This window comes from Telmatherina bonti (assembly GCF_933228915.1).
Source record: "Telmatherina bonti genome assembly, chromosome: 23".
Lineage (NCBI taxonomy): Eukaryota > Metazoa > Chordata > Actinopteri > Atheriniformes > Telmatherinidae > Telmatherina > Telmatherina bonti.
Genome location: NC_136632.1, coordinates 21256980 through 21401158, shown reverse-complemented (window position 1 = coordinate 21401158; position 144179 = coordinate 21256980). Strand labels below are relative to the sequence as shown.

Below are 144179 nucleotides of genomic sequence, written 5' to 3'. Positions count from 1 at the left end.
ACAAAACTGTGTAAATGTTATTTCAAATGGTATAAAAGGAAGAAATAGCTGATTTTACATATGTGAGTATTCAATTCTGCTATTTAAGGACACCATGTGATTCAAAACTATTTCATGATTTACAACGATTCTTCGATATCCCCAGCCACCATGTTCATGTGGGGCCCTTAAGAGTTAAATTTGGGCTGCAGATAAGGGTCCCACATGGGTTTATCAATAGTTTCCAAGGTGGCCTGACCTGTGCTTGCTCATATAGTTTTCAAGTAAACAATTACTACTGTACAATAACTTGGCTCTTTATACAGTATAATACCTGTTGCTCCTCTTTATGTATATAGTATAATGTCATCATGCCTGACATAATTTTATTCATTCATTCATTTGCACTATTTGCATTTATATTTAATTAGTTTGTCTTGTGTTACTTTATACTTCTGTTACTTTTTTTTCTGCACAAAAGGTTGAATTTTAAGATCTAATTTTGTTTCAATTTTTTTAATTTTTGATTGCTTTTGACTCACTGTAATTTTTAATTGTCCTCGTGTACGTTATTTATTCTGTCATTTCATTTAACCCCCAAAATGTGGCACCTTGGTCAAAATTGTTGTTCTTAAATTGCGTTATAAATAAAGTTGTATAGTGTATTGTATTGTATTATCCTTATAATGTGTGTCTTTATCTTCACCTGCTGCTGTAACACTGTGAATTTCTCCTGCAGGTGACTAATAAAAGATAATCTTATCTTGGTTCTAAATGGGGTTCATCTGGTGCCCATTTGGCCGGCCTACATGGGCTTTTATATTTTCTTTGTTTATGCCAACTTAGCCCACCTACATGTCTTATGGGGTTCACACAGCCAGTCCACATGGGCTTCACACATGAGGCCCATGTAACTTAAAACCACATAGGACCAGCAGAAAGATTCTCAGTTTGACCCCATGCCCACTCAGTACCCACATAGACCAAACTGGGATATGGAGTCCAGATGGGTCCTGTGCAACTCAGCAAGTTGGGCCCCAGTTGAAACCAAATCAGAACCAACTTGAAACCCATATGGGCAAACACAGGTAAGGCTACTGTTGAAAGTGTAGACAAACCCATGTAGGACCTTTATCTGTAGCCCACAGTCAGAAGACTGAAGATCTGTGTGTAGATGTGTGTGCTGTGTTGTTCACTTTTGATCAATTCTGTAAATAAAAAATAAAATGTGCTCCAAAATGAAATAATTTAAATTATTTACAATTAACTCATTGACTGCCAGACATTGTTATAGAGAGTCCCATACTGCCAGCGTTGAGCTCTGAGTTCTGGGACTATATGGAGAGCCGATTTGGTCAGGTGCTTGCATGACCAGGTACTTGCACCAGTTCATCTTCGTGGTGCATGCTCAGAAAAACATGTCATCCTAATCTAAACAGATTTTTATGCTACAACGTTCATGAAAAATAGAGGAGCTCTGCTTTGAGAATTAAAAGTGAAGGGTTTACTCTTTTGCCTTTGAGAGACTCAGCAATGGATAAATCAGATGCCTGGAGAGGTGAAATGTTCGAAAACAGATGAAATGGATTGGAATCAGACTTGTTTAAAGGCACAGAAACAAACAATAAACATGCTTTAAAAAATAATTAAATTCAAGTGGCTCATAAAAACTTATAACCCTTCTCTAACACCATCCTACATCCAGTGGTATTACGTGTATCTGTACTAGGGGTGGGAAAATGTAATAAATAAATAAAAATTGGAATATTTTTGCTTCACAATTTTAAAATATATTTTTTTTTGTTAAAAATTTGTTTTTTTCAAATATATAAAAATAATTCATTAGAAAATTTTTGTCATTTTTATGTTTTGGTTTTTTTTAAAAAATCTTTTTACTTGTCATCTTGGGCATTGTAACAACAGAAAGATGATCTGGCTACTGTGTTGTTTTTTCCTAAGTGAAATCAAGAAAAATGACGAGCAAAAAATAGGTTTTATACATTTTTTTGTTTTTAATCTACAAAAATCAGCAATATCGAAGAATTGTGAGAATCACAATTTAAATCAAATCGACACCCAAAAAATCGGAATCAAATCGGGACAAAAGCATATCGTCACAGCCCTAATCTGTACAAAATGTTTTCATGAAAAAGGAACCCTTCTTTACTGTACATGGCAAGGATGTCAAACTCTGGTCCTCAGGGCTGCTTTCCAGCAGGTTTTCATTGTTTCCCTTCTCCAACATGTCTGATTGAAACTAATAGGTCATTGAGAAGTAGTTGATAAGAAGTTGTTGGACCTATTTGATTTGATACAGGCGCGCTGGATCAGTTCACAGCATCAGGAATTTGACAACGAATGATTAAAAACTCCCCTCATCTTTGGCAGGTAGTAACTAACGACTGCAAAAGTGAAATCTGGAACCAAATTAATCGTAAACAGTCTAACAACAAGACCAAAGGGAAACACAGCTCTACAGCAGTCAAAACTTTAAAAGCACATCACAGGAACAATGCAGCACAGCAACCGAGCAGGTCCAGCTGTAAAAAAAAAAAAAAAAAAAAAAACTCAATCACATTAACGGCAAAGTTATCAATAGAAACAAAAGGCAAGCAGGACCACCTCAGCATGGCTTTGGCCAGGTTACAGCCAAAGACATAATAGACCAGAGAGGACCAGATTGAGAGAGAGAAAGCCCGAGGTCAGCTATAATGAGCCATGAATGCGAGCATCCGACCAATCCCATTTACTGGGGTTCATCCATGGAAAGGTTTCTGTCCTGCCTCGAACCGGTGTTTCTGTGTGTTCATGTTGGGCTCTGGGTCAGGATGCTGCAAGGACTCTGTGACCCTGAAATGAGCTTTGGGAGTCAGTAAAGACCCCTGCAGACAGGACAGAGCTCCCTTTATGCTTTAATCTGCAAGCAAGTAGGATCAATATGGCAACTGATGGCGCTGGAATTGTGTGCCGGGGAAAGCGGCCCAGCCATTTTAGACGTCTCACGGGGGGCTGGCGCACCCTGACAAAAGCACAGCTCTGTTGCCACAACTGGCCACAATGACCAGTGGGACACTGGCACACCAGCAGCTAACCTACTTAACATTCATTAGTGTCAGAGAGGTGGACAGATGCTCCAGGACTTACGGATCTTCTCTCTCATGTTCTCCACATGGGACTCATTCAGTAGTGTTTGACGTGTCTTTTATTTGAGATATTGGAATTGTAGGCAGTGACAGCTTCAAGCCACTCAGCTGTGGACGTAGGAAGAGCTGGGTGGGCATGGATGTACTCACCCTGTGCAGCCTGTGGTGTGCAGAGTTGGAGCCATTAGACGGCCAGGTGCTCGTGCCGATGGGATGTCTAGGCCGAGCCAGAAGTCGACGAGGATGGTTAAAATCCTGATTTCTGCAAGATCCTTTTTCACACAGAGGCTCCAGAGCTCCTGTTCTCGTAACAGAAGACATTATTGAGAGACTTGAGCTTTTCACTCATTTTCTTTCTCAAAATATGATCACAATCCAACTATCCAACACGTCAGGTTGCTGCATGTTAACTTTAGGATTCCCAGTTGTACCTGCAGCAGGAGCTGAGCATTTTCCTCTCTGTGGGGGGACAAAAAAATGCAGCTTGTTAGCTTGTTGCTGTTAATAATTACCATGCAGCTAAACTTTGCTTCCATGAGAAAAAACAAGAGCACAATGGATGCACAAAAGCACCGTTCCTGTTAAGAGTCTGAAGCAAACCGTTCAGACAAATAATGAACATAAACATGTGTTTTATTCACATTTACACAGAAACAAGGACAACAATCAACTATTTTAATCATGAAGTGAACAGCACTGAGTGACAGAGGACAGAGCAGACATGAGGAGCAGCTGGACAGAAAGAGAGCTTTTCAACCCGACTCCAGACACAACACGGATCAGGTTCTGGGCTACTATACAGCAGCATAAATCTCCTGGCCTTAATTACATTAGTGGGCATATAGTGGCAAGCTCTGTGGAAACAATGGATCCTATCAATTCCACCAATTAGAGCTGACCAGAGTGTGTGTCTGTGTGTGTGTTTGCATGTTCAGAACAGACCTCAATCTGCATCTGCATCAAAGCTCATTATCTAAAGTGTGTCTTGGGCTCAAGGCTCCTCCTTTGGGTTTATAGTGCAAGAAAATCCAGGTAAATATGTTCTTGGTATAACATTAACATGGGGAAGAGGACAAGTGAGTAGAAGTGAATGGTTTCCATGGTGACAGACCAAACACTTGCAGAAATTATGCAATCAGCCTCCTACACATAAACTATTTCTTAATTATGCTGAAAAAAATAAACATACACAACTTTTTTTTATTATTATTAATTCAGTGACATGTATCTTCTACAAAATGAAATTAGCAACTAAATGCTTTAAACATTTTAAAATGACAAAGAAGATTAAAATAAAAGAGGTTAGGTGTAACAGTAAATTTTTAAGAAGTAGTTCTCCGAGCACAATGTGCATCGTTCACATAAGCCTCTTGAGACAATCTGAGATCAAGACCTCTCTTTTACAACTAAACCTCACAAAGCAAACTGCCTGAGATGTCTCTCTGCAGGGTTTCTGCAGAGAGGTTTGAGTAATCCAGATGCCACAATACCAGTTGCTAAGACACCTACAGATAATGCAATGTGCTCTGTGTGAGGATGAGTATGGACAGTTTAAGTATTTATGTGGCAACAATTTGTAGAAAGAACAAACATTCAAAACATAAAATGTGGAAGTTTGTTTGTTGTTGATAGTTATTCTGGTTGTTTATAGACTAATCCAAGCAAAGACTGGAGCCAGACAGTCTGCCATCTTTGTGGTCTGACCTGGATGTCCTTACCATGTAATTCTGATGACAACTGGGTCATTTCTTTGCTTTATACTGCTTATTGTTGAACAATGACAAGGAAATCTGGGAGGACATGAGTGTTATTGGCTGTTTTGACAGCAGCAGAAAACTTCAGCTTTGGAAAAAAAGAAGAATGTGAAAAATACAGATCTTTTATTCACAAAAATTACCCTTGTCTGAGACCTTTTCAGTTTACATTACATTTCCTGGGCGACAGGGACGTTCAACAGAAATGGGTCGAACATATTAACAAGGATTTTATTCTCAACAACAGCAGCTCATAAATTTAGATTATTAAATTGTGCCTAATCTAAACATTTTCTATGTTGCTGTCAAGCTAAAGCGACACAACAAGTCATGCTACGATGCTAGTTACTGCTGATGGACTAAGAGACAAAGGGCTGCTGAGAGTAAATGACTCATTTGGGGGATGTTACAAAATGTGACGAAGCATAGACTCACCACATAAGAAAAAACATCTGGACTTTAGTTCTAATCTCACAGATTTTTGTAAAACCATGAAACTTGTGTCACACGTTTTATTATTAGAATATACTTCATGCTGGGTTGAGACATGGAGACATTTACACTTTGGATGATGAGGGGATAATGTTGACGTTGGACCATTAAATCAGACATGTTGGCAACTTTACATAAATTATTCTATTCTAGTTTTCAGAAGACAGCTATGAAACTGGCGCATGCACAGGTACATGCTCAGAAGATATGTACGTTTCATGTGTTCCCTGACAGAGAGGCTCCACAGCAGGGGTGGGCGGCTCCAGTCCTTGAGGGCCGAGGTCCTGGAAGTGTTTCCCTGCTGCACTCACCTGACACATATCAGACTGAGTTTGCAGACTTGTGCAGGGCTTGGCATCAAACTCTGCACTAATTTGCCAATTACTCACTGATTTGAGTCAGATGCGTTGCCGTGGGAAACAAACACTTGCAGGACTGCGGCCCTCAAGGACCAAAGCTGCCCACCCCTACTCTACAGTGTACACACTCAGTGTGCTTTGGCTATAACAATACGTCACAGAAAAAATTATTTCTATATAAAGGACTCAATTTAATTTATTTGCAAATGGAGGGAATGGCTCCAAAGACAAAACTGTGCAAGGCTTCAGACTTATCTCTGATCTAAGATTTGTCACCTTATAGGAATAATAGGGACCTAATTTTTTTAATTAGATGTGTTTGAGTGGGAGACATCTAAAACCTGTAGGACAGTGACCCTCGGAGACTGGAGTTTGACATCCTTCAACAGAACCTAAAATAAAAGCAGCAAGTAAGAAGATTAAAAAAAAAATGGTTTCAAACAAGACTCACAAGGCAGCAAGTTGGTAAAAAGCAGCAATGAAAAACTGCATTCTTGCTCTTTTAGCCCTCTTCCTCCAGTACTGATATGTGAAATATGCTAACTTGAGGGATATCCAACTATAGTCCCCATGAGCTTCTATCCTGCAGGTTTTAGATGCTTTCCACTGCAACACACCTGCTTCAAATCAACGGCTCTAACTGCACCAAAATGTTACAAGTTAGCACACCACTGTTCTTTACTTGGCGAGTACTTTGCATCAAGTTTAGTTGTAGTTTTAGTTTATTTAGGATCCCCATTAGCTGTATATCCAGTACTTTAACCATAATGCATCGTATTCTATCATATGAACAGTTTACTGTAATACAAACCCTATTCATGCACAATATACGCTTACTCATAATTGAAATCAACCTATATATTTGATTATCTATAATAAAAATCTACTAGTACACCTCTATCCACATTATCAACTAGTTTACTCCATTACATATACATTTATATTTATTATACTTTTATCACCAAACCATTAAAATTATGATTTATATAGATACCTTTACCTTGGACAAATAGTTTTTATTTTATTTTTTTTCTATTATTGTACTTTTATTTAAGTACTGTGCATCAAGTCTTTAGAGGTTTTTTTTTGTTATTTGTTCTTTTTTTCTTGTGATTGTTGTGACTTTCTTGGAATGAGAAAGAGATCATTGTTTGCATCTGGAAAATACACAATGAAACGAGCGAGTATAATCACAACAATGGTCTCATGTTGAATTGCCATTTATAATCTGACATGAATGTTAAAAAGATGCTCAATGGTAGAAATTTAGTGTTTGTTATTCTTAAACTAAAAAAGAATATGGCTAATAACAACAACAAATATGCTGACTTTAAGGAAGGATTTAAATCTATATCACGCCAGAATCTGTCCATCTTCTGTTTGCAGCATTTTTTATGGCTGTAATGGACTGTAGGTTCTCTGTGGACAAAGAAAAGTCCTTAAAATTTCATTGAGTAGATGAATAAGTCCTTCAGAGATCATTGGCATTCCTTTGTCAAGATGAAATAATTGCAATCATAAAGCATCTTTTCCCCAAGTCTGAAAAGAACTGAACAAGTCCAATGAGAGCGAGCAAAAGGCAAAGCAGGCTGGAAAACCAAACTAATACCTAAAAATGTGCTAAACGATGGTTCTTTTGACATTTTATCTGTAATTACAGTAAAGTATGTTTCTTCCTTACATATATATACACCCACTAGGTTCTAAAATTAGTCATTGACTTAGCTTTGAAGTTTCGTGCACATGCTTGCACACCTTTATAAGAGTAAACACATACATCAGCACACAAAAGCTGACAAAGCCTTTCACAAAACACATAAAAATACCATTACAAGGGCCTTCATGCTGCTCTTAGAAAAACAGCCCTGCCCACTGCATGCTGCCTTTTGTAAGATGTAAGACCCAGAATCAAAGAGCGGTGACCTGCATTGGACGTGGGCAGCAGGCCTGCAGGGAGTCCTGCGCAGACTCCAAACCCTGGTTACCATGCCATGCTGGGAGTCCCTCCCTTCTTCTGCCCCCTGGTTAGCTCCGTTATTTCCTCATCTCATCAATCTGTCAACCAAGCCCTTTGACACGCTGCACAATATGGCCCCAGCATTTTTCAGTCCATGCCCTCTCTTTCAATATGGTTGCAGCATTTCAAGATTAGTCAGCTCACCCACGAGGGCAGCTCCCCTGGAGCCTCAGGACCGGAGGTGAGGGTGGTGGGAGGGTGAGTCAGCAGCAAATAACCGTGATCAGCAGTTCTGATGTTTTAAAAGCCTTCATATTTTCCTGCAGAGAAACAGGTTGGCATGTTCTGTTTAATGCCAAGCATACGCCGCTTTCTGGTAAGTTGATGTATTATTTGGTGGCAAGTCACTGCTGTCCCATCTTTGACAGAACATTGTCTAAGAACACATCATGTTTACATGTTGCTAGAGAAAAACCACTGTGCTGTGCTGAGACTGAAACTGATGACATCTCCAACAGGCAAAGTAGTCAACAAAAAAAGGATCCACTAAATCTGAAATATCAATCATTTTTTCATTTCCTCGAAAAGAATCACCCCTGAAACACTGCAAACACCATGAAAAAGCCGCGATGTGCATGAGGCCACTACGAAGCAAATCTGACTGATTTTTTTCCCATTATCTTATTTTCCTTCCTGATTATTAGATATGGCATTATTTCTTTATATGTGTTACTGATTGCTCTAATGTTTATCTGATCATCTATCCATATTTGCTTATAAAATCTGAATTTTGTGTGCACATCATCTATTTTTCCGCTTATGAGTTAACCATATAAATGTTCTTGTTTCTATTAGTAATAGGTGTGGAGCTGCTGTACAAGCCTTTTGGCTTCGCTCTCTCCTTGCACCATTATATGTTGTACCTCCATGTGTGTGCTAAATTTATTTAAAGAAAAGAAAAAAAAGCTGGATTTTCTCTTATTGAGATAACATCAGAGTTTAACCCTGGTTTTTCTATCATGGAAGCTGGTTCACTTCTTAAGATAAAACACTAAAGGGAACTTAACTCAGTGACTGACAGTCACTGTTATAGCAGAGCGCCGCATACTGCCACCATTTTGGAGCATAGTGGCTCATATTTCAGGAACCACAAAATATTGAGTTCTAGGCCTACAGATGTAAAGGGCTGATTTGGCCAGCTGTGTGCATTAGGACATCTTCAGGGTGCACCCTCCGTGCGCGTTCACAACACTTTTGGTATGTGCACTTGGATTACGTTCTGGATGTGCACTTTGACGCACGCACCAGGCCAAAATGACTTTCCATATACAGAACCGCAAAAGATGTCTTTTGTCATATTTGGCAGTGAAGGTTTAGATGAGAAAATACGTCAAAAAAACCTCTTTGGTAACCAATGAATTATGCTGAATGGCGAACCTGCTCTGGATCAGGTTATGTTCTGGATAAGAGATCAACGAGTATAAAAACACAACCTGCTGGCCTCTTAGTTCTCTCAGAAAATGGCTTTTCCATTCTTAGAACATCCTGTCCAGGTTTGTGTGCAGATTGAGTGCTTTGGTATGAAAGAGTATTAATGGATAAACAGGTTTTTTTATGTCCTTCTAAGAATACCAAATAAATTCAGCTGGTTTCATCCATACGACAGAGATAGTGTGAAGAAATGGTGTCTTCTCTGTTATGTTTTTGTACTTGTTCTTGACTTGTTCCCAAGTCCATTTGGCTCCACTGGGGTTGCATCTGAAGTAATGACGTTAGTAAAACTGGTTATACATAGATATATATTTCACAGAACTGTGAATATATAGAACACACATCTACTCACGCAGTCACAGTGAAGAATTAATATTCCAACAGAAAACACATCGATAGGGAGAAGAGCCACAACTAAAAAACATAAAAGTGAATGAATGAATGAATGAATGAATGGTTTCTATTAGGGACCCATCCCACATGGGATGATGAGACAAATTCTAGCCTACCCTTATTAGACAACTAGTTTCTCATTAAATGCAACAGGAATAAATTATGTGGGAAATACCAAATAAAGGATTGACGTATAGATGACGTTTAATCATTTATTTGTACCATTGATCGCTCCATTTTACTCCATAAACCGTCTTGCTCAGGAACAGTTTGCCCCTCCGAAAACCCGCACACCCAGAGGGAGACCATCCGCTAAAGAACACGGCATAAATTACACACTTAGGATATCCTTAATCACACTGCAACTCAGTAAACACCAAGTCTCCTGATGTCATGCACATCATCAGGATTGGGCAAACCACTGCTGAGCAGCATGCAGAACAAATTCTTTTTTTAAGGGGAAAGGAGACCCAAACATAAGAGAAAACACAAACAAACAAAAATCGAAGTAGTTTGTTCACTCTTACATTTACCACAGGTTGTCCTCTGGAAACAACTTGGAACTTGAGTGGTCTAACTTCAAATAACAGCGGGTAGCAGTGCGTCACACTGTACGCCAAACAAATACCAAATTACTATCAAACAAAAATATTTCAATTTACTTTGTAAGAACCATAAAAACACAGCACACCTGCAGAACTCCCAAACCGCTGTGACTGGTCTACCAGACCCCATCCCTGCCATACAAAACATGTTCCAACCACGTCCAAAATAGATAAAATAAGACATCATAAAACCTATACTTGCCAAGTAGCTGCAAGGGTCAAACACTGCCTCAGAAATCAACATGGCCACTGCTCCCTGGCTACCCAATAGGAAACAGGCACATCCTGACAGACCAGCCCAGAGGCCAGTGACACCCTGTGGTCCCACCTGCCTCATAAACATCCAACCAGAACAAAACAAAATAAAAAAGTTATAATAATAAATAAATAAGAGTTGATAATATATAAATGACAACAATTACATGAGTAATAGTACTAATAATACCAACACAAACTACGGGTGCACCGATACCAGTATCTGTATTGGCTCAATACCAAGCATGTGTACTCATACATGGTATTTATAAAAGTGTACCGATACCACAACCGATACCACACCAGTCAAGCTAGCGCAGATGTGTTTGATGACATGCTTCAGACATATTTTAAAAGAAATAAATGCCTTGAATCTTAAAATGTGACATTTTTTTGTTCCACTAAAACATTGATCCTCACTGTTAATTCAACAAAAGACACACTCAATATACTAAGACAAGAGGAGAGCCGCCACCCCCCACAAAAAGCGTTGCCATGCTACGTATCCTGCTATGTTGCCAAATCAGCAACATTCAGCTTTTTAGCAAGGAATCGTTATCCTAAATATTGCACGGAGTAATGGCATTCTTGTGGAACAGTATATGGTGAAAATACAATAATGCCTCCAGAATGTGGGAGTTTCTTTTTCAATATATATACGGAGCTACAGACGGAGCAGCTCTTTGGAAAAGCTTGGTGCAGCTAAAATCAGCCAAAACTGGCAACTGTGACAGGGTCAGTTAGGGCCGTTAGGACAGCAAAGTTTCTGCAAGCAGCCTGCAGCTCTTGTTTGTGGAGAGAACTGCAGCGTTGAGGATCATAATGACCTGTTTAGATAGCATTTTCAGAAAGCCAGTGGCTGCTTCACGAGTCGCAAGTCAAGCGTCAGTGAGACGCATGCGATGAGGAACACGGCACTAAAAGCGAGATCTTTGTTTCAAAACCACACATTTATAGTTGTATTTAGGTAAAATGTACCAAATCAAAATAAAACCTGTTAAAATTGTTAGATCTGTAATGTTATTATATTTGTATTGTTTAGGTAACTTCAGAAAGGATGGGTCATTTATTACAAGCTAGTCTTACACATTTATAACAGCAATAATAACCATATTCACACTAATGTTCACATAAACACATTTGGCAGATATTCAAGTTTCAGATATTGGTATCGGATCAGATCTCCCATCAAGTGGATCAGTGCATCCCTCACACAAACAACAACAGGAATAGTAAGAACAACTATTAAAACACTAAAGACGATACACCCATCATGGTGTAGCAAGTACCAGCCCAACAAAATTTAACTCAGGTGTATTTTCAAAGAGATTATATTGCGAATCATTATAAAATGGGCATTGCATGACAAAATGAATCTCACACGCCACAATGCCAGATTCTGTCTGTCAGGGATTCCTTTGCATTTTATGATCTCAATCCTTCAAGGCAAAATGCCACAACTTAACTGCATACTGGGTTTTGGCCAAATTAAATTTCACAGATTTGTCCCAGTAAAATTCTTTTTTAAATAGACAATAAGTGCAGAGTTTGGGCTTCTGACAGACTTCACGCCAGCGCTGGGAGAGGTAGTTCTGTAATAAAGTGAGACTGAGTGCTGCCTGTCTGTTTTGTCCAATCAATAAATATTGTATAATCTCATGAATTTTAGCATTAACAGCGTTAGCAATTTCCTTTTTAGTATTCCTTCCTGGCTTTAGCTCTGCAGGGTTTCTCCATGTTTGCTACAAAAGGCAACCCTTTGAAGAGTGCGCACTGATCACAATTGGAGAACTCTGGATTAAAAAATCGAATTGATAATCAACTTCGTTGTACCACTTATGAGGATTGCAAATGTCTGGGTAAGTCAACCCAGATAGCAGAGACATTTCCCAAGTATGTTACTCCCACTTCATAGAACAGGCCGCAGTTCTTGCAGAGAGAGATTACAAAATCAGTTTCATATCTAGCAGCAAAAGACATCGAGTCTTTATGGCTATGCATACTTCTGGAATAGAAATCTACATCATGGTCAAAACTGATACTGATCAATATGGAATACTGAATTATGTCCACCCAACCATCTCCACCACATTAGACTATAAGTCTGATCCTCCAGTATGTGTACTGGGACAAGAAAGGTTTGATTAAATAACCAGTTTAGCCACAACAATGGCTTGATATAACTGTTTATGTAACCACTACGCTATATTAATGTATGAAAAACTGTACAAGAATGAGTTATCTAGCACACACATTTGACATAAAGATGCACTTAAATGTGAAATCAATGTCAGCACCTGCTTTTTTGGATAATGTAGGATCGTGCTCCATTTAAAGTTCTAAAAACACAATCTTAATACAGTCTAATATACAAACTTATTGAGTTTTAAATTGATTTGGTGTTTTACATGTAAGCTCTATTTTGAGAAGTGAGGTTATAGATGCAAGATGTTTTCTCCCTAGTAGGATGTCTGAGAGTTTGTCCAATGAAACATTCAGGTTTGTAAAACACTGTCATTATTTTATAGGCTAAGACTGAGGCTAACCTCTAAATTCGAGGGCAACGCTCCATCATGAGGCCTGAAGAGATCTATCCAGATTCACACCAAACTGATGGGCTTTCTTCAGTTCCAAACACTGTGCTAGATAAAAGTTACGAAGTAGAAAGTAGTGAACAAAGCAGTGAATAATAACTAAATGTATTTAATTGCTTTCCCAATGATTATGAAAACAAATACTTCAGCTTATCATGTGATTTTTCGTTTGATTTCAGGCATCTGGTTTTGTGTTTAAAAGTGCTTTTTAACATGGCCACAATTCATTAACCAGCTCCATAAAACTTCATGCATTAAATTTTCATCCACGCTGCCAAAGTAGTCAACTAAGACAATGACTTGGGGCTATTAAATTCACTCAGGTTCAAAGAGTTTTAGCACCCAAAATTTTGATCTGCTGACAACTGTAACAGACTGAATGATTAGTTTTATCATCAATGGATGAGGTTCCTCTGTGATGGGATGGGTTTATTCTGAGCATTATGTCACAAATGGTCAAATCATCGTTCAAGAAATGAGAAATTATTTTCACATACAAGTTGGCCACAAAGACCTTCAACTTAAGCCAACAGAGACAACGCTTTGGTATGACTCACCCATAAGCAAAAGATTCATAAAAGCTGATGCAACTGCTGACATAAACTAATTTATATCCCTTCAGAAGCTTGATAAACAATACCACGGCAAAGGTGGCGCAACACATTAACGTGTCATGTTCTTTAATAGAAAGAAAACTGCAGATTTAACATTGGTTACTTGTGTATGTGGTGAGTGTTTTATGAGGAAATGTTGAAATGGACTCGCTGGAAGACAAACTATTCAGTTTGTTTTAAAGTTTAGATGAAAAGAAGACTCCAAACTATGCATGTCCTTTCACTGACGACGCTCTTTAAAAGAAAAGACAGCAAAAAAAGGGAGAAAAAAAAGAGTTGGGTAAGGGTGGAGGGGTGGAACGCTGCATAAATTTTACATGGACAAGGCAGCAGACAAAGTGATTGTTGCTTCCCCAAAACTTTTTTTCCTCCTCCAGAAAACACTTTCCTTGCTGAATAGGCACCTATTAGTGACTCCATTATAGGCACAGAGCTCTTGAATGGCTCCTCACTGTGCGTCTTTATCATAGTCAAGCCGTGAATGCAGCCAGCCCCCTCCTCTTGCAGCCCAAGCAAGCTCCTTACAGCCTGTATTGATAGGTGCTGGTGACGATGGTTGAAGCTGGGGGAGAGGTGGGCTGCTACTTTCACCCCGTTGTGAGCTCCAGGTGTGGTGGGTTAAGCGTAGCGCTCTGAAGCTTCTATTGTCCCACATACTTTTCTTCACCACTTGGTCCACTAAAAAAAAAAAAAAAAAAAAAAAAAATGATGTAGTGTTTTACATGCATTAGCTGATCTCCATAATGCCATTCCCCCACCCTACCCCCAAAACAAGTCAGGCCTCTGGCGAATCGCTGCACACCGCTTCAGAGCCCTGTATTGTTGCTGGATTATTCAGGAGTTAGCTGAAAGAAAGAGGCAGGGAGAGTGGGGTGTCTGTACTTTATCTCCAGGGGAGACAGGGGCTAAAGAAGGAGCTTCTTTACAGAAGTGAGTTACTGCTGCGAAAAGCTTGAAAACACCTGCAGAAGGCAAGCACAGGGAGGCTGAGGCAAGGAACTCTGTTTATCTCCCATCCCAGACACTGTAAACTTAGCCTCTTTGAATGGAGAAGCTTCCATTCATCAAGAATTGTCCGATAACCTGTCACAACAACCCCCCCCCCCCCCCCCCCCCCCCCCCCCCCCCCTCACTCAGGCTCACCAAACTGCTGTATTAACAGACCCATCAGCGTCTGTTTGAGTGAAAACGCTGAAAAAAAACAACAAATATTTGTGGGTGTGTCTCATTCAACTTTGAAGTTATGTGTGTACACAGTGGAAGGAGGGTGACACCGCAAGTTAGTGAGACTTTATGATGAATATGGAAGCATTGTTCAGCCATGCTTACCTCCACAGGGAACCATCTGCTCCCTGTCAATGCATCACCTGCTCGTCTGAGCCGTCTCCAGGGTAACAAGGGGTGGGGGGGATTAAGAGAGGTTATGGCTTTGGTGGGAGGGGCTGTCACCGGGGATAGAGGGGAGGAGGAAGAGGAGGAGGATTTTTCAATGAGAAACAGGTAGCCGAGCGACTGTCGTCCTCTGCTGGAGGAGATGGAGCTGCAGCTTCCCTGCCTGAACTCAGGCAAAGCAGATGTGTCACAACTCAGCACATCTGAGAAGTAGACGCTTGTTGAACACTTTGAGTGCCTGTCCAGGACAACTAAGCTGAAAACTAAGCTGAATCTCATTCAAAAGAAAATTCAGCAGTCATGTTTATGGATCATCTATAAACTACAGATTTACCTACAAAGTTTATTTAGTGGAAAAGCTTTTTATTTTTCTTTTATAAAGAGACCTTTTTTTTTGTTTGTTTTTTTGTTAAATCAGTTATGATGTGCATTCAAAATGACCAATAAGTTGATGTCCAGTTGCTAATGTGCACCAGGGCTGGAAATAAAAGGAAAAAGTTGGTGTGTGATTTTTCCACCCAGACACACTACAAGGCGATGACAACTCCAGGAATGAGTCGGATGAATGTCTCTGTCCCATCAAAAACACTTAGAAGCAGAGTTTTACGGTTGGATAATAATGTCATGGTGCCTTCAAATGCGACGAGTAAAGACAGGGATATAGATTGTGTTTATAAGGCAATTCCATTCCTCACATTGGAACATGATAAATAGGGCTAACATGATGTGGTAGCTTCAAAGTAGCAGCTAGGTAGCTAAAACTTCTCACCTCATCTCATAACTGACTCCTTCCTGAGAGCCAAAGGTTGCTAAACTTGTTCCATCTTCTTAAACTGTAGAAGTACAAGTACAAAAACTGGATTTATTTAGTTAAAAGCAAAAGTGAAATGTGCAGACCTGGGAAAAAAAACAGAATATAGCAGAGGTTTAAGAAAAGCGAACCAACTCAGAGGACCAATGTTTAATGAGTAAATATGGTTAGAATATGCTTAATTTTGTGCAGAGTTTCAACAATAAATCACCCATAACACCCACCTCAGTAGTCTTTTGCTCTCCCGTTGGCACGCTCACACTGCACTGATGGATGCTAAACCCTCACATACCTGCCTGAGAACACAAGCTGACAATCTAATGTTGATAGGTACCCAGTGGGCAGCTCTAAGCAGCTGATCTGAGATCTAAAGTAGTTGAATATCTACATTTTCTGCCACTAATACACTAAGAAGTAGGAAGTGCAGATATTTACTGGCTGTGTAAATAAAACTGCTGCTCCCCATCATTGTGAAATCACTGTCACAGATCATAGAAAACATTCACACTTGAGGAAATGTCTTTCAGACGAGCGTTGATTAGCAGCTGCAGAGTAATTCTCCCTCTGTGTGTTTTCATGCAGGTTAGACGTGATGAAAGAATGAACAAGGATCCATCACAGGGATTTTATTAAGTCTGTGTTCCTCCACCTACAACACAACATACATTTTGCCGGCAGCGGCTGTGTAAACACTGACCCGAGGACAGCTTGGCAGGCAAACACACAAAACGACAGCAAGGAGCATCACTGAGTAACATGAGCCTTAACTTTTAACTAGATTTACATCTTTATAAGGAGGTAAAGTACTGAGCCTTGAAAGACGCAGCTGTTTACTAGTTAGATCTGATTTGCTTACTCCAGAGTTTTAGATCAAAGTGGAACTATTATGAGCATTTAAGACTAATTTATTTTTATTTCTGAGACCAGAAGGGCTGGGATTGATCGAGTTATTGTCACAAATGGCTTTATTTACTTCAGACCGACCCTCTCCGTAGGCTGTCAGATCAGCCTGCGGGCAAAACGAGTGGATTGAGACTCTTCCGCATTAAGCCCCGCCTCCTGCCACTGCACTACATCGGGAGCGCGCACCGCTCCTGCTTTCACCGTCATTGTTAACATCTCATAAACAGAAGGATTAGGCTAATATGAACTCAATACAAAAAACAAAATACAATGTCAACACATAGCATACAGCCCTACATGTTGGAACCTGAATCAGACCCTGAAAACGAAGTGGAAAACAGCAACCCACAGCAACGAATGCAGCAGGATGTCTCTCTTTGGTAAACTCACCAGCCATCGTTGGAAATAACTTTATCCCACGTTTTCCACCTGCCTGATGTATTTGTACATGTCCTTGTTAACCAGTAGAAGGTAACCAATCACCGAACCTTATCCCCCGGGACGTCACAAGGATTTCCAAGTAGATAAAACTCTCTAAAACGATGCATTTTTCGTCGCCATGGAAACCGAACGGAGAGCGTGCTGGAACTCAAACTCAAACTCAAACACGCGTTTAGGTGATAAAAAACAGTGTCGTTCACATGTCTGATGAGGATTCAACACTGTAACACTGTAGAAAGCTCAGAAAACTCCAAATACCATAATAGTACATCTTTAATGTAATCTGTAGTGAGAAGGGCACCGGATCCCTAAAGTGGCTTCAGACAATTTTAACTAAACTTCGATTTTTCATTTAAGGCAGAAGTTTTTCAGAAGAAAAAAGGTTGTGTGTAAATGCCGAAGCTCGTCTCATTATTGACTTACAGGCAATAAAATGTGTGACAAGAATGTAGAAAGAGTGGCCAGTGTGGTACACATGCCAAAAGGAGTCTGGTGCATATTGTTGGATACTAGGGGTGGGAAATTGATTTTTTTTTTTTTTTTTTTAAATCAAATATTGGGATTTTTTGCTTCACAATTTAAGTTTGTTTTTATTGATCTGTTTACTTGTCTTCTTGGGCATTATAGCAGCAAAATGATGGTCTGGCTACTGTGTTTTTTCCTCATTGAAATGATGAAAAATAACGAGCAAAACATGATTTGTACATTTGTTGTTTGTTTTTTAGTCTTCAAAAATGAGCAATATTGAAGAATCGTGAGAACTGCAATTTAAATCAAATTGGCACCCAAAAATCAGGACAAAAGTATTTCGTCAGACATGTTGGATTCAGTAATCTACTAAACTTTGATGAAGTGATGACGCTGGAACAGCACTGATTAAAATAAATGTATTGTTGTTGTTCTGAAACTTTTTCTTGAATTAATTACTTCCCTTATTTTCCTTTACTTTTTTCAAGAACACAATTTAATTTATTTTGTTGGTTTTTGCAACACAAATTTTCAAAATAAGTCATTAAAAGTGTTTACGCTAAATCCAATTTTTTTTTTTAATGTTTCAATTTATGTGACATGCATGATTAACATTAATAACACCAAAGAAGTGAACTGTTCATCCCAGGAAGTTTCCCACTACGGATAAAAATCACAGACAGCTCCTGCATTACCTTGATGTCTGGGATTCCCAGGTGACACAAAAACTGTAGATGAGCCGTTTGCCACACATGAACGCTCACCTGGAGCTGTCCTCCACAGACCTTGTGTGACACAGAAAGTCTGAGTGACAGGTGAAAGTGACCACAGCTGAAGGAAAAAAACACCTTTTGTGTTTGGTCACAGAGGCAGGCGAAGGCGGTGACCCAGGCCCCCCACCCGATGAGCTCATCAGCCTGAGGACAAGATGGAAGGTTGTGAATGACTCTTAACATCAGTTAAACGTGGCCCCAACAATCACAAACCTGCAGCATCACCCCCGACACAAAGTCACCTCAGGTCTGCCCCGTAAACCAAACTTTATCTAATCTCCATCTTTCTTAAACCTGAAGGAAACAAGATTGACTCAAACAGCCAGCAGAGATCCACCTGCAGGTAACCCCACACCTGTTATCTGCTGCGTTTTCTGCAGAGCTCACACATCATCTGATTTCTGCTCAGATTAAATCTCTTTAATGATTTTCACATCAAACACACGTTAGGTACAGAACATTTCAATAGTTAGCAGCAGCTGTACTCAGGTGGGACTGTGAAGCCCACCTGAGGATTCAAAGATTGTACAACAGCAACTACATGTCAGTCCATCACATTTCAGCCCTTTTGGTTGCAAACAACTGTTCAGGTGTGTGGACAGACTTATGCACCATGTTATACTCCTTTTCCAAACGTTAGTGTGAAATACATTTAAAAGTTATAAAGGTGTCAGGTGAAGGCATCAAACATCCATGAGACATTATGAAACGACATGTTTTAAGGCTGAGATGTGTAAAAAACTTCAAACATCTCATCTATTATTACTGTGTCATCTTCCATTTATGTGACATTCAAGTCATTTAGGTATTTCTTTGCTATTTTACATGTTTGTAGAAGGTTTTGTTTCATTTTGTCTCCTGCATTTCCATTTTCCTGGAATCTCTGGGGATTTACCAGTCTTTTCTGCATCTTTTTATTTGGTTATGGGTAACTTAAATCCAATTCAATCCACTTTTTAATTCTATATGGCAATTATCCAATGCAATCTAACTATATATTAATTAATTTATAATCCAATTATTACATCCATTTAAATTTCTCAATTTAGTCTAACACAGTCTACTTTACTGTAATCAAATGTCACATTATTAATCATAATGCCGCCCTGCGATGGACTGGCGAGCTCTCCAGGATGTACCCTGCCTTTCGCCCAAAGACTGCTGGGATAGGCTCCAGCTTCCCCGCGACCCTTCATTGGATCAAGGGTTAGGAAAATGAATGAATGAATGAATGAATGAATGAATGTGTGTGCATGGGGGGGGGGTCTTGGTGCTCGGGGAGCGCTGCTGGTGCACTGGGGTGCGGCCTGGCTGCCGCTCGGTGGTGGTCTGGGCCCTCTGCCTGTGGGGGTGGGGGGTTGCTTCCGGGCTCTCGGGGCCCGTGCTCTGTCTGCCCTGGGTGGCCGGTGTCCTTGCTGGTCCGGGCCTGCTGGGGCCTGTTCCCCCTGACTGCGGGGGACTCCTCCTCCTGGGTCAGTACATGGCTGGCTCCGGGGTGGGGCGGTTGGGGTCTGCGCCTGGGGGTGGCTGCCGATGGCCCGGGTCTCGGGGGTACTCCTGACGTGCCTCTTGCCTTTGTGTGGGAGGGGTCACACTGGCATGATCACCTTTTCCGGAACCTGTTCCACTCTGCATGTTCTGCATGTGACACAGTCACCGAGTCGTCACGCAGTTTTATTCACTAACAGCAGCTAGTTTTCTCATTTCTGTTTGTTTCTCATTTATATTTAACTTTTTAGATTCATAGCTTAGTTACTATGATCTAAAGTTGGCTTGTATGTGTATGTATATGTGTTAATACTGGCGAGTGCGTACGTGTTTGTACATATGTATGTGTGTGTATGTATATGTATGTATGTATGTGTGTATATTTGTATACATCTGTAGGTTGGGTTTTTTTTTTGGGGGGGGGGGGGGGGGTTCTCCTTTCCTCTCCATTTATCTCTTTCACTTTTCCTATGAGGTGTTTTCCCTTCTTTCTCTTTCTGTCTTTCTTCTGTCCTCACTGGTCCAGCAGTACAAACTCTATAATTCAAACAACAATACAAAATAAATATAGAAATAAAACAAAAATTCAGAAAGTCAAGGGGATCATTATATCTATAAAGCTTCCCTTGGCAAAGAAAATTTGCTCAGCAGAACACAGCATCCAGACCATCATTCTGCTTGCCTAAATGCTGGACAAGACAGACACACACAAAAAAAAAAAGATGGAAGGCCACAGTCATCCTGTCGGATAATATAGGTGGTCATCTTGACTCTACTGGGCCACTGGACCTGAAGACCTGGAAACCCATTAGATAAATACGTTGATGCCAACATCATTTAAAATTTTGTTAATTCTTAGTTTTGTTACAGCTTGGGTTGAAATGGCTTCCCAACTGGTTTGCCAACACTACCATTAGCTAATATCAGGATGTTGCACCGATTGTGCCAAAGTATTTTCCTTCCTCTCACAAACTCGGACTCTTTACTTGGAAATGTTGATCCTGGGAGAGTTGCTGTCAGAGCCACGTGTGGCAGGGGACACGACCACAGTAAGGGGTGACTTTTCTGGGTGTAAAATTCAATTATCCAGCAAGTGAGCGTGTCTGTTGTGAGTGGTGAGTGAGCGGCTGCCCGTTCCCAGCGTGCGACAAGGGGGTTAAGAGCCACAGAAAGGCCTCCATTATCCTAAGTGAGAACGGCCCATGTGGCTGGCTGCACGGCCTCTGCTCTCATTCACTCCTCTACAACAGCGCTGCCGAAAGCCTCCAAGTTTCATTCTGTTTCTCTACTCACACTCCTGCCTTCCTCCCCCCTTCTCCTCTCCCTTTCCTGCTCTCAGAAAAGAGCCTCTACAATGCTGCTGGAGACCTGAAGTGGATTCTTCAGCACCCCGTGGACAGTGCACATGTGGACAACATTCACAGGGTGTCTGTCTACTAGTCCATTAATCAACGACATCTCATGAAAGCACAATTAAACACTCACAACTCTATAAGGGATTATCATCTCTAAGCACTCCTTTTACTCCTCCTCTACCGAAATCCTTTCTGTTGAGTCGATTTTCCAATTGCAACTGCATTTCTAAAAATCATTCATGGAAAAAAGTGTGCGGTTGCATGATAATGAAAATAGCAAAACAGCAGCTGAGTGTGAGAGCCCGTTCCTTATGTTTTCAGAGGGCTAACGTGACTCGCGTCAGGCCGGTTATTACTCTGAGAATGGATTCTCAGTTTGTCAGTAAGACTGAGGCCCTATGGAGAAGGCCACTGAAGACGCAACACTGCAGCACTTCTTTTGATAAATGAGCAATTGTGTCTTTCACCAATAATGACGGTAAATGACGCAGTGAGGAGCTCTCCGTCCAGTGTACAATAAGAGGACACCACTGAGGAACCTTGGCAGTTCGATGTGACATTGCACCCCTGATGGGTTCATCTGCAAATTGCTGTACAGTAGAGATGAGCAGGTCATTCATACAGAGAGACCCTTTGTGAGTTTTTATTAGAAAAAAATGTCATGTTTATGTGCAGTTCAGTCATGCTCGTGCTACTGGAGAAACAAAACTGTGCAGGACTTCAAATGTATGATTCAAAGGAATTTGCTTAAAATAAAAAAAAAAGAAAGAAAGAGTATTTTTAAATACTTTTTAAGTTTGAAATCCCACACAGCTGCACAATTTTGGTGTCTAAACAGACAAAACAGAGTCCAGAGAGCTACGTCTCCAGACTGAGTAAAACTTGATAAATAACAAGAATACAAAATCACTTTTAGAGACGTGCCAATTCACCCAAACGATGATTCACTGTGGCGACTCGTTCAAAGGGACAAGCCGAAAGGGAAACAACAACATTCAGATGGTAGAATTAGAATTGGTGGAAACATCATGAAAGCATGGATCCATCCTGCCTTGGGTCAACAGTTCAGGCTGGTTGGGAGGTCTCCAACACCTTGTTGAATCAATACCACGATGAATTAAGAAGGTCCTGAGGGCACAAGGAGGTCCGGCCTTGGCATCAACGTTCTTCCAATCCCATCACTCATAAAGCTTATGTTTGTTGAAAAATAGAATTCTTTTCTTGGCTCTCGTTCAGATCAGTGAGACCACAGAACAGCTCTTCCGTGTAGTTTTCGTCTATCTTTAAAGACCTCAGGCCCAAAGAAACAAGTAGCATTTCAATTTACTTCAGCATAAAACAATAAAGTTATCATAAGAACAAAGCTACAACAGTCTCTGTTGAAACTGATGCTCATCTTCATATCATCATTATCTTGTGTTGTCTGGTTTTTTTTTATGCAGCAGACAGGCCAAATAGTATTTGCATTTGCACCCGGCAGCTCCAGGCATCTAGTCATTTCCACCCTATGTTTTCATCCTACATTCATTTTATATGGATACACCATCAGATTCCTGCATCCATTCAGAATGATTTGCAGTGTCTTGGCTATGTTGAATGTTTATAACTTCATTTGTTCTTAGAGACAAAAATTCCACAGATCCCGTCATTTTTCCTGTTATGGATCGTAGTATCCTGAATTTTTACCGGTTCCAGATCTGGCCTTGCTATTTTGTAAATCCTTTTAGGGAATTCTCCTGGAGTTTTTTTGTAGTTTTTTTTTTTTTTTAAATCTTTTTATTTTAGCCAAGCATCGTCATCGTTTATTGTGCAGTTATGTGCATATCTACTAAAAATAGCTCTATCTCGCAATGATTTAAAAAATCCTAAAAAAAATTCCTGGAACCTAACGGTAATCCAGATCCTTCTCAAAGTTTTGAAAAAGTTAGAGCAAGACCTCTTTCCCAAATGAAAGAAAAAAAACATGACAATCCGTCCGGTAAGTTTTGTGGAAAATGGCAGACAAACAGCCAAAACAGACAGAAAGCTCAACAGCAACAAAAACATGACCTCCACCAGCGCCTTGGCCGAGGTCATAACTCTTTCTGTACCGCATGTTTATTTCAAGCCTCACGTTGTGTATAAGATAAAAAGAAAAAAGGCATTTACTTGTTTGCATTTTGTACTGTACAATGAGAAAAGGAGGAACAAGATTAAGAGTGAGATCAGGACTGTGTTTTCACTCAAACATCTTCTGGTTCATTATGAAGCAACCAGATCCCTCAGGTCATCAGGGCCAGGTCTACTTTCTGTTTCTAGTGTTAGAACTAAACATGGAGCAGCGATGTTCATGTTCCTCTCATGTGGAACAAACACTCAGAAAACTACAAGTCTGATGAAAACTTCAGCTGCTTCAAATAAAGGTTCAAACTTTTCTTTTTGTCACGTTTTCTTAAAACAACTATTAATTCCCCACACTATACAGTTTATTTCTTTTTTTTTTTTGTGTGTCTTGTTCAGCATTCAATCAAGCAGAATGATGGTCTGGATGTTGTGTTCTGCTGAGCAAATTTACTTTGCCAAGGGGAGCATTACTGGTATGATGATCCCCTTGATTTTCTGGATTCTTATTTTATTTCTATATTTATTTTGTATACTTGTAATACAGAGTTGCTACTGCTGGACCAGAGCGGAGAATATAGAAGAGAGACAGAAAGACAAAGGGAAAGAGAAAGAAAACATCTCATAGAGAAAGAAAAACAGACATTTGCATAAACATACACATATACACCCATACGCATTCGCCTTTATGAATGCATGTACAGTTTATTTCTTGATTTTTATATTATTCTATTTTGTATTTTTTCAGACCTTCTTCAATGTTAAATTAAAAACAAACTCAAATGAAGTTTAATACTTCTTCTGGAGCCCTCTGTAATACTTTTACTGTTGAATGTAAAGTACTTTGAAGCTGTCTTGTTGAAATGTGCTGGACAATAGCATAATCTTCTAAATCCATGTTAAATAAGCCAAAAGCTGACCTGATTAAAACACTTACACTTGCAAACATTACACAGAGGTGAAAGTCAGCGTAGTGTAATGACTTGTTTTGGAGGAAACTGCTTATGTCTCTGTGTGCTGCTGATGTCCTCTGCACATATAAAAGCCAACACTGCCCTCATGTGGCATCTGTGGATCCCCCTAAGAATCAGCTGTGATGGCGAGGGAAGGCATCAGGGGACAGTATTTTACTGGACTGTTTTTTAGAACGGGGCAATTGCAATTTTCAAGTGTTTTTTTAGAAGTTAAAATAACACTTCTTTTTTAAACACCTGTGCTTGTTATTGTTTTTTAAGTCAGATTAAAATACAGCCACATCCATTTTCTTACATAAATACAGATGTTATGTTCCCTGTCAGTTGTTTATTTATATCATTTTATGAATAAAAGTCATTGTATGTTCACTTTAGGTTGAAATTTATAAATAAATATAAAGTGCATTTTATTTAGGTTGTTTAACTTCTCCACCTGACAGTAAGATTGATATTACATATTTACTGTATATATATAGTATATTGTCAATGGTATCAATTTTATATAATTATCATTATAAACTTTGATAAAATGTATTATTTTTTCATTTAATTCATAAAACCCTTTGACCATTTTATTAAACGTTTTAAAAAAAATTGAGGAGAGTTATTTTTCATTGCAGTAAAAAGCTAGAATAATGAAGTTTATTTATAATGTACACATTATAAGCCGCTCCAGCACAAGTCTGTAAATTTGAAAACAGGGTTTGTCTGTTTTTGGTGGCTCTAACCTATTAGTATGCAAGTACAAATAAATAATGTATTTAATATGTTAAAGCAAGGAACTAAGTACATACCACTGCATGGTCCCATCCATCAGCAGGAAACACAAGTTACTGCAGCGTCCTACTCTGCCACGTTTCTAAACTCTGAAGGGAAAAGTAAAAAGCGGTGTCTAAGCATGTAATTTCTATCTTTATGCTGTTCAAAAGATCGACTTTTCATTGTGGACACTGTCAAACTCATTTTATAAAACATTAACTCAAAAAGGAAATCAGAGTTAAAAATCCACATTTTGAACTATTTTAAACCAAATAATCAATTTTAGATATTTTCTCCAAAAATACATAATCAGGACAATAAGTCAGTGGTCTTGTTTTCTAATAAACCACAAACAGTGATGGTCACATTTCTTCTTTTTTTGTTGTTGTTGTTGTTGTTGTAGATGGAATACTTACAAGAAACAAGCTCCACAGTTTCACTGGAGGATGAATTAATTAATCAGCACATATTAGGAAAGTTTCTTCAGTATCCTGTCAGAAATCTGTCTCTTCTACTGGATGCAGAGGGGTTTCTCAAAAGACTAAATGATGGTGCCATCTATTGGCTGTTTGTTGGCTTTAACCGGGCAGGAAATCACCTCAGAAGGCTTGTAAGATGGAAAAAGGCCTGAGGGGAAGCATCAGTAGAGCACCACAATATCTCTGTAAACAGGTTATAAACAGACTTTACAGTCAGATCAGGCTGCAAGTCATGTAGACGATAAACAGTGGAAAAAAAAGGAGGTAATTTGGGTGGTGTATGATCTGTTTCTATTACTGAAGCAGCAGCTGTAAATCTGCAGATCTCACCACAGACTGCACTGTAGTGCGCATGTTTTTTATTAGAGAAGGCTTCATTATGTGTTATATAAAAATGAAGACCTCTGAACTAAATGAGGAAGAGAATCCTTCCACCTCTCATACAAAAACCACATGACCGCTACTTAGCTGGCTTACCTGGCTTACTTGGCCTGACAGCAGTGACCAGAGAGTGGAGCTGGAGAGCAGTTTCTGTAGGCAGAAAACGTCAAAACTTGAGACTTAGAGCGAAAAAATAGTATTTATGTCATATATATTCAGAATTAGTTATAGTTATAGTTATATTATAGTCATAGTTATATTAGTTATAGGACTACTTGAAAATATCAATATTTTTTCTCTAACACCAACATAATCACACTTTTTTCCTGTACATCAACAGAAGAAAATGTAGAGTCACTAAATGTCTTAGCATTCATTAATTTAATGCTCCTTAAAATGACTTTAGTCAACGAGAACCAAACATGAGTCAACAAAGACATCGCCCACTGCGCCACCTTTTAAATCTAAATCTGTCAGGTCAAAAGCAGAGTCTAGCATGCGCACTGTATTTACTGTGTTTACAACCCAAAGCAGAAAAGTTCTTAAACTTTATTATCATCTTTTTTTTCCTCATTATATTCAATTATATTCATACCTCCACTACCAGCTTTAAAAATATGAACTTGTCCCATTCTTCATGCAAAAGTGTCTGAGGTGTCCAACAATACTGGGTTGTTGCTGTCAGTAATTTATGTTTTTCCCCCCTTTCTCCAAAATTATCCACATATTCTCTCTTAGGGAGAGGTCACAACAGCAGGTCAGTCTAGGATTTGTGCACTCTACTTTAAAGCCACGTCTTTATCATGCGTGCACAATGTGACAAAAAGGTTGACTTTTCTGCATTTGTAGTTACTGGGGGTGGGAAATCAAATAGAAAAAAAAAATCAAATATCTGGATTTTTTGATTTGCAATTTTTAAATGAATTTTTTGGTCAAACTTTTTTTTTCTTTTCTTTTTTTTTTTTTTTACTAAATACAAATAATCCACTATAAAATTTTTGTCATTTTATTGTTTTTATTTATCTTTTTACATGTCTTCTTGGGTATTATAGCAGCAGAATGATGGTCTGGCTACTATGCTGTTATTTCATAGTTGAAATTAAGAAAAATAACTAGCAAAAAAAAGTTTTGTACATTTTTTTGGTTTTGTTTTTAGTCTACAAAAATCAGCAATATTGAAGAATCATGAGACTCATTATTTAAATCAAATCAGCACCCAAAAAAATCGTAATCGAATCTAAACTAAAGAATATCGTCACAGCCCTAGTAGTTACCATCACAGAGGTGCAAATGAGATTTCTCCAGGGCACTGATACAATCCCATATAACAGTGATGCCCAGATCCAGTCCTCTTGATCAGTGGTCCCCAACCCATGGGCTTCCTACCCCACTCCATGCTGAAACCATGGTTGGTTTTATGGTTTCAAAAGTGAGATTCTCACCATAAATGATGGGTTCTAGCTGAACACTCTCCTTCCACAAAGCCCAAATTAAATCATAAACAATAATTCATTTTTACCTCTATGAGGGAGGTTACGTTTTACCCGGCGTTCATCTGTTTGTGTTCAAGATAACTCAAAAAGTGATAAACGGATTTTCATGACATTTTCAGGACTTATTGGAAATGTAAAAAGGAAGAACTGATTTAATTCTGGTGGTGATCCAGATCATCGTTTGGATCCAGGAACTTTTTAAAGGCCTTGGCGGAGGATTGCGGTCTCCAAGTGCTTTCTATTTATTTCCTAAAATAGGGACAATGTAGTAATTAATCACAATGGCTCTTAATATTCAAAGCCTCAGGGGCTGTCTGTGATCTTTGGGGACCCTGCACTCCTGTTTGGGAACTACTGCTCAAGATCTACCATCCTGCAACTTTCAGATGTTTCCTTTATCCAACACAGCTGAATGAAATGGCTGAATTCCCTGATCCACATATCTTTCAGCTCTACAATGGCATGGTTACAAGACATTTATTTATTTCATTTCCTGCACAAAATGGGCACAAAAAACCCTATTTTTCTACATGAAGTAACTTACTACAGTACATTACTATGTTACATCCCACTGAACCCAGAAAAGTAAACACTGCCTCTAAACAAGGTTACAAGTTAAAACGAAGTTGTTTTTTTTGTTGATTTAAAGTTTTGAAAGACATTAGTGAATGTAACTTCATAATAGTTTTGTTTTGTTTTGTTTTTTACCTAACCTGCAGCTTCATATAGAAGTGTGTGAAAAATCAGCTCCACCCTCACCATGAAGTCATGAGGATCGCGTGGGTAAGCAGCAGCCAGGTGCAGCCAGTTAATTGCACTTAATAACCTGATCATCAGCAGGTTCAAAGTTCACATTTGGTCTGGGCCATTAAAATGCATGCTAATATTATAGATTTAACACAACTACCATTTGAGTTTAGCGCTGATATTAATAACAATTATAATCTAGAGTAGTCAACATGACAATTTAATGTAAACACGCCATTACACCAAGCGTCTTAAACAAAACACACAAAGAACAGTAATTTTATATGCTGAAGCAATCTAAAGGAAAGGTACTGACTGTTTATTTAAAAACAAACATTCTGACTTACATCGAGGAGTTGGCATCTGTTTCCAGGAGTTTGACCTCGCGTCGTCATCAAACAGCTTTGTTCCAAGTTTAAAAAAATAAATTAAAAAAAAAAGTATTTCAATGGCTGCCAAGTGACTTTTTACTTCTACTCAAATTTAGGTCGAGGCAGCACAATTCTGCGTCTTGACTTTATGAATTATATAATTTTTTATAGTTTTTTTTGTTTTGGTTTTTTTTTTTATTCTTGTCTTTCTGGGACTACTGGGGTTGGCAGATGTCGTCAAGCAGATGTTTAATCAGCCGTTTGCCAGCGTGCGGCAACTATACGTCATGACGTATGATTCATAAAGGAAGAGGTAAATCACTTTACCTGACAACAGAGAGTTCTGATTGGTTGTGAGATCGAACAAATTATTAAGTATCAGCAATATGTACACAATCCAATGTGCTGAGCAAAACGACAGTGTTATTGTATAATGGTACTCATAAACTCATAAAGGAAGTTTAATTAAATGTTAAATATACTGTGTAAGGTCACATTTTTCATGTAATATGTAAAGTTTTGCAGCAATAATAAATTCTAAGGATACTGGTTAAAAAAATTAATTCTAAAATAACATGCCAGTAGAGTTTGTGTTTGTAAAATTCCATATGAACAAACCATAAGTAGTTATGTTGGTGTACAGTGCCATGTCTGGCATTAAAATCTTACATATCGACACAAATACATCATTCCAGCCGTTAAGCATGGTGGTAGAAGCCTTGAACTTGTCATGCCAGGGCATGTATCACAAGCAGTGTTCTAATATTCTTGTGTAAGGTGAGTGAAATATGCAGATCTTTTCACATCAGTGCATATTTTCTGTTACAGGAGTCTATTAGACAGCATGATCACTTCCTGTTCCAGACAGACACTGTATTAGTGTTAATATATTAAATATTAAATACTGCATGTTTTTTCATCAATTTCAATTGTTTTATCTTTGATTTAAATACTAGTTTTCCCTCAATTAAAATGTATATGCTTCATTTAAATGTTTTATATTTCTCTCATAATGAGGTTGGATTTTGCGTGAGGGAGTCAAAGGCTCTTAACAGCTGAAACACCATTTTCAGATTTTCTGATTTTGACCTCTGAATCCCTTGAAATTGTGAGTCCACCTTATTGTGTTTCACCGAGTAAAGCTGCAGTCACATGAGACAATGTGATGTGAATGTGACAAAAACATTAGCAAACAATATTCTCTCAACTAGCAGTTACCATTTAGTGCTGCTGGACTTTATAACTGCATTTATCAAAAGCAAAGAAATACACTCTTTGTCTTTTTAAACATTTGGGAGTGAAATTATTCTTAGAGGAATCCTTTTGGCATGGTCCTGCCAAAACCCTACATTGATGGTCTCTTTTCACCTTCTGTAATGCTTTTAATGTTTGATGTAAAGCACTTTGAATTGTCTTGTATGAGATATGCTATACAAATCAACTTTATTTGTATAGATTTACTCTGCTGTGTTAAAGATGACAGTCAAAGTGGACAAAGATGAAATGAAACAGTGAAAATGAAAATTACAAAAAGAATTTGTCTATGCTTTTTTACACATGCTTTGTTATTGTTTTTGGAATTAAACCTGCTGTTGGTTCCTGCAGTCAGTATTTGACCCACACATAGCGCCATTTTCTAGGGGTTACACAAAGTTCGATTTTTTAAAAATTAAATGCAAGTTTGTAGCCTACTTTGAATACTGAAAATGTCTCCATGAAAGGATAGTGGTGCCATTATATTACAAGAGCAGTGGAAAATGGTTTAATTCCATTATTACTATTGTAACAGTTCATAAAACTGGACTGGACAACAGTTACCAAATGACTCGCAGCACCTTTCCATCTGCAAAACGTGACGTAGTCCCGAATATTGGTCAGATCTACAGACTGAATGAACACGTGTTCATAATCACAGGGTTTTAGCAGGTTAATATTCAGAACTATTTGTGACTTTTATTTTGTCTATAATGGCTTTTTCTGGTAGTGCAATTTAAAAGAAAAAAAAAAAACTGTATTTGAGCACTATTGGATGTGTGTTTAGTGTGTAGATTAGGTCAGTCTTAAACCCTGACATTGGTGGAAACAATGCAGAAAACATGACTTCAGGGTTATTATTGTGCAACCCTGCAAAGCATTTACTCGTTAATGAGATTATCCTCCTAAAATTCAGTCCAGTGACTGTCATTTAAGTTCTACCAGTTCTGATGATTAGTCTGATAAGACTCTCATTAAGTCTTGTTTTATTCAGTGTGATTAATTTTCCAAATGGAAAAAAAAGACACAAAAATCAATCAAAAGAAATAAAGTTCATGCTGAAACTGACCAATGGTTTGGGAGAAACAGAACTGTACATATGTGTGTCCATGCATGTGTATATGGGTATGTAGGAGTATACATGGGTGTTTGTCTGTATATGCATGGGTGTGAGCACGAGTATAGATATGTAAATATGTATAAGGATACAGCTATCTACAGCTAGATATCATTAGATATCACCTGCTAGATATCACCTGTTTTAAAGTTGCTGCATTGGCTCCCCGTGCATTTCAGGATTGATTTTAAGGTTCTTTTAGTGGTTTTTAAATGTCTTAATGGTCTTGGGCCTTCTTATTTATCTGACCTGCTTTTAAAGTATGAGCCCTCGCGGACCCCGAGGTCCTTGGGTACCGGCCTTTTAGTTCTTCCTAAAGTTTGTACCAAAACATATGGCGAGGCCACATTTCAGTATTACGGGCCTCGTCTATGGAACAGCCTGCCTGAGGGCCTCAGGGCTGCAGAGACTGTTGATGTTTTTAAAAAAACGCTCAAGACCTACCTTTTTTAATTTAGCTTTTAACTAAGTTTTAACATTCTTATCTTAGCCTATATTTATTCTTCTTTTTAGTTAATTTGATTTATTTATATATTTTATATATTTATTTACATATTAGTATAAATTCAATTATTTTTGGATGGATTTTACTTTTGTGTAGTTATTGCTCCAGCTCTCTCCTCATTGGGGTCCTCTTCACTGAGGGCTGCCCCTGCTCTGACTGCATGGGTGTTGCTGTGGGGGCTGTCCCTGTCTGGTGGGTTGGGATCCAGCGCTGCAGCCTTACAGTTGTGGCGTGGGTCCTGTCTGCCCAGACCCGGGTGGCCCTCATGGTGATGGCCTGGGTGGGGGTAGCCCTTTGTGTAGAGCAGGGGTGTCAAACTCAGGTCCTCCAGGGCCGGTATCCAGCAGGTTTTTGTTGTTTCCCTCTTTCAACACAGCTGATTCAAATCAAGTGGACCCAGCAGCTTCTTGTCAACCTAATTATGAACTTGTGAGGTGTGTTGGAGCAGGGAGACAACAAAAACCTGCAGGATACCGGCCCTCGAGGACCTGAGTTTGACACCTGTGGTGTAGAGGCACCCTGAGGATATTGTTTCCTTATCTGGTGCACATGTACCTGGCCATTCGTTTTCTTTTAACTGTTATAGGGGCTGATAGGGCATTGGTTAGGGTGGTTGTGGGGGGGTGTAAGGGGACTATGGATGTATGTCTGTGTGTGTTTTATCTATTTTGATGTAAATTGTTTTATTATGCAAAGCAGTTTGTATTGTTTTTAAGCACAAACAAGTGCTATAGAAGTAAAGTTTGATTTGGTTAATTTGATCATTATGTATGTATGTTTATGTGTAGGTATATGTGTGTATATGTGCATGCGGACATAAGTATCTATGTGCATGTATGTGTATGGGTTTGGGAACCAGGATGAGTGTTGGGTGTAATCATTAATCATTACATAGGGGTAGGAGCAAATAAGTTATACTTCTTCCTATCCCTTTTTAGACTTGTTAACAGAGTACATAGGTATTTTTAGAGGCTATATGTATGAATGTAAGTAGGTACGTATGTATATGTAGGTATGTGTATATATGTAGGCACATGAAGAATATAAGTTATATTGACCTGTCTGAAATAAATATAAATATATATATATATATATATATATATATATATAAGAACATGTTGTTTCTTACTTCATAGTGTTTTATGTCACAATAATGGTATTGTGGTTTCTATTGACTATTGACAGGAAATCTAACATTATCTTTTCAGTGGCGTCCAGATACAGACAGACAGATGGATACAAGCTGACACTACACAAATTAGATAGATCCAACAACCTATCAAGTTCTGCTCAGTGGCTCATTCACATGAATTAGGTGTGCTGAAATGGGAAACATCTAAAACTTGCAGGTCATCTTTCAGCTAAAATATGTGGCTTAATGAATTTAAAAGCAGATGAAAAATCAAAGAATCAAATATGATTGAATGATAACATATGTTGTGAAGTAAATGCTATATTTCTTTAGCTTAGAGTAGAAGTAAAGCAGTTTGTGAAAAACTGAATGATTCAACAGCTTGCTGAAGCGCCTTGCGCAGCAACATGAAGTTATTTTCCCTCAGAAGTCGCTCACATTGTTGTAGAAAAATTTGGATCCACTTCTCTACAATGCTGCTTCAGTTAATTGAAGTTTGTCTACATTTCGAGTTGCTGCTGCTTATGACCCATTTCCAGCAAGGCTTTAGCGGTGATACAGATGACCTTACATTTGACTTCAGCATACTTCAGCATGGGTGTTCATTATCGATTCAGGTCCTGTGACTGCAAAACAAATCACAATCACCATCCCTCCACTATGCTCAAAAGTTGCAGGAGGTGTTTCTGCTGATTCTCCAAACATGCTGCTGGGGTTTCGGGCCAAACTTGATCTTAATGGTATGAAGACGCTTGTTCTAGAAGTCTTGTGGTTAATATGCAACATTGCTAACATGAGCTGTTATTTGGTGAGACGAGAAGGGTTTTCCTGCAACCCAACAGTTCATTCCCGTCTTTTTGTCAAACACTTTAGCATTTAACAGCTAACTGAAGCCGGTTGAGTCTGAGGTGTAGCTCTGCGTGTTTAATAATAACTTTGAGCCTAGTCTGACCTTGGGTTGGGCAGGGACCTCCACCGATTGGGCTGGACAACTTTTTCCACTTTGAATAACTTTCTCATGGCTATGAATTCTTACCTTTTCCAGATCGACAAGTACCAACAATAGCTTCTCCTAAAAACATCGCTGATGTCTTTCCTCCTTGGCATTGGGTTAGCAAACATCTGAATGTTCCAGATCAGCAAACGGTTAAAACATCTGTACTTATGGTTATATGGTTATAGATGGATATTTATGTAATATTTTGTAGATATGGCTGGGAGTATATGTATGGAAGTAGTATATCTGTGTGGATGTGTTTATATGAATGAAGGTATATGGAAATGTGTGTGTAAGTGTAAATATGTGAATGTAAATATGTATAGTAATTTGAATAAGTATATTGTGACATACAGCGACAGAATGGATAACTAGATGAGTAGAAAAGGGTGGGAATACACTTCTGGTGTACACTTCTTCCCACTCCTTTTTCAAACTCCTTTTATCTCACAAATTTATTTAATTATCAGATTGATGAGGAATTATTATCATTATTATTATTAATATTTGTGATTATTATTATTTTCTTCATTAGTATGTATATGTATGTATATACGTGTGTGTATGTACATATGTATGTATATACGTACGTATATTTTTCTTTTCTTATTTTCTTTCATTTGTTTGAAACAAATAAACTAACTAACTAACTTATAGAGATAATCACACTCAGTTTAACTGAGTTAACATCAAATGGATTTATATGAAATGAAATGACTGAAAATTAAATGAAAAATACTTTATTAATCCTCAAAGGGAAATTCATCATTGTAGATCATAATTAACTTGAGGAGGTCTTGTTCCGGAGGCTGATGGCTGCTGGCAGGAATGATCTTCTGTATCAGTCTTACAGCAGACCTGAAGAAGCCTCTCACTGAACACACTATATGTATATGACTGTGGAGTAAGTTTTTCTATACATTGTTTCTGCAGTTTGGCTCAGATTTACTTAACAACGATGCTACAATGTACGTCATGTTGTATTCATCTCACTTTAAGACCTAATAAAGACTAAACGGCTTTCATAATTTATTTTTAGGACTTTATTATGTAGCCTACCTCTATATAAAATCTAATAAACAAAAAATATAGGGAGTAGGGTTTTTTTCCCCACATTATACAGTCACATAAAAGCCCACCTTTATGTGGGTATTTTCTACCTGTTCTCAGGTTAGCCAAGCTGCAGGATGCGCGAAAAAAATTAGAAAAAAAAACCCCGCACAGCGGTGCGCAACAGGAACCAGATGCGCCATCACAATGCTGTTTCACAACAACCGTCCCGTGACATACCGATGCACAGGGGGGCTGTAGTGTCACGTGGCCCGCGTGCAGTTAAAGGGGAGGGTGGTATTTACAGACAGGAGCTGCTCATATAAACTGTACCGAAACTCTCAGTTCAACATCAATACGCTCAGACCGGCACAGGCCAACGATGGACGCTGCGTACAAGAGGGTGAACGGAGACCACAGTCCGGAGGAGGAGACGGAGGTTCCGGGCACAAGGGTAAACCTCATTTAAAATCACAATCAAATACCTCCAACTTTTTTCCCTGGTCTGATTTAAACCTTAGTGACATATTTGTGCGCTCTGATGAATAGAGAGAGACACTCCTGCTACTCACAGCAGGAATATTCCAGGTAATGTAGCCTACAGCAGACAGGGGAGGGGTCTGCCAGGGGCCAAAAAACATCTATCTGAGTTAAAGCACAGTGTATACTGTCAAAAATATCCAATTCATCATTTTTCTTTTGTATTTGTACACAAGTAAACTTGAAAAAAAGCAATCTGTAATAACTTTACAGCCAAAATAAAGTCAAACAAGTCAAATGTTTTTTTTTTTCCCCCTATTTGAAAAGTGTGGGTTTTTTTTTTTCTCTCACTCTTTTATAAGTATTTCATCAACTTGTCAAAAGCAAAGTTCCCCCTAAGTCAAGCTGGACAAATGTCTTTTTTTTTGTGAGTCAAATTCATTTGGGACACAAGGAAACTATAAAATGCAGGAGGGGGCTTTTTTTTACTTTTTTTTTTTTTTTTTTTTTTAAAGCTTCCAGAGGCTAAAGTGTGTGAAAGCCTGAAGTCTTCAGATCATCCCCTAAAGTTGAAAGTCTGGGATTTAGAGAAGATTTCGTTCTGGATCATATGGCTGCGGTCAAAATGCTTGAGATTCTCATGTCTTTCCCAGTTAAATGAAAGAAAAAAAAAACATAACAATGCACCTTTTAAAAGTAGAACTTTCCTTCATGTTTTTATCCTCGGCAGAAGAGAAGGGGCTCCATGTATCTGGAGGAAGAAACCAACAAGAAGTCTGAGGTGATATCCTGCATTTTCTCCCTGAAAGAAGAAGTTGGGGCTTTGGCCAAGGCTCTACGACTCTTTGAGGTAAACGGCACAAGTGAAACACTTTGGCTCTTAAATTTGCACATTTCAGGGCAACTCTTTCAATGAAAAACACTGGTTTAACATCTGACTTAGAAAAAATAATCAATTATATAAAACATTGTCGTGAAAGACATCCACCAAAAAGCTAAATGCTCAAAGGAATAATTTAATAGTTTAGTTTTCCTTGCGGAGAATTACATAAGAATTCCATTACTATTCACCTCCAAATATATGAAGCAGTCAACTTTTGGCTTCTGATATTAGTCCTGTCTTTAATTCAGTGTAAACTGTCCCTTTAATGTTAAAAAATGGACACGAGGACTCGATGACGCACTGTAATGTCACTTGTGTTCATTAAGTTACTGATTAACATTAAACAAAACAAGACAGATGTGGAACTATCAAACTCACAATATATGAAGCATCAATTAATTACATAATTCTAATGTTTTATAATTACAATTCATTAGTGCTTAATATGTTAATAAATATATAAATACAAAGACCCGATATGTTGTCATTTTTATCTTCCTGGTCTTCTTTTTGCGCCCTTTAAAAATTCAACTAACCAAACTGAGCTTATCTCAGATGTTTGTGTATCAGTCATGTGCAAACAGGTCGCTGTGGTAACCACCCACAGGGTTTCTATACTAATAAAACTCAGGACTGCTAGAAAATTTTCCTGTCTCTGAAATGCTGAGTCATGAACAAATAATAATTTGGATTCTGCTAAACAGTCTCATAAGTATTTAGAGTTTGTGAAAAATTAAAGTTTTCTTAAAACTCTGCTTTGTTGCTTCCAAGCCCGATGATGGAAGTGGCATTTTTGTAAAAACTTTTGCTTGAATTTAACTAAAAAACTGTTGTTTTAACTAAAATATAACACTGGCAACTTTATGCTCGCTGGCAAGCGCTAAAAATTACATTATGTAGAGGTTGTCTTGTGAAGAAGTCACAATTTTTATCATATCAAGTAGCTATAAGCAGCTCTTTTCCTGCATTATTTTCTGATTATAGATGCAGGCATTGTTACATAATTTTGTTGAGTCAGCAGATGAAGAGTTTGAAGACACCTACGGGATCAGATTGACTTGTTACAAATACTGGCTTTATATCATAAATAGATAAAGCTTCCACAAGGAGGTGTGGTCTTGGTCAGAGTAATTTTGAAGAAAAACAAGAGTTTGTAATGAGACAGAATAAGTGAAAAGCTTAAGAATTGAAGATGACTGGAATCCGACTGGAAAAGAAAAAGAAAATCTCTCTTCAAGATTAAATATGAACTTATTAAACTTTACTAAAACTTAAAATTCTGTGGTTTATTTTTTGGCAACAGAAGTTTGTCCTGTTGTTTTGGATTCAGCTCCTAGAGGTCATCAGTGGTTTGCCAATTTAAGGCACTTATGTGTCAACTCACATCTGAGAATACTTTAGGCAAGTTTATTTCTATACAACATGTTACATCACATAACATTGTATAACATTTATGTAAAAAACAAATCAAAGTGCTTTATATCAAACGTTAATAGCATCACAGTAAGCAACAGAAAATGTATTAGAAAGTACATGAAATCTTATTAAGACAAGTAAAAAGGTGGGCAAAACCATGTAAAAATGTTTTAATCCAGATGTTAAAGTGCCTTCATTTGATGAAAATTTAGTCTCTAATTGTTAAGAGGTGATTTAAGTTTAAAATGTAACTTTAAAGTGTCTAAAACATTACAATTCTTTACAATATCCTAACATATTTACCATTAATATTCACTAATATAATATAATATAATATAATATAATATAATATAATATAATATAATATAATATAATATAATTTTCAGAAGCCATTGTATTTACTTATTTGTGATGAAAGTGGAAGGTTAAGTGTTTAATTGGTTCCAATATGCAAGTATAGCACTTGAGAACCTAAACAACATTTGGCATTTATATATATGGTAAACATGAAGTCTAAATATAAAAGTCTTGATATTTTACACATGCCCACACTAAAACATAAAAATATCAACATCACATCGGCTTGTCTCAGTTATGTGCCTTTAAAAAGCTATTATATAACGAAGTAATAGTCATGGTAACTATTTGACCCAAGCTTTACTTTGACTAGTTTGCATGCAAAAGGTTCCACTTACACAGGATTAAATATTATGGCGCAGACAACCAAAACTGTGACTTCCATGAATGCAGATGGCAGGTTGAAGGAATTGATGATCGATATAGAAGGATTTTTGTGTTTTTACACCTGATTTTAATAAAAATTTATAGTTTAAGTGTTTTTTGTATAACATCTCATTGTAAATTTCAGTTAAGGAACATAATAGTTGGTAACCACAAGAATGTCAGTAAAGTGTTTTTTTTTTTTTTTTTTTTTTTTTTTAATATCTGTGTGTGCATGACTGTGTGACAGAGTAAACAATGATTGGCAGCAATTGAGAGCTCTACAAAGGTTTAAGTTGAGCATTTTGTACCATTAAAAGCCTGTTATTCGAACAATATAACAACATGGAAAGCATCCAACATGAATTATAATTGAGGCTGAAGACATACATTGTTGTGGAGAAATGATTTTCTGCACACTTGTAATTTCCTACGTATTTGGGGTTGGAGATGTGGATGTTTTTTAGTCTGATCAATACCAAGTATGTGCCAAGTGCTGCCCTTAAAATCCCACAGTGAACTTTAGGAACCTCTCTTTGAACCTATGGGCTTCTTCCATGCCGATCCTCCCCCTGCTCCACCCACCCCCTCCTACTCCTCTCGTTTTTCTAGCATTTCCACAAAACAGACCAAAAGTCGCCCAAATCATTAAAACGCAACCTTCCAGACCCCTGCTGTGATGTAACACGTGCTGCATCCATCTGACTACAAATATGATTATAGTCTTAATAACAGCTTTTAGGAGAAAATAATTCCAGGTTTCGCCTGGAGGTGTGATCAAACGTCCAGATTTTTCCTGATAGTTCTGATTAGTTAAACACGGCAGCTCTGTGAAGCCATGTGAAATCTATCATGTGCTCACCCCAATGTCTAATCTCCATATTTTGTTCTGAAGGCTGCATGTTAACACTGCCTCTGTGCTTATCCACTTGGGACACATGTGACACAGCAGCATGGTTTTCTTGTGACAAGTCGGGCCAGGGATCGGCCTTAATATCACAACGCTGGCAGGTCATGTTTGCAGTTAATATCACGGTGGCGGAACGACTCAGAGGGGTACAGACCCTGCATCATGCTGGCTTTAGGATTTAAAACTGGCTATGTGAAATATTTCTCATGTGCAGCAACATCACTTAAACTCCTAAAATCCCTCACCTTTCATGCATGTCTGCATGCTGCACCCAGGCTTATCTCATACGTGCATTTTGACACAGAAAAGAAAAAAAGCAACAGATAAACTCTGGTATACAAATATATTCAGGACAGGGCAAACAAAGGACTTTATATGTGATATTTAAGAATTAAACTGAAATAAACATTAAAATTAAGTAAAACAATTCGACAGTTCTCTTAGAAAATAGCTAAAAATGGAAGTTTTGTTTTACTTAACATGTTTATAATTTCTGCAAAATCACGTTTTGTTTAACATGCCAACCTGGACTCATCTTTGACTTTGCCAGTAGTCATTCCACAGGGATGCATAAGCACATGGCCTTTATAAAACACACTTAAATGGTGAATAGGATCCAGATGGGAGAAAGGAGATGCGAGAGGCCCTGTTGCTCACGCCTTCCTTTTTACTGAGCCTATAGCGGACAGAGAACAACATACTCCCTCTCCCTCCCCATATGCTACACAAACAAAAACACATTTTGACCACCATATAACAAAAACACATTTTGGAAATTGATTTAACGTGTGTTAGAAATTTTTTAAAAATTGGACACTGAATAAAACTTGCAGACAGTAAAGTCTGGAAACCAGAATGAGAAATTTTCCCATATCTGAGTGGTTTATCCCAAAATTTCATTCCACAAATAATGTTTCTCCAATCCCTTCAATATGCCGAACATAGTCTGTCTGGCTTTGATTTTAATTTGCAGACAGAGTTCAAGGCTGTTGACAGGAGGTCATGGTGGACCCCTCCAAGTCTAACAAATAGCAAGTTTAGTAGCTAAACAGCATCCTCTAGTGGTGGTAGAAAGGCACTGCTATGCTTCCATAACATGAAGTAAATGATATAAAAATTAAATATGGACATATAAGTAAAAACACAAATAAGGTATGTTCTCACCTCCTTCTTATTGTAGGATAAAGGAATCAACTTGATGCACATTGAGTCCCGTCCATCACGGATGAACAAAGAAGAATATGAGTTCTTCATCAGCGTCGACTCGACCTGCTCTCAGGCTCTGGATGACGTTATTGATGGCCTGCGCACACAAATCAGCGGCCACGTGCATGAGCTATCACGCAACAAACAGAAGGACACAGGTTAGTGTATTGTGATAAGAGGATGTCTACTAAGTAACTTAAGCATGACAGCACAACATAATACAGATAATAAAGATGAATGTCAGTAAGATTTTATAAATTGGGGGGGGGGGGGGGGGGGGGGGGGGGAGTGATTAGGATTATTGTAAATAAAAGCTAAAGTTTTTGAATGAAAGAAAATTTTAATAAATAACCGATGTCTGCTAAACCTGCAAAACAAGTAGTCTGGTGTTAACCAAACTACTTAACTCAGCTATCACCAGTTGCATGGAGGAAACTATTTCTGTTTCTGAAGAATAAGGATTGTTTTCCTCAAAGATTTTGCTTCAGGTCACAATAGTTTGAGAAAAAACAAACAAACAAAGAAAGCAGGGTAAAATTTATAATTTAAGTAGAGTAATGCTAGTTATAATGTCATATTTCTTTAAAATGTGCACACAATTAAACTAGGCTATTATGTGGAAGCTATGAAGAACTGAAAACTAGCTTTTTAGCTAGTGACTTAGCCACGGTAAACTTTATCCAAAGCTATAAGAATAATTTTATAATTTCTTTTTCCAAGTTGGTTTTGCAGAGACATCTTGGTTGTATAATTAGTATTCCAAATAACTTGCTGAAGTTAGATCTAATTTCATTCACTAAGCACAAATAAATGTAAACACCAGCTAACAGTTAGCTGGCTAATGGTTGTTAGCTGGTATATCAGACATATAGGCTAATAATTCTAAAAAAAAAAAAGAAACTCAAAGTAGGAATTTAGGATGTGATTTGGTTCAAATTAACTTTTATATATAAAAAAAATAAGAATTGCACTATGATTCCAAAATAAATATTAAACATTCATCTAACATTTAAAGATGAACTATTATTGCTAAGTATGCCATTTATAGTGACTAGAAGACAAACTGGGGGAATCTGCACTATCTGGAGACCATGAAGGTGAGCAGCTGTGATATTTTGGTCCTGACAAAACCAGTACACCAACACTGACTTCCTTTGATCCACACAACTAGCACAGCTTTCAGAAATCCAATAAAACAGACCCTAATGATACCACTTAATGGTTAATTCATCAACTCTGGCAGTGTTGCAGCCAGACTTGGTAACAGACAGCCAGTGTTGCCAGTGACACTGATGTCCTTTTGCCTCCAATCTAGACCTTTTATTAGTTGTTTCCAGAAAGACATTAGTTTAGTTACTGAGGACCAACAGGCCTGGTAGAAACAGAGGAAATCTGTGTCTCAATGCCAGACTAACACAGGCAGGGAGAACATGCCAAGGTCATGTCAGGCTAAGACAGACAGGGCCACCAAGGATTCTCTTTTGGCCTCTGTGGAGACACTCTGGTCTGCTGGTCAGGGTCAAGTGGAAGAGAGGATATTTTCATCATGTTTTGCAGATTGCCTGTTTGTAGAGGAGCATGGGTCTGTAGTCTAGCTTGAGCCTGGGGCTGGACCACACTGCCCAAATGCAGATTAATGACTAGGCCCCAGTGTTTTTTGAGTGCCATAAATCCAAATGAACAAGCAGATGCATCCTGTGTACTGTTCTGCTGAGTGTCAAAATGCCACAATAGTGAAAAAAAGCCCTGGAGGCATCACATGTACATATCAGCATTATGATCAATTTGTGCTGTAATCCATTATAACACTAAAGACAGAGAATTTTCTGGCAATATTCTAAAACAAAAAACAAAAACAAAACACAAAAAAATCAGCTTAGATACATTAAACCCCCCTTTTTCTCCCCCCTCAGTGCCATGGTTCCCAAATGACATACAGGATTTGGACCGCTTTGCCAACCAGATCCTCAGTTATGGTTCTGAGCTGGATGCTGATCACCCAGTAAGTTCTGACTCATCTGTTACCTTCTGTTTATCTCATCCCGTCCTTGTTTGTGTGTTTGTGTGAATACATGTCCACTCACACCATGTCTAATGGAAAGCAGCGCTGTGGAGATGACAGGACGTGCTCTACCTTCTATTCTAATGGAAACTATGTAGGCACACAAATTGATGTCATTGCTTTAATTGAGCCCCTATAATTATAGATAATTGCTCCCTTTTGCCACCGTCATTAAAGCAAAATGTATTCATCATAAGCTGAAAAACACTCTACAAAGGCTTCATTTGAATATGTATTTACATGCTCTTATTAGAGACAGAGTGCAAAATGCTGTCAAAGGCCACAGGGTTTGGCCTTGTCAGAGGATTTCCACTCTTTGATTTCGCTGTGAGCTGCAATCATGAGATCTAACATGCTTTTCTTTTGTGTGTGCAGGGCTTCACAGATCCTGTGTACAGAGCTCGCAGGAAGGAGTTTGCCGACATCGCCTACAACTACAGACAGTAACTACGTTTTATACTTAAATCGGGGAGTAACATATCCTCTTTGTGAAGTCAGTAGGTTTGTCTGGGAATGCTGAGAAGCCAAGCTCCTGTCATGATTTGGTTTGATTATGGAAAAGTAACTATTTTTAATCCTTTAATGAGCTGAAAATTATGGGCTGAAAATGCATTTTTAATGAGACTTTTATTTTGGCCTTTAAAAATGTTTTAAAAAGCGGGATAAAATACAATAAAATAAATAAAAATAATTAGCATTTAATTATGATGTATTACCATGATGTGTTAGAATATTGTAAGCGACAGCATTTTCATTACTTTGTAACTTTTTACCACATTGTAAATTGGTAGGTCTCAGAAACTTTATGTATCAGATTTGGTACATTAGACATTAAAGTGGTAACTTATAAAGATGGATTATGATGAGTCGTATTGAATATGCAGAGTAGTTAAGATAAATTCATATTCAAATATGACCTTTTTGATTTGTATCAAAGTTCACACCCCATTGCATCCAAAAGATCTTCATTTTCTATTCTGTTGTCCGTCTTCAGTCATTCATCTATTTACTTAAATTAAAACAGCATCGAAATTGCTTAAGATGTTTTCAGCCACGATTCTTCGAATCACAATGGGTCCAATCTCATGCTGAGAGATATGTTTTTTGCAACCCTTTCTCTCAGTCCGACAGGAGATTTTCCAAGAAAGTTTTCTCTTCCTCTAAACCTCAAATTAACCCCCTCTCCTGCTTTTAACAACGATTTCTTAGAATTACAACCATACCTCTACCAAGGTTTTTAAGATGTTTTCCTGCTTCTGCACAACTAGTTGAAGTTAATGAACCATTTACAAGCTTGGGCAAAACTTAAATTTGTTGGAGAAATCCATTTAATTTGAATCACAGGTGTTGAAGCAGGGAAACATCGAATGACTGCACAGTGGTTGCATTAAGACTGGGACTGGGCATCTCTGATATATGTACTTAACCATTCATGGTAAATTGCTATAAGATTTAAAGCTGTTTTTTCAAATTCTAAATCCTACAGAATGTCAATGACTTGATGACTAAATTTACTGGTGTGCTAGACTTTTGCTTGGTTTAGATTGGAAAACAAAACACTGAGCTACATTGAGGGAAACTGCACAAACAGCTCGCAACCGTGCATGTGATTATTGCTTTTTCACATAGACACCTGACTGAGCATTTGTTTAAATGTTCCAATTGCAGCAACTTTAAAAATGTTGCAAATAACATATTCAAATGAAAAAAAATCTAGTTCTTACTTTGTGGCATGTTTTACTGTTTATATAAATGATCCAACTACTATAACTTTGTCTTTGTTCCAGTGGCCAAGTCATTCCCAAGGTGGAATATACAGAAGAGGAAAAAGCCACATGGGGCACAGTGTTCAGGGAGCTGAAGACTCTGTACCCAACTCATGCCTGCCGGGAACACAATCGGGTCTTCCCCCTGCTGGAGAAATATTGTGGATACAGGCCAGACAACATCCCACAGCTGGAGGACGTATCCCGCTTCCTTCAATGTACGACTTGCCCGCAGTTTTTATCAGATCCCAAAGAAAACATCTCAATTATTACACACTTACAATGTCAATATTTTTACCATTTACATCATAAAAAGAAAACAAGAATTGTTTTCTCTAGATTATTGATTTGATTATTTTTAAAACCTGTGACAAAGGCATGAGGTATGTCTTTGTCAGAGTTCAGGGAAGCCATTGCTTCAGCCATTGACCAACTGTGATGCTTATAAGTTGAATAGTGTGTTAGCCACTTTTTAAGTCACCTTGGCCATCTTCAGTGGTTGTTTTGGTTGAAGGCAGATTTCTTGAGATGATGAAAAAAAAACATAAAATCATCATGGGAAACTGATCTTTATGATCTTGAATTTATGTAATGAGTAATGTGAGATCTCATTATGATGACATAAAAAATATAAAAATAGCAGGGCTGCGCGATGTTAGATTGATTAAGATGTATTAGGCTACACTGATATGTTGTGTTGTTACAATGAGTAGGCAGTGATACCATTGTCAAAAGTACTTGAAGTGACAAATCTTCCATTAAATCTTAAATAATTTAATTATAATGTTAAGGAATTTCAGAAAATACTGGCAGACCTGTAGCTTTATGCCATGTTTCTGTATGTATAGTTTGTCTGAATTTAGTTAACATTCAGTGTTAGCGAGCTAGCGCGTTACCACAACTAGCTTTAGCAATAGTTGTGTTAGCGAGCTAGCGAGTTACCACAACTAGCTTTAGCAATAGTTCAAAGACAGGCTCTTTTTATTTATGACTCAATTACACAATACAGTGTAATTTAACATCCAAACAGCACTAAAAACAAAAACAGCAATACTCAATTTTTTTTAATTTTTTTAAAATTTTTTCCACAGAACTTGAAAAAAAAGCTAATTCGGTTAGGCCACATATTAGCAAGTAAGTTAGTTTTGTCTGAAGGCTAAGTAAACACAACTAAGTTAATTTGTTTCCTTTTCTAGTAATTTTCTCTCGTGAAATTAAATCTATTATAATTTACAAATAAATAAATGTCATCAAATTTTTTTTCATAATATCACATAACTAACAAACCAGCTGACCTTAAGCTAACAGTTGCTAGCCTAATGGTTAGCACTAAATATGACTACAGTTTAAGTGTTTTTGCTTGCAATTTATATTTCATAAAGAGTTAATACATGTAATACAATATTAATATAAAAATTTAAGATATATAAAGCACCAGATTCTTATTTATTTTTTTAACAGCACAACATAGTTCTTTGGGCAAAGAGTTTGTTCTCCAAAAAATTTTTGTGATAATTTTGACATTTTGATGTCAAAATCAAATGACAACTCAAATGACAAAATAATTTCATCAAGTGACATTATTTTATGTATCTGATGTAGTTAAAAGTTGTATTTTCTGCAAGTATGTTGACCATATTGTGTCACACATTTCTTACATAACATGTTTCATCATCTTTCAGCCCATCTTTTAAACCTCACTGTGTGAATGTAGGAGGCAAGACCGGTTCAAATTCCCTACTTCCTCCCTTTGCTCTTATTCAACAATGCCGGTCACTCATCCTCTGCTCACTTTCATCTCTCCATTGCTCACCTGCAGCGTGCACAGGTTTCCGACTTCGCCCAGTAGCTGGCCTGCTCTCATCCCGGGACTTCCTGGCTGGGCTCGCCTTCCGGGTCTTCCATTCCACACAGTACATTCGTCACGGCTCCAAGCCCACATACACACCTGAGCCGTGAGTTTAGAGTCTGGCATGTTTATCACTGGAGCAACACAAGTAGGCAAAGTTAATGAGATGCTAATGTCTCCAATGCAGGGACATCTGCCATGAGCTCCTGGGACATGCTCCTCTCTTTGCTGATCCTGGTTTTGCCCAGTTTTCACAGGTAACTGGCTTTTCAAAGCAGAAATGGTTCATGTAACCAGGAAAGATTGCAGATTAGACACATGGTTTAATTGTATTTCCTAATATTTAATAATCTATTTGTCTTCTTCAACTTCTTGCAGGAAATTGGTCTTGCATCTCTTGGTGCACCTGATGAGTACATTGAGAAACTTGCCACAGTGAGTAGTGTGGCTTGTGTTTATACGGTTTGTGGTTCTTGGAAAAACAATCAATTAGGTCTCTCAAAAAAGTATTTTCGCATCACATGCAGTTAACATATAAAAATATGTTCACAGTTCCGCAGTAAAGATGTGGTTTTAACTAGACCCTTTAAATTGAAAAGCAGTGTGGAGTCTTGGATTCCAGCTAACCACATCGACAGACTTTTCTTCAGCTTTGTTTGTGCAGATTCTCTCCTACCTTTGATGTATAGATCACATTTTATGAACTCTGTGTGTCCTCAGGTGTACTGGTTCACTGTGGAGTTCGGCCTGTATAAGCAAGGCTCTGAGATCAAGGCTTATGGAGCTGGCCTGCTTTCATCATTTGGAGAGCTGCAGGTAAAAGGAAGCTGAGTCACAAACGCCAAGAAATCAGTCACACAGCAGAGATACAGTTTGCTTTATGTGCGTTTCATGCTGTAACACAATGTTGTTGCACAACAGCAGCGGAGTGGGGAGTGGGTTAGTGGTCCACTCAGATTCGGGTTTAATGTGTCACTGGGGGAGTCGGCCTGTCGGGCCAGCGGGGTGGCGATAAATTGGTTCACTGGGTAAGCGGAGGCATAGAGAGGATGAGCAGCTCGCTTTCGAGGTCACAGGTTACATCAGCTGTCGGCAAGGGATGTGCACTCTGCCAAATCACAGAAATCCTGCTGCACTTCCTGCTTACTTGCAGGAATAGAGACACTCATTGAGAAATTTGAGTCCCCCGTACTTAGAAAAGAAAGATAAACACATTTTCTTGCGTTGCTCTTTTTCAGTATAGTCTAACAGACAAGCCCAGACTCCAGCCATTCGAGCCAGAGAAGACCTGCCTGCAGAAGTACCCCATCACAGAGTACCAGCCTGTTTACTTTGTTGCTGAGAGCTTTGATGATGCCAAAGAGAAAGTTAGGTCAGTCCTGCATTCTTTTTATTATTATTCTACAGTATTTGTGACTACATGCTGAACTTGATTCTGTCCATCCACAGGAAATTTGCAGGGACTATCCCCAGGCCCTTCTCAGTACGTTACAACGCCTACACCCAGAGTATTGAAGTGCTGGACAACACCCAGCAGCTCAGGAACCTGGCAGACTCCATCAACAGTATGCACCACTACATTACTTGGCTCCTCTCTGTGGTCTAATTGATTTTTATTTATTTGTTAAAATGGAAGTTATCAACTTATTTTAAAATGAGACTAAGTAATATGCTTAAATGTGGCCCATCATGACTAGGGGCCCAAATCTATCACATTTCCTGGGATATAACAGGGCACGATGAGCTGCAATAAGAGCCAAACTTTTTTTTACAACCTGTACTTGGATCTGCATTAGAAAATTAAGTACAGTTATTTAGTTTATTTTGCATTTAGTCATAATAATAATAGTAATAATAATACATTTTATTTAGAGCACCTTCAAGAAACCCAAGGCCGCTTACAAATCGATGCAATAAGAACAAACAATAAAACAAACAGATTGGACAGTACATATTCGATTAACTTAGTTAAAAGCAGCAAATAAAACAATGAGACAAATGATATGGAACGATCAAAGATTGTAACTAAGTCATATTCATTTGGTTTATTTGGCTTAAGAGTACATCTAAAATTACATTTCACCCCTTAACCCTATGAAGTCCAAAGTATCATATTGGATACATACAGTTTCTGAGATGTTTCCCATCACTTTATGATCAAAACCCTGTTGTGCACTGTATGATACTGGTCTCCTGGCTTGTACCAGAAGGCAGATTATTATACTACAATCATGTCGACCTATCCTATCACATGGTAATAAATGTTAAAAAAAAAAAAAGAAAGAAAAAGTTCATTCTTATTCCAGATTTTGTTACAGGGCCAAATAAAGACTTCAGATGTTGAAAATGGAACTTTTCTGCTCAGCTGTTCTTAACTCAGGCTTTAAAGGGTTAATATTAACCAAAGACACATTAACAATAAGGTATAATTTGTGAGTGAAAAACAGAAAATTACAGAGGATTTTATCACATTATTTTGGTTGCACTACCTACACATTTAGCTGTTTTTCCCTCCTGATCCTTAATCAGATGAGAAACTAATTAAGCCAACTAATCAGGCTTTCCACCCATGTTTTCTACAACACCACATATTATTAAACTGAACTGGACACATTTCTTTTTCACTTTGTGCTTATAAATGAAAACATGTAAAACTTTATTTTTCATGTGTTTAACAGAAAGAAATAGTAAAAAGAAACCAGAAAATGCTTAAATGGAGCCTGATGATGATGATGATGCTATAATAAGCACAGTAAGACGTTCGCCTTCTGGCAGAACATAAGAGAGCTATCTTTGTTTCATTATCTGCTCATAAAACCTTTTAACATGTTCCTTTATTTCAACAGAAACACAGGCGGTTAAAAAAAAAAAAAAAAACCTTTCAACTATTTTTAGACTCCTTGAATGAATTCACTTCTTCTTTTTCAGGTGAGATGGGGAAACTGTGTGAAGCCCTGCGGAAACTGGAGTAACTGCACTCACATCTGATTTTTCCTTCGACGTTGTAAGGCTGTTTATGGTTCCGCTTAACTTGCTTTAAAACCTTTCTTTATCTAAAAACAAATATGCAAATTATATTAATCACCATATATGTGTAGATATAGGAAGATTCCTGAGTGTTTCAGAGAATAAAAAATAGCATTTTAGTTAGTGGCATTAGGGAGTGAAGTTATCATTGTTAGCATATCTCCATGAAGTGTTTCTGAACTTATTTTTTTTTCAGTTGTTTTCTTTTTAAACTCCACAACAGTGTTTTGCCGCATGTCTTTTGAATAACGCATCGATTTGAATCCAAATGTGAAAACTTTACTTCTAATTTGATACAGCACAAAATGAACTCAGACTTTTTTCTGTGCTTAAAAAACAAACTTTTCTTATATAAATGTTTTGTATGCATGACATGTAATGAAACAATTAAACCTTTATCCACTTAGACCTTGGTTTAAGCGTCTCTGCCATCCACAAACATCCAAAGTGTTTTGTCCGTACAGCAGGAGAAAATATGCGACGATTAATTGAAGCTGTGTTGTGTAATATGCACCTATTTTCATTTACTTATTGCTTCTTATTTTTCCATCCATCTCATGTCATAACTACATTTTATTGGTGTTAAAGGATGAGTAAACATATTTTTTGACAGGTTAAAACAATTCAGCCTCTTACACATGAGTAAGATGCATTTGTATACTAATGAGATCACCCTGCTCAATGAACACAACTCTCCATATTTAGCATGATTGGCCTATCTCCAATCAATAACTCAATAGATTCAGAGTATACCTGCCTCATTATGAGCAAAACAAATCTCTAATTAATGAATTTTTCCCATCTTAATATCCTTATTAGGAAAATGTTTAAACTTTGTTTCAAAGAAAAAAGAAAAGAAAAATGTTCTGATTTCTTTGAAAGATATTTTCTCTGAATTATTTGGATATATTTAGATAATAAAGACAGTTACAATTATTTTATTAAACATAAACCAAGCAGTCCTTTCCACAGAGTTCCTTTATGTCATCAGGTCGGCGTTTGACAGGGACTGACCCGCTAGGAAGTGGGAACATCTAATTCCAGTTTGCCTTTATGAAAACTCAGAGGAATCTCCGTGGAGGTTTTTGAGATGCTTTTTCATTAATCTATTCTAACTCCTTCAACTTCATTCCCCTTCTTGATTTTTCTTTTTCTCGGTTCTTCCTGTTGAGTTCTCTCTGATTTTTTTCTCTCCTACTTGATTCCCATTTATCCTGACTGCCCTCCATCTGGACTCTTTTTCTTCTTTAACTTGATAACTTCTTCATGATTCCCATTCATCTGGACTTTTCCTGATTCTCATGGACTCTTTTTGATTTTTCTTCATCTTGATTCTACCTCGCCTTGAATCTCCCTCTGCCTCTTCTCTGTCTAATAAACATGTCACATTTCGGGAACGTTAAACATGTTTACCTGATTTGCTTCTGATTAAACAAATCTGTTTCCATGTCCCAAGCTTTTACTTGTAATAGATCACTATTAGGTCCAGGCTTTAAACTATTATATCCATGAATCAATGTATAAATAAATTCTTATAAAGTGAGTTAAGGAATATAAAATACATTGTTGCTATGAAAGAAGGGGCTTAAATGCTGATATTGATCATATGATGGAGGAAAAAACAGTCATAAATCTTTTTTTTTCTTTTAATATCGTGGCTATATAACATTTATGTAACCCACAATGTTTTTAGTTGAATGAATCTGTACCTTATTGTTTAACTGCACTTGTTTGTGCCTCATAAAAAAAATAAAAAGTAACACCATGACGCACAGCGGGTCTCCCCAAAAAAATGGCGCGCGCGTTAGAGTTGCGTAAATCATCTGCATAGAGCCTTGAGATGAGGGATTATTTAAGGCTGCACGCGGAGGCGACAAAAGGCACACAACCTGTGGGCTCCTGAGACCGTGACGTGGGCAGCAGAGACCGACCACATGAAGACGGACGGCGCGACGCAGGCGCTCAGCGGCAGGAAGCAGAGCCTGATCGAAGATGCGCGCAGGGAGCGCGGCAGCGGCTCCGCGGGCTCCCCGGGGCCCTCCAGGTTCGGAGACAGCTTCGTGTTCGAGGAGAAGGACGGAAGGGTGACTCTGAATGTCCTGTTTGCTCTCAGCAACGAGAAAAACGCAGGATTCTTTAAAACGGGGAAAATATTTGAGGTGAGACTTAAAACAGGAGAAAATGATTAAAAAATCTGCAGAAAAGCGCTGAGAAATGAAAATAAATCCTCTGTATTTCTTTCTTTTTTGTCATACTGCCACGTGTTGGAAGCACTAGATATAGTTCTGTTATTTTAAGCATATTTTTCTGGTTAATAAAGACAGGATGATTAAGTTTTGCTGTAAACTCAAATTATTTGTAAATACTGTTTAGAAATTTAAGCAATACCAGGGATTTTATTTTTACAATGATAATAAACCTGTATATTAGACATGTCAGCTATAAGCTAAATAAAACCTGCACTAATGCAAAGTTCCACATTAAACAGGCTAAATAACCTATAAACATTTTTTAAATTAAATTACATTAAATAAAAATAAAAAAATAAATGTTTTGAATGTTGCATTATAATCTTCAGTCTTTGCCATTTTGCTTTGGGATCAAAAGTTTAAATTTCATTTAATTTAATTTCTTTCTTTTTTTTTTTTTTTTAACAAAATGCATCACTTTATTCAAGTTTTTAATGTTTCTGTGTTAAAAACAAACAAAACTGGTAAATGATTGAAGTTCACTCTATAAAAGCAAAAAAAAATGTTTCCCTTCTTTTTTCCTTCATTTCCTTTGGACAAAAATGATAAGAATCCTTATTTTTAACATGACAAAAAAGATAATATTAAAGTAACATAGTAAAAATAATATAATGAAATGGTCAAAATATGAAACAGTAATGAGACAAACTCTTACCTTTATCACCCATAACCTCATGGTTGAGATGGCTCAGGGCAGCTTTATTCCCACAGTTATTTAAAACAAAGTTCATTCTGGTAAGTGAAAAACCTGAAAACAAAGGTTGTTAAAGAATTAATGCTGAGTTTTAATGATCAGGTAAAACAAAACCTAACAAAGAACTCGGAGAAGCAAAATCTACAAAGATTATTGAAATGTGATTTTTTTTTTAAAACCCTTCTGACAAAGACCTGGATCCCAGGTAGATGCACCACAGTTTGGTAAAAAATAAAAGCGGATTTATTTGTCCCCTTCAGACGTTTGAAGCCAAACTTCTCCACATCGAGAGCCGCGCAGGGAGGAAGTCGAAGAACAGCTCGCCCGACCTGGAGTTCTTCATGAAGTGCGAGGTTCACAGCTCTGATCTGGACGTGTTCATCAACTCACTGAAGAGGGTGGCTGATGATGTTCGCTCTGTACCGGAAGAAAAGGGCAAGTTCCTTATCTTATTCTTACAGTCTTTCATTTCATACCCTCTTCATCCTCGTCTCAAAGCGCCTTTCAGCCGTTATAGTGCTGCTTTATTCTAATACAAAAAGACTAATTAATTTGTTTTCTGTCCACATCACAGTTCCCTGGTTTCCCCGACAGATAAAAGACCTGGACAGATGCAACTTGTTAATCACCAAATTTGATCCAGATCTGGACCACGATCATCCTGTGAGTATTCCCACATTACTGCAGAAAATACATCAAATCAAACAACGAAGCTGATTAAAAGTCATTTAACGAACCTTTTTGCAGGGATTCAATGATTCAGAATACAGAAAGAGACGAGCTGCCATCTCTGAGCTCGCTTTCAGATACAAACAGTGAGTCACGTCTCAAAAAGAAGTCTTGTCATTTAAAAATTCCCAGTTTAACCAGTCTCTCTCTGCAGGGGTGACCCGCTGCCCACAGTGGAGTACACAGCTGAGGAAATATCCACATGGTGAGACACAGTTATGGATGCAGATGCACCGTTGTTGAAGTACAATAAAGCAACAACATGGTGTGGTTGTGTTTTGAAGGCAGCAGGTTTACCATCAGCTCCGGGGCATTTATCCCAGTCTGGCCTGCAGGCAGTTCCTCGATGGCCTGCAGCAGCTGGAGAAGGAGTGTGGCTACGGAGAGGATCGCATCCCCCAGCTCAGGGATGTCTCTGCCTTCCTGAAAGGTAACAAACACTGCAACATTTAGGGGTAAAAGTGCAATAAATCAATATTTCTTCTGGTATATTCTTAAAACTCCTGAAATAATGTATAAATACATATAAATTACAATGCTTCTCTTTAGTAATGCAACTTTCATACGTGTATCTGTTGCATGTCACAATTAACTAAAACCTCTTGTTTTCTGGCTGAGACTGAACAAATGCATAGACTGCTTTGGCCCCCTTTCAGATAGAGTGCTACTTTATACTGCTGATGAAACGCACATCTGCTTCTTTCATTAACAGTTCACTGTTATCCAGGTCAAACTTTCTTCTTATTGCTTAAGGAGATAAAATAAGAAAATTCTTAAAAAGTCTGAGGACATGTAGAATATTTAGATTCTGGGAAATCATTTTGTTTATAGATTGCAAAACCTGACTTTATGAACACCCTCACCTTTCTGGCGAACAATCAAAGACAATACATAATTTAACACTTTTCTTCTCAGAGTTGTAGGTGCATGTATGGGATTTCACTTGGTGTGCAATTTAAATGTATTAATATCAGGTGGCAGCTTTATCCCTCATTAAAGAATAAGCAATGTATGGAGAAGATAAAGAAATAAAGAGAAAATTTTAAATAACTGAACATATTCTTCATTTTTGTTTCCATTTCTCCTCTATCGCTGCACCTTTTTCTGGCCAACTACAGAGAAAACTGGCTTCCAGTTGCGTCCAGTCGCTGGCCTGCTGTCAGCCAGAGACTTCCTCGCCAGTTTGGCCTTCAGGGTGTTCCAGTGCACACAGTACATCAGACACTCCTCTGCGCCCATGCACTCACCCGAGCCGTGAGTTATTACGCCGCAGCACCCTGATTATTATTTCTTAATTCAATCAGCCGCTTCTTTGTATTGACTCACTTCAATCCCCTCGTACAGAGACTGCTGTCACGAGCTCCTCGGCCATATTCCCATGCTGGCAGACAAGGAATTTGCCCAGTTTTCCCAGGTGATACCACGTTGAACTCTTTCATCTTTGATTTGGCTTCAACTACATCTGATATAATTACATGACCTTTAATTCTTACTAATCTAAATATCATCAGGAGATTGGACTCGCCTCGCTTGGTGCTTCAGATGAAGACATCGAGAAACTGTCAACGGTGAGGTTTTTTTTTTTTTTTGTTTTTTTTTTTTTAATGATTTACTGAAGATTTCCCTAAATTTTAATTTTTTAAACTTTTACTTATAAATGGGCTTTACTTGGTGAGCTTTCGCTGCCATCTAGTGGTCAAAGTTAATAACTGCAGCTCAATCTGTTGGTCCAGATTATTCACTGGAGAAAAAATTCCTGATCATATGGACAGATAAAGGAAGAAAAAATTATTGGATGGATGGGTGAGAGAGAGTGTGGGGGTGGGGGACAAAAAGGTAGAATGGGTGTATGTGGGAAAAGTAAAAAAAAAAAACAGAAGGGCAGTAGAAGAAAAGAGGATATAAAGGGAGGATGGCTGAATTTAAGGGGATGGATGGATGATGGATAGGAAAATCAATAAATAGATGACAATAAGAGAAATAGAGAGGAAAATGGGGTGAAAGAATGGAAAGAGATGGGTGGATGTGGAAAAGAGAGAAATTGATAGCGAGGAATTTGTGAAAAGTGGGAAAAATAGAAAATGGATGAATGGATTTGGATGAATAAGAAAGTATGGGAAAATGGGTGGATTAGAGGAGGCTGGAAGAAGTGATGGATAGAGGAAAAATGAATGAATGACAGCAGGGAATAAGATGGATAGGAACGAAGAAAGTGAATGGAAAGATTGATAAAAGGCTGAGAGGAGGCAAAACTAACTGATGGATTTGGGAAAGGAAGAAAAAATGAATGGAGGAGGAAAAGGAAGAACAATGGATGCATGGATAGATCTACATGAATGAATGAGTGAAAAGCAGGAAAAATGGATTGATGAATAAGGGGGGAAAAGGAAGAAAAATAACTGAGTTAAAATGAGGAAAGAGGGAAAGATGGATGAAGGAAAAATGCAGTGGGGAAACAGATGGATGATGGAAAGAGAAGATCATTTTGATGAGGGAAGAATGGCTGGATGGAAATGGGAAAGGAAGTAAAGCTGAATGGACAGTGAGAAAAAAGGAGAGAAGATGAACAGGTGGATGAATGAGGGAGAAAAATGAATGTATGGATGAGACAGAAGAGGAATGAATGGATGAAGAAAAAGACAAGAAGGGAAGAAATAAGGAGAGATGAGAGAAGGATGGATTAACGATGGAGGGAAAGTTAATGAACGAATAAGACTGTGGGAGAACAGATGGATGGATGGTGGACAGATGAAGGGTGAATGACCTTGAGGAAAGACGGTGAATGAGAGAATGGATGGAAGAAGCAAGAATTCTGTTGCTGGTGAATAGATGAACTGATGAATGGACGGAGAGAAACAGGTCACCAGTTAAACTTGACTCATTTCTTGTCTGCAGTTATACTGGTTTACTGTGGAGTTTGGCCTCTGCAAGCAGAACGGTGCAGTGAAAGCTTACGGCGCCGGACTCCTTTCCTCTTACGGAGAGCTCGTTGTGAGTGTGTTCTTTCTTTGCATGCGTCTTGTTTTTGGTTCATATGCTGACAGTCTTCCATCTGTCCTCGCAGTACGCTCTGTCCAACGAGCCGGAGTACAAACCGTTCAACCCCGAGGAGGCGGCCGTCCAGCCGTACCAGGACCAGACCTACCAGCCGCTGTACTTTGTATCCGACAGCTTTGAGGATGCAAAAATGAAGCTAAGGTATCAAACTGTTAGTTGATAAACTGCTGCATATCCTACGTGTAAACTTAAATATTCAGGGTGAAAGACAACCAACTTACAACAGATACTTAATACTTTACCTCAGACTCAGAAGCCAATAATAACCCAACGCAGCAGAAATACCTTAATGTTGACATCCTACATAATTACCCTTCATCCTCGGCCATCAGCTTGTTGACCATTCACTCACGGTCTCATCCTTAATTTGCTCATTATTTTTTAAGAAGGGGGGCCAGAGGGTGTGTTCCAATTAGAGGGAAATCACACTCTTCAGTCTCCCTGGTAAGGTCTATTCAGGCGTCCTGGAGAGGAGGGTCTGTTGGATAGTCGAATCTTGGATTGAGGAGGAGCAGTGTGGTTTTCGTCCTGGTTGTGGAACAGGGGACCAGCTCTATACCCTCTTTGGGGTCCTGAAAGGGGGCATGGGAGTTTGCCCAACCAGTCTACATGTGCTTTGTGGACCTGGAGAAGGTGTTTGACCGTGTCCCCCGGGGGCTCCTGTGGGGGGTACATCAGGAGTATGGGGTACCGGACCCCCTTGTACGAGCTGTCCGGTCCCTGTACGACAGGTGTCAGAGCTTGGTCCGCATTGCCGGCAGTAAGTCGGATTAGTTTCCAGTGAGGGTTGGACTCCGCCAAGGCTGCACTTTATCACTGATTCTGTTCATAACTTGAATGGACAGAATTTCTAGGTGCAGCCGAGGTGTTGAGGGGATCCGACTTGGTGGCCTCAGGATTGGGTCCCTGCTTTTTGCAGATGACGTGGTTCTGTTGGCTTCGTCTGGTCGTGATCTCCAGCTCTCACTTGAGCGATTCGCGGCCGAGTGTGAAGCGGCTGGGATGAGAATCAGCACCTCAAAATCTGAGACCATGGTCCTCAGCTGGAATAGGGTGGATTGCCCTCTCCGGGTCGGGAGTGAGGTCCTGCCTCAAGTGGAGGAGTTTAAATATCTCGGGGTCTTGTTCACAAGTGAGGGAAGGATGGAGCGTGAGATCGACAGACGGATCGGTGCGGCGTCTGCAGTAATGCAGACTCTGCACCAGTCTGTCGTGGTGAAGAAGGAGCTGAGCCAGAAGGTGAAGCTCTCAATTTACCAGTCGATCTACGTTCCTACCCTCACCTATGGTCATGAGCTGTGGGTCGTGACCGAAAGAACGAGATCTCGTATACAGGCGGCTGAAATAAGTTTCCTCCACAGGGTGGCCGGGCTCACCCTTCGAGATAGGGTGAGGAGCTCGGTCATCCGGGAGGGGCTCAGAGTAGAGCCCCTGCTCCTCCGCACCGGAAGGGGTTGAGGTGGCTCGGGCATCTGGTCAGGATGCCTCCTGGACGCTTCCTGGACCTCCCTGGTGAGATGTTCCAGGGACATTCCTCTGGGAGGAAACTCCGGGGAAGACCCAGGACACGCTGGAGGGATTATATGTCTTGGCTGGCCTGGGAACGCCTTGGGATCCCCCCCCCCCCCGCAGAGTTGGCAAATGTGGCTGGGAAAGAGGGAAGTTTGGGCTTCCCTGCTTATGCTGCTGCCCCCACGACCTGACCCCGGGTAAGCAGCAGAAGATGGATGGATGGATTTTAGAATTTTCTTGCATGAACCACCTCTTCCAAAGGATTTCAATACAATTCAAATTTCACATTCACTATAATTCCATAAATTTACAAAAGCTACATTTCTTTCCTGCAGATCAAGTTGAAATACTGCACTTGTTGATTTGGAGCCCATTTACATTCATCCATTCCATTTCTTAACAGCTTGTTCCTATTAAAGGTCGTGGAAGCTGTTCTGTCCCAGCAAGCACTGGGCGATAGGCAGGGGGAGACCCTGGACAGGTTGTCAGTCCATCACAGGATCAGCTAATTCACATCTCAAATAGTTATTTGATCCAAAAAATTTAGAAATATCTTGAAAACCCTTGTCAGAGGAAAGGCAATCATCATCCAAATAAGACAAGCTCCGTTATTATTTATGAAAGGTGCCATATTCTACTGGATTTACTTTCTAAAGGTTACTTTCTAAACAGTCATATGTGCCTCCATATCTGGAGTACAAGGCCCGAAAATGAGAAAATTCTGTTTTCTCTCTCACTTGTTCCACTTTTTTTTTGCAAATATGAGCTCAGATGACAAAGCCTGAGATCCACTACCCCCCGTGGTAATGGATCATAATACACCATGAAGTGAGACTCAATACATTCATTCCATATGTACTTACATATTAAAGCTGGCATTAATTTGGTTATTATTGGTGTCAGAAACTAGATGATCTCAATCCCATTTTATTCAGAATAATTTTTATTTTAGAATGAAAAAGTCTATTGTTCAAGGTTAAAAGTCTTTGATGTCTTTACAGTTTGAAAATTTATTCCCAGAAATAAACTCAGGTCCAATACAGCTAAACAAAAAAACAAACCAAAAAAACAGTGTTTTCCACCGATAATCAAAACTTCCACATGGCAGCTTTAATAATCATTAAAGTAATGAATGTTTTCAACCCATTCTCTTATGTTTATTCCCACAGAAGCTACTCAGCCAACATTAAGCGCCCCTTTGCAGTTTGTTACGACCCCTTTACCTGCAGCGTGGAGGTTCTGGACCAGCCCAGCAAGATCCAAAATGCTCTGAGCCAGATGAGAGAAGACCTGAGGACCCTCCACAGCACCCTGGAGAAGCTCAGCTCCTCTTAAGACCTGGATGTGAGCTTCTGTAGACATCAGAAAGTCATGCTGGCAGAGAAACTGATTGCCTGTTTTTCTTGAGTAAAAAGTGCAGTTAATACTCACGAACACAGAAAATGTAGTCTGGTTTGTGCGTATCCCGTGAAGATGATGTAAAAAAAAAAAAAAAGAAAATAATAAATGTTTATTTTCCTGAAGTTTTTTTTTTCAAAACATTTGTTTGACAAAGACAAGTACAAAAAAAAAGGGTGCCAGAGAAAGAGAAGTAAAGAAAACTACAATACACACACCCTTTTCTAGCTTCTCAATCCAAACTATTTCCATGTGGAAACCTCTTGGAAGCCATGTATCTTCATGTGTTGTTAAGCAAAGGGAAAGAGCTAATTATGAATGATTCAAGTATCGTGTTCCTGCTGCTGGCCAAGGCCAGAGCCAGCATTGAGGCCCAGTGCATGAGTAGGGCCAGGTCAGTGGGACCTCGCGGCCAACCACAGGACGGTCCGCAGAGCTGCGCTGCTGACAGCCGCTCTTCTCTCTTATTTTCTCTTTCTGTGTTCAACTGGAGAATCTGAGCCCACTGCGTTTTTGACAGACGGCCAGTGTTTTGATCTCAACGCAGGCGACAATGCATGTCAGAGCCGTTCACGTCAAAGATTTGCCTCAAAAAACACAAATCATCCCCATGTGCAGGATTTGTGAAGCGATGAGGCTGTGAAACCCTCTCATTGCCATAGTTCCACTGCACAGTGAGTCCAGCCTTGACCCGGCTTCTTTGAGAAAACCTGAATTTGAAGAGGTAGAAAGTAAAACATTCTCACCATAAAGCCGCTTTTTGATGTCAGGACTCTCCTTAAACCAGGTCCACCCATCAGATTGACTTTATCCTCAGGCCTGAGAGTGACACTCCGATTTGTGGATCACCTACTGTCCCAGAAAGACAAAGCGGGAGAGATAAAAACTTCCCGCAACTTGCCTTTGCTTTTACAGGGTGGCTGCACCATTAATGAAGCCAAACTTTTTAAGACCTTTTTTAATGGCGCTTTGATTAAATTCATGAAATGTAAAGCATAGAACCACCTTAAAAATAGTCCCTGGACTTATGTTATGTTGCTAAAACATAACAAATGTAAAAATAATTGTTTCTCAGAGAATGAAACTGAGTCCATTTCACAAGTACTAACAAGTTCAGTGAAATAAATACCAAAAACTGAAGTAGTTAAGTAAACTCTGTTTCATGACTATCTAAACTGAATACAAGTGCTGCAAACTGCTTAAGTGAATTGAATTCAACCCAGACATTTGTTAAAATGAGCACAAAAAAGTCAGAACTGTAGCCAAGATGCTTGAAAATGAATTCGCTTTGTGACTTTGGCATCAGAAAAAGGCCTGGACATACCCTGCTGACAACAAACACAAAATCTAACAGATGTTGCCATGTGAAGAACATTTTCCAAGAGGTAGAAACCAGCTTTTAAGTCCCACACAAGAGCAAATACAGAGGCTTTACCACAAGATACAAACTATTTGACAGCATGACAAACAGAAAGAACCTTACACAGCAGAAAAACCAGTAGAGGGCGCAATCTTTCGATAAATGATTGACAAGAAGAACTAAAAGACAGAAAAGATCCCAAACATACATAATATATACATAATATGCATAGAAACTATGATGGGACTTAAATGGCACCAGTCCTGACACATTTGACCACAAAACATGGACCTGTGACTTGTTTAAGGCAAAGGATGAACCAGTGGCGTCAATGCATGACTGAAAACTTAGGCAAGGACATTTGTTACATTTTTTAAATGTTCAATACAAACATGACGCATGACCAGAGAGATGCATCTGCACTTTCAGCTGATCAGACTACCAGCTGAAGCCTCGCCAGAGAGTGTGGATGGGAGGGTGATTGTCAGGAAGCCATTCACAAGGAAGGCAAACAGGGATAAGAGGCTGAGGTGTGTCACAAAATAACAGCTGAAAACCGTGGCAACAGGTCTGATGGAGTGATGAATCCTCCACTTAGCCTGGACCTTAACATTGATGAAGCTGCTTAGGGTCACCTTGACAAATAAAGCAAAAAGGCAGCAAACAACCAAAGAAGATTTTTGGAAAGTCCAAAGTCTGGAGAATTACTTCTAAAGACTACAAAGAAAAAACATCTGATAGCTCTTTCACACCAGCAGCCTCGCAACAGTCTAAGAACCCAAATATGAGCAGTTTGCCTTTTCCAGACCGGAGAAAGTTCATTTTCAACTGGAACCAAAAACCAGTGGTTCTTCTTCATGAGGGTTTCGTCATCCTGCTTTGGTTCCAGTTAAGTGGTATAGACGTGAAATTAACAGACTCTGAACTTTAACATTGATCTTGTGACTTAATGTGCATGTATGTTTTTTCTTCTCCATTCCATGTGTTGTTGTTTTTTATGGAAACAATATGAAAAATGTACCAAAACCTTGTGGTCAAGTTGAATATGACAACCTCCTAAAATGCCACCAACTCCTCAACTTCAGCGTTCACCAACTCAGCTCCTTGAGTCCTGCAGAATTTTTGTTTCCTACCAGACTCCAATTAATGGGTCATTAGCAGACTATGGCACAATGAGCTGCTGGATAACTATTTTATCTAAATCAGGTGTTGCTGCAGGGAAACCACTGTAACCCCACAGGACAGCAGGCCTCCAGGACCGGGGCTGGTCTACCCTGCTCTACTTGCTTCTGTGTGGCGTTACAGTGGTACTCTGGCTGTTTTCCTGTTCCCATAGTGCAAATACATAACTGATTATGTAACTACAGTAATTTATCTAAGCATTTTACTTAAAGGGTTTTTAATAACATTTAATTTAAAAAAAAAGTATATTTATTTTTATGTTTCAAACTAATCTTAAACTTTTAAAGTCAAAATGACAAAAAAATGGTGTCAAATCCATTTTTTTTTTTTTTTACTGTATGGCTCTGCATTTCTAAGCAGTATGCATAGGTCATCAATAAAAGCAACACTTGAAACATTTACTCTATAAACAAAGGGTAGCAAGTTACCTCACAGCTGCTACAATATGCATGACGTATGTCTCGGCAGATCAGATGACCAACTCCACCGATCGAGATCAGCACAAATCGTTTCATTCTGGGAAAGCATTGCAAACAAACCAGCAGGGAGATTAAATCAAACACTGACCTCAAAGAGCTCTAATCTCTTCCTTTGTTTCCCTTCGCATCATTCTCCTCATTATTTTTGTTTTGCTCACTTTTTGTTGAGCCCAGGCTTAAAGCTGGCAGGGCAATAGAAGAATTATGTGAAGGTGGGGAGATTAAGAGAAGGTTGGTGAGGATTTCTAAGGTGATCTGATCTCACTTTGATCCATTTCACAGCTTGTTATTAGTGCTCAGACCAACACGAGGGAACGAATTGCTTGTGAGGCACAAAAGCTTCATTGAGGTTACATCAAAGGTAGGTTGGAAGCACGGGGGCAGTAACATCCAAGCACGGGCTTCCAGGAAAGACTTGAAGCTGCAGTTCAGCTTTTCTACCATCGGGTGGCGACCTTGAGTCACTGGACTCTATGAGCCTCTGAGATCCATGAATCATGTTTAAGAGCAGCAATTCCCTCTTTGGCTGCATTTATCCTCTTTGGAGAGTGCACAGCTGAAAAATGGCAGCCTCCTCCTCTGACATCTTAAGTGCATCTGCTCCAGCACCACCTGCACCTTGAAGCACAGCAAAACGCAGAGAGCGGAGACCGCACTGGACTTGTTCAAACAAAAGAGCAGAGCAGGAGAGCGGTAGCATGTTATGCTTTGTGGATGGTGGTGTGCGTGTCCTGTCCAAGAAACATACGAGGCTGATGAACTGGTTGTGAAAGACCGGCGTTCTCTACTTGCTCCACTCTGCCATGCAGACACATCGACACACAATACGACCTAGTGTTTCGGCTGAGCGAATTACAATAAGGTGCTCTGCTAGACGATACATTGATCCTACACATCTGTGGAAACAAGTGATCAGCTGTCACCTCGAATGATTCATGATGAAGTTAATTAAATGAGCGCCTCTCTGCAGCTTAGCTGGCATTACAGTGTGACTGCTTTGAAAACTGAGAGGGTAGTTCCTCACATGACATTCTTGTGACAGTACAATAAGGCCTTGTTTGACTGGAGGGCACCGAAAGCTGCTGCCAGGGATTGCTTTGCTCCCCTGTTTGATCATAACAACTCTTCTTCCACCTCTCTTTGCATCCTCGTTGCCTGGTAAAGTTTGCAAGGCCTGGTTTGTCCTCATCCTCATGGGGATTTTAAAGCCAGGTGGAGATATTCTGTCAATTTGATCAAGTCTGTCATGGGTTGTAAAAAAAAAACAAAAAAAAAACAGCGGGGGTAAAAACACCTGCAGTAACAATGATCAAATCAGCTGGTGAACTGGAGGGCTGGCATGGACGCCCCCTCGCATTCCTCTGAACTGCAGCTCTCCTGGCAGGACATAGACAACTGATGTAAGTTCAGAGAAAAGAAAAACGATGTTCATATGAAGGAGGCGCTCAGAAAGCGTCTCAGGCATGCGGCCATTTCCCCCAAATTCCAAGCAGGATTGTAAATTCTCTGAAAAATATTTTATTAAACATTCACTAAACCAGAAAGAAAACATCAATCAAAAAGGCTGCTACATTTCAGTCATCCAAAAGCACAACTTCCTGTCGCTGCCGACCACACACAGCGGCAGCATCCGGTGCCAACTCAGGCCAGACCCCACTGGGGCCGATCCGATCATCACGGGCTGCAACGACAAGAGTCATTCATGAGCTGCAAGGAGCTTAGAAAAGATCCCAATCTGGACTTTGATGAGATCACACTGACCTGTGGGTGGCCGAGATGGTGGATAAGCAACTGAGTACTGATCTTTCCTGGACATCCAGTGGTGGCAAAGAGGTTTTCGTTGGCCCGAGACCACCTGAAGAGAAGAACATCTTTATGAGGGGTCAGCTTTGAATTATATGAAGGAATAAAGAAGTTGGGATCAAGGCCCCTCGTCATAAATCTGCATTATTTCTCCTAATATACAGCAGTGACAACATGTATTAGCAGTTTTCTGACAACTTATTCACCTGAACAGTCGAGCTTTGTCTTTATGTGCGGGTCTTTTCTCTTGTGGATAACTGGAAACCAATAAAACGTGAATTCAGTGCATCTCACATCGAGACATAAAACTGCACTAGAGCTAAGTATTTTGCCAACCTGGAGCGGGTTATGTCCCAGATCAGCCAGTCATTGCCTGCCACGGCACCCACTTTGATGGTGTTGGTGAGGCACCAGTCGGCCGACATGAGCGTTCCAGAGTCCAGTGATAAGATGGCCTGCTGGGCAACCAAGTCGTAAAAACGGATCGTTCCCTTCTTCTCCGCCACCATTAACTAAAAACATAAGAGATAAACTTTAATGGAAAGCTGAACAAAGAAAGCAAAGATAGAGAGGATGTTTGACACCAACAAGTATCAAAAAGTTAAATTACACACTATTCGCACTTTGTTAAAAACTGGACAATGCATAAGATGAGGTATGAAGTCAAATATTGTATTGGTTGTGGAAGCAGCTGACAATGTCTGTTTTCTTTATGCTGAAGCTTGTTGAACAGTTAGTTTCTCAAGCCGGGATTCTGTTATGCAGTGGTTTCTGAACTTTTTCTGCAGGGCCTTCTTTTCATCGACGACCTCCCTCCCATCACAGCAGGGACCGATATGCTCCATCATAGTTTGTTCTCTCTCTTTTTTTTTTTATTACTTGAAGTCTCTTTTGTGTATTTATCATCATTTCATATGAGTACTTTTACGAATTCATCCAGTGTAAAAACTCCCAAGTTTTATTCAGCCTCGCCGCGCCCCCCGTGATCACTCTGGGCCCCCCATGAGGGGCCCGCCCCCCAGTTTAGGAACCACTGCTTTAACATTTTAAGTCGGCATCAGAGCATCATAGTTCAAATCAATACAATGATGTATGTGACTGGCATTTTCACAAGATTTTTAGGATGTTATTTTAAGATTTAATGCAGAAGCAATCAGAAGTGAGTCACTGAGTGTAAGACTTTGAACACTTTCAGCTACTTATGGCTAAAGGGAACATGTGACCACCACAAGAAGAAACCATGAGTTCCGACAGATGTAACACTTGAAAAATCTGTGCTGCCATTTAGGGGTAGTAACGTCTGGACCCTGGTGCCAGCTGTATGAATAAATACACCATCCCATCTTCAAAACTAACTTATTGCCAACCAAACCTGTTCTCACAGCTGGTCAAGCAATTACATGTACGTCCGCCGCTCTGTGCCCTTTACATCTACCCAGCTTTTGTGTTAATTTATTCTCCTTATATATGTTGTCACATGCTATACGTGATTGCCTATGTGTGTATTCAAAGGCAGCACTCTTTGTATGCTCACTGTGCAGTTAAATTTTAGGTAACTTTAATGTTTGTGTTGTTTCATGTATTTTAATTTTACGCTCCAACCTCATGCACATAAAATATGTAATTTAATCCTAAAAAGAAATCCTGAAATTTTTGGTATTTAAAAGATTTTTTGTGGACCAGCTTTTTTACTTGACTTCTTTTCCCCCCTAACTTTATTCTTATTGGGTATATGAAACAAGAAAATAACATCACTAACCCAAATATAGACACAAGCAGAAAAAACAACAAAAGAGCAGTGTCATAAGGGCATAATCTACCTTGTAAATTTTAATTATTCAGACTTTAAAGTCTATCTTGCTCATTACAGATTCATGCACAGGACTACCTGTATTTATACACCTGCACAAAATATATGCATATATATATATATATATATATATATGCATATATATATATATATATATGCATATATATATATATATATATATATATATATGCATATATATATATATATATATGCATATATATATATATATATATATATACATATATATATATATATATATGCATATATATATATATATATACATATATATATATATATATATGCATATATATATGCATATATATATGCATATATATATATGCATATATATATACATATATATATATATATATATGCATATATATATGCATATATATATATGCATATATATATGCATATATATATATGCATATATATATGCATATATATATATGCATATATATATATGCATATATATATATGCATATATATATATGCATATATATATATATATATATATATGCATATATATATATATATATATATGCATATATATATGCATATATATATATATATATATATATGCATATATATATATATGCATATATATATATATATATATATATGCATATATATATATATATATATGCATATATATATATATATATATATATATATATATATATATATATATATATATATATATATATATATATATATATATGCATATATATATATATATATATATATATATATGCATATATATATATATGCATATATATATATATATATATATATATATATATGCATATATATATATATATATATATATATATATGCATATATATATATATATATATATATATATATATATATATATATATATATATATATATGCATATATATATATATATATATATATTTTGTGCAGGTGTATAAATACAGGTAGTCCTGTGCATGAATCTGTAATGAGCAAGAGATATATATATATATATATATATATACATACATACATACATACATACACACACACACTTTTCACAAAAAGTTAGGGATATTCAGCTTTTGGGTGAAATTTCACAACAAGCCTAAAATGCATTCAAACCTGTACAGGTGAACTTAATGTGATCTTCTCTAAGCTTTTAAATGCACATGTCCAACTGTTAAATGTTTCAATAAATTTTGCACAAGTTGCTGTTCTCTAACAAGGAGCTTAACGGCAAAAATCACGGCAGGTGTGTGATCCTTGAATTGACCAATAAATGTCCTGGTTCAATTAGAGCTGGTGTTTAAACATTTGTCCTCATCATGCTGTTCACATTTTGACATCATGAGACCAAGACGACACCTAACAATGGAACAACAGTCCCTTGCCATTGCGATGCTTCAAACAGGACGTTCTCAGACAGAAGTGGCCACTGAGCTTGGAGTGTCACAGAGTGTCATCAGCAGGTTGCAACAGAGATATGGAGAGACTGGAAGAGTCACAGAAAGGCCTAGAAGTGGACGTCCTTTGGCCACATCCCGTGCTGATGACCGCTACATTGTGAACACTGCCCTGAGAAACCGGATGATGAATGCCACTCAACTCCAGGCACGTTTAAGAGAGGTGAGAGGCACCCAAGTGTCACGTCAGACCATTCGAAACCGTTTACATCAGCGTGGTCTGCGTGCTAGACGACCTGCACGGGTACCTGACCACACCACCAGGCACAGGCATCATCGTCTTGCATGGGCCAGGGAGCATTTACGCTGGACGAGGAACCAGTGGGCCTCAGTGCTGTTCTCTGATGAAAGTCGATTCACACTGAGCAGAAATGATGGCCGGCAACGATGTTGGAGACGTCAGGGAGAGCGCTATGCATCAGCCACTGTTGTCACCAGGCGAGCTTTTGGTGGTGGCGGTGTTACAGTGTGGGCAGGGGTGTCCACTTGGTACAGAACTGCCCTACACTTTGTGAATGGTACAGTGACAAGCCCATACTACCTGAACAACATCATTAATCCAGTGATTGTGCCCCTACATGAACAGCACAGGCCTAATTTCATCTTCATGGATGACCATGCTCCTGCTCATCGAGGCCGCATCATCAGGGAACGGCTGTTGGAGACTGGTGTACCTCAAATGGAATGGCCTGCACTCTCTCCAGACCTGAATCCCATTGAAAACCTGTGGGATCAGCTGAGCCGTCGTGTAGAGGCTCGAAACCCTGCACCCCAGAACCTCAATGACCTGAGGGCTTCCCTTCAAGAAGAGTGGGATGCCATGCCTCAGCAGGCAATAAGTTGCCTTGTGAACAACATGAGACGTCGTTGTCAAGCTGTAATTGATGCTCAAGGGCACATGACCAGATATTGAGACGTTCAAATTTTTTGTTGTGGTGTAACTACCATTGTTGTTACCTTTTGTGTTGAATGAATTTTTTGAGATGAGGAAATCAGTAGTGCATCCTTCTACTTAAATGTCTTACTTTTATGTTTTTATATGACTGTAGCATGAACATATTGCATTTTCCATAAATTTCACCTGAAAGCCAAATATCCCTAACTTTTTGTGAGTAGTGTATATACATATACACACATATACACACACACATATACACATATACATATATACATATACACACATATATATATATATACATATATACACACATATATATATATATACATATATACACACATATATATATATATACATATATACACACATATATATATATATATATATATATATATATATATATATATATATATATATATATATATACACATATACATACATACATACATACATACATATATTCACCTTACTGGACTGCCGGTCTTTGGACTAGACCCTTGCTGATGTAACAGTACAGTTTTTGTTGCAGTATCATCTACTGGAGGTGTGTTTTTTGTCACATCTTTATCCTTTTCCTGAGATTTAGGTGAATTGTAGGGATACTATTTTTTTTATTTTTTATTTTTTTACACCCATCCTCCCTTGTGTAATCTTTTCCTCAATCTGCATAAAAAGTTGCGCCGCTTTGTGACTTCTGCCTCAGTCTGCCTGATCTCGTTTATGTCACATGTACGTTGTCTAAATCTTGGACGTGTTGTACTGCAAGTAATGTCGTTGTGCCGGGTCGCAGGCTCAAAGACTAATTAAAGCCGATTCTGATTCTGGTCATTCTGGAGTACAAAGATTAAGTTGCACTTGTCTGAAATAAGAGTTAACTGAATCCACATCATCCAAATATGACAAATTGTAGCTTTCCAATGGTGAAAACATATGTAGGTAGTTGGAAGGGAGACGGAGTAAAATGCATGTCATGTCTACGCGAACATGTGGTACCAGCAGATTTTACTCTTTATACAATATTGACTGACTAGTTTGACCTTTACTTTTATTGTTGATACCTTGTTATGTGTATTGTTATGACCTGCTAAGGGGCTCAGATTCAACTTAGCTGCTAGGCTAATTGTTTACATATTTACATTTGTGTGCTTGAACTTCAGTTCATTAATGTGCCATTTCTCACTTTGTATGGGAATAAATAGTCTTCCACGCACACGAGGAAACTGATAAAAGATGTTCAAGTTCTGGAGAGGCGGCTGAAAAGCAGCTGCAAGATTGATGATGTAACCAGGAGAAAGTACAAATGACAAGTCTGCAGAGCAACAATCATCAATTCAACCATTATGACGACGGTATCGGACATGGTTGATTTGTGCCGGTCAATACGGGGCATTCAGCCAATTCCATCATGAAGAACCTGCCAATAGTTTACACCCTTTATTCTGGTTATAATAAAGTTTATTTCACTACAATGCTTTCATAGTTAACAACAACTACAAATTCATTACTAAGCAGGGATCACCAAATCTGGACCTCTTGAATCACTGTCCTGCAGGTTTTCAATGTTTCCTAGTCAGGGGTGTTGGAGCAGGGACACAAAGGCCTGATTTGATGTCAACAAACATGAAGCATTTCTGTTGAACGCATCTGAAAATCCTGTTCCATTATCAGACAGAGCACAAACATTTTTAACAGGGAGGGGAAAATTACTATTCAAGTTGTTTATTGAATGAAAAACAATAGAGAAAAACATTGGAGCACATTATTTACCTGACTGTCTGTTGGACTGCTCAAAACAGCCCATCACATCTGCTTATTTTAGTGCTTCTGATACTGTGAATATGACTGCAGCACATCATGGTTGTTGAAAGTGAGATTTTTGCACTGATTGATCTGGATTAGTCAGATTGAGGTTAAATAAATCAGGAAAGCGCAGAGGATTTATTCAGACATGACACCAGAGGTTCCTTATGTTGTGATCTGTGCACTCACCAATGTGTTCTGCATTAACCAAAAGGAGAAAACCTTAAATGCCAATCTATTTGTTATTAGGCTCACTGCTCTTTATTCGGGGTGGGAATATCGAATTGAAAAATCAAATATCAGGATTTTTTGCTTCGCAATTTTAAAATAGATTTTTTGTTAAAAAAAAAAAAAAAATTTTAAAAATCTATTTTTTTTCCAAATAAATAAAACTAATTCATTATCAAATTTTTGTCATTTTTATTGATCTTTTTAATTCTCTTCTTGGGGATTATAGCAGCAAAATGATGGTCTGGCTAATGTGTTGTTTTTTCCACATTGAAATGAAGAAAAATGACAAGCAAAAGAAAGTTTTGTCCTTTTTAATGTTTTTAATCTACAAAAATCAGCAATTTTGAAGAACTGTGAGAACTGCAATTTAAATCGAATCGGCACCCAAAAAAATCGGGCTAAAATCAAATCGGGACAAATGCATATCATCACAGCCCTACACTTTATGCTACCAGACTCGCTTGTATAAGCAGGATGATTGTATACAAAAGTATTGAGCAAATCTGAAAGAGGTTAGGTTATCTCTAATAAGTCAGTGTTGGCACGGCTGACCTTCCTTTCTCAGAACAGGTGAGGTGGCAGCTCTCCATGTCAGATTTTAAAGCCATAACATGAATAAACTCACTGTTGTTCAACATAGCTCAGATTCAGTCAGAATAAATCTCTAAGACAATACCCTCCTACCTTATAGACCTCCTCTGGATGCCAGCACACGCTGACGCCAGGAGAGCGAAGTCTGAAAACAGCACTTTCATTTCCATCCAGGTCCCACACCCTGCAGACACACAGCAAGCAGAAAAGTTACCACCACCAAAACACGCCTGTTTCACATAGTTCGCTTGGAGTTTTTACTGGAGCTAACATGTTTTTATCAAGAGTATTGTGAGAATTCATCACAAAACCCCTTCAGCAGTCTTGATAAAACAGTAAATACGTTAAGGATTAATTCGGCTGAAATCCCCCAAATTAAAACCCACCGCCTCTTAATTAACAACAAAAACAGGGCTTGAGAGGAAGCAGCTAAAGATAGCATCAGATTTTTGAGCCTCCCTTGCGTTATTGCATAACACCTGAAACGATTCACCTTTAAAAAACCTTTTTGTTCACAGGGCTTCGTAACCGTGACAAATAACTTCATGACCCCGACAGGTTTGATCCCACAAGTTTTCTCGTTCAACCCAAAAAATCCTTCAAACAAAACATCTGAAAAAACAATTAAAGTCTCCGCTTGCAAGTCAATATAAGACTAAAATGGTTTTTGCAGCACACAGCGGTGGATCGCATTCAAGTTCATGTTGCTCCTAATTTATCAAACTCCTGCTGTTTGTGTTGTGTTGTGTGTGCAAATGATGGACAGAGGCTTCCTGTTTTTCCAGACAAAACGACTTTTTTTTCCCTTCCTCATATCTGGGCCTTTGGTTGAAAAGACAGCCTCACATTGTGTTCAGCGATCCAGAGAGCAAAACAGTTACCGTAATTCAAAGCAAAGGCAACTAAAGCAGACTTGAAGCCTATTCTGGTCACTTCAGACTACAACGCTGCCAACATATAGTAGCAACCAACATATAGTAGCAACCGATCCTCAGACACACCATGGCCGTAACAAACTGCTTGGATGCAGACAGCTGTAGCTCCCGCGACCTGGATCGATGGTTAAACATGTCAAAGCTAGAAGAACAAGGTGGGGATGGAGGAATGAGAGGGGGACTGCAAGTGTTTCTGGGAATATAAAACAAATGCTTGCAAGGCATGGGAAGGTGCTGACTGATGAGGTCATGCGATGTATAAAAAAAAAAAAAAAAAAGCCTGAAAAATACCTCAAAATACCATCTAAATGTCAAGTGCGGTGTTGGGGGGGGGGGGGGGATTAATGTTCTCAGCGGTGTGGTGTATGGGAGGATGTGCCCCTTTCTCAGATGAAGACTACAATAAACATTCAACTTTTCCTGCATCCCCTGCAGCAGCATAGAGCTCTGTCAAAACTCTGCTTCGTTCTGCGCGGACTTGGTGGAAGATGAGTGAGGCTGAGAAAAAAAACACCCCGACCACATGAGGAAAACAAGGACTAAACCCTGTTCTTTTCAGACTAATAGCCAAGCAGAGCTCAGTTGCACGCTACGCCACCTGCGGTCAAACTGTGGTCAACCACTCTGCCCTGCAAATGGAGAGCGCCGGCTCCCAAAAAAACACAAGACCTCTGCCGAATGAAGTGAAAGAAATGAGACACGAAAACACGCGCAACCGCGGCTGATAAAACACGGTAAATGCGTAAGACTACATCGAGCAACAACAGTCTGTTTCCATGTACAACAGAGTTGAAAAGGATATCCGAAGCCTGGTGTTGTTCTATCACAGTAAGAAAACAGCAGGGGAGAGCGTTACGGTTTCTCAGCGTTTCCCATAAGTGGAGGAAACGCCGTTAGCGTTGCGTGATCTGATCTCTCTTGTTGAGAGTAGAGTAAATAATCGAAGGTGGTTCTCTGGAGGGGGGAGAAACTGGAAGATTCAAACATTATAAAATCCCTCCCAGTGCCTTGCACGGTCATCCTGCTTTATGTGCACACTGCGGGCATCTAGGTTTGATTTCCTCTGTTTTGTAGGTAGATAGTTTTTTTTTGTTCACAGTTGGGTTGCATTTCTCTTTTAGAAGTGCTTTATGAACTGAACTAAATTCAGACAAGGTTAATTTTATTGGCATTTGAGGAAGAAAGGGTGAAGTTACAAGTTAAATTATAAGTTTAAGGCCAAAACTGCAAGAAGGAACATAAAATGTGATCAATTAGCAATCACACACAGCTCCACGAGAGGCTGAATCATTTATAGATGATGACCAGTCTCTTGTGTTTCTCAATCTATATCATAAAAATATTCAGAGGAAACAAAGAACAAAGTTGTAAATCATAAGGTAGCACTGCTTTACAGAGACACACAGTTTTATAGTAGAAATCTGAGCACAAATGCAAATAAAAAAAAAAGCTTTGTAGTCCAAATCTGGACCATCTGGCCTGTTATCAATTTAAAGGTTCACATCTGTGATGATGCTGGTGTGCTGCAGTGCATGTTAAGGGTAACCAGCACCTGCATGGAAGCCACAGCACAGCCATCCGATCAGAGAAGAACTTTCCTGCTTCACTGCTGATGTGTTATGAAACAAAAAACATGACCAGTAAACGGATAAAAATCCACCTTTTCTGACCGTCTTCAAATATGCAGCAGGCATCATGAGCATTTGATCTTCAAAATTCTCAGTTTCAACACGCCTTTGCACCATTTTGGATTAAATACAACATTAAACTAGTCTTTTACAGAAATTTTACGCAACAATGCACTTTAAGTCAATGGCTTTGTTACTCTAAGTAGTAAACAGGTAAATAAAATCCATGCCTTGTCACCTTATGAGTAGATCTATTATGGAAAACAAAGAAAATAGATTAGATATCACACAGCTGTGAGTGGTTTCTCTTGTGTAATATAGAGGACGAAGGGGAAGCAAGTGGATTATCACCGAGAACGGGGCAAAATGCTTTAAACCATATACATAATGCAGCGGTAGCAGGTGTGCGTTATCCTGAATTGAGCTGCGAACTCAGTCAACTCCAAATCCTCTCAGGGACCCTGCAGTGTGCCCTTGTGACCTCTAGGTGGCACATTCCCCCAGCAACTCCACCCTGCTCCATCTGTACTGACCCACTGAGCTGCATGAAGCCTGAGGAAGTGGAGTCTGGTTCCCCGCCTCGATGCTGCGGCGTCAGGTTGCGTGCTGGCAGCAGATGAGGTCCCTCAGCTGCAGGGGACAGTGATGACAAAACTAAGCAAGCTTATAGAGAGGGCGCTCGTGCCAAAGCCAACACAGTGACGACGAGGTCATGAGCCTATACATGCTGACATTAACCTCCCTCCCTTTCTGCGTGACCACTTCCCTCCTCTCACATCCAGCTTCAGTTTGTGTGGGCTGGCTGGAAGGTCTTCTCCAGTTAACTTGATCTATCCCTTGTTCCGACTCTGTCTTCCTCCTGCGTCCCATATTTTCTCAACATGACAGAATTTAAATCTTTCAACAGATGGAGCGCACTCCTGTTTTCTCTGGCTGGTCACAGGAGGGAGGGGAAAAGGGCAGGAGATGAGAGCGAAGGAGCCTTCTTCTACTCTTGTGATCCCAGACGTGGACAATCATCATGTTGAAGCATGTTAAAGTGTTTCGTCATGACAAACTATTAAATTATTTGAAAAAAAAAAATTAAATAAAGTGAAGCTTTGGAAGCTGTTTGCTGTGGTTTCAGTTCAATATGCATGAACTGGAAGTGAAAAATCAGAAAACTATCATTTTTAGGAAAATAATTCTGATAAGACATTTTACAATGAATGGAGTTGTTTTAAAAAGAAATCCCAGTAAATGTCACAACAGAGGTGCAAATACTTTTAGTTTTTTGTTTACTTATTACTGAAAAACCATTCAGAAATGTGGTTAAAATGCTATAAAAGCGCCAACAATTTCTTTTGTATCAATTTTCTTGGATATACATTACATTGTTTCCTTAATTTTAAAGGGGTGCTATTATGGTATTTGGAGTTTTCTGAGCTTTCTACAGTGTTGAATCCTCATCAGACATGTGAACGGCACTGTTTTTTTATCACCTAAACGCATGTTTGAGTTTGAGTTCCAGCACTCTCTCCGTTTGGTTTCCATGGCGAGGAAAAACACGTCGCTTTAGAGAGTTTTTTCTACTTGGAAATCCTTGTGACGTCCCGGGGGATAAGGTTCGGTGACTGGTTACCTTCTACTGGTTAACAAGGGCATGTACAAATACATCAGGCAGGTGGAAAACGTGGGATAAAGTTATTTCCAACGATGGCTGGTGAGTTTACCAAAGAGAGACATCCTGCTGCATTCGTTGCTGTGGGTTGCTGTTTTCCACTTCGTTTTCAGGCTCTGATTCAGGTTCCAACATGTAGGGCTGTATGCTATGTGTTGATATTGTATTTTGTTTTTTTATTGAGTTCATATTAGCCTAATCCTTCGGTTTATGAGATGTTACAATGACGGCGAAAGCAGTTGTGATGCGCGCTCCCGATGCAGGGCAGTGGCGGCTGATCAATCAGTGGCAACTTATATCTGGCGGGAGGCGGGGCTTAATGCGGAAGAGTCTCAATCCACTTGTTTTGCCCGCAGGCTGATCTGACAGCCTAGGGAGAGGGTCGGTCTGAAGTAAATAAAGCGATTTGTGACAATAACTCGATCAATCCCAGCCCTTCTGGTCTCAGAAATAAAAATAAATTAGCCTGAAATGCACAGAATAGTTTCACTTTAACTAAAAACATTTTTAAAAAACTGACTGGATTGGCTGGGCTAGAGTGTAAAAGTAGTCAATCAGAGAAGGAAGGAGTGCTCTTTAATCTTCTTCTGTGCCCATAATGTTGACTCAGTAGACATTCTGTTGTTGCAGCCCATGGTATATTTGATACAGATTGAGAAATTTGGCATCACTTTATTATAAAAGCTTTGCTCAAACACAACCCCTACTGCCCCCTAAAGGTTGGGATATACTTGACGCTTGCGTACGTGTCAACATTCAGCTAAGTCGGTAAATATTTGCTACAAACAACCTTCAATACGAGAGGTCACCACTAGGGGGAGTATACAGCACTAGGATTCTGAACTAGTGAAAAGGTCAATCCACTTGTAACGGTGTACTTCTGTGGAATTGCGGTAAACAACAGTTTACAAATCTGTTGCTAATGAGTGTTTGTCAATCTACAACAGGAAGGAACTATAAAAAAAAAAACCTTGTCCGTTGTGAACAAGGTTCGAGAGGTGATCTGCAAAACTATTTGCCATGATATTTACCTCTGATCTTGTGTTCACGCTGTTGTTCACAACCATAGACCGTATATGAAAGGTGGACAGAGCCTCCAGCGGTGGTTAAAAGTGAAACCTATGTGGAAGTGCATAAAACTGCAGTTCCCCTTCATCCACTAGGGGCTGCAAAACAGAGTGAATCCCCATAGACTCCCATGTTAAAAAGACCTTCACAGCAGAAATAAACATGTTTACAGCCTGGTTCAAGAATTCATTTTCAGTTTAATAGGTCAGGTTTACCTTCATGACAACTGTGGGGGGAGTGAATTTTTTCTCACTAGTTAAAAAGTAATGTAATCTCGAAGTTCAGCATATTTAGGGGCGTGTCCTTTTGATTGACAGGTACCCCACCTCCCGCTTCAAGTAAAAAGAACGTAGAACAACTGCGGTTTAGCTGATTTACAACGGAACATAGCTTTAGCCCGCTTACCTCTGTTAGCTGGTTAGTTCCTGTTAGCTCTGGGTTAGCTCGGTAAACTCTTACAGGCAGCTTGGAGTTCGCTCGATGTCAATCATCCACCATGACGCTCACAGCCCCCCCTCTCAGCTCCACCTCTTTGCCCATATTTGTATTTTCCGGGCGAGACAACACACATGCCTCTGCCAAGATGGCGATGGTAGGAACCGCCCTTCTGAAGAGCTTCAATTCAGCTCTTCAGAAACCTATGGGTGACGTCACGGAGGCTACGTCCATCTTTTTATATACAGTCTATATGCACAACTCAATATTTCCCCTCTCGCATGCAACATGTTACCAGGTGTCAACATGTGCAGCTTACGTGCCAAAGGTACAGAGAAGGCGTGGGCGTCATGATGTGTAGTGGACGCGGTGCCAGAAGCAAGTAAATTCCAGGCCCAATAGATACCAGAAATCACAAGGTTTAACGAATAATTTTGACACACCACATGGTAATCAATACTGTTCATTTTCTTTTTTTAACAGGGACAAATCAAGACGTCATTTTCAAAAAATATTACTTGCCTACCTATTTTTAAAAAAATAATATATAGGAATTTAGTTGACGTCGTAAATCGTAACGTCAACTAATTTGGCATCCATCTTCCATCGAAGCTGTACTGTCGCTTCTCTCTTCAGCTGCTAAAGTCAGTCGTATTACAACTCTTGCCCTTTCCTTTTCTCTCTCATTCTTCGGTGTCTTCTTGTATTTCTTTGCTGAATCAACTATGGTGCGTGTTCAAAACCACTGGCATGTTTATATCTGCTTGTGACGACATGCGTAAAGTGAAACTGGGCTGCAACTTCATGCAAAGTACCGCAAGAAAAACATAGCTAATTTGCTCAGCACAACAGCGAGACCACGATTCTGCTTGCTACAGGACAAGTAAAAAAGTGAAGTTCGGTTTCTTTGTGTTACCTCAGTAATGCCTAACAGTATCAGTATTTGTTGGGAGTTGTATTTTTGACTCTCTTACAGCTCAATGTTAAAATCTTAAGATAATCACTTCAAGAATTTATTCATTTACTGAGCATGTTTGAGGCAGAGGTTCCTGAACTCCAGCATGCTCCAAGTTTTATTGGCAAAAATGCCAAATCAGACTTGAAATAGATGTATTTCAAGAAACAAATGCTAAGCTAAATGGATCACGAAGGATAAGAGAAATGGCTGAAACAGCTAGTTAATGCATGAAACTCAGCAGTTCAAAACGAGGAGCCACATGGCTAAACCCAGTTCGTACTGATCAACTGAAGCGCTGCAGACTGAGAAGCACTGGTACAGCTGCTGTCCCAGCTCTGACCCTTTCTACTGACACACTTTTTCCCTCCGCTAGTCTTAATTGAAAAGGAAAATTTGGGAAGCTTGTTTCCCCTAAGAGGGGAAAATCTTTCTGCAGCTAATTGGATTTCCATATTTAACCAATTAGCTAGAAAAGCTACAAAGCAGCTCTGTGCTTATGCACAGTCACACTGGAGCATGTTGTGCTTAGCGTCATGTTTCACTGTGGAAACACTGTCAAGACTTTCTGCACCATTAACAGAGAACAGAACAGAAAATCAGAAGCTGGGAACGAACACACACACACACACACACACACACACACACACACACACACACACACACACACACACACACACACACACACACACACACACACACACACATAAACACACAGAAATAAAACAGTATGGACCTGCAAGTGTGGTCATCACTGACGGAAGCAATTTGTTTCCCCTCCGTGGGCTCAAACACCAAATGGTTAATGTAGCTGGTGTGACCTTCCATCACCTGGGCAGTGGTACAGAAAACACAATCAGCAAACAAAAAGCAGAATAGATATCATCCAATGAATGAATGTTTTCAAGCAAATATTGCTCCACTGTGCTGGCCTGTGTGTGCGGCTACATTTCCTGTAGCACTAAGTACCAAATGTCAGCGCTAAGTACAGAATGCCTGATGCCAAATGACAAGCACAGTTCTGCCCAATGTGCTCCAGATGTTGCACTACCTTGACTTCATGCGTATCCTGAAGATCAGAAGTCAGCAGGCGGAGCTTTCTGTCAGCTGCTGCGGTGCACAATCTGCAACAAGACGACAATGAAAAGAAAGAGAAGAAGGAACAATAAACAAGGAGGGAACATGAAAACACACCAGTGACAGATGAAATCTCTCTTAGCATGCATTCCTGCAACTGCGTAGACTGACACCTCTGGATAAGAGTACGTGTGTGGCAGAAACTTGAAATCTGATCAGTAGAAACGCTGCCAGGGAGATTCTAATTGCGAGCGAAGATAAACACGAAGGAAAACAAGATTGCTCACGCCATTTACGCACGGCTTTGTTAAAAAAAAAAAAAAAAAAACCTGTGCAGTCAGGCAGAGGACTTTCCCCTCTAATCAGCCCCCGCATATACCAGCGCCTGCAATTATTCACACAATTATACTAACTCACTTATGACAGGAAAAACACACACGTATCACCAGAATAAACAGACAGCGGTTCACACATTTTCAGTCGCAGGTCCAGATGGATTTGGCATGATGTCACTAAAAACAGCCTTAACACACATCAGGGTTTTACTGCTGCAGTGGACTCCATTGTATGAGGACAGGCTCTCTAACCCAACTAACTACTGTGTGTTTTAAAGCAAAAAAAAAGCAGACATCTCTTTTTCAATTTTGTTTTCCTTCGATTTAACTTCAACACATTTTATTTAAAAATTCAACAAGGTGTTTGCTCCATATTGACATGAAGCATCACACAGCTACAGTTCATGGACGATGATAATGTCCCGTTCCACCACATCTCAAAGCTGCTCTGCTGCTGGGTGGCCAACTCCGGTCCTAGAGAGCTGCAGTCCTGCACGTGTTAGTAGTTTCCCTGCTGCAACACACCTGACTCAAATCAATGGTAATAAGAAGACTTGTGCAGAGCTTGACATCAAACTCTGCACAAGTCTGCTAGTTAAGTCTGATGGGCATCAGGTGTGTTGCAGCAGGGAAACTCCCAAAACGTGCAAGACTGCGGCTTTCGAGGACCAGAGTTGGCCACGTCTCCTCTAGTGGATTAGGATCTGGCGACTGTGGAGGCCGATGGAGTACAGTAGGCTCATCGTCAAGTTTAAGGAAGCAGTTGGAGATGATCTGAGCTTTGTGAGATGGAAGATTTTACACTGTGGTCATTTTGGGATGGATGTCGTCAGCAATACTCGGGTAGACTGAGGTGTATTAGTTATACTCAGTTGGTACAAATGGCCCAAAGTACATATCCCTCACACCATCACACTAACACATGCCTCAACCATTCATACAAGGCAGGATGGATCCATGTTTTCATGATGTTTTGACCCTGTTCTGACCCACTATCTAAATGTGAAGCTGAAATGGAAACTGATCAGATTAGGCAACTATTTCCATTTCCCAGTTTCCTGATCTCAGCTGACACGATCAAAACTGTCTGCTACAGGTTGGACATCCTGTGTGTTCAGAGATGCTACTCTGCATATCTTAATTGTTATGAGCTGTTAGTTGACTTCCAGTTTTCTGTAATTTCCAACCAGTCTGCCCATTCTCCTCTGGCAACAACGGACATTTTCTCCAAGACAGCTGCTGCTTACATATTGACAAGCAAACTGTTGTTCCTAATGAAGTGGCTAGTGAGTGTGTATTCCAGGGTTGCAATCCAGCAGGTTTTCCATGTATTACTCCTTCCACACACCGGAATCAAACTAAATGGATCCAACAGCTGGTCAAGTTCTGCACAATGACTCCTTAATTTGAATCGGCTGTGTTGGAGCAGGGATACATGGAGAAACTTTCTGGTGTGTTCTTACTCTGGCACTCAAACATTTTCCTTTGTATGATTTACGGTTTAAAACATAAAAACACCAGCTAATTATTTAACCATTCTGAGTCCTCTTCATACTTTCTTCTGATTGGCCAGCTTCTGGAAGGATGCCAACACAAGCGCCTCATATTTGACAGCTCTTACAGGAGCTGCTCAAAGTCAACAACCATTAACAGCTACATTTTACACATCCTTGTCTATTCTTGGTGTCCCTCAAAGCAACAGCAAACCTTTGCTCCCATCCAACAAGCAATGCAGGTCAAGGTTGGTGAAAAACATTTTATAAATCTTAGTTTTGGTTTGGATTTATTTCTGCTTGTATTGTATTTGTTGTCGCTATAAAATGGTTTGTGTTACAACAGTAATAAATAATGTTTCAAAATAAAGTAGAAGTGGCGGTATAGGCGGAACTACAGCCATGAGTTATAGTCCCTCTTCTAACATTATTTGATCCTAAATTCGAAGGACTCTACCTCAGCTTGAGAAGGATATGGTTTTAAAGGCCATTCAGCATCACAGGCCATCACAGGCCATCACAGGCTTTGAGAAGCATGCTGCGTACACTTTGTTGTCCCTCTGTGCTATGAACAGATGACCACTTCTGGAAAATAAAATGAAAAGAAAAAAAAAGAGGAAAAGAAAAAGGAAGAAACTAATTTCAAAAGAGAAAATTTCATGTTGCTCTTTTCTCTTTTGTAATAAGAATTCACTAAAGATAAAACACGAGTAAAGTTCTTATGTTGATGGATAACCTATTGAAAGAGGATAGATGATTAATGGATGGATGGATGGATGGATGCATGATAACGGATGGATAGAATGATGGACAAATGATGGATGGATGATAGATGAATGATGAAGGAAGACCAACAGATTTTTAATGGATGATGAAAGACTGATAACTGGTTGGTTGGTGGAATGGATGGATGGATGGATGGATGCATGATAAAGGATGGATAGAAGAATGGACAAATGATGGATGGATCATAGATGAATGATGAAGGAAGACCAACAGATTTTTAATGGATAATGAAAGACTGATAACTGGTTGGTTGGATGGTTGCATGATAAAGGATGGATAGAAGAATTGACAAATGATGGATGGATCATAGATGAATGATGAAGGAAGACTGATGGATAGATTTATAATGGATGATGAAAGACTGATAACTGGTTGGTTGGATGGTTGGATGGATGGATGGATGGATGGATAGATGGCTGAACAAATGATGGATGGATCATAGATGAATGATGAGAGAAGACTGATGGAAAGATAGACTGATAACTGGTTGGATGGATGGATGGACATGCTAAGTGATAGTGTTACATAATAAAGCTCCCATACTGTGCTACCGTTTGGGTCACAGGTATTACGCTGAGAGTCTTTAACCTCACTCTGTACATCACAAACATGCTTGTGCAGATTCTGAAATGTTTACTTCAGTTTTGTGTCTTCAGCAAATGACAAATGGTGGTCCTAATTTACTATGTTTGATTTTACGCTGTCTGCCCGGAAAAAACATCCAGTTGGGCTTGAAAAAGCCTTAGAAATGACCCTACTACTCGTTTACAGTGTGAGGCCCACAGGAAATACAGGATACGAGGGTCAGGGATATGAAGTTGTTACTTTCCTCCACCAGGCATCTACAAGGATCCAACTATGACGTCTGTTCTGCGTTAACTGCTTCATATATGTTAAAGGAATATCATTTACAGATCACTGTTGGTTCACATTTCCCTGGTAATCCACCTTGTAATTATATCTGTAGGAAACAATCCAAACCGTAAACTGCACTGTTCCTGGTTACCATCCCACTAAAGGCCTTTTCTTCGTGTCATCCTCATCATTTTCTCTCCTCTTTTTTTAATGTCATCTTTCTCAGAAAAGTCTGTTTTTCAGCGGACTGGCCACTGTATTTACTACTTGACAACCAAAGTTGAAAAATGAGTATGTGGAGTGGAAGTCTGTGGTTTCAATAGTCTTCAGACTGTTCTCAATACAAGCTGCTGCGGTGGCAGTTCGAGCCCCTGCTGCCCCTCTTCAAGCCCGTGAGAACGTTATACTTTTCCTGGAAGGCACAGCTACGTGCCGACTGAAGGGAGGGATGGAACCTGAGTGGGAAATCATCAGCGCAATAATATGTGCGCACGTCACAGGGCTGGCTCAACGGTCCTGTGGAGTAAACCACAGAAGGCCAGGAATTATCGCTGCCTTTCCTTTTCAATTACAGAAAGCCTAAACACCTCCAGGGGGACTGCAGAGCATTCCCAACCACTGCTCCAATTAGGCAGAAACTCTTTGCTTTCTAACAATCTTGAGTTGGGCTACTTCCCTCCAGTCCAAAGCCACCTGAAACAACTTGGCTCACATCCTGACAGCTGCAGTGTGACAGCAAGAAGTGGTGATGACTACTTTCACACAGCAGGACTGCTGTGCTTTCTTAGAAAAATTACCCTGTTATGTTAAAGACACAGATGTCAGGTTTCTAATGCGGAAGCAAAGCATGGCTTGACATCCTCTAATCCTACTACAACAGTCTGATGACTTCTTACATAACAAGAGGCACTTCGGCTGCAGACGTCCCACAGTACACAGAATCTTTCATTAAAAATAGACAGCACATCCAAAAAGGGCAAGGTACCTAAATTAGACGGGGCTCAGTGGGTGCAGGAAGGAAACATTTGTGGGAAACACTGAAGACTAACAATGGAATTAAGCTACTTTTGTTTTCCACTTTAGTTAGTGGTTGTTAAACTGCATTGCAGCAATTATGAGACAGAAATCTGGTCATAGCAAATTAATTCAACACTGTGTCAGATTAAGGAACAGCAGGATTTTAAACAAGCCATGTTTAACCTCCCAGGGAACCAAAATATGCTCCTGAACATGGGTCACATCAAACAACACGAGCTGTGGCAACATAGATAACCCAAACAGGGGAAAATAAAACTTTAGGCGCCTTATTTTTACCCAAACTAACTGAGATTGGAGATATTACTCTCCCTCAACCCTGAAAATTTTAAAGTCCAATGCACACGATGCTTTTAGACAGCTGAATAATTTCTACATCTGTACAGAATGAGGCGAAACATGATCATAACGCAGAATATCAGTTGCTTCATCTGCATTAGCAAATTGTTGTGTTGTTTGAAGGACTGAGAAGTACACAATGACAACGCTGTGCTTCCCTGGTGGGATCTTCCCAGTGGGGATCCCACCATAACTGGATTATCACTTCTAGATAGCTCATGGCATTTACGCCGTGGTTAATTTATTGTAAAGACTGTGATAATATGCATTTGTCCTGATTCAATTCGATTCTTGATTTTTTGGGTACTGAATCGATTTAAATTGAGATTCTCACAATTGTTTGAGATTGTTGATGTTTGCAGATTAAAAAATTTCTTGATTTCAATTAGGGGAAAAAAACAACACATTAGTCAGACCATCATTCTGCTGCTATAATGCCCAAGAAGACAAGTCAAAAGATAAATTAAAAAAAAATTAAAAATAACAAAAATTTTACAATGAACTTTTATTTGACGAAAAAAAAAAATCCATTTTAAAATTGTGATGCAAAAAATCCTGATATTAGATTTTTCAATTTGATTTTCCCACCCCTAGTAAAGACCTGTCAATATTCTCCCTTTCCTAACAAAATTCTGCCCGAACCACACTGGCAGATCAAAACATTTTGTGAAAACAACGCAACACAACATCTGCTTGTGTAGCGTTGTTTTTATTCTCTGCAAGTTGCAGAAACCAGAATGAGAACATAAGAGTATTTAGAGATCAAGACAAGAAAAAAAACCCACCATGGTGGAAAACTAACCAACTGTTGAGCAGCAATAGCCGAAGGTCTGCTTCTGGTGTTGTGTCAAGGTTGGCTCCCCTGTTGAGTCAGCCCCCCCTCCAGCGCCACCAAAACTCTGCTTTTGCCTGCCTGATAGACTGTAAACCAGTGTCTCTCAATCCTGCTCCCCACAAACTGTCCTGCATGTTTTAAACTTATCCCTACTCCAACACACCTGACCCTTATTCCAGAACTTCCTCGTTGAGTTCTTTGCAGCCGCCTGTTAACAAGCCATTCAGGAGTGCTAGAGGAGGGTTACCTCTAAAATGCATGGCAGTGGGTCCCAAGGGTCTGGACTAAGAAACACGTCTGCTGCTATAAACAACCAATTTGACTGAGAAGTTTAAAAATATCAAGATTCATTATTAAAAAGGTAACGACTAAGTGATATGAAATTCAGATTTGTTTTGAAATCCATCTTCCTTCTCAACATGAGGGAACAATATATATTATTTTCTTTGTACATAACAGTATTTGTTATTGTGAGCAACAACCATTTATTAGGAATATAAACATGAGTAAAGCCTTTTTCTGAGCAGGCAGTTTTTTCCCACGTGGATGGGGCTTTCAGCAGAGCTGGAAGGGGAACGGATCTCAGCAGGGAACCAGGCCTCGATACAATACCTGCATTTGTCTGGATTCACCATCAGAAGCGGCAAAAGTGTCTTTTGGAACATGCAACGAACCAAAAGGTACAAAATTATTTTAATACAAATAGTTTTTTTTTTTGGTCAATATCACTGTTTTTTGTAGATAGTTTGAAGCCAAAGTCAAGATTCTATATATTGCATGGCTTTATTCAGTAGTGCTTTGCTCTGTCATGTTTCCTTGCGCAGTTCAATGACCAGTGTAATATCATATTACATTTTCTACTGTTGTCAAAAAACAAACAAACAACTACTGTTATTATTGTGAAGGACACGACATTGCACACCCTTATGGAGTTAAACTGCCAGCCTGTAAAGCTGCCGATAAAAAGGAGCAGTGAAACATACATGCAGTGTGTTTCGCCACCTGCAAGATAACTACTAGCTTTGTACGCAAAAGTAAAGATAAATGCTCAAAAGCTGAATTAAATAACATGATGTAATGTAACACTGAAATGAAATGCCATTGTTGTATTTATATTTGTCATTTTACACGACTCGAGTTGGGTTCACGGTGCAACGTGACAGGTGGCGTTCACTGAACGTTGCATTATACAGATGGAAGAAATTTTTTAAAAAAGTCTTTTCTGATGGGATAGTTTCATTGTTCAAACATCGTTTTTCTTAAATAAATAATAACACAGCGTGAATATTATGTGTTTTTATTATCTGGAGGTTGTTTTTTACCTCATTTTAATCCCCAATCAGAAACAGATGATTCATATTATATTCTGATATTTAAAACCTTCAAACCACAACGGTGAGTCTTTTCTGTTTAAAGCTCTCATCTCATGACACACTTTAAGACACCGAGATAAGTATGTAAAATAATAATAAAACCAAGGCAGGAACTTCGAACAAGATTAGTAGTAAACCCAGCTGCAGCAGATTTTGTCAAATAAAATGGCTTCCTACATAAAAATTTGCTCTTACACCAACTTTCGCCTTTAATTGGACACTTTTAATCAAAATGTTTGTCTTAATACAATAACAGAGGAGCATTTGAGAAGCCCAAGTGCTCTTGTGGTTGATGTTACAGCAAAAATAAACTTGAACTGTTGTCCTGCACATGGATATCGTTTTCTTTTTGCCTGACACTGTTGAACAGCGGATACATACTGTGTGTGGGCCACATAACAGACCGACTACTTTGTTTTTTCTCCAACTATCAGTCCTCTCCGATGATTTCTTTGGTCCATTTTACTCATTTTAAACTTAGGAGATTGAATAACACATAATAACATAATAATATAGTATCCCGTTACTAATCAAAACACGTAAAATAACATCAAGCCAGAAGGCGATACCTGATCGTTGGTATCCTGTCCAGTCGAGACTCGGGGCTCCACGCCAGAGCATCAACACGTAATTCGTGATGAAAAGCTCGAAGAACATTGAACTCAACTCCTTCCACCTCCATATCTTCCTCCTGTGGGAACAAATTTACATTAATAGGAAAAAACACAACACATTGCAGTGGATAATTCAGGCTGTGTGAAGAAGCTGTATTTCTAACCTGGAAGAGACAAGTGCCCACCACCACAAACTGGTTTCCACCGTAGGCCAGGAGAGAGGCATGGGTACCTGAGCTGAAAGGGCTGAATTCTACCACATGGACGTAGTCCTCACACGCCACTGTGTAGCTGGGGCTACGAGTAGAGTCTTCCTGCATGTTGTGTGTACTTGTCACGCTGGCTTCAGATTAAAACTTTCACTGTAACACACCAGAATAGTGAAAAGTCAATTGGGTTGCCTAATAATGTCAAGTTCATCCTTGAACCTATTATAAAGTTCCCCAGTGGAAAGATCAGAATACATCTCATAGATCCCTAATCAACTGAGGTGCAGGGGATATTGTGAATTCTCTTAAATGTTGCTCAAAATGCTCCGCAACTATGTTTGTGTTGTGTTGTGTTGGCATCCTCCTGAAAGAGGTCGCTGCAAGTAGCCGAAGTGCTCTGCAGCGCTGCCGGATGAATGCTGAGATTAAATGTTGAACAGCGGAAAATTACTCTCACTGTTTCAGCTGGCGTGCCATCTCCTCAAAGTGGAAACGTTCCCATTCATATTAACATTTAGGCTACAGGTTTAATGAGTATTTATGTACTATCTCTGCTGCTGTGCCAAGCACTTTTTCAAGACTTAATATTTTTCATTTCAATGAAATCTTGGATTTTCTATTAATTGCTGTTTAGGGAAAATAAAGCTGGAGGCAACCGTCTTTCACTGCTCCAAATTACATTTTTCACACTCAATTTGGCTCACGTTGAAGTTGCTCCGATCCTTACAGCTGGCTTTTTTCCATTTTAGCTCTAAAGAAGCATACGAGCTTTGCCTCTGCCTATTTTGTTTTACTTGATTGTTTTTTTTTGGAAATGGACAAACTGATTGTGACTGATACAAACAAAACAAAATAAGCTAAATAAAAAACTATCTTTTAAACAACCAATTTACAACAATTCTATTTATTTTACTAACAGGGGTTGCAAATAGATCATATTAACTTGATTACTTTGCCTAATTATTTATGTCAAAGTCCTTTATTTTTCATGGCTGTGATGGGCATTTAATTCTTGCATATTAATACCAAAATTGTGTTTTGTTATCTTCTTTATTGTGTTACAACACTTCATTACATGAACTGCATTATTCATTTTGCTCATTAAGATAATTTTATATGGTCATTTGTAGGTTGAGCAGAACCCACTTATCCTCTTTGGTCTGCATATACAGAAAAATAAGGAATAAATGGCATCACTAAATAAAAACATGTGAAATTACTTTGAATGAAATCAGTCATTCACTGCAGGTTTTGGCCACGATTGGAAATAACCCCAAAACCATAATCACGTTACAATATTAGCTTGTTTTACGGATTTTTGTCGGTACAGACCACACAGGTTTTATGACACGGTCAAAACATTTCTAATAAACTATATTTGTAATGTTTATATAACCCAGACTTTTGACACAAACCACATGAGAAGCAAAACGTGACACAACTGTTAGCTTGTAATTAATCAAACAAAGGTTTATCTCGCTCATTTTAAACAAGTTTACACCCAAACGGAAGACTTACTAATTAATTCATACTAATGAGAATCTGTGTTCAGTCTGAATACCAACCAGACAAAGATACGTTACCAAATTATTTTTAAAGGAATCCTTGAATCAAACGCTGCGCGGGTTTTAGATGTTTTAATGCTCTTCCGGGTACGTCTCGGAATGTACCACTGCGTGAAAACGATGAAGGGGGGTTGGACAAACATAGAAAAAATAAACATTTAAAAAATTAACAGTATAAAGGCATATAACAGAAATATGTCATTTTAAATAACAATTTATAATAGTTTTAAACTCAGAGATTATACGTTTCTAAGTTTTAATGTATCGGAAAAAGTACTAAATTTTTCGGTGACAACCCGCTACCGTTTACTGAAAGTTGATTGGATGAAAGGCAGAACTCGTCATCGTCGATTTAAAATTGAAAAATAGTGTCGTGGAGTGGCTCTAAGTTGAATCCTGGGACAATATAAAAGGTTAGACATTTTTATATGTAAATATTTTCTATGACTCCACTTTGCTTATTTGTACACGTATAGATTGAGGTAATAAAGTGACGCCTTCATATATTAGCTTAATCTGAAAGTTGCTTGCCTTTCCCTGTAAGAATGGTGGTTTGTTTTCTATGATCGAAATGAAAGAAATGAACAAAATGAATTTAAATTACTGTTGAATTTGTTTTACATTTGTACTTGCTAAAAGCAGTTCATTTAAATTGTATATGTATGCATTTGTCCTCCTGCTATAACCTCACTTGTATATATAATTCAGACTTCAAGGAGTATCTCATGCTACTTCTGTTTTAAAGAACAATGGAAAGTTTAGGAGATCATCTCAAGCTGATGGTGAAAACCTTCAGGAGGGAGTGTCACAGAGTATTTCAGTCTGAGAGGACCACCATTCATGGAGCTGATGGCATGCTGATGGTGTTGCAGTTAGCTATGGCTGAGGTGAACAAGCAGGTGAGCTTCATTCCTTTAATGAAACCAAATCTAATGAATTAAAATATGATTTCTTTAATGTTATCACTGAATTTTCATTTGGGGCATTATGTTTTCAGTCATAATGAGTTCACAAACATAAAAACAAATGGAATTATAATTATAAAATGTAAAATACGCAACAATAATGTTAGTTCACCTTGATATAGACAAGCTATAAACCTTCCATTACTTATAAAGTAGCTTTATTTCTAAGGACTCATTCAGTACACAGTTGAACAAGAAATCCATCTTGCTAATAGCAAACTTGCAAAGTATTCAGTCATTTTTTTTCAAAGAGATGAAAATGATAACAAAATAAATAAAATAGGGGTGGTAAAATCCAACTGAAAAATCAGAAATCAGGTTTTTTTTCTTCACAATTTAAAAAATTTTTTTTTTTTTTGACAAAAAAGTTTTTTTTTTTTCAAATAAATAAAATAAATGCACTATAAAATTTTTGTCATTTTTATTGTTTTTTTTTTAATTGATCTTTTTACTTGTCTTCTTGGGCATTATGGCAGCAGAATGATGGTCTGGCTACTGCGTTGTTTTTTCCTCATTGAAATGAAGAAAAATGATATCTGATAAATCAGTTTTCTTGTTGTAAGTTATCCAGAAAGCATGAGCCTTGTTCACATCATTATCACCACATAGTTCAATTGAACCATGATGCAGACTATCATCAAGTCCATAACTGATGACATTACCAAAGCTTTCCGACTGAGACCGCTCATGGCTTATTTTTTGGACTGCCGCTAAAGGTCTTTCTTCTTCTGAACTGATTGGTTCCAGGCCATTAGTAATTACGAAAGCTGCTTTCGCTGTATTCTCTCCTCCTGCGACAGCACATCGGAGAGTTCAAAGTGCTTCTGAGTGATGTCCTGATGACCTGGAAACACTTATTGTCAGATAAACTTCACCTGCCACCACCCAGCTCTGCACGCTTGGAGAAGTATGATCTCGTCCTGGAAGCATATGAGTGTTTCCTGAAACGCTCCAACGCCGTCGACCTGGTTGATATCTTCTCCATGTACAAACAGCTGAGAGTGGTGGACTTGGATCCGGAGGAGTCTGTAAGCCCGGTGAGCAGGAGCTGGATGAAATCAGATGATGATGATGATTATGGAAGACTGGATTGGCTACTGAGTTAGAAATAAACGTGATAGATTTATCTCTCTAATTCATTCTTTATTCTTTTGCCAAGATCCAGTTGTTTGACTTTCTGTCAGGCAACACTGAGGTTCCAGACTCTTCAGTCCCATCAACACCATCTAGTAAAAGCAGGTCTTGCAGCTCACAGGTAGGCCCAATCACACTTATCTACATTCATAAAAGGTGCAATTTATTTAATAAACTCTCCTGAGGAAATTCACTTTTTCCACTTTGCCTTCTACCGTCATCTGAAGTTGTTTTAGTAATATGAAATACTTTTCTCCTTGCAGGCAAAATGTCATGCTTTTTACTTTTCCAGCCTTTTCAGTGTGCTTAATTTCTGTCTGGACTCCATCCTGCTCTTATTGACAGGAGCCCTATATCACATCACTCTGATTTAAGACTGCAATATGAATTCAATTACTTCACAGATGTTTAAACACAATGTGGTTAAGAGCTTCTGTAACACACCCTTCTTCCTCTTCTGTCAGCCGCTAATTTATGAGATTTTAGTAAAGACTTGCTGCTGTATTACCAATTATACTATGCTGTAATCGTTTGGGAGTTAAAATACAGACAGCTGTTTTTAGTGGGTTTGCTCATGCTGTGGAACTACTGTTTTATTTTGGTGGTTGAAACACACTAATATATTTTTCTTTAATAACTGAGCACTTAGGGAAACAATAAGCAGCTGTTTATAAAAGAGTTAAGTAAAGGGGAGGTATCACGTTTGTGTCTCTCTTGCTTTTACATCGTCTGTAATTAAACAACGTAATAAGCTATAAGTGGAATTTTGTCACTGCTAGTGAAGCCAGATTAGCTTTTTCTCAGTTTCAAATAGTGTGCTAGCTAATTTTGTTTCTGAATTAAATATAATTTATTCACTATCTCAAAATGGCACATTATGCCACCCCTCTCGTTTTGTTTTCCACTAACATGTGTGTGCTAAAACGCTATGATTTCTACTTTTGAACAGGTAGAGAAGGCGGTAAGGCGTGTTTTCTGCTCATATCTGAGTTTGCTTGTAAACTCCAAAAATGACATGGCCTTGGCAATCACCCTTGACGTCCCCAGTCGCAGCCTTGGTCGACAGGCATTTACTGACATTAAGCATTCTGCCAATAACACCAAAACTTCTCTCTTTTTGGTGAGAAATCTCCACTCTGTGATTTTATTTTCAATGTGACTTCAGTAATTTTGTGTTTGCACTTTGTGTCACTTGTAAACCAACATTGGAGTAATCTTCTCTGTTGCAGCATTTAAGTATCTTTTACGTTCTTTGCAGGCTTTGACGTCTTTCATTAGGGCCATCCAGCTTGGAGGGAAAGGCTATGCTCCAGCAGAGTCCGATCCACTGAGGAAGCATGTGAAAGGGCTGTGTGACTACGTCCAGTTTCTAGACAACCTGGAAGAAATGTTGGGGGAAATTCCTGACCCAAGGTACACAACGTAGCTTCATGCAGGCTACCCATCATTCCATGTCTTATTGGTGGGTTAGAATTGGCTAAAATTAGCTTTGATCACTGAGACCGATACAGTTCTGTCTGATATGAAGAAGGTTTAATTGCGTTCTAGTTCTTAATAGAAGCTGCAAAGTTAAAGTTCACATTTATTTATTTATATAGCACATTTCTACAGCAGCAGCTGCCCAAAGTGCTGAACAATTAAACAACAAACAAAAATACTCCACAATTTAAAATTAAACACTGCACATTAAAAGATAAATAAAATCTGGACACAAAAGAAAAATCTGAAATAAAAGTTAAAAAAAAAAAAAAAAAAAAAAAAAAAAAATTCACAAGAAAAAGCTCAGGTATGACCAAATGCCAGCGCAAAGAAGGTTTTTTTTTTTTTTCAAATAAAGGGATTACAATTAAATGCAAAATGCAATACATAGACAGTGGTTAAATGTTTAGTAAACTGGATAATTTAGTCTTCATTTCCTTGGCATACGGTAAAATGATACCCTGCACATGTAAGATGAAACCATGCTAGCTATTAATCTTGACCTTACATAAACTGGGAACAAGATAGATAGATAGATATTGTCATCATACATTAGTACAAAAGAATTTAAAAGCAACTTCTCAAATGAAAGAAGCTACAGTTAATTTTGCCAATCCTTAAAACAATTTAATTGTTGGTACATTTGGCCAGGACTTTATAAAACTGAGAATAAGGTAGATGTGGGTGGATTGAACAAATAATAATAATTAGCAGAATCAGCTCAATCCCTCTCTGCTGTGCATAAGGCCCTACTACCAAAACTCCTCCTTGGAGAGGAGGGGATAACAAATACTGAGGCTAAGATCCAGTACAGCTGTAAGACATTTGTAAGTGGTTCCCTCTTATTCTGACTTCACTTTTTGCTTTTCTTTTTCTTTTTTTTTTCGGTTTGAAATGCTCACATAAAATGCTTTTATTATACTTGCTGAATCTGTCACAGTTCGAAGTTATTTTAATTCATGTTCTGCTTTTGTGCACATTAAAAAAAAGTGATGAATCAGGCAGTAGTTATATCGACAGCAAAATTGATACTCTTTAAATTTAATGTTAAGAATGAAATTAAATGTATTTTAAATGAAAATGTTTATTAATCCCAAAATACAAATGATAATGATCATTCTTGTTTGCCACAGCAATGGTGGTTATATAACACAAAAGAGAAAACATATAAACACATAAAACATAACAAAAATAAAACCTAAAAACAGAATCCTGGTTTTTTAGTTGAGAACATAAAATAAAAAACACTTGTTGCTACAGTCAATTCCCTCATTTGTCAAAATCTTTACTTTGGGATATATCATTTATATGTTGTCGTTAATCCCAAACAATGTAGTGAAATTTTCCATTTCTTATTCTGCATCATAAAGTCTGAGGCATCTGGCACTGGCTGAAGCCAAATACAGTAAAACGTCTGATTTATGATTGAGTGGAATTTTCTTTGAATTGCTTCATCGGCTTTTCACATTCTGGTTAAATTCTGCTTCCTCCCTGATGCCAGTATACCTCTTGTGAGTTCATTTCCATCCAGAAAGCTGAACACAGCTCTGTGTGGGAGGAGCGAACTGCTACGGCTGGTGGGAACATTTCTCTCTATGTGTTTTAGCCTGGTGGACACCTGTGCACTGAAATCATACCTGTGATCATAAAATCCACCTGCGCCACTGCAGCTTGTTATTATTTCCTTCAAATCCCTATAATGACTCCCATCTAAGCTCCCCATGATAACATTTGGATTGCTAAAGCATGTTCATTTTACTACTTCAAAGCCTGTCTTCATTTGCTTCGTTGACTTTGATGATCAGAACTTAAGCTCCACAGATCACTCTCCATACCATCACAGATTATTTTGGATGCTGAGGCATTTGGCTTCACAACAGAAGTGGTTATCAGAAATAATTTAGCAGTTCAATCATGTGTGCTTTGAGGTAGAAGCTCTTGAAGGCAGTCCCGGCAGTGACATTAGCTTCACTTGGTCAAGCCGTAACAACACATTGTGATGTTTGTGCAGTATGCGTTCAAGTCTCGCTGCTCTTCTGAGGGTTCTCGATTCACGCAAGCTGATTTGAGCGTTCCCATCTAATGAGACGCTGATTAACTCAGCCAGCATGTGTCTTTCAGCAGGCAGTGCCTTTACGCTCTCAGTATTTCCTCATACAAACACCTGTGGTGAGTTCAGGGCCCCTGGTACTGTGAACTCACCACAGTACCAGGGGCCCTGTTTTCCCAAATGATTCTGTTACTGAACCCTGCTTGCTTACGTCAGCACCCGGTCAGGGTTGGACCACCGGCTTTCTACCTTGCTGTCGTCTTTCTTATATGCTTCAATGCACTTGACTTTTAGAAATCTACACAAGTCATATGCCGCTGGAAGAAAATACCACCATAAAAGTAAAGCTAAAGCTGATAAATTCTGGGGTTTCTGAGCTGTAAAATGATGGCTGAGTGCAGTGACAGTCTTGTGGTGATCTGAAACTGATTTCATGCACCATAACTGTTCACACTGGCAAAGCATCACAGTAAAATAAAGCTTAACTGGATGCCAGTTATCCATGGCCTCTTATGTGTCAATGAACAGATACAGTATTGGATATCAACCTGATTGTAGTGGGTGTAATCCTATTTTGTATTCATATAAGTATTTTGATACTCCAGAAAGCAATACCAAGGTAAAAAAATCGATAGCTATTGAAATCTTGTGTTCAGTTCATAGAGATTAATCAGTGGAATTAACATGTTAATTTTTAATGCATAAACTACAAAGTTATCACTTTAGTTATTAGGGCTGTGACAATTGCTTTTGTCCCGATTCAATTCCAATTTTTTGGATGCCAATTTAGTTTTAATTGCTATTCTCACAATTCATCGATATTGCTTATTTTTGTAGATTAAAAACAAAATAAGTACAAAACTTTTTTTTTTCTTGTCATTTTTCTTGATTTCAATTAGGAAAAAACAACACAATGGCTAGACTTGCTATAATGCCCAAGAAGACAAGTAAAAAGATCAACAAAAATGACCAAAAAAATTATAATGGATTATTTTTTATTTGAATTTTTTTTTTTTTTTTTTTGGTTAAAAAATCAATTTTAAAATTGTGAAGCAAAACATCCCGATATTCGATTTTTCGATTAGATTTTCCCACCCCTATTAGTCATGCCATGTTAAAAATTGGAATTTTCCCAGCAGTCTTTGGGTGAAAGGCAGGGTACACCCTGGACAGCTCGTCAGTCCATACTGACTCATATCTGTACTTAGTATTGGCAAGTACTCAAATAAGTGTGTGGAAAAAAAATGCGGTGTTAGTGCATCCCTACTCTTGTGCATTAATAATTCTATCCAGACAAACCTGTTTTAAAAGTGTGAAAATGTACTCTCCTCTACCTGTAGAACGATATGGTTTGTGTAGCATCTGTCACTGCCTGCCACTATGTTATTCTTCTCAGTGTATGTGGAGCCAGGTTGGTGACCACTATCCGGGCAGTGCTGGTCAAAGGGCGCAGTAGCGGAGATGAGGTCCACGCAGCAGCGGATAAAACTACAAAGGAGTTAAGGGAAAGGATTTTCCAGTTAGACCAGTTCCAGAAACAGGCTGCTAATGGAAGCAGGATGGGAATCAGCCCTGCCAGGGTAATGTATAACATCAACTCTCCATCCAGATGGCCTTTTAGTTCTCTACTGGAGTCCTTACATCTATACACCACCTATTTGATCTTTTACTGTTTGTTCTGACAGACTTCTGACTGTTGTTGTGTTCATCTCCAGCCAAAAGCCTACACAGTCAATCATGCCACTGCATATGGAGGTCGAGACACTGTGAAAGTGCTTATGGCACTGCTGGATGAAGAAGCACTGGCTCCTCCTTGTCCAAACAAGGCAGAACTGCTGTCTGAGGACCAACCTGTCCTCAGTGGAGCTGAAGGAACCTGCGTCCTTATGCTGTTCAGGTTGGCCTCGTACCCCATTGACTATTTATCCTTTTAATTTGGCATGTATGCATCCCAGTATTGAAGAAACCATAGTTTAACTAATTCTGTTGGGAGCCTCTGGATATTTAGATATAAATAAAACCACAAAGCATACCAGTGTTATGAGGATTTATTCTAGAAAACACAAATGTTGAGCTCTAGGAACTTTGGAAAGGCTGTTTCTGATACTTAAGAGGCCATTTTCAGTGATGAATTGGACAATTCTTTTTGCAATAAAAGTAGCATTAGAATTAAAACTTTTTTAATCAGAATTAAAAAAAATGTGTCCAAAGGGATAAATGAATATGATCTCTAAATGGATTATTTTTTTAACAGTGCTTATTTGCAATTTTTTTTTTTTTTTTTTTGAAAGGCTGTTCCAGCATATTCCACTGCGTATTGTTGTTTGGAGTGAAGACAAGAGTTTACTTAATTTTGTTGCTAAGTTTATTCTGTCACTTGTTTTATTCTTAATATTTTAGTGATTCACAAGCAAAATTTGAAGAGTTCAACAGGAAAATGAAGTACACAGGATAGCTTAGAGATTGAATGAACGCAAACATACTGTATGAAAATAACTATTTTTTTCCTTTAAAAAAAAACAAAAAAAAAACAGAGTAAATTTTGGCCACTAGAGGCGTTAAACCTGTAACTTGCCACAGGCCGCACAACACTATTGCAAAATTAAACAGTCTCCATTCATGACACTTACAAAAAAATATAATAAAACACTCACACAAAACAAAAACTGCCCCAGAAACATCACTATAAATTATAGTTTTGAGTATCAAATGAAGCAGTAACTTTAGTACAGCTAGCATCAGTAATTTTTGGGACATTACAGTAGTACTGCTTCCTACTGAACAACAGGAAAGCATAAAACTAACCCAGGTCAGTTGCTAAATGTTCTGTTATGTCTTTAGGAAATGCATTTATCATATGCAAACCAGCCCAATTTGTGCAAAAATGTCTAGGAAGTCAGTTTAGCTTTAGTCTGTAGCCGATTAGCTTCACCTAGCCGCATTTAGTTTTACCAAACAGTAAAATAAAGACATAGAAGTATCCTGCAACATTCTGCAGCTTATCAGGCACTTGCTGTCATTGTTTTAAATAAACATTGGCTGAGAGATGTGAAAAAGTTAATCGCATTTTGCTGTGTTTGCAAAACAGGCAAAGCGCTAACTTAGCTATCTAATAACACTGAGGCAAACAGAGAGTGGGTTTTACATACACACTGTTCTTTCATCAGTCTCCAACAAGCCAATTCTTTGCTGAGATAAACTTGTCTGTCTGCCTGGCCTCCTTGGATCCTTTGTTTTTTGTTTTTGTTTTTTTTTGTATAACGCCACTTCTCAGGGAACTTCACAACAATTACATTAATTGCATGAATTCACGCCAGTTCATAAATAGCCCTAGTTATTAGAAACCAACTGATTGTACCGTTTCTTGACTTCAATCCAATCCCCCATCCTGAGCATGCATGTGGCGACAGTGGGAAGGAAAACTCCCCTTTAACAGGAAGACAAAACCTCCAGCAGAACCCGGCTCAGGGAGGGCAGCCATCTGCCTCGACTGGTTGGGGTGGAGACGGCAGGAAAGACAGATCAACATGTACAGCTGCTTTTATTCAGGAAGACCTGCGACGAAAGGAGAAATATATTGATGATGGCAATACTGTAATATATATTTATACATAAAGGAAAGGAAGCAAGGTACTGCTCAGTGCATCAGGTGACGTGCATAAGTTATGGATTGCTAACTATGGGAGCATAACCTGGACATTCGGCCCCCGTACATGCAGACTTGGTCTCCTAACTATAAGATTTGTGAAAGAAGAAGGTATGCAACTTGATATTAATGTTTTCACCTTCTTTGTTAATCCATGACCAACTTTGGCTGGAAGAGGCAAAAGTAGCACAAAGCAGAGCCCTCTGTGTTTATAGTGGGGGAGCCATAAAGCAAAGCGCTTCAGGTCACATGATCCCATGAGAGACTGATCCACTCCTTGAAAGTTACAGTGTCTGGTTTCTGAAAAGGGCAGCCCCCTTGGAGCACCAACACACCTCAACCACTGTATATTAATGCCAGAAATCCTCCATTATTACTCACATCAGGCTGATGTTTGGGTCAAAAGTTACACAATATCCCTTTAACAACTAATTTAGCAAAACAAACATTTCTAACGGTATTAATTCAATTCAATTCAATTCAACTTTATTTGCATAGCGCCACTTCACAACAATGTTGTCACAGGGGACTTTACACGCGAATCAACATACACATCATTTCGAGCCAATTCATACATGTCCTATAATAGAAACCAACGGATTGGATCGAGTCATGACTTGGATCCAATCCCCCATCCTGAGCTGCATGCGGCGACAGTGGGAAGGAAAAAACTCCCCTTTATCAGGAAGAAAACCTCCGGCAGAACCCGGCTCAGGGAGGGCAGCCATCTGCCTCGACTGGTTGGGGTGGAGAGGACAGGAAAGACAGATCAACATGTACAACTGGACTTTATTCAGGAAGACCTGCGGAAAACGGAGAAATAAGTTAGAGACGGCAATATTGGCATGTATTTATACATTAATATATTAGAGTAATAGAGTGAGGTACTTCTCAGTGCATCAGGTAACATCCCCATTGCTACATAAGTAAAGGTTGGCTAGACTACCCATAACTATAAGAGCAATGATCATTTATTCTGACTTAAGCCCTTAAAATGTTATTTTAACAAAGGATTTTTTGTTGTTATAGTTGTGACATGTAATTTCATGCCAAGATAAAAACAAACAAACAAACAAAACAGCAGTTTCTACCGAGGCAAATAAGGCAAAATAAAACTTTTTTTTTTTTTTTATCTGAAATGGGGAAAAAGCATGAAATCCAAAGTTGGTGCTTCGGCATGAAAAATCCATCACCTCTAGTTTGAATAAGAGTAGATTGTCTTTACACACCGGGAGAGCAGGAAAAGCCCTGAAGCAATGTTCAGACCAACATGGGACTGTACAACTTTCAGCGAAACCACATGCAGGAAAATCCTCCCACATCACACTGGAACAATTTATCTGCTCAAACATCTGCAATAAAAATACTCTGAAATAATAGCCAGTAGCCATGTTTCTTTTTTTGGGGGGGGGGGCTTTACATTGTGTCAGAGGTGGATGACACAGAGTGTCTGATTAGGAAGACATTTACTTGTTGAAAAGTTGACTCTTTGTAGTCGCAGCTGAGGGAGAGCAGTGTTGTCAGAAACGGTGGTCAGATTTCTTGTTTAGTCTAACCATGTAAGCTTCTACCCTCTCTAATTTATAAACCTCTCCTCTTTGCTTCTCACTGTGGGGCTCTCCACAGATCCCCAGAAGTGTCTACTGGATGCTCGCCAGAACCCTTGAGGAACAGAGTCCAGAGCCGACGAGACCTGATCAAACCCAAGGTAACAGGGGGCCCCAAATCCAAACCATCACTTACTTCAAATTGAATCAGATGTGCAAACATTGCAAATAATGTCTTTACATCCTGTAATTTCTCCCTGGTATTGTATTATTTATTTGCTTAGCTGAAGCTCAAAACTGACTTCCACCGTTCCCGTTTGCACAGCTGGGTTTTAGCTCTTTGTGTTGGTTTGAGCCTGCAGTTTAAATCCAGGGCATAAAATGAATTATTTGTTGGGGATTCAAACCATTAACCAGTCTTGATGATAAGTTATAAGTTATCCTTTTTGTCAGGGCTCATTTGCTTACAGTGCAGGATCATGTATATTTGATATCGGTGTCTTTCTTCTGAGAGGTTCATTTTTCACGCTGATGTTCCTTGCAGTTCGTTTGAGACAAATGGTGACATTTTGACACAGTCTTCCTCTGCTGCCTGTTTAAATCAGTCTGGAGGCTTTAGAGCTTTTTATGTCACCATACTAGGAACAGTTGGGATTTATTCCAGTTTCAAGAACAACAAACGTATTCAAACTCCAGTTCATATCCTGATTCTGACCAGCTTTGACAGAAACGTCTGCGAGGATAACGAGAGGAAGTGAAATAAAACTCACTGCGATGTCACAATGCTCTGCAAATACACTTTTCTTGTTATTATTCAGTGCCATAACTCAGAAACAGAAGCGGAGATGGATGTAAGCTGAAACTGGGCTGGTTAGCGGAGGCACATAACCGCGAGGCAATAATTCTAGTTTTAGCTGTAAAATGTTCCACTCACCACATTTAGTTGTAGGAATAATTTCAGAGGGAACCCCCATCGATTTTCACACATGTTCATGTGGCGGCTGGATGGGGCCACATATGTGGGAAACATGCATAAAGCCATTTATGGCTCCAGAGGGAGCTGTATGAAATCTGATGAAGTCTTATGACAACAAGTTTGAAAACAACCTCCTTGGCTGCTCTTCATCTCAACTTTAAGCTAGCAGCTCGAGGCTCCTGTAGCTCAATACATTGCACTGCAGGAGTTGGAGTTGCATTATGGGTAATTCAGGATGAAAACTGAATTATGATGAGAATTTACTTTTTCAAACTGCCTGTCATGAAGCGGATAAACATGTACGGCGGCATCAGTGGAAGACATGTTAACGTATTTGAAGGGGCTAAGTCTAAATCAAAGCCACTGAGACATCTTGGCCCGAGAATGTTTTGACGTGCCGCGTTACCGTGATTGATTTCACTCTGATTCCTTAGTTTCTGGTTCATCCATCTTTTATTCCATTTCCAAAATTCTTGTGCCAGTTACACGTCGCGCCATGCGGTCAAAAACCATTTGCCTTCTGGGCCAAACATCTACCCAACTAGTGACGTGTTCCTCCTATATGCGTCACCTTCCCAGGTCACAATACAGCGCCCCCTAACAGCACCAATTAGAACACAGTTAAAGAAATCGGCTCCTACAGTATTAAAGATGCCGCATTAAGCTCACTTGCAGTTACATATATTTATTCTGGGAGTTGAAAGAAGAGTTTGCGTTATGATTAAATGTTTCATACTGGTAATTTTTTGCAGCAGTCTTTCCTTGTTCCAATTTGTCCTAAAAGCTCCATTTCAGTGCCTGTCTCTTTAAGACTTACTGTGTTCTGATTGGTTAGAAATAGAGGCCAATGAAGTAGCTGTGTAATTTTTTTAATTTAAGCATTTTTCCTCACCTGATTTTCTACATTTGGTTTATTTTAGCTGTTATCCTGCTTCTGCCTGTTTGATTCAAGTAAACTTTATGTGTGCATTATGGTGTACAGAGAAATGCATTTAGCACTGAATCACTTTCAGTCTGTGAAACTATAAATATGTTATGCAATGAATATTCAAATTTAACAATTAATCTTATAAATTCCTGAAAAAATATTTTAAGTCATCTTAAAGCCAAACCTGTAAATAAAAACAGTTGGAGATTAAAAACAAAAAAAAGCATTCAAGTCAGTATGTTCTCAGTTACTGGTCAACATTTCCCATCAATCGCATTCAACAGCTACTTTTTGAGGTCCAACTTGCTAGTACTGGGTTTTGCCTTCAGAACTACCTTAAACACTTTGTGGTGTTTAAACGAATCTCCGTTCAGAGCTAGGTGCTACTGCTAATTTTGGTATCAATCTAATACCAAATAAATCCAGAACAAGTATCGTCAATACCTTTACAAATACTATTTTTACTTGAAATTTCACAATCATTTAGTGCTTTGCTTAAAATTATTGATCATGATTGTGTTCATAGTTAAACACGGTACAAAGATTTGTCAAATAACATGATTTTTAAAGATATTTTAGGCTTTTTGGTGTGTAAACAATGTAAAACAACAACACAATCAGTGTAACAACATAAGAAAATGACTGTTGTTCCCTTTTTGTCATACAGTTTGTGAAAAAAGCAAAACCTGCAATTTCTTGGTTTCTCATTCACATTCTTTGGCTTTTTGCCCCAGAAGCCCTATGCAAGAAAAATATTGATGTAATTTTGCTGGTATTGAACGATGCCAATACAAACCCTGTTGTCACTATTTGTATGGATCTGGCGAGACGACGTGCATGACGCTGCCAACATGGCGACGGCAGGAACCGACCATTGAGCTTCAATTCAGCTCTTCAGAAACCTATGGGTGACGTCACAGAGGCTCCGTCCATCTCTTTATATACAGTCAATACTAAATGCATTGTGTTGCTGCCATGTGACTGGCTGATTAAATATTTGCATTAACAAGCAACTGGACAAGTATCCCTAAAAAAACAGCCAAAGAATTTAGGTCTGCAGAATAATGTTAATTTAAGCCAAGAATGCTAGGAAATGGTGATAAAGAAAGCCTGCAGGGCAGTAGGTGTGTACCATCCACTTTGCAGACATGTGTGAATGTTTTTCATGAAGTCATTAAGTGAAATACAAGAAAATCTTTGTGTAAGAGAAACTGTGGTTTGGCTTTAAAATCACGAAAAGCTATATGACACACTGAAGAAAAGGGAAAACCTTAAATGAAGTTTATAGCATGGTTTTGCGCTGCTTACATTTCACAAAGAGCTGATTAGCTAAAACTCTTTTATTTTATTTATTTATTTTTTTTTATTTAAAAAAACCAGTATGCTGAAAATATTGTGTATAATGGCTCCTTTATTTGATTGCGCTACCAGATGTCATTTTAGCTCCCCACAATCTGGCTGCCTTCCTGTTTGAGTGCGGCGTAATGGTCCCTGGGCAGCTCACCGCTTCCTGAACTCGGCCAGCGGAAGCTTTCTGCATCAATTTCACTTTGAAGATGCCATATCAGTTGCGTAACTGGACTGGCAAGGGAAACTTGAAAGGTTATTGTTTCCTGTTGTCTGCTAAACGACTTTATCCCAGACTTCTCCAGCGGTTTCATCATGCGCTGACGTCAACTGGCACACTCAGAGATGGACAGATTTAGTTTCTGTTTTTGGGATGCTTCCAAAACTGTTTCTCAGTTCCACAGATGTTTCAGACATCAAAAGCGTTCATAGTGGTTCCTCTATGAATGTAGGTGCTGTTGTTTAAGAAAAGGTGCGTTTCGTTTCTTCATAATTCTACTGTATAACCAGGATTGACTCATTTTCTGGTTGTGATCATGCACTTGTTTTTCAATCTATCACTTGCATGTTCAGCACATGTACAAGCATAAAACTGCATTGATGACTATCAGGAATGTATTTAGGTCATTCAGTGTATGACAGTAATTTCAAAGCATAAAAAGTTTGCTGTCACTCAGTTTGGCTGTGTTCACTCTTTCATCCGTTTTTAATTCAGATGCAAACAGGGTTGCATACAGGTGTGTCTCTTCAGCCTTTCTGCGGAAAATAGTTTCAGAAGTTCCTCTTTGCAAAGTTCATCCAGGACAGGACCACGAAAATGACGACAAACATTACAACTAAAACTGATTCATCTCCAGCAGTCGCCTGTCCACAGCTGAGCGACGTAGACAGGATGTTGGTAAAAATGGCTCTTTTATTCGTAAAGGTTGCAGACCCGTATAATGTGTAATTTTTATGAATCTTTTCAGAAATTAAATATTGATGCATCTGTAAATCATAAACCTTCTCAGCTTTGTCCCCCCCCCCCCCCCCCCCCCCCCCACACACACACACCTTTTTTCCTTCTCCCTACTGCGGCCTGCTGGCCTTAAGGGTGAAATCCTTGGATTGTGATAATCCTAAGTAGACGTACATCAAACAGTGGATAAAAAGCTGTTGATCTCCAAACCCCAAGGCAGGGATTGTAGCCTTCAACATCATTTACTTTGTTCTAGCATGGCTTTTTAATGAGCTGCATCGCTTCTATTTTAGGTGTAACTGGGATGAGACTGGAAAAAGTATTTCTCTTCATTAAGTAGGATGAAGTTGCACCGATGAATGATTCATTAGCCTTTGTTATATTATGGTCAGTGAAAAATCTAACGCCATCTGACTGCATTATTGTCTTTTATATGCACATGTTTGGCATGTTAAATCACTGTAATATCACTCTGTCAGTGATATTACAGTAAAGTATTAGTAGTAAAGCGTTAATCAAATGATTTAGAGCAGCTGGCTTTTGACAGGTGAATAAGAGAAATGCGTCGTAGCTTGACGGTTCAACTTATAGCTAAACGGTCGTTTAGAATAAAAAATACAAGGCGAACATTAAAAAAACTTTCTTTACTTCAGCATATTTAGAAAATTTTGTAAAAGGGAAATAAGTATTTATTATTATAAACTGTTTCCTGTATGGGACCATGGTATAGGCGGATAAAACAGCTCAGATCTGTGCATTTGGCGGTTTTGATGCACGTTGTGGAGGAATGCCTGGTGTTCTAGATTTTGCCGTATGCATTAAAACTGTGTAATACACAGCTCCTCTTTGTGTAAACCTTATTTAATGATATTAAAAAGGTCATTATGAAGTCTTTCACTGAGATAAGTTGCCACATAGTCATACAGACACATAACTCAACTTCCCCATTAACTTTTTCCAAACTCTTTCTTTAAAAATTCTGAATGGAAACATCTGGTCATGGGACTTTGAGGTCAATTTCACACACGAACACCAAAGAAAGTGTTGAAAATATGCAAAGAATTTATCATGCAATTCTGTGAACGTTGTTCCCCAATGTTTTCCTCTGTGGTGGTACTGTAGATGACTGTGCTGAAAATCAGATTGCCAAATTATGTTGAAAAGCCATAATGAAGTTGTTTTCAATGTAAAACCGCTGTTGTTTGTTTGGGTGAAAAGCAAGAAGACTATAGCCTGCAATTTGTGCCATTGTAGAGTAGCGGGTCCTTGTACAGGGCTAACAAATGACCTTATCTTTGTTTGTTCGTGTAAATTGATATAATTTGTTTTATAATGATGTATTTTTTTCTTTTTCTAAAAACAGCCTCACCAATTATTTGGTATGTTTGCCTCGTTTACAAAGCTTTGATTAGCCGCACTTGCTGACGTTTTTATTTGTTGTTTTCTTAAATTAAATGCCGAATTACTTTTCAAAATATTTAAAAAATACTTTATATGAATAGGATTTTATGCATTTACAGTTGGTGAAGTTTAGAAGAGAAGGGCTGGAAGTATTTTTGGTAAAAGTTAAGAATTACTGATTTCTCTAAATATAAAATTTCGGTTCAGATTGGGAAAGTTACGAGTTGCCATGAAATGACCCCGGATCATCTTGTTTTGGTTGGCTAATGACAGAAAGAGTCATTGATTTGGAATATTATTACTCATGTTTTGTGTTACAGTTTGTTCTCCCTCTCTTTTTGATAGCATCTGTTATTGATGTTCCAAAGAGTTAAGTCATCTTGTTATTTGAAAACATGAAGGTAAAAAGCCAGGCACCATGAAAGGCAGGAATTTTGGCAACCAACTCTCAGATACAAATCAAAAACATGCGATCGTTTTTTTGTTTCTATTAAAACAGCATCACATATATTATGTATTACCAAAAACAATCCATAGTTAATCTCCCTTAATTACTTTGGAGATCCCCGTTCTCTTTACTTCATTCAATGCCACCATGATCTGATATTTGTGGATTGTGAAACACCATGGCATCTATTGTTTGGAACTCTTGAGAAACTTGGCACCGACATCCTTGTTACCTTCAGGATAAACTCTCAGTTTGAAATAAAGTTCAAATTAATAAAATAAAAATAAACTTCAAGCCAATGTTATGATTCTTAGTGTATTTTAATGTTTTTAAAAAATGTCTGATATTCTGATTAAACTTTGAGGAAATAAAATTTTAAGCAGCTTTGATACCTGTAAACATTTGGAACTGTTAATATACTCAAAGTTAAAAGTCAAATTTTTGGGTGGGAAATTTGAGGTTTAGTTATAAAACACTGAGGTAAAGCCTGAAAGTATTTTTAAAAAGCCAGACAAACAAGTGCCACAGACTGAGCAACATGTCTTTATATCTACTGGATTAAAGATATTTTTTGCTTTTGTTTAATTCCAGCCTAGAGACAGGGCTGTCCGATCCCAGTTTGCCTGCACATACAAAGATGAAGACCTACCACTCAACCGGGTGCTGGACTTCCCAAGCACTAGTCAAGTCCCTAGCTGTGTGCACCCAGCCCCTAAATCAAAGATTCCTAGTTCTATGGAAGACGGTTTCGGCTCTGGTGCGCATGATGCAAGCACAGGTAAAGCTCCAAATGTCAACACAAGCTGTATTCTTCTACCTGTTTCCTCTGACGCTAAACAGCTGGACTGAGGCCTAGGAACAACCTCTCAACTTCAGCCATGAACCCTTCCCAGTCTCTACTCTGGGACTAGTTCTTACAGCCATTAAATGAATCCCCATTCTATAAAATCTGCTAACCCCCAAATCTACAGTAAAACCAAATGGCACATACACTCACACAGACGTTTTGCACATTTCCCTTTCTGTGTTTTGTTCTGTGAGAATTTAGGCTGGCCTCCATCAGGTTTACATCACAAATGTTGAACTTTAGCTTTGTAGAATAAACACACAGTCTGCTTGGACAAGCAGCTAACGTCAGCAATTCCGTCACAATGTTTTCTTTTTTCTTTTTTTTTCTTCTACTAACTTGTCAAACTTGCTTTTGCTTTGTTTTAGCCTTTGCAGCCAAGCATACCCCTGAATGTCGGAAAAATGAGAGAAGTAAAGGACAACGAAAGGCTGCCCTTGAGCAAATAAGTGGAAATGCCCAAATTGGAAGTGCAGATCTGACTAATAGAAAGAAAACTAGCATGCAGATGCAGAACAAGGGCACCAAGAGAAAGCAGCTGGATTCTGGTCAACATGGCGGGTCAGAGAATGAGCCCCCTGAGAAGAAAAAGCACACTCATGTGTCAGTCAAAGTGCCCAAAAATATCAGCAAACCCTCAAATAGAAAGAAGCTCATAGCTGGACAGGGAAAGCTCACCAGCTTCTTCAGACTTTAAGTATTACTTGCATCAGCTGTTTACATGGTGTAAATTTCAAATGTTCTATCCAGACACTCTCTCTTTAGTGATTTTCCATTTTGTCATATACTACTTTCTTTCTGAGGGATAAATTACAAATCAGTAATATTTTTATGGGTTCTGGCATCTAGCTGCAACTAATGGCAGCCGGCAATTAGCATCAACTAATTCAAAGAGAGCTGAAAGAAATGGCTAGATAGTTCCTGGCAAATGAATCTTTAAATAAAAATTAAAAAAAAACAAAAAACAGCAACAACTTTGATTTACACAATTTTTTTAAAAAGAAAATCTCTAGTATAATATAAAATATCACCATAGCCTAAGCCAGGGGTGTCCACCACTGGTCCTCAACAGCCACATTCCTACATATCTAACATGTATCTCTGTTTCAACACACCCGACTCTGACTAAATTAATCAGTCATTGTGCAATACCTCAAAGGTTGCTGGGTCCATCTATTGTGCGGCAGGTGTGTTGGAACAGGGATACATAAAAAAACTTGCAGGTGTAGCCCTTGAGGACAGACTAGACTAGAGCTATAGGCAACTAGCTTAGCTTAGCATAAATACCTGAAGCAAAGGAAAAAGCTGCTGTCTAGACAGCGGCTAGCAAAAGCTTGATGTTTACCTAAAATATTTTTTCAAGTTATTTAATTGGTATCTGTATTAACAAGCTTTTTGAAACATAAACATTTTCTTTTGCCAGTTTTTTTTTTTTTAACTTTTACTGGTGTTTTTCTCTTATTTTTGTTTTGACCAGAGAGGCATAAATTCTATGCAGGTCCTTGCAACCAGAAAATCTGTGAGCATGTTATCATTGCACTTTATACCTAATCATTTACAAGACTTTGGTAAATGCTCCAAATGTCAACTCAAGCTATTCTATGTTCATTCTTTTTTTGACTGGTTTCCCTCTGTCATAGAGTTTTTTGGTTTTGTTACTAGAGCTAAAGCCAACTAACTTGGCCTAACTAGCATGAAGACCAGAAGCAAAGAAAAATGCTAATGGTGGTATCTAGCTAGCTTGCTAGCTGCTAGCAATAGCTTCATTGTTAGCTTCTTTGTTTTGTTTTGGGGTTTTTTTCATGTTCATGTTTTAAATTTTTTTTAAAATTATTTTTTATTGTAAGTTTTATTATCACAGTGGTTAGCTTCTTTGTTTTAGTTATTTGTTGTTTTTTTTTTTGTTTTTTAATAGCAAGTTTTATTGTCACAATGTTATGTATCAGTGCTTTTGGGGAAAAATATACCAGTTTTTCTCCTTTCCAAGGTTTTATTTAAGTAAGTGGCTTTTTGTGTTTCTTTTTTCGTCTGCTGACCAGCAGTGTAAATGTGGGTGACTGCAACCAGAATATATCAAATGCGAGTTTGGTATTTGGTATTTGCACTTTATTCATAATCATCTTCATTACATAAATTAATGATGTTGCAAGGGAACTGTATTTAATCACTAGGTAAGTTTTCCAACCTGTAAAATTACAATACAAGCCCAAGTCTTAATAAACTTTAATTTTGATGTAGACATCTGTCCACTTTTTTTTTTATTCAAGGAAATGCATTTAAATATAACACAAAGGAAGAAACTTTTACAGTGTGTTCTTCAGCCAGCAGCAGCAGAGGAAACACTTATGCCTCCCAACAGGGTCGGTATACTCTTCCTATCATACATCGCAGCACTACAAGAGAGGAGAACATGATTCATTTTGCAAGTTTATAAACATAAATATATCTGAAATTAAAAACCAGAAAAAGTAAAAGGATCTTTATAAAAATTCTCAGAGAGAGGTTTTCCAGATACTTACTGTCAAGGTCAGTTTCTCTTCTATCTATTTTGGAATTGGGCTCGCCAGTATGGCTCAAGCTTCGGTCCACAAGCAGAGGGTGGCCCCGAGTTAAGACAGAATTCAGCCCATGAGCACTGTGTGCTTTCAGTCTTGTGTCCTGAAACATATTCATAACTCAGTAAACTTCACATTTTAACACTTATGTTTGTTTCAAATGTGAACTGCTGTGGCAAGCAGCAGTGACAGCTTTGAAAGATTATAGTACAGGTACTACACTTGTAGTACAGGTGTTGGATCTGCTTTTTTAAGCTTATCCAAGTCATTAAATCTTCAAATGGAACAAATGTGCTCTTTGTATTTTCATGATACCACTGTTCTGTTTTCTTCCATAGCTCCATGGTTAACCAGATGTCTTTGTTGTCTCCATTACAGCTCCCTCTTGCTCATTACCACATAGATAACCACCATGTTCATGACACACAGGAGACGCAGTTGCCAGATAAACTCCAGATAAATAAGCCGCAGCTAAACATTTGATGGAATACTATTATATCATCATTCTTCCCACTGCAATTTCAATAAATGTTTATAGACTTGTGATCATTTGACCTTTCAGCTAACAGTATTTCCCAGTTTTCCAATGCCGCTGTAAAATAATTTTATAGATGTGTGTGTAAAATATTGACTTAACAGTAGACCGGGTGAATGGTGGCCAATTGAGAGAGGTCAAGTGTTTGCTCATAGAGTGGAGATAATGTGATCTTTGTTGCGGAACTACGGTTAGCTGGGGTTATTTATACAAAAAACTGGAAAAAAAAAATCATTGAGTGAATATTTGGGTTGCATGACAGTCTGGAAGAACAACTGCAGTGAGTTCTGAAATTAATTTAACTCAACAACATTGACTAATAATGGATTTTCTTAGCATGTAAATTTACAATGCTAAACAAATTTTCTATCCAAATGACCAAAAAACTTATGTTCTGCTAAGACTTCTGCTGGTTGAATTTCATTTGAGGCATTTTCAAAAGCATCAAAACAGCATGAAAGTAGGAACACTTACTGATATGAAGATAAAAATTTTCGGGGTCCCATTATCCCTCAAGTTGTTGTCCAGGGCGAGACTCCGGCTGTAGAGCGGTGGGACCACAGCAGACTCAGTCATGGAGTCCTCACCCAGCATGGAATCAAAGCCTTCTTGATCTGCTGCATTGTCCTCTATTTTTGCTGAAGGCATGGCTACCGTGATAAGGTGGCTGCTCAGTTCAGAGAACAGCACTAAAGTGAACAGAATGGAGTAGATGGAGAACATGCTGTAAGATGTTCAGCCCCCAACACTGATCCAGCTTTTTAGAGAAACAGTTCTGGTTGATGGTTTTAGCTGCTTTTTATACTGAGAAGAAACATCGCTGCATCCACGTTTAGATATCAAAAGGTCAGAGGAAGTTGAAAGGTGACTTCGAATGAGCTACAATCCCATCAAAGGGAAAGAAAAGGGTGAAACAGCTTTATTTAGTTTATTAAGAGACGTGATTATATGTGAGAAACATGGTGGGGTGTTTCTTCGTGCACATCAGAGAGGGGTCAAGAAAGTAGACAGAAGGTCAGAGGACAGGATATCATGGTGGATCTCTTCTTTTTAAATCCGCAGGAGGAAATGAACCCAGCAGGTGATCAAACAGATGGTGGCTGCTAAGAAAGATGGCCTTTGAACAGTTAGAAGGAGTCATTTTGAGCGGCAACAGTGGCTTAACAAAAGCCTCCGTCATTGTCAGAGAAGGTAACACAGTTGAAAAGTGGTCATGTTTTGTTTGTTTGTTTTTCCAGTCACCTCCTTTAAAGTTATACTGCTTGGTTGTGTATATCTAACGTCTATGAAGTTCACAAAGTGATCACTAAAGTTTGTTATGCACGGTTAGGTCTACTGTACCTTAATACTTCCGTATATGTCATACAGTGTTGAACTGTGGGGTAGCGCCCACAAGACAACTCTGAATGACATTATTCTATTACAAAAATGTGCCATACGCTTGATAAATAATGTTGGATATTATGATCACACACGTCCATTATTTATTAAATCAAAAGTCATGAAATTTGACGATTTAGTTTACTTAGTTTACTAAGACGATACAAGTTATGTTTGAGAAGGTGTCCAGAATTACTTTAAGTTTCAGCATACTAAGTATAACTTTAGAGACAGTTGTAAATTTATTGTTCCAAAACCTAGGACAGGGGGGAAACACAGTTGCTTGTCCTTTCGGGGGGTTCAACTGTGGAATAAACTCAGTAATGAGGTAAAAATTGTAATTCTTTATTTCTATTTCAAAAAATTATTTATCACTTTATTTTTGAGAGAAATGTAACTTTATAAACAATTTTTCTTTATAAAAGTCACACATCGTGTATGTAATGCATCCGCTTTTGTTATTTGTATAATTTAGGTAACTACTTGTAAGTGTACATTATTAGGCATACAAGCTTTGGCCTATTTTGTTTTTGTTTTACTTGATTGTTTTTTTAAAATGGACAAACTGATTGTGACTGATACAAACAAAACAAAATTAACTAACTAACTAACTAACTAACTAAGGTCAGGCTGGGATTATAACTCAGCCATTTAACTGACTGCTCCCTTTGTCCAAATATACATGCATGTTGGGGAACTTATTGATTGACCTCATGTCCAACACTGCTACAGGTGGTGAGATGCTTCCTTTCAGTTTGTTGACATCAAACTTAGCTAAAAAGTTTACCGCAAACATAACAGGCCACAATAACTAGTAAAATAGCTTGTGTTAAATTGGTACTGTTCTGGTCAGAAAGCTTCTGTACATTTCATGAGTAATGTATTCTCTACATTTGTAAATACCAGTGTTGTTGTTTCCTTTTTGGCTCGTCCCTCTAAAAGGATCCCTACAGCGAATGATCGTACAATGAATTGGCATATGTTTTACACTGGGTGCCCTTCCTGATGATTTATCCGCGCTTGGTACCAGCCCTCATTACAATCGTATTCCCTTCCAGTCCTGTTCCCCTATGCTGCTGACCATCGTGTTACAAGACAAGTGGATCCACCTTGTAAAGACCACTGTAGTGCAGAGGATTGATTGGGGTTACTCTCTGTCATGATACCAGTCTGAGCTGAAGACTGGGATAGTGGACCTAAACCAGTTTGAGTCTAAGTGAATTTATACAGGCAAGATATAATATTCACTAATAGGCTTTCTAATCATGGTGTGTTGGTCTGACATTGAGAAAAAGGCTACTTTTATAACTACTTTTATTTTTACTCTTTTTTTCCAAAGTCATGTAAAAACAACAACAACAACAACAACAGATAAATCAAAGATACATAAAAAAGATCTTGTTTATTGTAACAGCCACTGAAGTATATTTGACACGAAAGTTAGTGCCAGGTTAGCAAAAGTAAAAGTGTAATATATGTTTTAGAAACATGGTTTTATGGACAAAGGACATGCAAAGTGGTCTATGTTATTATAAACTACTCAGAAATAAGAAAAGGGGCATATAGATCATAAGACACTCACATATCCCACCAATGGCCGATGTATATATTTACCATTTTAGGCTGTTTACATTTCATGAGGAGAATGTGAGAGGATGGAAAGTAATTGGTCAAAAATGCAAAAGCAACATGACAAAACTTGATTTCTTTGCTCAAAGCAAATTTTCTCACTATCAGTTAACTAAAAGTAGAGGCTATGAGTCTTTGTGCAGCAGTAATTAAAGGCACACAATCCAGAATCATCTGGTGTAAACAAGCGTTTATGAAAAAAAAATGGGCTATTTTTAAAAAAAAAAAGAATTGCAATTATTTTTTCTTTGATTAGCACTGTTATTGTTATAATCAGTTTATTATTTCCTAAAATGTACAGTTTTTAAAGGTCATACGTCACCCTTTTTCCAGTCTGTGTACATAACCATCTGCTGCGGTTAGTTAGTGTTGACTGTTCCAATTAATTAAATTGGTATTGATTCTGTCATCCTATGCTCAGCTGGAACACAAAAAAGGGGCAAATTTGAGCTTTTTTTTTTCTTGAAGTGAAACTGATATCCCACAGCTCTGCGATCAAGCTTTCAGATTGTTTGATGGATGAACACCCACCCAAAGGGTGCTGACCTTCAGCTAACGATAAAAAGGTGGAGGCACGTAAAAATGTTGACATAGCTCCTTGTAGGCTTCTTCCCAGCTCAAAAGGCTTACCTTATTAACATAACAGGAGCCGAAGCAGAGGGGAAGGAGAACCAGAGTATGAATTATAACGGTGGAACTCAGCTGAAGTGATTTTACTTGGAGCGGTCGACCTTTATTTTCTATGTATTATTGTTGGAGGGCGAGGACTTCTACTGAAGGACTGAACTTGTCCGCAGGGGCACGGCCGTTCCAGCAGAAGCACTGCTGAACTTGTGAGCTTCTTGCTCTGTTGTTTTAACCTCCATGGCTCTTTCTCTTTGACAATAAGGCCTTCCCTTCAACCATATTCTGCTTTTAGAGGCTGCTTTGATTAATTGATTTGCATGACAGATAGTCCAACTGCCTTAAAGCAACACCTGGGAAATAACAGAGGTTTCCCTGAACTCTGAGTGAGGTGAAGGTCTTTATCTAGTAACACTCAGATATTCTGTTCCTACCCAATATTGCCGTCTCTAACTTATTTCTCCTTTTTTCCTGAGTGCAGTTGTACATGTTGATCTGTCTTTCCTGTCCTCTCCACCCCAACCAGTCGAGGCAGATGGCTGCCCTCCCTGAGCCGGGTTCTGCCGGAGGTTTTCTTCCTGTTAAAGGAGTTTTTTCCTTCCCACTGTCGCCGCATGCAGCTCAGGATGGGGGATTGGATCGAAGTCATGACTCGATGCAATCAGTTGCTTTCTATTATAGGATATGTATGAATTGGCTCGAAATGATGTGTATGTTGATTCGTGTATGTGACAACATTGTTGTGAAGTGGCGCTATACAAATAAAATTGAATTGAATTGAATTACGCTGGATTTCCATTAAATTTTCTGACTAAACAAAACAAAAACAGCCATATGGGATTTGGGGGTTATCCATATATATATATATATATATATATATATATATATATATATATATATATATATATATATATATATATATATATATATATATATATATATATATATATATATATATATATATATATATTTTTTTTTTTTTTTTTTTTTTTTTTTTTTACCAAATCTCTCTGTTTATAAACACATTTAAATTCAATCTTCAGCTGATGCCAGCAAACTTTTTTCCACTACTGATTGAGATGTTGCTAAGTTACAGCTTGTCTTGAATCATTGCGTCCAGATCCGCCTTCTGTATGGTTTAAATTTTGAAACGCTAAAAAGCTGCAGAGTGTTTTATTCATCAGCTCCGTCAGATGTTTGCATCACCTGTCAAATGCCGGTGCTGTATTTCACTCACACCGCCTACATCTTTGTGCATACAGAGACCTCAGAAGGCAGGGTTCTATGACATCAGTAGCAGCATTGTTTTATGATCCTCGAGCGTCCCAAATGTTATTTCCTCGTCCTGTATTAACATGCTGCCTTTCATCACACACACTCATCTTCTGATGGAAAACAAAAAGAGAGAAAAGACAAACACTGTCGCAGCGGAGGGGAACCTTCGGTTCCAAGGAAATGTGTTGCTCAATGTGGGATTCATTGTGTGTGTGTGTGTGTGTGTGTGTGTGTGTGTGTGTGTGTGTGTGTGTGTGTGTCTTGAGCTGCGCCAGAGGTCAGTGTGCTACATCCAGAGGAGATGCGGGTGCAAAGATGGGGTAGGTGGGGGTTGCATTTTGGGCAAGATTTTTTTTTTTTTTTGGTTCAAAGAACAGACCATGGTTTCCTGGAACAATGCAAGTGATGAGAGTCTCGCCAAGGAAAATAAGGCTCTGACATCACGGGTTCTTAAAGCACACAGCTGGGCCAACACTCTCCTGCTATAATCAGGCCGCAATGAATTTCCACTGTCGACTGAAACTGAGAAAGAGGGAGAATCTCCAAATCCCTTGGCTTAGACTTGTTCGTGTTCTTTTTTGTTTTTCTTAAAAAAAAAACCAAAAACCCAACACTCTAATCCAGCTACTTGTATTGTTGTGGTAGCACGGAGCACTTGCTGGACTCCTGTCTCCCTCCTGTCTAACATCTGGCCTCGATTCAAGGATGACAATAAATGTAACGCTCAAGACTTCTTCTGCCACTCATCACTTTCCAAGACAGGATGGCATCAAGACCTGAACATTTTTGGGGGAGATTTTCGGTGTTAGAAACTGCTGAGCTGACAAACGAAAGAAGTTTTTTTTAAGGAGAAAGAAAAAAAAAAAAAGATGTGTGTGTGTGCTGCTGGAAAAGAAATGAATGGCTTGAGACTGATGAGGCCTCACAAAGTCTTTTTCTGTAAAACAAGCAGAATAAGTAGTAAAATTGATGAGTGTAGTAAAACAGACCACAAGGTCATTCAAAAGACAATTGTGTGCTTAAGATGAGGAGTTGAAGAGTGTGGAGAGATTTTGTTTCAGAGCACGGTCCAAAATCTGCGTCCTCAGATGCACTGTATCCCACAGCGCGCACATATCAATGGGAAGGGATTGTGCTCTTTCCAGAACCATCCTGGCTCCTGAGGTTATTCAAACATCTTTGTGTTACACTTTCTTGACTCACAATTTAATCCAACAATTAGCAAAAAAAATATATAATAGACAGGTTTGTTTATATTTTTATCTTATTTTCAGGGTTCATAATAAGCATCTAGTCTCATAGATAGCTGGCTCGCCCTAATTTTCTGACTTTTAATGTTCACCTCTACTCAGGCCTCTCTGCACAGTCTTTCCGATTTATTTGAACTCTACATCTTGCAAGCTTGCATCCTGCAGCTGGATCATTAGGGCAAAAAAATTGATTCTGTAGTACTAAGCACAGAGAGATGAAATAACATCCAGGATGGCCGCGATGACCTGGAACTCGCCAACCTTCCTGCTGATTCACAGTTTGATCTCTGCGTCTGCTGAGAATCAGCCAGAGAGCCAATTTATCAAGGTTTTAGCGTTGCCCCATATACACATCCGCTGAAAAAATGCTGACAGTGAGTGAGCTGGAGCTCGGTGCTGTCACTGAGAGCATCTGCCAAAAAGCTGAACATGCAGCTCAGGCCTCAAGGAGAAACACACCCCTCTGTGTTTGCTTTGGCAGACCCTGCCATCTCTTAGGAAGTATCACTTTGTAGTTCAGAACAACAAGTGCACTCTGCTTCATACTGCAAAGTGCACAAAGCCTAACCTTGAGTTAAAACTGTCTTAAAGGTTTTCAAGGGGACAAAATTTCACTTTCTAATTGTCAACCAATGTGTCTGAATCCACAGGGTCCCTCAGAAAAATCCATATTTTCATGTTCTTTCCCATGCCCATACTGTATTAAATAATTCTCCAGACATATCTGTGATGTTGACATGTGGTTTATTCAGCAGGAATGGTGAACAGTTTGTCAGTATCATTTTTCTTTAGAAGGCAATCGAGCACCATGAATAACAGCGCTGTAATCAAACAGTTTTCTTGAACAGTGAGCTTCAGGAATCTGGTTATACACCTTAGGGGATCATGAATCCCTCACGTTCTTCCACATTCTAGACTTTATTAATTATTTTACACATTAAACAGACTAAAATGTTTGAAGGATTTGTCGTCAAAGATTGGACATTGGTTTTTGTGACTTACTGCATCACCTCTGAAAATGTCCCAGATGTACTGAGTGACATCTGTCTGGTTTATTTTCATGATTACTTTCCACTAAACACACTTTTTTTTTCAGGACTGTAGATGTAAAGTTGAGACAGAAATGACTTTATCTGATAATTTAATGGTAACTTGCTTAATTCATGACAAGATCATGTTGAGCAATGATTCACCCACATCAAAAAGTCTTTGGTTTGCACTGTATATCTGAAGAGGATTAACCAGCTTCTTGTTTATTTCAGTTGCCATGTCCCCCCAAAAATGGTCAGGAATTGACTAAAGAAATGCTAGAAGCCCACTTAACACCTTATTACAGGAAAAATAAAAACAAAAAAACAAGAAACCCCCAAAAACCAAACAAATAAATCACTGAAATAATTCTGTTGAAATTCATGAGCAAAGACCACACCATCAAAGAGATACACACAACTGTTTATTGAAGTTGTTATATGGACGATGTTGGGAATAGTTATTGTGTAGTAAAGACTCAGCAGCAGCTCCTGAACTTGCAGAGCCCTGCATTAAAAGAGAAAGAGATAGAGAAAGAGAGAGAGAGAGAGAGAGAGAGAGAAAGAGATAGATAGATAGAGAGAGAGAGAGAGAGAGAAAGTGGAGGGGTGAGGAATGGGACCTAGAAACAGGTGTGCAGGACAGGTGGGTGTCAATCACCAAGTGACAGGAAGGGGAGTGTTGGAGGTGTGGTCCAGCTCCCAAGCATCAGGTTAAACTAAAAAAATAAAATAAAATAAAATAAAACAAAAAACAAAGCAAAACAAAAAAGAAATGCATCACTAATCATAATTTGGACAGGTGCTAGCAAATGTTTTCGACAAGATAAATAAAAATCTTGGCTTACTCAACAGCGAGACCATGTAACTTTTGTAACATACAACTTCAATTCAAAGTTGAATTCATAAGTGACAATATGTTCTTGTGCTAAGGTTTTTTGTTTGTACAGTTTTAATTGCTGTTTATAGCAGCCAAACAGACCGATGATGAAATAGTCACAGAAGAAAAATTAAATTTTAACAAAAGGCAGAAATTTATAGAAAGTAGGAAGTATTTTAAAATACAGTTAATAACTGTTATTTTCAGACAACGGTTCTGTTTTTTTTTTTATATGATAAGCAACAATTTCTAATTATCTCAAGAAGTGGTTCTTTTCTTAAGATGGTAAGACTATTGTAAAGTGGTTACAAGTTTTGAATTCTGGAGATCATTTGCTGGAGAGTAAACGGTTTTCGCCCATTTAAGCAGTAGGTTAATTGTCGCAGTAGGTCAGTATCTTTAACAGTAGGCTAAACTAAGTATGTGTTATTCTGTTCCTGGTTTTCCTTAGGTTTTTATTTAAAGCCACCTTAGTTTTATCACAGTTTTCGAAAATAATTATTTTGAGATTACTTTAATTTTTTCTCTTTATCTTGAGACAATGATGTTAAAAAATTGTGATAGCACAGGTAATTTCAGCTTCCATAGAAAGGTACATTTTAAATTGAGCCATGATATTTGTCTAATCTTAGCCAAAATTTGGTTGAGGGTTTTAACCTACTACGGTGGTTTTCCTGTTTAAAGAAAATGGTAAAAGAAAATGTGAAGTACTGACCTTGAAGTAAGATGGTTTGCTTTGAAATGTAATTTATTTCACATGACAGTGCTGTAAGTGGAACTTGTGGTGGTTATGCAAGCTACTTTTAAAATCTCAGATTGGGATGATCAATACCACTGTCATATTTGTGTGCTGAATATGAAACAACTCTAGTTTGTTAGCTTAGTTTAGCATAAAGAAACAAGAGAAAGCCAGGGTGGCTCAGCCCAAAAGAAGCTAACTAAAGATGTACCTTTTGAAACTTATCTGTAAAATCTGGTTCAGTTTTTGCATTTATGCATTATATTTGAGGTGAACAATCCTAATCTTGGCTGAAACTAAATTGGGGTAAATTCTCTCCCACTTTTATACAGAACTGAGCTAAGCTAAGCTAAATAGCTAACAAAGATGGGAGTGATATTGATCTTTCATTTCTCAGAGCAAAAACTGGAATAGGTTTATTTTTTTCAGCTGCATTACTTAAAAAAAAAAGTCAATTTTACTGTACTTTGTGATATCTGTATGGTTTACTTGGCCAACATTAGCTTTGTTTACATATTATCATAAGACCAACATTACCTGAAATCATTATATGTAAAAGAAAAAAACTAAAGAAAAAAGGCTTTCATTAAGGCAAGAAGTAAATAAATCATTTAGGTTGGGTTGTATTGTCAGAAGTGGGCAGTATTATTTGTAATGACAGAATACAATGTTGTTGTTTATCAATGGTAACCTCATCGTAGAAAAAGAAAAAACACATCAGGTGAATTTAAGGTTGTTGTTTTTTTGTTTTTTTTCAAATTTGACTTAAAAAATAAGAAATATGGAATGAGACAAAGCCATTGTCATGTGTTACAGATAAACAATGTTGAATGTGTATTAGTATCCTGGTCTATGTTCTGCAAAAGTTGCACAGTCCCGCTTAGAGTTATTTTTAATATTTAGTATTTTGGCTTCCAGAGAGGCATTTATACACACACATAAACACACACTCCTCCGGACAGACAAAAGCACATCATGACTTTCAACAATCTCAATACAATTGGAAGAATTACATTTCAAAGTACTTTTGTAAAGTTATTTGGCATAAGGGATTTATATTGTTAAAATAATTTAAAAACAGTAGAAAAAATAGCATTTTGCCTTCTTGGGACCACAACATTGTATAATCTTTTTCTCTTTTTTTTTTTATTTTTTGCTTTTGATTCTCCATGCATTCACAGATTTCCCACAGATACACAGATACATTTACTCGCGTACACTACGACCTTATTGAAACAGTTTACAAATAAACACACTATTAAAATGGTGGCCACAAGGCTGTGCAAAAGGGAAGACCTCCAACGTAAGCCCTGCCATCTATCTGTCTTAGCCATCTCTTGCAAGTAACAAACTATAAAATAGCACCATTATACAGTGGATAGGATTCTTACTACAGTTTTGTTATATGAAACCATCATGTACAATGATTGATAGTAATGCATAGGATAACATAATGGGAGTACTGTTTGATTATACACAGAAGAGGAGGCAGAGCAAGAGATGAGCTGTCTTGGGCAATATCACAGAGGCTCAAGCAAAGTGCAGTTACTGACAATCCTCATGCAAGGACTTCTCAGAACTGTTTTTTTTTTTCTTTCCTTTTTTGTGTGTACTTGACCCTTGCTCATATTTGCACAGTTCTAATTCACGCTGTGTGTGCTTTGTATTTGTATTTGTGTATTAGCGTGTCCGGTGTCTCACATGTCCAGGTAGACTTTTCGCGTTGGTTGGCAAATATTTAGGACACTGTTTCTTTGGTGGACTTTGGCGATGGGTGCCGTTTTGTCTTACATAATCACTTCAGGCTATGCAGTCCAGGTGACATCTACAGTTGCTTGGTTTCCCAAAACTTACAAAATACCCCAGGCCATAAATCATTAAACTTCTCATTCATGTGGCCTTTGTTACAGCCTCTCTGGTGTGTTTGTCCACATCTCCAAAAGAAAGCAGTATCACAATCTGTGGTTAGAGACTGTGACATGGCAACAAATGCCTCACCTTTGTTGTTGAGCAGCATTGAACCAACAGACTGGAAACCTCAACCAATAGTAGTAAAATATGTAACCTAACCAAGTATGCCTACTCTAAACCAAACATCTTGCAACATTTAAACCTGACTATGTTTATTGATTCCAACTATAACTAAATATTTAACTTCTAACCGTTCCCAAATGGGAATAAAGTAGAAAAGTAAAAAAAAAAATGTCGAAAATGTTGGGTTGGATGGGTTTAGAACATGTCTTTCCACTTTCAGAGTTAGCAGTGCTTGTAACCAACTCCCCTTCTTCTCTATAATCTGATGTGTTCATATTCAACAGTGTTGAAGGTGTAAATAGACGCCAAGACATCAAAAGTGTACGTGACGGATGTGGTGTGAAGTTGAGTGCCAACATTATCCAAAGAATGAGGCATTAAATGTCCACATCATCATGTAGCAAGAGCTAAGCTGAATCTTCGTATCATTGTACAACATTTTAACTGATGATGAATCCTAAATGTTTGCACTGTGGACTAGAAAAGCCTCCGTCGTGGTATTGTATTGTGTGTTTTGCTTCAAACTAGTATTGTTAGATATGTGAACGCTTCGTTCCACGAACTGGGTAAGTTGTTTTATAACACTGCGACTAAACTTTATTAGTTCGCTCTGAACCTTGAGCACAGGCCTTCACTCAAACTGAAATGCTGACAATAATCAGATCTGGCAAGGGTGGTGACATGTGAACCGGACACAGATAAACATTTTGCCTGATTATCACTATTTGATTAATCCACTCGTTTATGCCAAATGGACTTTGAATCAATTGAATGACCTATTTCTGACAACAAAACAAGCATTTTTCTGGCATGTCAAAAAGGGAAATATTAAATGTTTGAATTATTGTTATTTTTCTGTTTCAGAAAAAGGGAAAGCCACGGTTTTGTTTGCTACCTCCTTTACTTCACCCCACTTTTGAAAATTCAGTGAAATGATCATTCATTTGGAGATTTACCATGATTTGAGAGAATTGCAAACCCATTCCTTGGGTTCTCAACTCATTGTGGGGTGTAGGAGGGATTTGGACCCTTAATATGTATTTGAACTGGACTTAAGGCCAAATTAACCACAAAATATTTAAAATCTAATAACAAACTTCCTGGTCTTTGTCCTAGCAATAAACATTTATTTATTTATTTTACATATCAAAGTATCCACAGTAATGCATGGTGCATAAAAACACACTCTGAAGGTAAAATATCAGCTTTGAACAGGGGTGATTACTGCAAAATTGTGACTGTGTGAAAAGGAGTGAATGCAATTACTCTTAGATTAAAAGGATTTACCTCCATTAAGTTCAGGGAGCAATCGCTCATTCTCAACCATAGCCTGCTGCTCTCTGATTGAGTGAAGCTCAGCTATGGTTGCACCTTTCCTGGATTTAGGGGGTTCTGCTCGCACATGGAGGTATAATCAGCTCTTGTTCGTGTCTCGGCAGCTAAACTAGTCTGTTACATTGCGTTAACATAGAATTCCTCCCTATATGGAATGGTGCAGTGTATAAAATGATCAAAATACCCCTCATCAAACCCATAAACACCACTTAGCTCGTAATTCTCAATTTTGAAGAGCTTTTCAGGCCATTGTGAGCATCCTCTTTGTTTTGTTTTACAGTGAACCATTCCACAGGGGTACTGGGTAAGGCCACTACCCTCTCTCTTCCCAAGTCACTGGGCGTTTGTCCATTTGCTCCATTTCTACATTCTGTAATTTTTGCCCCCAGTGCTGCCTCGACTTGAGTTTTTCTGATGCACCTCCTGCAATGAAACAGAAACATATTTTCAGACATACAACAGAAATGCAGACAAGCAAAAAAAAAAAACCCAAAAAACCCAACATATTACTTCAGAAGTGGTCCCCCTGTGTCTTTAGACCTCAAACTTGCACAGAGCAAAAATCATAATTAAATTAAATAATAAATTCTCAGATTTCTCTCTCCAGCTTTGTTAAAAAATCATATCTGTGTGACTGATTTAACTGCAGCACTTTTCATTGAAATAAGCACAACTGCATTTCTTTCATGTTTGAATTATCACACTGACTGACACGCCCCCCCCTAAATTTTGCATAAATTCAACTAATTTCTATTCCAAGAATTTTAGACCAATCAGTCCAAAGCTGCCTAAAACTGCAGGTTCCCTTTGCTGTGCCAAAGCCTGGACAAAGTACCTTCCCTAAAACAAAATTAGGACATTTTAAAACTAAATGTCAGCAGCAGGTAACAGTGATGTGAACAATGTAGACTTCATAAAAGATGATAACTGTTTTTTATCCCCAGACTTTGCATGTGTCAGTCTGTCAGAAAGAGACGTCTGAATTTAATGTTCAGCAGCAGAGTGGAAATTCTGCCTGGGGAGCATGAGTGGTCCTGCGTCTACCACAAAAACCACTTAGTTCCTTCTGCTGCTAATGGTTTTCTTTTTTGAGAAAAGACTTAAAAAGTCCACTCCTCTCCTGTACATTGGTTGGTTGGGAGTGAAACAAAGCCTGCATTTAGGTATTGGTCTGGTCTTTCATATCTAAATATGTTAAAATATATTTTATGTTAAAGAAAATATTGAGAAAATGATTAAAATAGCTCAAGGGATCATTTGCATACCTTGAAGGATGAATGACTATGCCCAGGTAATGGTCTCTGTGGGAGAAAAATGAAGCCATTCAGGTTGGATAGATTAATTACTTCTGAGGTGCAATAAAGTACTTATTACTTGAATCTACTGACCCAGTTAGTCACTTAATTTAGAAAGTGCACTTAATGAGATTATATCATCCTTGTGTTTATGACTTTCATCAGTCAGTCAAAACAGCTTTACATAAAGGCTGGAATGAGTGGAAACTGCTAGTTGAGCACTTGTTGGGGAGTGTTCATGAGAGGAAAAAAAAAAAAAGAAAAATGTCTTGGTACATGTCAAAGTAACAAAATTCATCCACAGTACTAACACTCCTTGTGTTTTATATTGCCTCAGTTAAATCTGTCAAAGGGGAGAACATAAAAATCATTTGTGTTTTTGTAGGAGGCTGTTTCTTGGCTAGGCAACGTTTTTTTCCAGTTTGCAGCCTTTATGCTCAGCTAACAAGCTGTCAATCAATTCAAAACTCAAGTAAGGTTTGCCCACATGTACTGATGTTAACTGTTAGAGCATGAATCTGTATCATTTCTTTGAAAAAAAATTGTTATCCCATGTTTTCAATTTGGTGCTTTGCTCACCTTCTTGTTTTTTGTCTTGTCTTGCTGCTGTGCTGTCCTTCGCTCTGTGCCCTTGCCCACTTTCTGCCCAGGGGTACTAACCTTAGGCGCTCTCGGTATGTCGGTGTGGCGTTGAGCACGCAGAGAGCGAGCTGCCTTGCTAGGCTTGGCAGGTGCACAGTACATCTCCAGGCGCCGCAGCTCACAGCTTTGGAAGCAGCATTCGTCCACAATGCCGCGTGACCGCCTTGCATTGGGGCCATAACCTGTTGGTTTACCTGTTTCATAAAAACAGCAAGAAAATTTAACAGTTAGAAGCTGGTCACTACAGCTGCTTCCTAAGGGACCATTAGCAACAGCCCTCTCCTGTGCAAGGACTTTTCAACAGTAAATCAGTCAGGGTTTCACTCTTTTGGGATTAAAAACATCTCTTATGTTACATTACATTTTGCTACAGAGAGTAGGTAAGATTTTGTGTCCAGTTTATGTCAAAGTTATTTAACTAATTTAGGGGTTTGAAAAAGCTAATCAAACATTTAAATCCTTGCCTATTTTTTTCCTGAAATTTTCTAAAACCATTTGTTCATCCATCTATCCATTTTCCTAACCACTTGTTCCCACTAAGGGTTGTGGGAAGCTGGAGCCTATCCCAGCAATTATTGGGTGAGAAGCAGGGTACACCCTGGAGAGGTTGCCAGTCCATCCACAAGGTCTATTTGTAAACATTTGGAGAAAAGAGGAAAGAAAAACTTACTAAGATGTATAAATACCAGTATGTTACTGGTGAAGAATAAATGACAATATCGTATCTTGCAAATAAAAAAAAAAAAAAAACCTTCAGGATGAATATAAATATCCCTTTGGAGTGATGCTTAAAGCTTTAAACTTCTATCAAATCATATTAGAATATATGCAAATACTCTCTTTAAAAGGTCAACATTATTAAAGTGAAGCAGTTTTAGTACAAACAGTCAAGGCGAGGTCTCCAAAATGGACATTTTTGCACTTCAAATTATACTTTAAATTGAAATTCTCTTGTCAATGTAAACTGCATGTGAACTTTGCAGCTTTAGCAAAACAGTCAATTCAGCTTCTGTAAAGCAGATTCTTTTCCTCTCCAGTGCTTTATATTTGGTAGAAAAATTAATCAAACCCATTGTGGCAAGCAGCCAAACATCATGCCCATGGTAAAGCACCAGTCATGAGTCTGATTTTCCTGATATATGAACAGTCTTAATGTCATTGATTTCTTCCATGTAAAATTTACAGTGTATCATGTTGCACACCATGGACCCAGTTTGGCAGCTGCTTCCCTGTAAAAAAAAAAAAAAAAAAAAAAAGAAAAGAAAAGAAAAATGGTGGTAGTTACCCAAATGTTTATCCCACTCAGCCATTTTGGCCTGTTATCTTATACACAGAGGACCGTCCGGTGAGGCCAAACCACAAGTCCTCTGAGCAGGATCCACCTGCAGAAACATCCAGGCAGGTTATGAGGCTCCATGCCTCCATTGACTATGCCCTGCTGTTCATTCACAATTTCATTTGGCAGAATCCCCCTGAAGGCTCACTGAGAGAACACACACACGATGGATGCATAAGGAAAGGTGCTCTGGAAATGTTCTTGTCAAAATTACATTAATAAGGTTCTTTCCAGGTGTGCTTTTTGACTCCATGACCACAGTAATCTGCAGTGACGCCAGTACTCACTTCCTCTTTTAACTCCCTTGGCCCCCCACCTTCTTTGGTGGCTTTTAGAAAACCCCGACTCTCCATTTACAATTCCCTGCCTACCTTGAACAATATAGCCCTGATGGGCTTTTCCCCATCACCAAACGAAATAATAATAATTTAATATGGCATTTACAAGGAGGAAATGCCTTTCCCTCTTAGAGTTAATAGCTCTTGGATGAGAAGGCTGCCAGCGCTGACAAAGTGCATCAACTTCTGCTTTCTGTCTGCCTAGTCCTGACAATGTTGTTTTGGACAGAGAGCAGCTTTCATTCAGAAAGACAAGCTTCCTTCTCTTCCGACCTCGGTACACAAAGCAGAGTGGACATTTGTGAAAGTGTGAATGAGAGGGAGGAGAAGGGGAGGGCAAGAGGGAGGCTTTCACATCGCACATCAGGTAGAATAATGCTAAAAATACCCGGCACACCTGCATTATTTAGGATGCAGCAACATGGGTTTATCCGGATCCCAAACTTCTAAAGCAACACCCAGACAGATCTGAAATAGCTTTATTTAGATGGTGTTAAATTTTAAATTCTTTTCTTTTTAGAGGGTTTAAATCCAGATGATTTTAGCTAACAGAAGGCGAGTATTAGGTTTTTATATCAACATTTAGAAAAGGAGAACCGACGTTGAGCCCCGGTTGGTGATTATATAATGGCTGCCAAAAGTGGAGCCATCCCTTGTTGCCTAGCCCATTTTCCTGTCCATCCCAATAAAGCTTTACAAATTAACATCCGCTGCCTCTCTGAAAATAGTTTGCCACCCTGCTGGACAAACAGCTGGAAGGGAGAGCGAAATCAGCTGGCAGCGGTTGTAACATGGATAATCAGCTCGGGCAGATCGGGGAAAAACATGCATATAATAATCAGGTCTAAAAGGTTTGGTTTTAAAGGCTTCGATGCCACGTATAATTGCTGTAATCCCTCATAAACAAAGAGTTGTCTTCAGTGAGTGTTGTTAAACAAATGAGAATGACTGCAGCAGGAATCTATGCCTCTGCCAACCAGTTAAGGCTTACATCCAGCTCCCCTTCTGTTGCCAAGTTCTGGCGTTTAATGCTCCAAAAAGTGTTTCTGCAGAGCATTATGACCTGACTTTTAAGCTTTTGTGAATATAATGTCATCACGTAATTTTATTCTCATAAAACTACTTCTGCTCTATCACATTTGCCACATTCAAATGAAATCAACTCAGGACATTAACTCACATAAATGTAAAGACTGAGAAAAAATCTTTGGAAAAAAAAAATCACAAAAACTACCCCTTAAGAGGGCCTCCGTTGTTCTAAATAGAGTGTGAGCATGATATGGCTGAGCTATTTTTTCCTTTCAGAAATGTATGGTATCTGAAATCAACTGTGGGAAAGGGACTCCATGTTTAAACTTGAAATGTTGTTGGTAATGACTCATTGAGCTCATTTGAAGTATTTTAAGTATCTTTTAAGAATTACCACTAAAAGAAGGAAAATAGTTCAAATTTAGTAAAGAGAATAGCAGTCTACAAAAATGTATGTGTTCCACAAGCCCAGCTTTCCATTAAGCTCCAACTCAGTGAACAAATAGATCAATTGATCAGAATTAAATTCCCAACTTCCCTTAACTGAAAACTGCCTCCTCCTTTGGAACCAGTTGTACCTGTTAAAAACGAGCAATGATACACAGCCGTCTTTGTTGAATGGACACACTGCAAACCTTTGGATGTCCATTTTGTCATGTTTTTCTTCCCTGACCTGACGACACTCATCAGTGGAACTCAGTCCACCTGGGTCTTCCTTATTGCCTCTGCCATGTTCCCTGCTCATCAGTCTTATTCAGTCCAGCTGTTCTTTTGCTCATTTTGTCATGACTCCCAACCTTCTTAAAAACTGTCCAGTGTCTTTCCCTCTGCCAGATTATCAGCAGATCTATGTCTAGTTGTTGGCCTGCATTCAAGAGATTGTTTTAAGTTGCCGACCCACCTTTTCATGTCCCTGGATTACCCCTCTTGCTCTGCCTGCGACGGCCTCCTCTAGCCTCTTGGATTTTCTGTACACAGACCCTTGCCTTGTTTTTGGATCCTTGAGCTTTGCCTATCGCCCTGGCTAAGTACCTCATCGGCTTTATCACAATCTTGACCTCTTGCCTCCCTCCAGACCATGCCTCTGGAACCAGGACTCTCTCAGCTGTTCATTTCCCAGGATTGATCCTCTGTCCCTTAGCCTCATCTCTCACTACTCATCTTCAAAAAACCTGGTTATGGATCACGACTCCTTTGTGTGTAGCTGGATTTCCGGGTCTTCACAGTAGACTTTTACACATAAGAGTTTTCTACTATAAATCTTCATAAAGTTTGTTTCTTAAAAGGGTCCACACGCCTGAAATCAGTGGTCCAAGTCCTTGAAAACTCCTTTGCTGATACAGTATCTGTGCACAGCCTTGGCCTTTGGTAGTCATTGGGATGTCGGGTGTCAAAACGTCAAGATGAAGCAACAAGCCAAGGGTTTTATAGTAGCTGTCATTCACAATGGCCACTATTTAAAACAAACTTTAATCAGCCGTAAGAGCAGCACTCCCCCCTCATCCCCTACCTTTGACAGTCAGACAACATGCAGTTTAAAAGGAACTTCCCTCTTGACCTAATCAGATAAATTAGGTCCATCTTTAATATATATAAGTAAGTTTGAGCTTGTGTGAGCTGTCTATATTCCAACCACACCAACGGTCCATGTGCGAGAATAGTTGACTGGAAACTGCTTGATAATCAGCATGTATCTTTGTCCTTGTCTTGCTATGAATCAAGACATATCGTTTTGAGTTTAGGCTATCTTGAGCAGCTTCTTCAGTTGAACCTCCCCATATCTGTCCATATGAAACCATGCAGTTGCTTTTTAGAATGATCTTTTCAGATAAAATATTCCTGTTAATAATTCCCAGTTGACAATAAATTTACATCCATCTTCACTTTACTGTCCCCATGAGGTATTAGCTTTTATAGGCATTTCTTCGAATGCCTATAAAAGCTAATACATACATCCTTGGTTTGGCATTTGATGAGCTCAGCAAGCAACATGTTCCTTCCTTTAAGGAGCAGTGTTGGAGAGAAATGGTTGGATCCCCCTGTCCAGAGTGCTACAGAAAGGATCTGACTTTTACATCTTGACTATGGACAATTACATACAGTAGATTCTTGGAGCTGATGTACTGCTCTTCCTGCAAAGTGTCAAGGGGTTTACAGCTGGGTAGAGACTAGAAAAGCACTAGAAAAGTACGGGAAGCCTTATGATTGGTACCTGAAAGTGTTTAAAACATAGTGAGAAATGTTTCTATGGCTGTGGAAATGCGCAAATGTTGTGGAAATGTACAAATGTTGTGAGCATTTGTAGATAATACAGTATTTATTGAAGCTCCACAGTTGGGACATCTTCCAGGTACTTTTCAAGATTTTAAATTTAATTGAGATTTTAATAAAGAAGCTGATATTCTGATATGCATATGATATAAAGGGGATATGTCTCCTATAAAGAATCATTCATTATATCTCTTTGTAATCAGTGACAGAGCTTTCATTTGACATCATGGGATGATTTTTTGCATGTCCCCACTGAGATCTTTGAGATCTCTGTCTCCATTTGCAATATTCAGTTAGTAACTGAGGCAGGAAAATTTTTCTACTGAGGCTCTGATCTTTAGATCCCTCCACACATCCTGATAGGAAACAAGTCTAACATCTCTGTATATTACTGATTTTTCTTTCTTGGAAAGTGCAGTTTTACAAGACAACATACAATAGCCATGTTTGTTCACATGTCCATGTGCCACATGTCATCATAGGCTAACAGCTCGTGGTGAAAATTGTGAGATGCATCATATGCGTTGGCTGTTTTGCACAAGGAAGCTTCCATCTGACATTACCATAAACAGCGAATGAATGAATATTAAAGTATTTCAGCCTTGATCACGCAAATTAGTCCAATTCTAACCATATATTTTTGTTACATCTAGACATACATGTGTACACTGACGCCACCCTCCCCAAATTGTTGCATGGGTCTTGATTCCTTGGTCTGTTGCTCAAGAGTTGGCGGTATAATCCCATCCTCTACTCCTTCCCATCTCCTAAAAAAAATATCAATCATGCAATGATCATAGAGTCACAAGAACAAAGGTGGACATTGCACCTATATCTCATCACATAGCTGTGTTTCCTTGCAAAAGAAAATGAAGGTGGAAACATGTTAAAACGTTCAAGTCTGTAGTATGAATTCAGTGTTTGCAACAAGACTGAGAAACTATTAACGGGGAGCAATATGAACAGTTTGGAGTGGTCCAACCAGAGTCTACAGCAGGGGTATTCAACTCAATCCTATGAGGTCCACAGTCCAGCAGGTTTTCCATGTATCCTTGTTCCAACACAGCTGACTCAAATTAGTGAGTCTGTGAAGAACCTCATAGGCTGTTAGAGCCATTAGATTCAGATGTGCTGAAACAGGAATACATGGGAAACCTGCTAGATTGCAGACCATAAAATGATGCGTGTGTTTAATTTTTTGTTTAAGTAAACTATGCTGTTTTTTGAGCTGATCAGTCTGATCACTGTTCTTTAAACAGTGATCAGACTTCACGTCTAATTCATCATTACCCCCAACAGCAGACTTTTGTGCTGTCCACCTCCTCCCAGTCACCATGTCTTCCTGAGCCTCATCCGAACCACCAGTGTCTAGATACAGGGAGGTCCGGTTCTATCCCCGTCCTTCATTTATGTCACAGCTTTACTGAGGCGATATATCAGTGTCTAAGTGACAAACAAAATAGTTTTTAAATGTTTGTATGCCATGTCTTCTTGCATATTTTTTTTTATCAAGGGAAAGTAAGTTGATACCATCAAGTCTTAGCTGTGAAGATCAGTGACTCTTGACTAATGAATCCTGCACATTATCAGTACAGTGCACTTATTTTAATTATAATTCCTTCATCTTTTATGTTGGTTATAAGCTATCCTTTTAGAAAGGAGGTTGGACAGTTTTGCTTGGTGTCTAATTTTGTGTAAAAGACGTCAGCAGTGGAAGGAGAAGTGATCAGTAAGAGTCTTCTGTTGCAACTGGTGATAAAAATCCATTTATAATTATCAAAGGCAGAAGGAAATAACATAAAAGGGTCAAATTAACAGCCTTAGTGACTTGATAGGTAAACATGGCAAAGCCATGTTTTTCTTTGTACATGTCCTACATTATGTGATTGGATTAAAATGGTGAAGAGTTCCAGAAGGTAAAGTGCTGTTGAGTCCCTGTGGGTCTTCAAATCTCTCCAGTCTCAGCTTCACCTAATGTACAGGTCTAAGTCTAGAGGACGCCTGCCTGTCCTTTTCATGAGACGCCTCTTTGTTCTGTGGAGCACTAATTCTCAGAGGGGTCTTAGATTTTTTTTGTCCAGGTTGTGATAGGAAAAAGGACACCTTTTTCTTGGTGATGGAGAGGACACAGGAGGTCTTTCTTCAGATCCTTCCGCTGTGTGTTGGAGCCCAGCGTACAATCAGGGGAGGGGAGGGGTGTCCTTATCATCCTGTAATCCACATAATCCCCTGCTGCTGAGGGACAAGGCCTCGTCATGCATGTGTTTGCGTGAAAGCATGTGCGCGTGCATGTGTGTGACGTGCTGTTTACACATTCTACTTCTCTCTGGCTCAAGTAGCTCTGAGCAAAATTGACAGGGACACATACTGAAGAGGTAAAAAAAATCATTTTCTCTGTTATTCTTTCCACCTTCAGAGCAGCTGTTTTGTAGCTCAAAATAGCTCCTCAAAGAATGTCAGTAGTTCATATTTGGTTGAAGTGTGAACAACAAGATGTTGGCCAATTACTTAGTCTTGCAACTTATGAGAGTTTGTGTGCCATTCTTTTAGAGGAAATGCTGAATGTAGAAGAATGACTTAATATTTCAGAATGACCTAAATGTGACTGAGGACACGGAGCTGCTTCATGCTTACACTTAAGTAAAAAAGAAACCCATACCAGATCTGATTCACAGAATGAACGTCACAGTGAAATCATCCCGCAGTCTTGCCTGCTAAAGACATCTGAGAATTGAGGATTTCTGGGTCAGGCTAATAATTGGAAAAACTGACTACAGTTGTGTTTTTTTCTCCTTTTTTTCTGTTTGACAGACCACAGTTTGTTGAATTATCCTTAGAAAGAAGAATTTCCACCAGCTGCTGTTTAGCATTTCTGCCAGAAGTAAGAATGGTACCTTACTGGTGGCGAGTTTAAGGTGGATTTGCAAAAGTACTGCAAGCACAGAATGGCCACTGTTATTGCAACACTGTCTCTAGACACATTATCAACCAGAGGGCTGCCAAGTTCAACACGACCAGACTGGAGGGGTAGAGTTCAGGGAAGGGAGCATGAGTCCTATGACCAAGCCGAGTCTTATAGAAGACAGGGCCCAGATGGATCCTGCAGATATTTAATGCAGCCAAACAAGAAAAAGAAGAAAATGGTGGGAATATGAGCATGCAGGAGAAACCGATGAAGACAGTAAGCAGCATATTTTCCAAGGTACAGCACCCCTCTGCTCAAACTTCATCATCTTTTAAGTAAAAGGATGGAGTGTTTGTGAAATTCACCTCTTTTTCAGCAGGAAAATGGAGCACTGATAGATGGATGCCGAGTTGTTCAGTGACAGCTCAGTGTAAAATGCGGGAAAGACAAATACATTCTCCCCACCACAAAATGGTCTGGTCCTGTTTAAGAAGCATATTCTACACAAGGATTCATGAATTACACTGGCCCATATTCAATAGTTTCTCATAAGATAAACATAGAAAGTCCTACAAGTCGGCCTGTTGGAAGTATTTCTTCAGCTGTTGTAAAACTGCACCATCAATAACCAACACATTCACACACCATCCAATCTAGGGACACTCTCATACCCTGTTAAAAGCAGAAATATTTCAACAATATAATAACAGACATGTATTTGAACCTTTTCTAAATAAACAAGATATGAAACTTAAATTGTAAATTCAGCCAGGGACTGACCACTAAAAGGATGCCATAGTTCAAGGTTAAAGATCAGAATCCAACATAGAGGCTGATGGCAACGTGCAAATGAAGTTCAGTAGAATTCACTGCAATGTTACATTGGCTAGTAGTCCACAGTTTCTCAGCTTTAATGTTCATTTATAAAAGAAGATGTAGCAGAGGTGACCCATAGCTCAAAAACTCTGAATGGGCAGAAAACTGGCAACTGAATCAGCTGTCATGAAACCCTAAAGCGTATGCAGGTGTTGCCAGCGACATCTGGACAAACGAGAGTTGCAGCTTTGCAGTAGCTTGGTGGATCTCCAAGAGCTGTCTGGGAAACACAGGCTCTGATGCAGAAAATGTGGATGGGTCATGGAAAACTACATGGCGTCGGGTAATACCAAGTAGTAGCGAGATGCATGTTGATTTTACTACCATATAGCACACAACTGACAAATGTGTTTAAAGATGTGATGACATTCGAAGACATTTTGGCCTGTAAACTTTGCACTTTGCACAAGCACACCCTTAAGTTCCCTGAAGTAACTGTGAGGACTAGTAGGACATCAAAACTTAAGTTCTACATAAATATGATTGGACTGTAAAGGGAACTTATACAGGAACATGTAAGGGGCAGGAATGGATGTAGGCCATGTGATAAATAGCTCATCAAAAAAGACTTTATTTCTGTCATGTCTACATTATTTAAGCTTTAAACGTCCTAAAATAAAACATGACATAGTTGACATCATGTAACTTAACTTACTATATAATTCATGTGCTGTTTAGAGAGACTGAGCCAGCATAGATATAAGTTCTTCCAGTATAAACCTGAAGTTTATGTTTTTCCAGCTATCAAAACCATAATCTTTCCCCACATATAACCAGTTTTTTTTTTTTTTTTGCTTGAACTTGCCATCAACTTCTCTGCTATTGCTGTAATATTGTAGAAATGATTAATTGTCAATTACAGATATGAAAAATATAATGAATTCAGCGCAATTATAGGCTTTCCTGTCCATCTAAATCGATCAAACCTATTGTGATATTTTACAAGAACAAGGTCAAAACGACCATTCCCACAGTCTCGTGGAATTAGCTAAATGGGCTTTAGATAGATAGATAGATAGATAGATAGATAGATAGATATGTGGGTAGTTCAGATGGTAGCTTTTAGTGACAGATTTCAAGAAACCAGAAAAACATAATGAAACAGTGAGTTTTTGCATTCTTATCTGAAATGTTGGGCTAAGAATATGAAATGGAACAAAGTTTAGAGTCTAAGCCATAGACTGTATATAAAAAAAATGGACGGAGCCTCCGTGACGTCACCCATAGGTTTCTGAAGAGCTGAATTGAAGCTCGGTGGGCGGTTCCTACCATCGCCATCTTGGCATGGGAATGCGTGTCGTCTCACCAGGAAAATACAAATATGGGCAAAGAGGTGGAGCTGAAAGGGGGCTGTGAGCGTCATGGTGGATGATTGACATCGAGCGAACTCCAAGCTGCCTGTAAGAGCTTACCGAGCTAACCCGGAGCTAACAGGAACTAACCAGCTAACAGAGGTAAGTGGGCTAAAGCTAAGTTCCGTTGTAAATCAGCTAAACCACAGTTGTTCTACGTTCTTCTTACGTGAAGTGGGAGATTGGGGACCTGTCAATCAAAAGGACATGCCCTTAAATATGCCAAATTTCTAGATTAAATTACTATGAAATGGGCGAGTTAGAAAAAAAAAATGTACTCCCCCACAGTTGTCATGAAGGTAAACCTGACCTATTAAACCGAAAATGGATTTTTGTACCAGGCTGTAAATATGTTTATTTCTGCTGTGAAGTTGGTCTTTTTAACATGGGAGTCTATGGGGATTCACTCTGTTTTGCAACCAACCCCTAGTGGATGAAGGGAGAACTGCAGTTTTATGCACTTCCGCATTGGCTTCACTTTTAACCGCCAGAGGTTGCGGCTTGGTCTAAACTCAACCCCTGGATTCAATCAAACAGTGAGTGAAATAAGTAAATATTGCATCTGATAAAACAGAAAAGTTTTTCCAAGCTGTTCAGAAACAGTCTCATGTTTATGGGTTTTGTGCCACTACAAACCACCTTCGGAGGATCTTGCTGCTTATTCAAAAACACTCCAGGACAATGTTTAAAGCTTTTGTTGTTGGAATTTACTGTTGATGTTGACGGCTGTAAAAAGAGAAATTGTAAATATCTTTGATTATTGCTGTTAACAGTAAACATTGTGTTGATGCTGATCTTCACAAACATGTTATATCTTTTCATTTTGAAATGTTCCATTTTGCATTTTGAAAAGATGTAAAATTTGTGTATTGTTTAAATTTTTTTTTATTATGGATTGTTTAAGAAAGAACAAAAAATAATCAGTGATAATCAGTTATTGGAGCAAAAAGGGTTTTTGGTAGAGATGGGACTCTTATTGAAGATATTTTAGGCAAACTGGTTTAAATGCTTGTACAAAAAATGGGAAAGATTTACTCTAAATGGTGAGATTTGCAGTTACTGGTGTCTAACAGAAAGATTGAGACATGTGTACTGAGAAAAGCTGCCTATTGGTGGAACATTGCATAACCTAGGTCCATATGTCCTGTGCAGTTCTGGGCTGTGTTTTATGCTAAAGAGGAAAAAAATTGAGATTTAAATCCTGGATCCTTGGTCTAGAGTTTTCTTTGGGAAGTTTTTCCTCTCTGGTGGAAAAACCCCCAACCCCCCTCCCCAATGCAACATTTAGCTAACCCCATTTTCAGCTAGATTCCCCTTACAGCATATTCCCTGTGGGCTAAACTGTGATTCACCACCAACAATAGTTAATTAACATCATCCGTATTTAATCTCATCCATGTTCAGTTAAGGCAGTGTAAGAAAAGCATTAAAACAAACGGGCATGGATAAAGTTAAATATAATCCAGCAGAAAAATGAATGAATGAAGGAAGAGACATTAATGCAGGGAAAGTCAGGACAAGATGCCAAACTGGCTGCTGTTTTATTTATGAGCCCGCTGGAGGTGGAGAGCTGTGGGACATATACAGCCAACCTTTATGAATAAATAAAAAGGTGCACTTACTGAAATAAAAGCCTCTCTCCCCACAGACAAACTGCAGCGTGTCGACCAGCTCCGCCCCGCACAGGGTCTCAGGGCCCGCCCCTGTTGACGCCGGAGTCAGGGTGAGGACGCACAGCAGTAGTGAGAGGGTGTGGCTACAGGAGAAACAGCACATCGCACCCTGCGCGCACGGAGAGAGGCAGAACTTTAACAGGTTTACTGCACACAGAGCACCATCAGAACATGAGTTTCCTTAAATGAAGGGAAGTTGCGTACAGCGCAAACAGGAGATTAAAACCAATTAGTTGTCCCCCCCCCCCCCCCCCCTTTATTTCCTTGTAACATTCAGAGTCTTCCCACAATTAAGAGTAAAGAAGCAGATTGTAGCGTTGCAGGGTTTTAGGAATGTGAATAAAAATAGGTAAAATCCAATCTTTTGGTACTTAAATCATTCAAACAGGAGGCTGAGCAACCCTGGTGCTGCAGAGCGCCTGTGCGTAACGAGCGGAGCGCGTCCAGAATGAGAACACACTTTTCCCCTCTTATCATCCTACTCAGCAGCAAGTTAATAACAGTCCACATTATTCAACACCATTCATCCATAATTTATATCATTAATAATCACTTCAGCGAGTTCCCTACGCCAGAAGCTGTCAGCGCACTATTACGCACCAAAAAAGTACTTCAAAATTCAGAAATAAAAAGATGGAAAATAGAGAACCCCGCCAGGGGATCTTTTTCTATCCAAAACTATGAGATGGAAAAGGGCTGTCCCGCCAAAGCCTGCGGAGGAAGCTGACTGGGCCAAATGTGCACAATAAAGAGAATAAACACAGAACATTATTCATCCACATCTCAAGCGTACAGCCTCTGCAACCTGAATGATTTCACACTAAGCAGTACTCTCGCTTAAGCCCACTGCATCAGGTTAGATATTTAGCACTTAATAATGCAGACTCAGTAATTACTCTGAAAGAGCAAAGCTGCATTCGAGCTTTCTGTTGGAAAAAGAGCGCAGGGCGCACAGAGGCGAAGAGGACGAAAACCCCATTCATCACTGCATCATTCCCACAAAGACTTCCAAAGGGAAACAAGAAAAGTCGATTTAAATCAAAAGGGTAACAATATGTGATTATGTTATGAAAGAAATAAATAAATAAAAAAACCTCCAAGGCATTAAGAGAAAATCACGATAACTAAATGAAGTGTAAAAATAAGCATCAATCAACATTTATCAGACAGTGAAAAACTGTAAAACATTACTAAGCAGCATAAATCTCCTGTGATTGTTTCGGGTTAAACTCAGTAAGGATGCTGAGCGCAAATGGTCAGAGCAAGTGAAGAACCAAGGTGATAATCTATAGAGTCAAAGAAATCAGGTAAGTTACCTTGAAGACATCACATAAATGCCACTGAGAGGAATGAGCGCTAGACATCCCCACGGGTCTCCACAACACAAAGCCCGGCGAAAAGGAACTTGTTTGAAGTCATTAAAAACGGGGAGAAAGAGGATGAGATGCGGGCAATGTCACATCTCAATATTCCGACTTTGTTCCATTGCGCAGGCTCGTTTTGGAGAAGTGAGATTTAGCGAACAGGAGACGGATTTAGAGAGAAAATCCCTCACATTTATCTACATTACACAGACATTTTCAACAGGAAACAGCTGGGGCAGCATTTGCCTCCTACTCGTCCTAAGTTATTCATTAAGGATTTTGGGCACAAATTCAAATAACGTCATTTCTTTTTTTTTTTTTTTTTTTTTTTTTCTCTGAACAGGATTGAATTTTGATCTCTCTCAGAGTTGGTTAGTAGTTCACATCAAGATAGAAAAGCGGTGCTGCCCCACCAGCAGCAGCAGTTCACACAACACAGTTTTATCCCCTGAAAGCTCGAGAGTTAGAAGTTAAAGACAAACTGGAGGTTTTAATAGGACTCTGAAGTTTGCGTAATTTGGCGCCACGTAATTCCACAGCGAGAATGTCCAAAGTCTGATCCAATTAACATTAAAAAAAATAAAAAAATAAAAAACATTAAAACACTTTTCCACTTAGTCACCACAGTGCCTCCAACTTGATCACCCAATAAAAAGCAAAATGGGAAGAGTGTAATACATGTGAGATGGAGAAATAAGGGGAAAATTAGACATTTAATTGCAATAAAGAGCAAAGAGCACAAGTGAAATCTGGTGCCTGCAAACTTTGGACCACTGTGCATGGGTTTGCTGTTTTTTCTGCACACTGTTGGTGTAAATTACTGAAGAAATTCTGCTTCTTTCACATTATCAGTCAACTTAAATGGTATGAAAACGGATACTTTTGAGAATTGATGGGAATCAAAAACAGGAGGCAGTTAAAACAAATATATAAAAAGCAGCAGAGACACACTGAGGCTTCAGACAAAAGGAGGGCTTAAAGGGAGCTGTTTTCACCAGGGATGGGATATCAACACTGATCCAATCACTAAACATGAGATCAGTGCTGTGACCCAATCATAAAACAGGACACCAGCTCGCATCCCTGCATGCACGGTCAGCATCCGTCAGTGCATCACAAGCATGGTGGGATCCAAAAAGAGACTGAGGCTAAAGACATGCAACATAGAGTTCATGGGGGAGGGGGATAGGTCAAAACACAGATGTCCTTGAGTGACGAACAGTTCAAGGACTAATGGGTTAATGTGTTTTCTAATGGGTTTATATGATACATTTCTGTCCATAACTGGTAGAAAGCTGCACATTTACACTCGCAGGAGAAAAAAAAAAACTTCTAGTACCTTGAACCCTAAAGCCAAATGTATTATATTAGATAGATACAGTTTCTGATACATTTTGCATCACTTTATGGTAAAAACTTCCCTCAAAATCCTATTGAACACAACCTGATACTTATCTTCTGCCACTTAATAGATACCAGGAAGCAGAAGATTATTTATATATTTGACATATCACATGCTAAGAAACTGTAAATATCTTTTTGGTTTTGTTTGTTGTTATATTTTGTAACAGGACCAAAGAAAAAACTCTCATAAATAAGACTTTTCTCACCTTTTTCTTTAATGAGATGGGCATGAACGGGTTAAGGCTAATAAGGAATTGCCTTGGCCTGAAACGTGACTTTTTACTGTTAGTGAATAAACCACATGGGGAGCTGCTAGTGCGCAGACGTGCATTTCTTTATCATCCCTGTCCTCCAATGGTTCGACATCTAGACTGATTTTTTTTTTTAGCATGTGCATTGTGAGATTTTGAACTTTCTTTTTTTTTTTTTTTTTTAACTCTGGAGTGGTACCTTGAAATGTATCTTGCTGTCTTACCCTCCTCAGTGGGTACATATTTGCCCTTTATAAAGACTAGTATTGTACCTCTGGGGGACATCTTGAACCCTTAAATTAGGTAGGCTACTTTTATTCTCTGACAATGTATTTTCAGCCTGAATGTTCATGTGGATGGACCCCTCTCTCTGTTCTACGGACCCATATCTTGATTAGTACATTTTAGTACCTTCTCAGAAATCTTCCAGATATGTAATGGAGCAGTACCAGCATACTGTAAAACTGTAAAGCTCATCTGTGACCAGCAAAAGGAACAAAAATGAGTAAACCAAAATATATTGAACAGCCACACAGAGCGTTCTACGTTCGCTCTTTATATCAGCATTATCATGATCACCTCCATTGTCACCGTGTTTGCTGTTGTCTGAAACTGACATCAGGCCTCAGCTGAGCTCCGAACTCTCTGCTCTCTAGTCGTAGCAGAAACTTGGGAGTAAAAGGGCAGTAATGTTGACATTTGCCACAGACGAACCTATTTACATACATTGTAGTTTTATCAATTTTGCAAGCTGCACTCATTCATATTTAAGGCAGCACTCCTTATTTCCAAGTTTATCAAGTTATGGTTTAATGTTTGAGGGGATATCTGTTTAAAAGTGGGAGCTTAACATGCTCAGATTTGGGCTTTGCTGCTGTTGTGTTATAAGCTTATTTTGAACTTACTGGAAATCCTCTCCAGCTTATTACATGAGAAATGAGACGAAATTCTCATAATCAGATTATAAATTCTTCCTGCAACCCAACTGCGTTCAAAATGTCTGCTTCTTCCTTTATAACTTAAAGTTCAAAAGCCAGACAGTAGATTTGTGACAGATGTATTTCCTCTGGACTGCAGCATCTCTGGTTGCCCTTCCCTGGTGGATTGCGTCACCCTCAGGAGCTGCTGATACAACATGGAATATGATAATGATGCTCCTCCGATCAGAAGGACAAAGCTGCTTTCAGATGACCTTGCTTGCGAGCACCAGATCAGGGATCTGGGTGTTCACTTATCCATAAGCCTCTCAGTCAGTAACTGACTTTAAAAGTGAAAAATTCATCTTTCTCTTCTGGTTGACACGAAAACAAAACCCACATAATGTAGGGTGTAAATGCTCCATCACAGATTTTTCTGTTATCACTGTGGCTGTGGTCTGGCCGGGCTGGTGATGGGCTTGTGCAGTACATCTGCTGATGCAGTAGTGGGAAGAAGAAGAGGAAGGAGGGAGAATGTGGGAGGGGGAGGCTGACCTTCCCTTGCTCTGCGTCTATAATGCCCAGTTCTCCGAACTGCCTCAGTGCCAAGTTTCTCTCTCTCTTTTCCCCCCGCTCCTTCTCTTTTCTCTTTGATTGCAAGACTTTTGAACCCCCTTGCCGCCACCCCTCCTTCCCACCTCCCCCCACAGTCTTGTCTACAGAGACGTCCACCTCAGTGAACTCATTGACCAGGCAAAGGCTTGTTTTCACTCCCTTCTGGTGTGGAAAGGAAACACTCTTCTCTGCAAAATGTGTCCATCTATGCAAGTGATTTTCTTCAGCAGCATATCTGAAAAGAGAATTAAAAAGACAAATAAGTTATTGTTTCAATGCAAACACAACAAATACCCCCCCATTTTGTCTTGTCCAATGAGTTAAACTTATACAGAAAGGGGATTCTTGGTGGTTCTCCCCATTTGGAGAAGTGTCAACACAAAGTAGTATGAAAATGCTTGCCTTTACTTTTTCTCTCTTTTGCAGAGTTGGGGGGGGGGTTATACAGGGCTGGTACCCAAGATGGGAAAGAAAGTAGGTGGCTGAGGATATGTTTGGGCACACATAATCAGGTTCACTTAAGGACACACACATAAATGCAAGTGTATGCACTCGCACACACTTGATTAGGAGAGCAATCCTTCTCTTTTTTGTTAATTAGTCTGAGGGTTTTTCCAGCTCAGTAGTTTCTCTGTTACATTTCCTCTTTTATCCATTGACTAAAACAAAAACAGCTCTGCAAAAACAACGAAAGTAGGGTATCTATTGCAAGGGATAATTTCAGCCTTTTTAATATGAGTATTATTTCCCAAGCTCAGTGGTTAAACAGGGTGTGGTGTCTGAGTTTCTGTGTGGCACCGCCATCCCTGCCTTCAGAGCAGATACTGCTATCGAAGCTCTCCGCAGTGCCATAGGCCGTTCATATGGAAGAAATAAAAAGGTGCGTCATGGAGCGAATGCAAGAAATGGAGGCGCTTGTTTTGATACGCTGTGTTTCCGTAGTAACATGCAGGGGTCACAGGATTTTGGCAAAGAAGGGCCAGGAAATTCTGTGGTGCCTGTTGATGATCAAAACCTACTTTTCAAAAAACAAAAAGGAAAGAAAAAAAGAAAGCCTCAGGGATGTTTTAACTGTTTGTGGCAGAATTTTCAACAAGCTAAACTTCTGGGCTGTACCACTCCATCTCCTGTTGATGAAAACAAAATTGATGTGGACTGAAGCAAATGAGACTTGAATACACAACAAAAAGGTCAACAAAATGGCAATTATTTCATTATAATTGCCAGGAATTCAACACGACATATGTATTATACTTATAAAAGCACACATAAGCAATGTGCAGGATGTAAACAACAGAGAGAACAGTGTTTCTGTCCAGTTTTCTTATTAATTGAAGGCAAACTTAGCTGCTGATAGTAAATGTGCAGTTTTGGTTTAGCATGTTGAATATCTGAGTTTTTGGGGGGTTTTCTTTAGTTACAACTTTCTGTGCACGTAAAAACGCCACAAATTATAGTTTTCAGCAACATGTCTTGAAACCCCTTCTTTGTAAACATTTTCCTACATTTAATTACATCACTATGAAATATATTTGCATATTGCCTGCCACGTGGCTTGTTTGTCACATCCAAATGAGAAGGAGGCTTTCACACATTTTTCTTTTTAGACAGGAAGAGGTTCAAAAGCTGGGTAGTTTATTAAAAACAGAACAGAAGGACATGATCGCATATGAACCCGTTTCAAGAAAAAAACAAGCTTAATGTGCATCTTCTAATATTGTGCATGCACTATAAAAATCCACCAAACTGAGCTACAACAAATCAGCGACAATATGAGTGTCTCCTCGTTTAGGGGAAAAGCAGCATCCAAAATCACTGCATAAATCACGTCCAACCGCTGGTTGGGAGGCACCATTTGGGGCTTATCACGGTACTTCCGGTTGTTCACCATGAAAAGTTTGTGTAGTTCAAGGATATGGTCAGGGAAAAGTTTGTGGTTGTTGTGAACTGCTGATGGGACTAAACGCTTGGACTGATGGCTGTGGAAGAACAGCCAGAGATGAATAATAAAGAGGGGAAGAAAAAAAAGCTGAACAGACAAGAGAGACATATTCATGGACTCCAGAAATTTCCAGTGACTGATTGCCGACTTGGTGTATAAGGTCTAAGATTGTGGGCCACAGTAATTGTCATGAGGGGCTGCAAGTTGGAGTCATCTCATAAACCATGCTCAATAGGAAAGCAATTTGATGAGCTTGGAGGCCAAACCAATGACTTTAGCTTTTTGTTGTCTTCTTCAAGCCATTCATGACGTTTCCGTAGAGTGACATTTCCATGTGGCATTATTGCTGCTGGCAGAAACCAGTACAGAGCTAATAGGAAGATAAATGTTTGATTTAATTTAATCAAGCCAGGAAAAGAATTTTGAGCCCTTTTTAGTCTAAACCAGCTCAAAAAAAATAAAGCCGTTAAAGTGTTAAATCAATCCACTTTGTCTTTTAATGCAAGGAGAGCACAAACAACAGCACAACTACAGTAAAGAAAAAACTTTTTAAAACCTCTAAACATGTGAGTCAGATAAAAATAGTTTTATTTATCTTATCTTTTAATATTTCTGTTTAAATTGTTGCCCCTGTCCTCGTACTCCCCTGATGTGGTTGTTGGGCAGTGCATCCACTAGAGGGCAGTGCAGAGTTTAGCGCTTACGTCTACGTTTACAGTCGCAAACATAGGCGAAGATGTGTTTGTATTTCTGTGTATGTGGATAGGTGGAGCTGGCTGCAGCTCAATCCACAATTTTTTGGTTTCAACAAACAATTGCAATGATTATGTGTTGTTGGTGTTCTGTACATATGCACAATACAGTTATGTTTAAGGAAGAAAAACGTTCTGTGTTTATTGATATACAGTCTATGCCAGGGGTCTCCAACTCTGGTCCTTGAGAGCTACCATCCTGCAGATTTTATGGCTAATTACCATGCAGGTGTAGAAGATGATAAGTTGTGGAGCCTTTTCATTTGAATCAAGTGAGTTGTATTACTAAAACCTGCAGTATGGTAGCTCTCAAAGACCGAAGTGGGAGACCCTTGGTCAATGCTATGTTGGCACAGTGTCCCCTGAAAAAGTTTGGTTATTTCAGTTTTCTTCTTTGTTCCTTTTGCTGGTTGCACGAGAGCTACACTGGGCAACACCGTCCTCATGGTTTCCAGTGGTACTTCTCTGTTTGCTGCATCAGCAAGCTCTCAGAAGACTCAAAGAGGCACAACATTAATGCAGAGGATGGATACACATCCTCTGCATTAATGTTGCTCAGCTCCATTCATACGTGTATTTAATGTTGAGCAGAAATTGAGCCCCAACACACAAATAAAATGTGAAGAGTCTAACTACTCTGAATTGCTGGGCAGTGTTCCAGCTTCCCTGCAACCCTGAATTGGACTAAGTGGTTTGAAAGAGGATGAATGAATAACTAGTCAGAATCTGAATGTACAATTGGACTAAAATTGGCAAAGGTGTTTGCATGTGCTCCACAGTTCCTGTCCCAGGTTTTCACACAGAGGTAACAAAAGACATCTGTAATGCACGAGGGGATAACCACAAGGTATACATTTGTAAATACAATAGTTGATTATACAGACTTTTATCATTCAATATGACACAACAGTCCAGTTAAATAACCAAATCGAGTAATAACAGTCTGGCAACATCTCAGGATCAGCGAAGATGAGCCTTTATAGAGCCGCAGGTGTAACACATTGCACACACTTGGGACGTGCTTTGGGGAGTGTTGACAATATCTTTGTTACAGACCTGTTGTGCTGTACAAACATTTCCCTCCCAACTACAAAATCCTGGAATATTCCACAGTTGGAAATAAACACTCATAGATGAACAGTAGTGTCATTACAGCATTAATGTAGTCTCCCAGGCAACAGCTAAATGTCCAGAATAAGTTTGGGTTGTAGTGATACCACAGTGATTTGCTTGAAATGTGCTGCCTCATGTTGCACAGAGAGCTGAATGCGAGAGGATCTCCAAGAGATGCCTCAAGGTACAGAGGAAAGAGCACTGTCTGTGCTGTTTACTTATCCCATGCAGAGCAGCGGTTGTGAGGGTAAAGAGCCGGCGGCTCCTGGCTCTCTCCTGCTGGATGGAGAGTGGGTGCGGTGCTCCTCTCTACTCACCACCTGGCACCAGGAAGGCTATGTCTAGGAAAGAGACCTATGCCAGGCCTCAATTATGGTGGTGGTGGTGGTGTTGGGGGATTAATCCAAGACACACTGAAGCAATTACAGCTCAATATAAATCAATATGCTTTGGATTAAAAAGCGATCAGCTCCCAACACTCTGAAGAGCGTTGACTCACTGAGACCTTAGATTTTTCTTAGAGATGGTGGCAACTTCTCTTAAATTCAGGGATGCTGCAGCCTCTGCAACTGCAACTGTCACTGAGTCTGCGCCAACAGTTACAAAGCAAAAACAGGTGAAAAATACTGAGGATAAATATTGACTTGCAGTGACCTGACCTATGTACACAAGTTGAGAAATTAATGTTGCATAAAAGGGAAGAGCTGCACAAATACACACAGGCTTCATGTCTTTTTGTCCACTCCACTTCAGTATTTTTGCTTAGAACTGATCGAACGAGACTAATGAAGGAGAAACACTGAATTATGTATCAGGATGCTACATTCCAAATCCTCCTGAAAAAGCTTTAGTAGCAAGGAGGTTAATGCTGCCAACTGACAGCCTTTACCCTCTTCATCTCTACTTTACTGCCATCTGGTGGTCAAAGATTAACACAGCATGTATACATACTGTGCTACTCAACTGTGGATGCATTTAAGTGTAGGGAAGAAAACTAAGCATTTTAAACTATTGGTGTGGTTTATTTTGTTTCATTGACTAAATTATTAAAGCTTTTAATACATGAAGGCAATCTAAAACCAGTTTATTTTCGACGGTGGTGAGTTCACCTATACTCCACAATTTCAAGATTTTCTAAGCCAAATAAAAATCAGTTTCCACAGCTTATTTAAATGACCAAAAACCTGAAATCCACAGCATTCAGTGATGGGAATCAAACTTATTTTTGTGTTTATAAAGTTTATTTAAATATTCCTGCACTTTTAATGACACTGAGGCTTTTCTGGTCTTGCCAACATTAAAACTCCCCCCCTATTTTTGCACCTGAAAGACTCCCTCTCTCTGGAAGAACCTTTTATGCAACGTTACCCACCTGTTCCCAATTCAATTTAAGCAAACTAAAAAATGATCTGCACAAATTTAACTGGTTATGTTGAAATAAATAAACAAACAAACAAATAAATACATACATACATCCATAAGTAACCAAGAGTGGCTGAACCTTAATTTATAATTCCACAAAATCGGGATAAATGCTAATGTACCTGAAGGGATCTTACAAATCCCTACAGTTCACTTTAAGATAGAAGCCCCTGCTCAATTTTTTTCTTCTCGCGACTCCTCTATAAATTCCTTAAGCCCCCAAATCCCTTCCCTTTTGTACAATCTTCCTATTGGAGAGGAATTGAAGTGGGCACATTCACGTTGTGATTTATTTTCTTTTGTTCCCTTCAGCC

The 144179-nt window shown here is 38.8% G+C and overlaps 5 protein-coding genes across 6 annotated transcripts; 3 read left to right on the top strand and 2 right to left on the bottom strand.

Annotated features, from left to right (window-relative positions):
* Positions 1-35008: 35008 nt before the first annotated feature.
* On the top strand, positions 35009-48890 carry pah (phenylalanine hydroxylase; the record flags this gene model as incomplete). The annotated part of the gene is made up of 13 exons (XM_079263300.1): positions 35009-35080; positions 35837-35956; positions 40216-40399; positions 42155-42243; positions 42679-42746; positions 44091-44287; positions 45889-46024; positions 46106-46175; positions 46297-46353; positions 46639-46734; positions 47157-47290; positions 47368-47483; positions 48847-48890. 13 exons carry the CDS (start codon positions 35009-35011, stop codon positions 48888-48890), a joined length of 1383 nt encoding a protein of 460 aa, XP_079119426.1.
* Positions 48891-50879: 1989 nt separating this feature from the next.
* th2 (tyrosine hydroxylase 2) lies at positions 50880-58521 on the top strand (the record flags this gene model as incomplete). Its single annotated transcript, XM_079263299.1, has 12 exons — positions 50880-51104; positions 52149-52323; positions 52463-52551; positions 52636-52703; positions 52772-52822; positions 52902-53047; positions 53736-53871; positions 53962-54031; positions 54129-54185; positions 55513-55608; positions 55682-55815; positions 58356-58521. 12 exons carry the CDS (start codon positions 50880-50882, stop codon positions 58519-58521), a joined length of 1413 nt encoding a protein of 470 aa, XP_079119425.1.
* A 4633-nt stretch (positions 58522-63154) lies between these two features.
* Positions 63155-87443, bottom strand: nup37 (nucleoporin 37). The gene is made up of 10 exons (XM_079263362.1): positions 87397-87443; positions 85769-85966; positions 85560-85681; positions 77914-77986; positions 77599-77693; positions 70275-70365; positions 63745-63920; positions 63615-63665; positions 63367-63460; positions 63155-63286 (listed from the first exon to the last, which is right to left on the bottom strand). The coding sequence occupies exons 2-10, from the start codon at positions 85922-85924 to the stop codon at positions 63173-63175; spliced, it is 972 nt and encodes a 323-aa protein (XP_079119488.1). The 5' UTR covers positions 85925-85966; positions 87397-87443; the 3' UTR covers positions 63155-63172.
* Positions 87444-88127: 684 nt separating this feature from the next.
* Positions 88128-105801, top strand: parpbp (PARP1 binding protein; the record flags this gene model as incomplete). Its single annotated transcript, XM_079262912.1, has 10 exons — positions 88128-88277; positions 89144-89380; positions 89503-89598; positions 90427-90597; positions 90736-90890; positions 94403-94586; positions 94722-94903; positions 98279-98360; positions 104849-105035; positions 105482-105801. 10 exons carry the CDS (start codon positions 88128-88130, stop codon positions 105799-105801), a joined length of 1764 nt encoding a protein of 587 aa, XP_079119038.1.
* Positions 105802-115122: 9321 nt separating this feature from the next.
* Positions 115123-135606, bottom strand: igf1 (insulin-like growth factor 1). Of its 2 annotated transcripts, none has more exons than XM_079263477.1 (5): positions 135402-135606; positions 134035-134194; positions 122243-122499; positions 121634-121669; positions 115123-120791 (listed from the first exon to the last, which is right to left on the bottom strand). In XM_079263477.1, exons 1-5 carry the CDS (start codon positions 135447-135449, stop codon positions 120732-120734), a joined length of 561 nt encoding a protein of 186 aa, XP_079119603.1. In that variant the 5' UTR covers positions 135450-135606; the 3' UTR covers positions 115123-120731. The 2 variants fall into 2 exon arrangements, with proteins under 2 accessions (XP_079119603.1, XP_079119604.1); XM_079263478.1 differs by having other exon boundaries at positions 122324-122499.
* Between the last annotated feature and the right edge of the window lie 8573 nt (positions 135607-144179).

What these genes read in the sequence shown, in the direction of transcription:
- nup37 (XM_079263362.1), bottom strand. Translation starts at nt 85,924, where the DNA reads ATGCAGGAAGACTCTACTCGTAGCCCCAGCTACACAGTGGCGTGTGAG. An exon ending in ATCCAGAGGAGGTCTATAAG is followed by an intron (nt 63,921 to 70,274) that starts GTAGGAGGGTAT and finishes TTATGTTTTTAG; the next exon opens with TTAATGGTGGCGGAGAAGAA. An exon ending in ACCATCTCGGCCACCCACAG is followed by an intron (nt 63,287 to 63,366) that starts GTCAGTGTGATC and finishes TTGTCGTTGCAG; the next exon opens with CCCGTGATGATCGGATCGGC.
- igf1 (XM_079263477.1), bottom strand. Translation starts at nt 135,449, where the DNA reads ATGTCTAGCGCTCATTCCTCTCAGTGGCATTTATGTGATGTCTTCAAG. An exon ending in GGAGAGAGGCTTTTATTTCA is followed by an intron (nt 122,500 to 134,034) that starts GTAAGTGCACCT and finishes TTTATGAAACAG; the next exon opens with GTAAACCAACAGGTTATGGC. An exon ending in ACAAGACAAAAAACAAGAAG is followed by an intron (nt 121,670 to 122,242) that starts GTGAGCAAAGCA and finishes TTTCTCCCACAG; the next exon opens with AGACCATTACCTGGGCATAG.